A 137,391-nucleotide genomic window follows, 5' to 3' on the forward strand; every position below is an offset into this window, starting at 1 on the left:
ATATAAACTGCCCCCCCCCCCCCACTTTTATCAAGCTCCCATAATTCTTGATGTCTCCCTTAAAGGGATCATACAGTTCTGGTTGAGACCTAACTTCAAGTTTCTGTCAATTTATGTGAGACAATGAGAAACTTCTTATGAAATGTGAAAGTGCATGTAATTTCAAAAGGAATTCAACGTTTATTTGATGAAAATCAGTTTTGAAATGGCTGAGATATCCAAAAAAGAGCAATCCTAATAAAAGGTGGGACCCGCCTTTTATTACATATGCTTTGTTTTACTTTGTTTTTGTATGTTTCGGCCATTTCACAAACAATTTTCATCAAATAAACTTAGTAGTCCTCTAAGAATGGTATGTTCTACTAAGTATACTATTTCATAAGTGGTTTCTTGGTATCTCACAAAAAGTTAAAAACCCAATCCTCGTCTCCACCATTGATAATAATATACCATCCCTTTAATATCTTTATCCTTACATCTGTAAAGATGTCCATTAATTGTATACATCAGATATAAGTGACGTGTACGATTTATGTCATAACGAGTCTCTGTCGTACTGTTGTTCTTGTTTTATTAATTTCCTCTTTACATACAGCGTAGAAATTGCCCTTAGTACACACAATGTACCCCCCCCCCCCCCCCCCCCCCATCCTCGATCTCTTTCAATTTCTCGTTGGATCTCTAACGTTCAGCTAGGATCGATCCTACACAACGATTCGAGTAATGTATCGGAATGGCGGAGTGTCGGACGGCGTACACACATTGATCCTCGCTTTCTTGCTCCTGCTTTCCTGAGATTTTGAAAATGGCAGTTCACGAAACACTGATTCTGTAAGTTTGGTATTATGTGTTCTCCCAAATCATGTTATTTATCGCACCTTTGCTCTCAAGGGAGGTACGAGAGACGCACATTTCGTTGTGCTACTGTCAATTATTCCGAATACTCGGTCCCATATATGTAAATCTGTGGTGGTTAAATTATGGCTTCACGGGATGCAACGGATGTGGATAGCCATAGCGCGATGTGATGCTGTGTAAATTACTGTAGACTACAGTCAGGGAGGTGGGATCCACCTCCCTGCTACAGTGCAGTGCAGTGTGTCGATAAAAAGGGGAAATGTTGATGCGTTAACTTTTTAATTTGTTACTATTAGGCTACATTGCTTTTACTCACTCACTGTAAAACTACTGTCATCCTGACCTAGCTACACGCAGCCGCTGTAGGGACAGCGGCTGCACCTCCATTCCTTCGCAGACGTTGTCATTTTTCAGTGTGGTTGTGCGACTCCTTCATGAATATCTTTATTAATCGTGGAAAACTAAAATACAAGGAATTATCGTAATCTATGATAATCATTCAATAATCGGTATGCGATTTTTTTGTTTAATTACGTCAAAAACTCACCGAAATCTGTGGCTGAAATCAGGTCTGTAAACGTCCTTATTGCTTCACTCCTCATCTGCGTGTTATTTGAATGGCATTCACTCTCGTATGCTACAACGTACAACGTAGGTAGTCGGAGAGGCGCCCTCTAGCTCTCCGACTACCAACGTTGTACATTGTTAGTATACGAGAGTGAATGCCATTCAAATAACACGCAGATGAGGAGTGAAGCAATAAGGACGTTTACAGACCTGATTTCAGCCACAGATTTCGGTGAGTTTTTGACGTAATTAAACAAAAAAATCGCGTACCGATTATTGAATGATTATCATAGATTACGATAATTCCTTGTATTTTAGTTTTCCACGATTAATAAAGATATTCATGAAGGAGTCGCACAACCACACTGAAAAATGACAATGTCTGCGAGGGAATAGAGGTGCAGCCGCGTCGCTTCGCGACAGCGGCTGCGTGTAGTTAATCCTGACCTAGCTAGCATGATAGGCCTGGCCTGACCAGACCGCTGTGCGAAGTACAGCGGTCTGACATCTAGACAATCTCTAGTACTAGTGTTTTCCCTTGTATATGACCGTCGCTTTTGACGGCAAAATCACATTAAAATGTCTTATTTTGTTTGATTTTACCAATAAGATGATTTTTACCACTCACCTACATCGTATTTTGCTGATGGTTGAGTTGAATTTGGTGTTTTGTTGGTATCCAGACCTTATTGTTGAATTTTTCGGAGTACGGAGTAGATTGTGCGATGACATCTTTTTCTTCGAGAGCTTGACAAAATCAACAAACTACCATGCATGTGCAACCGGAAGTACCGTGGTAGCGTTTTACGTACGCCCGTGCGTTTTGTGTGTTATGTAAAGCTTGTCGTTTGCTATGTACATGTATTTCTGCGCGTGCTGCTCTGATAATTTGACCTTTGCATGGGTCACTTCCGCTCTGACAAGGTTATGAACTTTTCCGACTCACTACGTTGTTTAATATACGAGAGTGGCCGCCATTCAAATATCACGCAGAAGATGAGGAGTAAGTAATACGGACGCTTACAGACCTGATTTTAATCACAGATTTCGGTGGGTTTTTGACGTAATTGAAAAAAAGATCGCATACTGTACCGATTATTGAATGAATATCATAGACTATGGGGATTCCTTATGTTTTAGTTTTCTACAATTAATAAAGATATTCATGCAGGAAACATACACCCCCCACTGAAAATGACAACGTATACGATTAGGGTAGATGTGTAGTTAGCATAGGCCATAGTCTTACTCTTATGTCTTAGATCTAGTAGTACTCTAGCGTTAGATAGAACCACTAAAAATTTACCTTGATTCATGAAAATCAGCCAGCCCGGATCAGATGTCTTTTTAGGTTTTTTTTTTCTTTTTCTTTTCTTGGTAAATGTATATTCTGAATATTTGGTGCCAGATGCTGTCCAGCTAGCTAGCTAGCTACCTTCAACTTAAGGCCACAGTCTGAACAATTTACATTTTGTTGATAAGGAATTTTTTTTGTAGAAAAAAAATACCCTTTTTACTTAATAAATTGAACTATTAAAGCCAATACATTTGCTCTTAGAATCACCCATTCAAAACCAACCTTTGCTTGATAAGCATCAACTTGCCCCTAATTGGCCTAAATTTCACCTTTATGGAATGCATCACCGTGTACCCCTATTTGTGTTTATCTCAAAATGATATAGGGCCTCTAAAAATAATCTGTATTCAGGCATATAAATGAATCATACATCAATTGGAACTTTCGTTCTTTTTTTAGAATAAGTTTGAGTGGATGGTTCTACGTTTGGAACTCTGGGCCTGGCAGAGAACTAATTAGATATGGTAGACAGGGTTTATTAGACTACCAGCAGCACTTAGATCTAGTTCAAATTTATTGAAATTATTCAGTTTGACAACAAAAGAAAATGTTTTCTTTCACAATGTATTCTCTATCGTGGTATACTTCGTGAGACTGAGAGGTGCAGAGCAAGTAAAAGCCTTTTATTTTTTCACAGCAAAAGGCCCCCAATCTGCTCTGAATTTTAGTGACACAGGTTCAGATTCTACATGCAGAGGAAGATCATTCCAAGACCTAACCCACCCCCAATAAGCTAAAATGCAGTGTCCATCACATGTTCTTCTCCACAGATCATAATGTTATCATTCTAACTACCTCTGTTTCTCTATTATAAACAATGTCAGTGATCAATGTTTCTCTTTCTATGTGAATTATCTTTATGTTTCCTCTCCCCATGTGTGATAAATGTATACATTCTTAATGTTGTACATGCATGCATAGAATTACCTTAATATGTTACTGTGTGTGTCAATAGTTTGGAAGGATGTTTTCAAGACTTTAGTTTCTGTTGAACCTCTTTCACAGACATGTCCAAGATGACAAATTTTTTGTCGAGAGTCGTGATCCCGGCACAAAGGAAGTCCTTGTCATAGACCGGCTGAGTCAAGAAATCATTCTAGAAGGTGAGGAACTAATTTTCAACTCACTTGGTTGTATTCAGAGCTGCCAATGAACAAGCCTTCCTGACTATACAGGAGGCCTCTTGAAGACTTCAGTATATCTCTTCATATCTGGATAAGAGAATATAAAAATCTCCTCGATTTGGGAATTCCATTTGCCCGTAGAGATGCATGCTACATGCAAGTATCTCCTTGATTGCTCTTTGTATTTGGAATATCCCTGATGATAATGGGTGAATGTTGGTAGCTCTGTGTATGTTGTTTAGTCATTGAAACCAGAGAATGCTATGTACACAAGATGTGGCTCTGCAGACGATTTATCTCAGTTTATTCACAGATTTTTATGGAGCACATAGACAGAAGGTTCGCACAGCACAGCTACAGGGATGGGACAATGCCTTTAGGAGCACATTTGTTCAGTTTATTGTCACATTTTTGTATAAGACTTTATTAAAACAAATGAATCATGTAAAGAATTGTAGAAAAGAATACAGGTAATGTTTGTGAAACAGCCTCCATAGGTGAAGAAAGCATTGTTTTCACTCTTAATTAAGGTAAGATTCAAAGGCTAGCTGCCAAAGCTTACATTAAAGCATGGAGAAAATTGAAAGAAAGCTTATCCCTTTGCCTAACAGATTTTTCAGGAATGAAAAAAGCAAAAACAAAACTGGTCACAATGCCTGGCAGTTTGTTACAGGATGCTTTGATTGTTGCAAGAATTTGGAAGAAAAAAAAATAACAACACTGTTTAATACTCCATTATAACACCCTCCACAGATCTGTTTCTTTTATGTCTTGGAGACTTGCATGATGACACAAGTGTCATTAGCATCCAAAACAAAGAAAGAAACAAAAAACAGAAAGTTGCATGAGTGAATTTGAAAGATTCCCAAAAATATGCATTTTTTGGTCAACAGGGTAGATTATGGTTTGAGGTGTTTTGAAGTGTGATTGATTCAGTCATTGGCAGCTTTGTTTATAGATGGCATCTTGATTTCATCTTAATAAAAGCAGTCATTATTTCATGAAAGTTTTTTTTATGAAATCCACATGTACTGCCTGCCATGAAGTTCACTACCAATGTATCTCTTTGTTTTATAGTTAAAAACATAATTCATTTTGAATATCTTTGTGTCTCTCTAAGATGCATCTTAGTCACTTTCTTCTTTCATTATTATTATTTTTTTATATAGGAGAAGTCATTTTGTCAAACAGATATGAGAAATTCTACGGAGCATCATATGAACCAAACAGTAAACTACAATGATGCATATTTTGAATATGACAAAATAAGGTGAGCAAGGCAATTGTGGATACTTCTCTTTTTCTTTTTTTTGATTGTGGTTTTATTTCAAATAATGTTCTCTTTTTTAGGAGAGCTCCGACAATTACTACAGTTTTCTGCCTCCATGGGCCATTTAAGAAATATCAGTAAACTGTTTTTTTTTTCCTCCATCCCTCTACCAGAAAATGGAACGACAATCCCTGCTGGTGCCAGCAGAAAACCTGTCCATGGCCTCATGGGTATCATCAAACTCCTTAGAGGTACAGTACTTTTCAGTGGCACCCAAAGTAGATCAAATTAGAAAAGCACTCTGAGAGCGCAGACCTCCGCCAAGCAGCTCATTTCCACCACTGATCTTGTTCCCCAAATGAGATCAGTAATTTCCACCCATACGTATGCTTGCTGAAAATTGCCCAATTTAATATAGAAGCCTTTTGTTACATCATCAACTTTCAGCTGCGTGGCGCGCCTTGCCCTAGCAGAAACTAGAGCACGCACTTTAGTATGCGTTTGCAAACCTCAAAAACGTGCAGCTTGAACTCCCACGTTCAATGACCCTACCTGCCAAAATAAAAAATCCTTCAAAAAAATCCATTAAAATTCTTGAATCACTACCAAAATTTAATCATCTATTTCTTGTGTCATTCTCAACCTTTCCTGTAAGTTTCATCCAAATCTGTTCACAACTTTTTGAGTTATTTTCCACGCAGACACAACAACAAACACACAAACCAATGCAGATGAAAACATAACCTCCTCCACTGGCAGAGGTACAATGTAACAATGTATTTCAGCGCTAATTTTGTGCTTGTGTTATTCAAGCATCGAGTTGTGTGATTTCTAGCTTTGATAACTTGCAAGTGTTACTTGGATAGTATTTTATAAACCAACTATATAAAATCAATCACCCAAGTAAGCTCACATTTTTAGAAATGGATTGGGGGGGGGGGGGCAAATGACACTCAATGCCAGTCTGTAATGACAATTTATGATTTTTGTGCATCCTGAGCTCTTTGTAATCATGTGACCATGATATTTATCATGCAGCTGGGGAGGCTGGCTTTGGGTGTATAGGTTTGGAAAGTTCCCATTACTAGACCAGGGAGGTAGGTTGATGTAATAATTGCTGTGTTTACCATAGTTAAGGAAGGTCCCAGCAAGTATAGCTGTACCTTGATGTTCCAATCCAGGATATCACAGGAATTATTGTGATTACTTTGTAAAAGATATAGCTTATTTGAGTGTAGCCATGCACAACATGAAGGGGAAAAGGAGTATGGAATTAAAATAAACAAAATCCCACCTCTGTGTTTTCTGGTCAATGTATCCATTTTTTTTCCATAAAATGTTTTGGTGTCAAGAGGACCAGTCACAAGCAAGAGGATGAGCATACCTTAGCATTTCTTTGATCTCTCTCAAAAAGTCTCTGCAACTTCAAAGTTATATCATATTCAAGTGTGATCATGATTCAGTGAAGTTTATGGGAACATTTGAATCTTCAATCCAGTCATATCAGAATACTCAAAAAGATTATTGTATGTTTAGACAGTGAATTCAGCTGTGAACAAAAAAAAAGAAGAGAATATTGTTTTATCTGTGCGCTATTGTGAAACTCCAACATCTCTAGGATATTAGCATTTATCACAACGTAACGTATCTGATGTGCATGTACATCTACATTTGATATTCATTCATTCATGTAAACTTATTTTTCTTTTTCTAAATCAGGACCATATCTTGTGGTGATAACAAAGAAAGAAAAAGTTGGTGAGATCAATGGACAAGTAGTATGGAAGGTGGCTGGAACAGAGACCATCCCCTACAAGAAAACTGATCTACATCTGAATGAGGAACAGGTAAGGGAGCAGACTCTAGGCATTCTTGCAGTTTCTGCAAGGCAGAACGACAAATATCCTCATACCGAGCTCACTGCATCCTTCTATTGTGTTCTTCCAGTCTGTAAAGCTCTGTTAAAATCCATGGATTCTACCATAAAATGTGATTGGCAAATATTTGATTGTAATATCTGTAATGGATTTTGATGCCTGATTGAAATGTGGTTGGGAAGTTTTTGAAAATTTGAAAGTTTATCATTATATTCAACAACGCATTCTGGGTTTCGGTCCGATACAAATACATTGAAACATATTTCACAATAGCAATTCAGTGGTACATATGAATTGCTTTACAAGATATACAAAATATCAATAGTAAAACAAATATGAGTGAATATGATTAAGAAGAAAAAAAACCCTCTCTTCTCTGTTGCCATGCCCAACCATAATGACAGTTGGTATGATAATGTACTGCAGATTATGATGAATGTATTGTGATTGTCCCACAGTGCTGTATTTGTCCAAGATGTCTAAGATACAACGCTTGAGATAAATTTGCATCACATATTTTTTAATGCTCTTCAAGGTAATCAGTCAGAATGTATTGGTCAAAGTTTGTCAAGCTAGATGTGAGATTTACATATGTCATCTCCAAAGCAAACCCTGTATGTGCCACACATTTTGCAGGGTTTTTATATACCGCGAATTTTGCATGTTGGGTCCTATTTGTGAATTCAACGACACATGAAAATATCAACTCCAGTCCAGACATGAATGCAATATGCATGCATGCGTGCATTATGCTGTTGATTTCTGTACTCCACGATCACAAATTCAACCACTCGTGTAATTGTCGAGAAGTTCCGACTTGAGAAGAAAAATTGAACTTGCTGAATATATGGCATATACAATAAACACTTCTTTGGTAACAGAATTGTCACTGCTACTGATACAGTGGACTCCTGTTATAAGGAAGTTCCTCAGGACTGGCAGTTTTCTTTCGTTACATCAAAATTTTGTTATAACTGAATTAATAAAGTGTATAAATATATATATGCTAGTTTTGAGTGCACTGTATTCTGCTTTGATCATGAGTAGAAACAGGACAACAAGACGTACGAGTCCATGGTGCAGTACGCCCTGGAGTGCAACACGTTCTACTTCTCAACGACCTTTGACCTGACACACTCGCTGCAACGACTGTACAACACCAGCCCAGAGTTCCTGCAGATGCCACTCTTTGAAAGGGTACGTCCAGCCCACCACACTTATCTTGTTTGAAAACTTTGGGGATGATTTCTTGCTGTCTTCACATAAATCAGTATGCAGGTTGACTAAAGAAAGTTTCAATTTTTCGTTTTTGTGCCAGAATCTTTTTGTCTACAGAATGACTACAGAATTTGTTGTTATGATTTTCATCTGATTGGGCCATGTTTATCAGTCATTGGCTATTGGTCTGTTTGTAATTTCAAAAAGGTGTGAAAAAGGTTTATAATTTCATATAGGTGTGGAGGTGTCGTGGCTGAGTGGATAAGAGCGCATGTTTCTGAATCACATGAGCATGGTTTGGGTTAGAGCCCCACAAAGCCTACAACATGTTTGCCCTTTAGCAAGTGCACTTTATCCACATTGCTGCTCTCCATCCAGGAGTATAAATGGGTACCTGGTAGGATGAGAATGTTTTTGTTGGTTGATCAGTATGAGGGCACCTGTAAAATGGCGACTGGCTGGAATGCTTCCTAGAGAGTGGAGAGTGAGCGCTGTCAGTGCTGGCGGGAAATCACGTATCCAGATATTGGGGTAATAATAATATGTATGTGCTTTGAGCGTTCTTACAGAGTGGATTTGGCGCAATATGAATTCATATTATCATCATCAGTGGTGGATCCAGAGGGGGGCGCAACCGGGGCACGCCCCCCCTTTATTTTTCATTGAAAACAAAAGAAATAAAAAGAAAAAAATGAAATGAAACCCGGAAGTGGCACCAGAAATATTAGTTGTGCCCCCCTCCCCTTTACAGAGTTCCTGGATCCGCCCCTGACCATTATCATTAAAAATTGTCATACACTTTACATTTTGCTAATATAAGTTAATCTTTCCTATGTTGGTGTTTATTGCTACCCAGGCTGATCAGAGATATGTCTGGAATGGACACATGTTGAGAGAACTCATAGCCCAACCAGAGGTAAGCATACGTGGATACTTCTTCCGGGGGCCTGTTTCTTTTGAGATTGAGCGTAAGTTGCAATCAATCGCAAATTGCGTTTCATAAACAACTTTGCGATTGATTGCTCAATCTACTGAAAGTTATGCTTGACTTTTCTTGAAATCAAGCGTGTCGTTATGAAACAGGACTTAAGCTCGATATTGAAGATACGCTCGATTCACTGAGTTACGCTTATGGAACAGGTCCCAGGTTTGTTGTTTACATTTTATGAGGGAAGCTACCACTTTGGATAAATGGCTGACAGGAGTAGAATCATTTGGAGAGTTCAGATTAGCAAAATCTTGAGAGTTTGATTTAAAAAAAAAATTAGATGAAAATGTTGCAATCAACATGTTTCTGTAAATCATCATATGAAGCTTCATTAGAGCAATATAAAATGTGATCATGAGACCATGATGTCGCATATACAGACTTTTTCTATTGTACTCCTTTGTTGGGTATAATCGATGTTCTTGTTTCTAGTAGAAGATTTTGTGTTACTTCATTAGGTATTGTATTTTCCCCCAATCTTGTCCTCGGTGAAAATTAGCCAGCCCACTCCTGTGTAACAGTATGCCTCAGTCCAACAGGAAGGCCATGGTAAACCAATAAAGGATTTTCCAGTTTTCTTCAGTGGAAAATGATAATTTTCAGACATCTACAGATGCCAAAAAAAAAAATACTCATATGGGCCTGCTGATTAGTGAACAAAGCATAGTAAGAGTTGACAGTGAATTACTGAATGATATGTAAAGCACACACTAGTGTTGTAGTAGGTGTTTGATACATGTGAAATGGATTATAGTACTGAGAGAACTGATTTTCTTTTTCCTTTGATCTTTTTTTCATTTCAGCTTGCCAAATTCATTCTGCCTGTCATGGTTGGTTGTATCCTTTACAGATGAAATATGGTGAACAAAGTGATCTTTATCTTTGGATAAAGACTTTTGTGTAAAATTGATGTGCAGTGCTTAGTGGTGGATAAACACTGACAAATTTGAAACCACAAGGCATTCAAGCTGATCACTTTGATTATCTTTTTTATGAGTAGGAAAGGCAGGAAAAATACGCCAAACTAGAATAGGATGTAGATGTTTTCTTGATTGTTGTGATAGTCACGTACAAATTATCATTCTCATTACTCACTCTAGCCCATTTATGGTTAATTCTGATTACAAAAGGATTTGGCCCTTGAGGAATATGTGTTGGAACAAACTTAATTTGTCTTCTGTGGTTTGATTTGGAATAGTATTGTCAGCTTTGAAATATGCTTTGATTTTGATTATTATTATTTTTTGAAATGACTGGTAAGGTTGTAGAGAAATGAAAGTCATTCATTCAGATGAAATTGCTGCATCCATGTGAAGGGCAAGTTTCCCCAGTGAACATATGGATGGATTGAATACAGTAATATTAGTAGAACACATAAGTGAAGTTTTAGGAGAAGGGAACAATCCGAAATACTTCCTTAGCACTCATTACCGATCAGTCGTGTCAATAAGAATTGGCATAGTGAACAGGCAACGATTTGATTACGTCGTCATCTCGCGGCGAAGCTGCCTGCGGGCCGGCACACGCTTCTACATGCGTGGTCTGGATGAGGTTGGCCAGGCGGCAAACTTCGTGGAGACGGAGCAGATCGTGCAATACAACGGTAGCCGTGCATCCTTCGTCCAGGTACGTTGCAAGGGTGATTTTGGAATTCATCGAAGACTTAAGACTTAAAATGTAAGAAAAGAAGTAATCGAGAGATGTCCGGAAGAATGCCATTTAGAAATGACCAAATCCATTGCCTTGCTGTTAGTAACATCATCCTATGTGTTGTTTTGAAAGTATTGCCATCATCTGTAAGTGTCTTTTATGGAAAACCATTATAATTGTGCCTTTTGCACATTAATGATATCTTAACAGAAATCTGATCGATGTAATTGTTTGTACTTGGAAGCCAATATCTGGTTTACAAAGATCCATCTCTCTGCTCTCTTATATTTTGGCATTAGTTATATGTAAGGGAATTAGCCTACAGTTAGTACTGTTATTGATTGTAGTTAGCTTCAAGGGTATAATAATTGGCAGCATTATTGGCATCATTCTTAAAACCAGCATATAAGATATTGGCAAAGTATTTCTTCTCCCACTGTTGCATCTCATATTCATGTTTAAATGCTGTCTGGTTGCCTTGACCAAATGCAATGTTTACTGTGCAATTTATGCCTCACCTTGTCTCCTTAACCAGGCGAGAATGAGTCCTGAGTATACTCGAGCAGGTGTTTATTGGAAATGCATGTAGTAGCAAAATCAGTCCGTCCTCAACAGGTTAAAAAGCAAACATACAAACTTATCATGCCTACTGATGTGATTTTCTTTCCCCCGCTGCAGACACGAGGGTCCATTCCTCTGTTCTGGTCTCAGAGACCAAACCTCAAGTACAAGCCTCTCATTCAGATCAGTGAATCACAGAACCATGTGAGTAGCAGTGTTGCAGTAATTAAAGAGTGAGGTATACCATGGACCTTTGTTGTAGGTCCATGGGTATACAGACCTCTTCTCTCAGCACGACAGAAAATTTGCCACAAACTGACAAAATTGCTTTTCACCGATGTAAATTAACACCAATTATTCAGTGTAGTGAGAGTAGCCATGGTGAATAATCCTGATAATTTGTATTAGATAGAAAGTTACATTCAAAGATAAACATTGCAAAACACTTTGTAAAACTCTGAGAAAAACAAACCATCATTAACAAACAGTTGAATGAACTTTTACAGTTTTGGTTATTTTGTTAATTCCTTGTGTACTGCCCTCTCTCGCTGGAAACTCGACAGCATTTTTGCAGTAGCATAGCAGAAAACTGATTTCTAAAAGAAAATAGGAATTCCACAAAATTTACATTGCTAGGACATCCAATTTTCCCTAAACTTTCTCTGAGTATGTCACTAATCTCTCTGCATTTGCTGAATTCACATGTCTGTTATGGGGAAACTGTCACTTCAAAAGTAGTTAAAGTCATCAAAATTCTGAAAACTTTCATAAAAATTAGAAAAAGTAGGATGGCACAAATGTATAAGACTGTATATGTGCCCTGAGAATGCTTTTATTATAGCTTATTGTGAAATTAACACCTCACCTTCTATAATTTGGATATATTCATTTGTTGCCCATGATAAGTGAGTGAGAAATCTGGTTGCAAACTTTTTCCTTTGTTAAAAGAAAGTCACATAAAAAAACCCAACAAAGCAAAAAAGGAGGCTGTGTAAGTGAGCTAATGATACAAAGTCATGTCAGGTATTTAAGGAAAGACTTGAAGTAGGGTATAGGTCTGTGGAATTAGTCTATTTTTAATAGCTTGCTTATGTTTTATCTGTTCAATTTGTTTATTTCTAGCTGGATGCCTTTAAGAGACACTTTGATGACCAAGTTGTCAACTATGGCAACCAAGTTCTCATCAACCTGGTGGGTAATATTCACATTCATTTTTTCCTCTCCTGTTCACACCACATCCTATCTTTAGCCTTTTTCCCCTTTTACCACCGGAATAAGACGTGCAAACAAATGAAGAATGTACATTCCTCACCATTGTATCATGCTGTATGGGAAAGATAGTGTCTATTTTATCATGCTATGTTAGATTATTCAAGGTTTGGGTGTAAATTCATGTCAAAGTATATCCATTTTCTTCTCTATTTAAGTCATGAGCACTGAAGAGCTGTTCTTGTTTACATATGTATGCCTGTTGTGTCCACGTAAATTCTTTTAACTGAGAAAATGTAAAAATATATATCAAAACTATATGTAGCCCCATAAGAGAGCTCCATATTTTGTAGTTTTTTTTTAGATGGTCAGTTTTGTCCATGATACTGTAGTTGTTTCACTCCGGTGTTTAGTTTGTTTGTTTGTTTTATTTCAGATTGACCACAAGGGAGTCGAAGATCGGTTGGAGAAGATGTTTGCCAAGACTGTGTATGAGTCGGCAAACAGCATGATGAGGTAAAGAATGAATTTTTTAAATGCAATATTTTCACAGATGACCACAGAAAAGCCTAAACCTTTCATGTATGGTGTTTTTACCGTTATCATTTCTGTGATTGCATTGTATACTGTCTCCTTTTCCCAGGTATGAATCATTTGATTTCCACCATGAATGCCGCAAGATGAGGTGGGACCGACTCTCGATCCTTATGGACAGACTAGCCAAGGACCAGGAACACTTTGGGTAGGAAATGTGAATCTTTGTCTACCCCTTTGTGAAACATTGACTGGTATTCAGAGATTTAGAGGCAAGCAAGTTCACTTAAATGAAAGAAGTTGGATTGATAATAGCAGTACACCAAGATTTTACCCTGAAAGTTGCATCAGAGTCTCAAGTAATGATAGTGGCCCATGTGGTGGTGGTGGTAATGATGATGATGATGATAATGAGATGATGATGATAATGATGATGATGAAAATGATGTAGGCATTCCAGTTGACTTGACATAATGTGATTACGGCTGTTTCTACAAGATTTTAGCAGCTCCTTAAGGTCTTTGGCAATTTTGGCAATCGTATCTCAGATCTTTTTCCAAAATGCTTGTTGTAAATTGAAACATTGCAAATGCCCATAAATTTGATTGAGGTGATTGTTGTAGCAACTTCAATTATGGCATGAAGGTAACCAAGATGAAAATGACTGTGATTGTGATTGATGATAGTGATGATGTTGATGAAATGGTCAGTGGCAGTGATGAAGTCGGTAATGATAATAGTGATGATGATGATGATGATGAAATTATAGAGATTGATCACATAATTATGTAATATGTTTCCCTTTCACGTCAGGTATTTCCTCATGGATGCCAACAATGAACTAGTGATGCACCAGACTGGTGTATTCAGGACCAACTGCATGGACTGCCTAGATAGGACCAATGTGGTCCAAAGTCTTCTGGCTGGAAGGGCCTTACAGGACCAGCTCCTGGTGAGTTGCCATGGGAACCAGGACCAGTTGTGTTTTTTTGCTACCTGTCGGAAAGCCTTAGTTTAAGTGCGCTGTGGAATGAGATCTGTAAATATTACTTGTATTCATCAGCTTTTATAAGTGTTTCTTAACTACACATAGAGTATAGAATACAAATATGTTTCAGTATTCAGTATAAATATTTTCAGTATAAATATGAAGTATTGCACAGTGAGCATTATTTATTCTTTCTCATAAAAGATATTGGTCAAAAGCAGTCAATTTTGTGATTTTGGGTTGTTGCTGAAAATAAACATGTGATTAAGCAAGGAAAGTTGAAGCGCAATTGAAACACTGAACTATTTTACAGCTATTTCTTACTTATTCAGTCTTTCAAATCAAGTTCCTTCAGTAAACTGGACATGTTTAAGAATGAAAAATTTAAATATACATGTAACATTTTTTCTTTTCTAATCTCCTTCATCTTCTCTTTTCAGAAAATGGGAGTGCTGAAACCCGGGCGAGAGATTCGATGATGCAGTAAATGCCACATTTCTTTCAACATTTAAGAACAGTAAGTGAATTAGGAACAAGATTTAATCTGGGATCAATTTGTTTATTTTTGTCTAGGAGAACTGACCCAACAGAGCTTGTTCGAACAGCAGGCAGTGACATGGTGGAACATGTCAATGAAAAATGGTCTCTTTATTGAACAAATAAGAGAGACAGTATGACCAGTTGAGTGTGAAAAAAAGAGGAACAGTTTTACTGCGGCTACGCCATGGGCACTTTCTGCAGACAATCCTCAAAAACCCCTCTCTCTTTTTAAACAGGAGGTATTAGTTGTTATATATATCCTAATAAAAAAGAAAAACACACACATGTGCACTCAAGCAAATGGAAAACAGGATCAACAAAAGCAACCACCCTAAGTGTTCAGAAAGTGTTCTGAAACAAAACAAGCCATTAATGACTTTAGCCTCTTAAATGTATGTGCTACTCCAGTGTTTGACATGACATTGTAATTTGCAAAGTGTTAAATTGTCACAATTACCAAACTGTCATGTGATTTTGTTTGGTGACTTGCATAACTGTATACTTCCTTTTGCATGATAACCATGAAACCAGTGAGATGATTCAAGTCGTCCCGTGTGTTCCATCTCTCTCTTGCTGTCTCTAGCTTGGGCCGACAATGCGGATGCCTGCTCAAGACAGTATGCTGGTACCGGAGCTCTCAAGACAGACTTTACTAGGTACAGTGTCAGCCCCTTCCTCTCCAACCTCCCAAATGACTGCATTTGTGACCACCTAGCTCAAAACCCACAAAAAGCTGCAGATTAGAATTCTGTGTCATGGACCAAGATAAGTCACATGGGTTGATTGACTTAAATTCTCTAAGTATGTCTTACCTGGGAGAGTAATCTTTTCTCCAGCTGCTGTCAAAATTTGGCAGCTTCAAACCAAACCGAAATTGAGATGTTAACAGTTTTTCTAGACCCATTTTTATGCCTCCGCCACGAAGTGGTGCCAGAGGCATTATGTTTTTCGGGTTGTCCGTCCCGTCCGTCCGTCCTTCCGTCCGTCCGTAATGAATTTTGTGGACAGCGTAACTGAAAAACCTTTTGAGGTATCTTAATGAAACTTGGCATGTATGTGTATTAGGGGGTGAAAATTGTGCCTCTCAACTTTTGAGTGCCCATGCTCAAGGTCAAAAGTCAAAAGGTCAAGGTCAAATACGTAAAATCTCACTATTTCCACCATATCTATGCAATGCCTGAAGATATTTTCTTTAAACTTAGTGTACAAATGTATTACCCAATTAAGATTCTCAGGTGAAAGTTTGGGGTCATGAGGTCAAAGGTCAAAGGTTGAAAGGTCAAGTAAAAATATTAAAACTTCACTTTTTTCGCTGTACCTTGGAAATTGTTCAAGGTATCTTCATGGAACATAGTATATATATGTACTTACTGGCAGTGATTGTCTAGAGAATTTAGGGTTCATGGGTCCAAGGTCAGAGGTCCAAGGTCAAGGGCAACACTTCAGAATTTTACTATTTCCCTCATATTTATGCAATGCCAGCAGGATTATTATTATTATTTTTTTTACACTTGGTATATGCATGTATAACTGAATAGAGATTCTCTGGAAACTTTTTTTTTTTTTTTTGCCTCAAAGGTCGAAAGGTCAAAGATCAAGGGAAAGGGCTGAACTAACTCTTTTCCTCCATATCTCGGAAGTGGCTTAAGTTATCTTGAAACTTACTACATATTTATGCATGTCCTGCCTGTCGGTGATTATCCTATTAATTTTAGGGTCAAAGGCCAGATGAAAATGGTAACCATGTACTTTTCAATACAGAAATTGCATTTTTTCTCCATACCTTGAAAATTAATCAATGCATAAACTTATGAATGAGTCAAAGTCAAGTTAAAGTCCTTAAATCCCCAAATACATGCTCTCCTACTCATCCAATTAAACCTAGGTCAAGGAAGGTGAACATTCAACACATTTGTGACAAAGTTGTCATTTTAATATTTTGCCAATTTTGTGAAAATGTAATTACACATTGTCCACATGTACTATAGACCTATTAGGAGAATCATGCATTATGGCGGAGGCATACCAGTCGCCTTAGCGACATTTCTAGTTTTTTTTTTTCAGATGGTGCTGCTTTCACAGGAAAATAGAATATGTATTCATTGATACTTCTGTACAGCATGCCAGTGTGACCCTTATCCTTAAATCTTCTTTTCTCCCTTTTTCTATGAGACTGCACCTCTAAACTCTCTCTTATTACAATCATTTTTAAATTGGGTGAGGCTGGTCCATGTTTAACGAGTTATATATCATTTTAAAGCTTAGAGCTTACTCTTTTAGAATATGTAGAAAAGTGGAAACTCACTTTGGCCTACTTTTTGTGGGTTTTGAGCTTGGTAGTCACAGTTTATAGTTCTGTCAGCTTGGCTTTCTATGTTCTAAATTAGAGACTGACCATACCGTTCAATGAAAGTCACGGCTTTCAACCTGACGAAATGTAATGACTGAAGGAGATCAGATTGACAATTAATTTTATTCATACTTTGCATGAGATGCAGTTTCAGTTTGTTAACCCTCTTCCATGATTGTATAACCATCTCCTCCTTCATCTCGATCGTAGATACATAAAGGTAGTTATAACATTTATGTTTTCAATAAGACTTGTCAGTCTTTAAAGTGAAGGATGCAAGAAAAATTACAGTTTCACTAGAAATGAAAGTGCAGTTCAAATTTTATTGTTTTGTTGTTTTCTCTATTCCAGTAACCAAAAGGTAGGAACTTTCACCCTCTTGTGTGTGTACATAATTACATATAAGTATGATGTGTTTCCTGTTTCCTCTCTGATCTGTATTACAGGACTGGGAAGAGGACCAGGTTCGGCCTGGTCAGGGACGGTGTCAACTCATTAATCCGATACTACTTGAACAACTTTGTGGACGGCTACAGGCAGGTGGGTTGGCAGATTTGGATGACTTTCCATTCACCCTCACAAACTTGTGTAGCAGATCGCTATGTCGTTATGTCTGTTCTTGCTTTTGTTTCAATGCAAGTAGCAATTTACAATTTGCAACTCTCAAGAATGTATGCATGTATGTGATTATCTCTGTAAAATTTTTTTAATTGTTTGTGCTGGAATATGTTTAAATATTTTTCAGGATGCCATTGACCTGTTGCTTGGCAACTACGAGATAGAGGAAGGTGAAGGGGTGGTACGACCTTCTCCGCTTCGCAAGAGCAGAGATGCCAAGTTCATGCTGGTAAGATTAACCCGTCGAGGATGAGTTCTGAGTATACTCGGGCAAGCTTCTATGGGAAATGCTTGTTGTAGCAAAATCAAACTGTCCTCAACGGGTCAAGATTCATGAACCTAAATTGAAATCATACTACTGTATTAAAATCAGTGCATCATTCTGTTTGTTTGTTCTAATGTCTCTCAAATTTTATGTTAGCAGTTACTAATATCCTTTGTCATAATGTCAATATTGACGATAACCTGTCAAGAAAGTTTGGAGACACCTTAGTATAGATTTTTCCCCCCTCATTGACCAGCATCAATTGAAAGTCTGCCCCCCTGCATAGTCCCATACATTGAATGTGAGGTTAGGTTTCAAAGATGACAAACTGCAGACTATGCTCGCTCTAAAGGTTTTTACATGATTGTGTTCTATACTCGTAATCATCAATCCTTATTGATTAGACTCAACGGATAAGACCATGAACTGTTAATTGCAAGGTCTGTGCTTCAAGTGCCGCGGCTGCAGCATGTATATATATATATCCCAAAGCAAGATATTTTATTCTCATTGCTTCGCTTTGTTAGGGATTTTAAACGGTGGTCCTGTGGTAGCTAGCTTACAGTGATTCATTGCTTCCTTAGCAATCACTACAAACAAGTTGATTCAATTTCAAATTCAAATCATATATTTCAAAGAAAGAATCTGTTTGGTCTTTCTCCCAGTCCCTGAAGGTCATTGTCCCCGCCGAACGAGTTCGAGCAGGGGACTATGAAACGGGCTCCGTACGTGTGTGTGTCCGTGTGTCCGTCCGTCCGTCCGTCCGTCCGTCTGTGCGTCCGTGTGTGATCAAATTGTTCAATTTGCTACTTCTCTGTCATTTATGAGCCAATTTTGATCTGTTTGCTTTATGTGATAGCACTACATGGGAGCTTTGTAACTTCTATACAGAATTTCAGTTGTGACCTTTGACCTTGACCTTTGACCTTTCTTGTACATTTTGCTTCAAAATGATACTCCTTCGCCATTTCTAACCCGATTTCGATTCCGTTTGCTTAGTGTGATGGCACTAGGTGAGGGCTTCAAAACTTTTACACAGAATTTTGACCTTTGACTTCTTTGACCTTTGACCTTGATTTTTGACCTATACTGTACATTGGCTACAAAATGCTACTCCTTCGCCATTTCTAACCCGATTTCGATTCTGTTTGCTTTATGTGATGGCACTAGGTGAGGGATTCAAAACTTTTACACAGAATTTTGACCTTTGACTTCTTTGACCTTTGACCTTGATTTTTGATCTATATTGTACATTTTGCTACAAAATGCTACTCCTTCACCATTTCTAACCCAATTTCGATTCCGTTTGCTTTACGTGATGGCACTAGGTGAGGGCTTCAAAACTTATACACAGAATTTTGACCTTTGACTTCTTTGACCTTTGACCTTGATTTTTGACCTATATTGTACATTTTGCTACAAAATGCTACTCCTTCGCCATTTCTAACCCAATTTCGATTCCGTTTGCTTTATGTGATGGCACTAGGTGAGGGCTTCAAAACTTCTACATAGAATTTTGACCTTTGACTTCTTTGACCTTTGACCTTGATTTTTGACCTGTATTGTACATTTTGCTACAAAATGCTACTCCTTCGCCATTTCTAATCCAATTTTACCTCCGTTTGCTTTATGTGATGGCACTAGGTGAGGGCTTCAAAACTTCTACACAGAATTTTGACCTTTGACTTCCTTGACCTTTGACCTTGATTTTTTACCTATATTGTATATTGGCTACAAAATGCTACTCCTTAGCCATTTCAAACCCGATTTCGATTCTGTTTGCCTTATGTGATGGCACTAGGTGAGGGCTTCAAAATTTCTACACAGAATTTTGACCTTTGACTTCTTTGACCTTTGACCTTGATTTTTTACCTATATTGTGCATTTTGCTACTAAATGCTACTTCCGGCGGGGACATATATTACGCACCGCGTAATTTCTACTTTTCCTTGTTTTGAAATTGTTGGAATGTATGATATAAAGCATATAACTGTAGGTGAAGGAAACAATGTTATCAGTGTGAACAGTTTGATTTTTAATGTCAAATGATATCAAGGGATGAATAGTGTATAGAAGTACATGTAGAAGGGTTTTCAAGATGCGAGAGGCACTGCTTTTGAAATCCATGTCTTGTGTGCTTTTTGGCTGTTCCAAGTCCTACTTTATATGATTTAATTTGATTTGATGTGACTTCATGCTAATTTACTTGATTTAACCCGTTGAGGATGAATCCTGAGTATACTGGGGCAAGTGTCTATGGGAAATGCGTGTTGTAGCAAAACCATTCCGTCCTCAATGGGTTAAGTGCATTCATCTTCATCCAAAGTCAGTGTGCACAAACTAGGTCACCAGGAAGACTTAGCCTTTTATATGTGATCACAGCTTTTAAATTTGTAATTGAATTGTTGTCTTGTTTCTTTCGTCTCCATAGTTACCAGCAATCGCCATGGTTGCCTTCTCAATGCTGCTTATCAGCGTCCTCATTCCATCCGGTGAGTTCAGTTTTGAGGATAAAAGGAAGAATCAGAACCAATTCCATTCTGTTCTCAGAGTCCCTGTTTGACAACTTGAACAACCTAATTTGATGAGTAAAGTCGTGTACAGAAATCCACCTTGAAGATTGATCAGATACATCTATGCATGTTGAATTCCTCCTGTATTAAGATGTCTGCCCACGTTTTGTGTGTGGTTTGAGATGGAAAAACAAATTGTGAGGCTTCGATAGTGGATTTTTTTTTTCTGTTCTGTATACCATACTGGATTGATGATACCGCAGTCTTTTGCGTTAGCTTAGTGCTGGTTCAAAGTGAGATATTCTTGCACAAGGCATTGGGCAGTGGTTGGCACAGGGTACCTGCATAGCTAGCCACCTCTGTGTTCACAGATAATTGGGCTATGTGAGTTTGTGTAGAATCAGTCTCCAGTGGTGATAAATGGCTGTGATGTCACACCTTGGAACTCTGTAGACCTGTTTGGTTTGGGCGCTATTTTTTATGTTTAATGTTTATTCTAGCCATAACTTGGGGGCTTCAGTATGCCTAACGATAGTTGATTAATCACTGACATAGCGATGCACCTGACTCATTGCATAACCCATTGCATCATCTTTTCTTCTTGTGTTGGAAGCACCCCATTTATAGCCAACAGAAGCTTCAGTGTTTTAAAACCAAATTAGTCTATAGCCTGCATTTCACAGAACATAAGAAGTAACAGAGCAGTGTAGTGACAATTGATTTATTTTGTGTGTCTATGTACACCACAGCTGAGCTGCACCTACAGATAGCCTACATCCTCTTCTGGCTGGCGGCGACTGGTGTCTGCATCGTCCTCATGGGGCTCTTCGGCACGGAGTTCGTCGACCAGCCCAAACTCTCGCAGGCCAAAATCAAGAGCGACTGAGCAGACGGTGTCCTTCTCCCGACACGTTCACTTCGCAAAGTCGCTACGTACCAACGGACCGAAATCTTTGCAGCCTAGGAAGTCGTATACCATTTTGATACTGTCGGTATGATGATTCATTTTGTACACTCATTGTGTGCCAGGGTATACATCAAAGGTTGCTTCCAGTGAAAAATGTGTGTTTTTGTGTGTTTGTGTCTCTTTTTGTGTACCAATTTTTTTCCCCCATCACTCAATCCTAACCCTTAACATTTTCATTTTACTTACTCACTAAATTATTTTTTCCCTCTTGATTTGGGGGGGGGGGGGGGAGAGAGGGGGAGGAATATGGTAAGACAGAGAAATAGATTAGCAGTTCACTATATTATCCTTTCACATACCACATTCATGTTTTTTAGCATGCAGCAGAGTGCTATGTGGGTTCTCTCAGTAGTTGGCATGCCGTCATTGTCTCTCTGTGTGTGGATCGTAGTGAATTGTATTGTAGGCATGACGTTTTCATTGTTAAGGTAATCCCCCAGTGAGTGAACACTGTTAACTTATGTGCTAGCTGAGATATCTTTTGCTGGAATCGATCACTTACCTCATTCAAAGTAGTCGGTTTCTAGCACCTTGGCGTTGGTACTTGATGTGCACATTAGGGAATAGAGTTGTCTTAATGTTTAACTAGATTTTAAAAGCAAATTAGTCATTGCACATAATAGTTGATGAGTAACAGCCTGAAGTGGAAAATATATTCAGAGAATTGATGTATACTTCTTTTCCTTTGAGAAGCTCTTTTAAAGAAACTGGAATAATAATTGACATTGATTTCGTGGCGTCCTATCTGTTTCATAACTGAAAAACTAAAAAATGAGGAGTGATAATTATGGTGTAATACCAGGTATATATGAGCAGTCATGACCTACCCTTTCTTACCCGAGCTATAGAGGGCGCACATATTGGCTTCTGTACAAAGTTTATGAGGCTTTTTATAATCTGGAAGGGAGTGGGTTAATAGGAGACTTCTGCCAGCAATGCAACTCTACTTTAAACAAGAAATGGCAAAAGGGTACAATCACTGTCTATGATTTTTATTATTACATATATTTTTTTTTTATTTCAGCCATACATTTGCATGTTTAGATGTTCGTTTACATCAGTGTGTCATGTGTGTACATGTTTTTCCTTCCAACCAAATGAGGTGGGATGATCATCCCATCAGTGGCCAGCTTCAGAAATGATAACTGTCAAATGTAAAGGGTTCTCCTATTTGTAAATAACTGGTGCGTGGCTCATTCAGACTAAGATGCTACAAAAAGGTTTTTTATGAAGTGCTTGGAGTTGCATGTATAATGAATGAAATTGAAGAAACATTTTCTGACCTCATCATGAACACCTTTGCCCTTCAGCCTAACGTTTTATGAGTGCCATGTCAGTGTCAAATTTCATATACAGGTGGAATTACATTTGCAAATTAGAGGGTTTTGTATGTGACCACAAGGGCAGATCTGATGCAAGGGTGTTGAGACCGTAGAGAATAACACCCGTGGAATTATTTTAAGTGTGATACTAAATGCTCAAGTAAACTCTCATACATCTGTATGCATCAACTTTCAATTCTGTTTAGCACCACGTGTCCGTGAAATGTACACATGCGCTTTCAGCGAGACACGTAATTCTCTTCAACTCTGTTTTTATGTGTTGGTACTCTATGAAAGTTTTGTGTAAATATTTGTGTTTTGACCCCCTGAAGTTAAATGTCAAACATTTTCTCCATATACTATAATGTTGTAAGTCATGATATGATTTTAGCCAGAGTGATTCTTGACCATATACATTCTACAGAACCATGTATCAAATAAATTTAGAAGGAAAAAAATCCTGAGGCAATACAATGTACTTTTTATAGAGTATTCTACTATTATCTAACCTTATTCATATATAAGTTCAACTATGTTTATTTTAGAAGTGTCTTCTGCATTCATTGATCATGCTTCATTGAGTATTGGCAAACAGTATGAACCCTAGATAGAGGGCAACACCATGGGCGTATGGTAATTCTTTAATATGTAGGCGGATCTCGATGTTAAAATGCAGAATAAGGAAAAATAGGCAATGCATATTTTGGATCTTGCAGAAGAGCAGGATGCCCCTAATATGCTAGTCATTCCTTCCCTAGAGATGATTATATATATAGATATATAATCATTCCAGTTTTTAGTAAATTACTTGCCAAAATGATTTAAAGTAAATATTTGAGTAGACAACAGGGTGTGTCCCATCATAATTCTCTGCAGAAAATATGTGACCCTGCACATACACTACTCCTGGCAAAGTTCTTCATATTATATAATGTCAAAGGAATGGAAAGTTATCAGAATTACATTGTGTACATTTATTTGTGTAGGGGAAATGACATAATAGGATAGGTGAATATGAACTGGGGGTCCTACCAAAGTTTCACGTACCATTCTATTTTTGTGGTTATTACTAACCTGTAATTGTCTATTATGTGAAATAATGTGTAATTGAAAATTTGGTATGCATTTCTTGTGTTGGTCTTTATTTATGAAAATGTTTTGAAGACGCTTTTAAGCCAGTTCAAATTTCTGATGAAGTGTGTTTCATTTATATTAATGATGTTGTTTACGTATGGCAAAATGAAATATGTTCACAGAAATACACTAGTTTCATGTCTTTTACCCTTTTACGTATTAAACGTTGAACAATACTTGCCCAATCAAAACTTTCAGTGCTTTAAAGCCTGTCATATCCATCATATGTGATATTTATTGAGAGAGTTTGCCCCAAGTCCAAGGAAAGTTTTTCTGTTTCTGTTTTGTTTTTGTTTTTTGAGTTGAAACTCTTTATATTCCATGCATCAGGAAAGGTGCAGATACTATGAAATGGATAATTATTGTTGGAACTGCATCAATTATCATTTTGTCAGTCCAGCAGGGTTAGGTCATACCCTTAAATGCTATTTCATCGAACCACGTTTTATTTTGTTTGGAGTCAAACCTATTTAACATGTAGAATATATTTATAAATGTAAGTTGCTGTTTATGATGCAATCGGGTGTAGAGAAATGCAGAAGGGTGTATAATCGAGGTATGCATAATTTTGATTTCATGGACTTATTTATACCTGAAAAACCTGAAAAGACAGGTTGGAATCACACATCTGTGTATATTTCCTGCCCATTTCTTCTTTTAGTAGAATAGAAAGATTGCTGTTGTATGTCCCCTCAAAAAATACATAGATCACCAATGATCATGTGTACTTAGTACCTCCATATAAAATCACTATCTCCTTAACAGTCTTCTGTTAAATTCTGTGTAAAACAATGACTACGGTACATCATTATTGCATGCTGTTAGGAGGCTTGAGAATAGCCTCAAAATGTCAAGATACTGCAGGGTCTCTGTGGCCATGATTATTGTAATGCTAAGTATTACTTTTTAACCAAATACACTGCGCATAATTATATTAGCGTGTGGCCATGTAGTCATGCTTGATTTCATCTTCAGTTCTTGTAGGATAAATGTTTGCCATGCCATTGCATTATGGAAGATAATTAATTTCCGTAGAGGATGTTGCAACATTATTTAATTGGTCGAAATTCCTGTCAGATCGCACTTCTTGTGGATTTGTGTGTTCGTAGTACGAGATGGATGATGAAATTTCAAACCTCAACCTTTCCAACGAGTTTCCATTCATTCCCAGATAATTTTTTAACAACTTCATTTTGTATTCTGGTATAGATATATCACTGCATGCACATGCTAAGAAATGTACGTTTGTCCAGCCAGTATTTTGATGTCAGAGGTAATGTCTATTTATAGTTGCAAGTTTATGAGATCATGTCTTTAAAAATATTCGATGGGAGAAAAGAAAGATTTTTTTTTTTTTTTTTTTTTTTTGTTAGCAGCATTATCTGATTGGCATTGGCACTAGAAGCAGACTGGTCTTAGTTGGTAAATGTCGGCAGTCAATTATATTGTTATGCTCTTTGTCCTGCACAAAAATATTTAATGCAAGACTCATTCACATGGAACAAGAATTAGTGTTGAGACTGACTGGGGCAGTGTTTGAGACTTTGTTTAGGCGACTCTCTGGATGTCTCTTGTATATGTGCAGAAACATCTGATCTTCCACAAGGGTTTTCTGAGGAAGGGTGCAGTGACGCGCAGTCAATCACCGCCTCTAACTCATCATCTCTCGCAAGGTTACCTTTAATTTTCATTTCTCAAAGTACGGTATGCACAGACTCGTCGCTAAACAGAGTAAATTGGACCCGTTGAATACGGGTGAATGCTTCAACTCGTGCTTCCGCTATCAGTCTGTTTCTGACTCTGTGCAATGTGTGGAGTGCCAGTGTGTGTCTGTGATGTGTGTGGAGTGTCAGTGTACCTGTGACTGTGACGTGTGGAGTGTCAGTGTGTGTCTGTGACTCTGTGATGTGTGGAGTGTCAGTGTGCCTGTGACTGTGACGTGTGGAGTGTCAGTGTGTGTCTGTGACTCTGTGATGTGTGGAGTGTCAGTGTGCCTGTGACTGATGTGTGGAGTGTCAGTGATGTGTCTGTGACTCTGGTGTGTGGAGTGTTAGTGTGTGTCTGTGACTGTGTGATGTGTGGAGTGTCAGTGAGTGTCTGTGACTCTGATGCGTGGAGTGTCAGTGTGTCTGTGACTGTGACGTGTGGAGTGTCAGTGTGTGTCTGTGACTCTGTGATGTGTGGAGTGTCAGTGTGCCTGTGACTGTGATGTGTGTGGAGTGTCCGTGTGTCTGTGACTGTGACGTGTAGAGTGTCAGTGTGTGTCTGTGACTCTGTGATGTGTGGAGTGTCAGTGTGCCTGTGACTGATGTGTGGAGTGTCAGTGATGTGTCTGTGACTCTGTGATGTGTGGAGTGTCAGTGTGCCTGTGACTGTGATGTGTGTGGAGTGTCAGCGTGTGTCTGTGACTCTTTGTAGTGCTTGGAGTTTCAATATTTGTATATTATACCTGTGCCTATTCTGTGTGATGCGCAAAATGTTAGTATGTGTTTGTGAATCTTTGCGATGGGTGGAGTGTCAGTGTGTGTGACTCCGCAATGCCTTGAGTGTCAGTGATGTGTCTGTGACTCTGGTGTGTGGAGTGTTAGTGTATGTCTGTGACTGTGTGATGTGTGGAGTGTCAGTGAGTGTCTGTGACTCTGATGCGTGGAGTGTCAGTGTGTCTGTGACTGTGACGTGTGGAGTGTCAGTGTGTGTCTGTGACTCTGTGATGTGTGGAGTGTCAGTGTGCCTGTGACTGATGTGTGGAGTGTCAGTGATGTGTCTGTGACTCTGGTGTGTGGAGTGTTAGTGTGTGTCTGTGACTGTGTGATGTGTGGAGTGTCAGTGAGTGTCTGTGACTCTGATGCGTGGAGTGTCAGTGTGTCTGTGACTGTGACGTGTGGAGTGTCAGTGTGTGTCTGTGACTCTGTGATGTGTGGAGTGTCAGTGTGCCTGTGACTGTGATGTGTGTGGAGTGTCCGTGTGTCTGTGACTGTGACGTGTAGAGTGTCAGTGTGTGTCTGTGACTCTGTGATGTGTGGAGTGTCAGTGTGCCTGTGACTGATGTGTGGAGTGTCAGTGATGTGTCTGTGACTCTGTGATGTGTGGAGTGTCAGTGTGCCTGTGACTGTGATGTGTGTGGAGTGTCAGCGTGTGTCTGTGACTCTTTGTAGTGCTTGGAGTTTCAATATTTGTATATTATACCTGTGCCTATTCTGTGTGATGCGCAAAATGTTAGTATGTGTTTGTGAATCTTTGCGATGGGTGGAGTGTCAGTGTGTGTGACTCCGCAATGCCTTGAGTGTCAGTGATGTGTCTGTGACTCTGGTGTGTGGAGTGTTAGTGTATGTCTGTGACTGTGTGATGTGTGGAGTGTCAGTGAGTGTCTGTGACTCTGGTGTGTGGAGTGTCAGTGATGTGTCTGTGACTCTGGTGTGTGGAGTGTTAGTGTGTGTCTGTGACTGTGTGATGTGTGGAGTGTCAGTGACTCTGATGCGTTGAGTGTCAGTGTGTCTGTGACTGATGTGTGGAGTGTCAGTGTGTGGAGTGAAGACGTCATTTTGCTATTTTACATTATTTTAAAAATCTCATGCATGTATGGTCAAGAAGGACCGATATGCAGTTTGATAGTCTTTGCGCTAGTCTCTCCTTTGTAAAATTATTAGCCTTAAAAGGTCAACGGGTAAGGATTAATGAAGATTTTGGCATCATAATGTAATGTGGTACACCTTTCTCTCTTGAGAAGCATTCTATGCGAACGAGAAATTCCAGACTACATCCCCATGTCAAATTTAATGATGGCCATTGTAAATTTGGTGACGATAAAAATAAAAAAATAAAACAAGAGACCCGCGGGTCTAGCGCTCACCTGAGTATCGCAAGTTCACCTTTCACGCAGTCACTAATCTAAATTATTCACAGCTCCACCAAACTTTGACGAGGCATTCTCAAGTGGAAGATGAAAATGTACAATAAGGGCCCAATTTTTTTCAAGATTCCTTAATTTGGGGGAATTGGGGCCCCCTGGGGCCCTCTGGGTGGGGCATGGTGCCCAGTTTGATAAATTGAGATCCTGATCACCTAGGGATGCTACCTGCCAAGTTTGACAAAAATCCATCATGAGGTTTTCAGGAAGAAGATGAAAATGTACAATTCAGGCCCCCATTTGGACCCTTCCAACCACCCCCCCCCTACCCCCAAGAGGGGCACCCCTGGATCTCCTATGAACAAACTTGAAACTACAGTCATTAATGTACTCACTCATAGTATTATCTCAGCTCTATAACTTCTGATTCTAGAGAAGATTTTTAAAGATTCCTTCATTTGGGGGGTTTGGGCCCCCTGGGGGCCCCCTGGGCGGGGCATGGTGCCCATTTTAACAAATTGAGATCCTAACCCCCTAGGGATGCTACCTGCCAAGTTTGGTGAAAATGGGTCATGGGGTTCTCAAGAAGAAGATAAAAATGTACAATTTAGGCCCCATTAGGACCCCTCCTCACCCCCCCCCTGGGTCCCAAGGGGGGCACCCCTGATTCTGCCATGAACAAACTTGAAACTACAGTCATCAATGTGCTAACTCATAGTATTAACCTAGCTCTATCACTTCTGGTTCTAGAGAAGAAGATTTTTGCGGATTCCTTAATTTTGGGGGGGGGTCATGGTGCCCATTTTAACAAATTGAGTTCCTAACCCCCTAGGGATGCTACCTGCCAAGTTTGGTGAAAATGGGTCATGGAGTTCTCAAGAAGAAGATGAAAATGTACAATTTAGGCCCCATTAGAACCCTTCCCCACCCCCCCCCCCCCCCTCCCCTGGGTCCCAAGGGGGGCACCCCTGATTCTGCCATGAACAAACTTGAAACTACAGTCATCAATGTACTAACTCATAGTATTAACTTAGCTCTATCACTTCTGGTTCTAGAGAAGAAGATTTTTACAGATTCCTTAATTTTGGGGGGTTTGGGCCCCCTGGGGGCCCCCTGGGTGGGGCATGGTGCCCATTTTAATAAATTGAGATCCTAACCCCCTAGGGATGCTACCTGCCAAGTTTGGTGAAAATGGGTCATGGGGTTCTCAAGAAGAAGATAAAAATGTACAATTTAGGCCCCATTAGAACCCCTCCTCACCCCCCCCCCCCCGGGTCCCAAGGGGGGCACCCCTGATTCTGCCATGAACAAACTTGAAACTACAGTCATCAATGTGCTAACTCATAGTATTAACCTAGCTCTATCACTTCTGGTTCTAGAGAAGAAGATTTTTGCGGATTCCTTAATTTGGGGGGGGGGGGGGGGGGGGGTTTGGGCCCCCTGGGGGCCCCCTGGGTGGGTCATAGTGCCCATTTTAACAAATTGAGTTCCTAACCCCCTAGGGATGCTACCTGCCAAGTTTGGTGAAAATGTGTCATGGAGTTCTCAAGAAGAAGATGAAAATGTACAATTTAGGCCCCATTAGAACCCTTCCCCACCCCCCCCCCCCCCTCCCCTGGGTCCCAAGGGGGGCACCCCTGATTCTGCCATGAACAAACTTGAAACTACAGTCATCAATGTACTAACTCATAGTATTAACTTAGCTCTATCACTTCTGGTTCTAGAGAAGAAGATTTTTACAGATTCCTTAATTTTGGGGGGTTTGGGCCCCCCTGGGGGCCCCCTGGGTGGGGCATGGTGCCCATTTTAACAAATTGAGATCCTAACCCCCTAGGGATGCTACCTGCCAAGTTTGATGAAAATCGGTCTTGGGGTTTTCAAGAAGAAGATGAAAATGTAAAAAGTTTACGCACGACGCACGACGGACGACGGACGACGGACGACGGACGACGCACGACGCACGACGCACGACGCACGACGGACGCCGGACGAAGGGCGATCGCAATAGCTCACTTGAGCCTTTGGCTCAGGTGAGCTAAAAATCGGGTCCAATTAATCGTAAAGCTGTGGTAGCCTATATAATCACTATGACACAAAATGACAACATTCACACACAAATTACATGAAAAAAATCTGTACACTGTATTCTTGTATTCATTTCTTGAAAACTACAATTATTTGTTAGCCTGAAAAGTGAAAGAAGGGGATGAGGCGAATTTACTGGCTGCGAGGTTCATTGGTTATCAATGCTCACAACGTATTAGTGTTCAGTCTGTTGTGTTCAAGGCATAGACTAAAATGATAAAATGGTAGGGCCTAGAAATAAGAAACTGCAGAGAACTTTCCCAGACTTGCAAACTAAAACAATGCACTGCTTTTTCTATTAATTTTCGGTTTCAGATACTGCATTCTTTCCGATATGGTTACATAACTCGATGAGTAGTCACAATGCAGCCATTATAAACACTTTCCTCTGCCAGATTATTTACTCTATGTGAACGGGTCCACGTACACGTGCAAGTGGCGTTGCCAAAGATGGAAACTCTTGTTCGCCATGGTGCGGTGAAACCAGAGCACGAACAGTGGGTTGCTGTCCCTCCCAATGTACCGGCTCGCCACGGCGCGGCACGCGTCATCCAGCCGGGCGAGAGTCGCCCGCACGGACACCTCGCTGGTGCGAACCATGTCCACAACGTCGCCGTATTTCCGGAGCTCCGCGTAGACTTCGTCTAGTGTGTAACCGGGATCGCTCTTTTGTATGTGCCACCTGTGAAGTTATCGGGAAATAGGGGGAGAGGGGAGGGAAGAATAGGGAATTGGAGTAAGTATACCAGAAGAAGAGAAGCATGGTTATGCCCTGTCTCATTAAATTATGTTGAATTAACACCGGAACAGAATATAATCTAATGAAGATGAGAACATCTTAGAATGATCCGAACTACTTGTGGCCCGCGCGCCGTCAAGAAAGTGTAATATCATAATCAAGACACTAAACATCGATTGTGTAATATCAATGATTTTTGCATTCTTCACATACAACGCTTTTAGATGTTATATTAGGTCGCGCCATTTTTTTTTTTTAACCAAAATCTACCACAGAAATGGTGTGAAGCCGCGCGGTCGGCCGTCAGATAAACAGATGATTCGGTTTTGTAGTTTAGATGCGGTCAACGTTGGGTGACGTAAACAACAATACATAGGCCATTTTAGAAAGAAAAAAAATCACTGCCAAGAACATTATATTTATATGTTCTGATATAATATATATTACATATATATTATATTAGTTTAAGGGGCTCAGAACTAGAACAATTTACATGACTGGAGCAACAATTATGGACTGATTATTAGCATTTAGCCATTTTCATTGTAAAGCCATTTTAATATGCTTGTTACTAGTTTACATCTTGTCACTGCTGTGCCGTTGTCATTGTTTTTGTCAGTGATTTTCTGTCCGCGAAGAGAAAAGACAATCACAAAACACATGATAAAACTTGCCGTAAAACAACTGTCGATAATGGTGACTGCGTTCTCAAGTTGCTCTTGATGTCGCTTCGAATTTTCTGCAACGTTGGGTCGGGCTGGTACACCAATCGGACCACTTTGCGCGCCGGGTAGGCCGGCTTCGCTTGGTGACGGTGGTCGCAGAGCGGGCGAAGAGCGAGACGACACTGTTGACGATTCGTCTGTTGACAAGCCCAGTGCATGCGGCAGCACTGAGGGGAAGGGGGCGGCGCCGAAACTGGGGTGCACGAGGTGAGGACGGCATAGCGGAAAAAACGGAGACATTTGCCGAGATAGAACGACAATACACTATACTAGCCTACTAGACTATTATCCATATTACTACTATATTATACCACTGGTAAGAATGATGATGATGATGATGATGATGATGATGATGATGATGATGATGATGATAATAATAATAATAGTAATAGAATAAATACTAATATTAATACTAAAACTAATACTAATAACAATAACAACAAAAGATAGAGATATAGATCGATGGATAATAGCGGAATGATTTGCGCGAAAAAGAAAAACAGTGTTCAGCAACAATACGCTATCGAAAACGTCCCTGAGATCATTGCTATAAGCTTATATGAGGAATTTTCATATCTATTATCAAAAAGAATAACGAAACAATTACATGTCAATGACCTCCCGTCGTGTCCAGTGATCCATATAGGCTAGTATTACCAAAGCTCTTTAGCTCTTTTCCGTGCGTTGCGAGGCGGGCAAGAAAACGCTGGTCGGAGGTGGGGGGAACTAGTACGATCAGACGAGTAGTTGACGTATTATTTATTGGAAAAAAAAAAAAAAAAACGTTGTGAAAATACTGATCGTCGACACATCTGACACTTAACGGCTCAATAAATGATACTAGCACTACTATTAATAGTAATAATGATAATAATATATTTGTTTATTCTGTTTATGAGTATAATCATGATTGTATAGTTGTATAATGAGAACTGTATTCTATGTATATTACGTAGGTGTGTAGGCCTATGTGTTTTTGTATGTATGTATGTATGTATGTATGTATGCATGTAGATATTTTTATCTGTACAAATTGCAACAGAAAGAATTTCCTGTATGGGATCAATAAAATGAAATCTGATCTGATCTGATAGTAATAATAATAATGACAATGATAATAATAATAATAACAATAATAATAATATAATAATAATGATAATAATAATAATGATAATGATAATAATAATAATAATAATAACAATAATAATAATAATACTATTAGAGCTATAACAAAAATAATGATGATGATGGCGTAATAAAGAGAAGTTAAGGCAACATTCCAGACAGCAAAGAGCGCAAAGTATATACCCAATTAAGTTTCACACCGAAACGCATTATTACCCAATCTTTGTAGGACTTGTTAATTGTATTTATATGCAAAGACGAAACAAATTTCTTGGAACTATGGTTCTTTGAACTTTAACATTCAAATATCAATACATAAATATAGATATGTAAACATTAATTCCTAAAACTTTCCACAAATGTAGCCAAAATGCGTAGTCAAGACACGTGCTCCTTTGTAGGCCTAAATATGTTAATCGTTTTCACGTTTAATGAGTACATAGAAATGAAGCCTTTTAATATCATGTTGATGTATTAAAAAAGTTTTGATATTCTTTTGACCAGGATGATCTACTATCTACAGGACTATCTACTACACTATGAAAGGCATATATGTGTCTATAGGTAGGGACAGAATGATGAATCGTATGCACCATGGTTATTATTGTGTACACTGACTGTATGGACATTATTACCATCAGAGCCGGAGAAATGTGTAGGGATGGCTACGGATGAGCCTATCCTCTTAGAACACCACGGACAGCCGAGAAGTTCGGAGGATGAATCGCACAGGCGACTGAAAATTCGTTGCTCCTTGCTGCCGACCAAGTGGTGACGTCGGATTCGTGGTTCTGGACGCCAGCGCTTCTCCGAGCTCGAGAGCACACGCCTCGATTGTGGTGGATACACCGCGAGTGCATCTTGCATCACATACGTCTTTCTCATCTTTCTTTGTCACTTAAAATAAACGGCAGGTTAACTGATAATCAACTTAAGAAGGGTTTGTTGAAATAAGAATAATCTTCCATCATCAAACCGTCTTATAGCTCTAATTACGCGATTTGGATCAACACGTTTTGTTCTGTTGTTGTTTTTTTTCCCTTCAGGTTTCAGTGCCACGAACATCAACAACAACAACTTTGATTACCCAGTAGTTGCAATTTGTGCATCCCTTTTGAGGGCCTTTACGAGCGCACGTTGCTTGGGTTTTTAAGTGACGTCATAAATGCAGCACGCGCATCCACTGAGAGCAGCATTGCGCACGCGTGCGTAAAAGAAAAAAGAGAGTGGGTTGCCTTTCGATACAGTACGGTACCATTAGAAAATTAACGGGAATGAATAAATAAATGGATAAATGAGTGAATGAATGAATGATGTTGCAAAATTCAATTTACAGTCATGACAGTTGTGTTCAACTTGAATAATTATTTCAGTTCAGTTATAAGGTAGTCTGATAAGGAAGAGTAAAAACTTACGAGTACAACAATGAACATTTGATTAAAATCGGATAAAAATTAGGGAAGTTATGATATTGTGAAGTTTCACTAATTTCTGCAGAACAGCTCTCGTACAGGTGATATGAATATGCAAATGAGTGAACTGACGTTGTCATCACCTCACAATTTCCATTGATCGTAAACACAAGAACGACGAAAATAAAGTGTAAAACATGCTTTTAGGTAGAATAATTTTGAATAGTGATAACTTAAATTTAATCAGGATTTGAGGCTGGGGCGCAATTGCGTTTGATGAAAAGTGGACATTTCAAAATTTTGTGTACCACTTATGGCAAGTTGTGAGGGGACCCGACACCATCACTTCACTATTTGCATATTCATTTTGAATGTTCAAGAACTGTCTCCTGTGAAAAGTGAATTTGAAAGGAATGTATATTTCATAAGGGCTTTGTGAGGTTATGACGTCATCATGTACAGTTTGCGCATTGCTGGTTTTCATGTCGCTTTTGTTGTGAAAACGTGTTAAACTGCGGACCTCCTTAGCTGTCTAATTCTAGAGCCATGTGGCAAAATCTCTTCCATTCTATACGTCTGATTTCAATCTATTTCTTAAAGCTATCTTGATCATTGTGTGAAATTGCACTTTAAGTGATTAAAAGAGTAACGGACTCAGGATTCAAGAGGGCTCGGTTCCATGGACCAACGCTTACGTATCTGCGATGATCCGGACGTCCGAATAAAACCGATTTTTACTGTTTGTCGAAAGTGGTCGAAATGATGGTCAAAATTATTTAAACGAGTATGATTGTATTGATACTGCGGAAGATGACTGATATCACTGATGTCATTGATGTCATTGTAATGCAGTGACATCATCGATATTTGATTGATTGATATTTGACAGTTTGTGTGTGATATGGTATACTATGTAGTATATGTATTTTGTGTTGTGGCAATGTAAACTTAAACATTTATTTTGTAACTCACGTACGTGTTTTCACCTGCCATTCGTTTCGCATTGAACTGTGGACCTGTTTTTCTTTCTTTATTATGTTCCACTCACATTGCCTTGAACTTGAATAAAGTCATGATTAAACAACAATCTCAGTTTGTCTCTTGATTCGACCGTTGTCCCCGGCTGGTTCCGCCTATACATAACACTGCATAATAGGAATTCTTCAAAGACAAAGTTTGCTTTCTAGTGGATTGTGGAAACTTGCGTGTAAATGCGTGATGTATTTTGACTGAAAGTTAAAGGTATAATTCACCAGTACAAAAACCCAGCATTAGCACTTCAAAATAGTTCTAAAATGGGAGTTAGAGATGCAAATAACCAATGTAAAAATTTGAGCCAGTATAATCGATGTTAAGTATTGTTAAATATACAAAATGTGAACGATAGTCGTAATAGAATTGTTTCTAGACTAAACCGTCTACAGTTATGGTTTAATGAGAAACGCAGTGATATCTCGCTATATTTCAGGTTTTATTGCAAAATTTTTGATATGATAGTATGTTTTGTGATACAATAGACTTATTCATATGCATCAAATGTGATAACTCGGAAATTTTTAAAATCACTGCTCCCAAAGGTAAACTGTACCTTTAACCATCTTTCCATTGTCGATTGTTGCGACACAGATTGTCGCCCCCGGCTCGGGGCGACAATTTTTGACGGAGTTGGCGTCAAAGATTGTTGCCCGTCGTAAATTGTCGTCTGGCGACAATTTATGATGAGGGCTGGCGGCAAAAATTGTCGCCCGCCCTCGAAGCACATTTTGCTGGGTAATATCGTTCTTGACATAGTCACTGAAATACCAACACATAACTTACATGGCTACAGCCATGCAAACATGCCATGTAAAAAGTCATGGTGAGGTTTCAAGGAAGTGTGTATGTGCGCGCGCACATGATAATTTAGTGTCCGTTTGTGCGTTTGTGCGTGTGTGCGTGTGTGTGTGTGTGTGTGCGTGTGCGTGTGTGTGTGTGTGTGTGCGTGTGCGTGTGCGTGTGTGTGTGTGTGTGTGTTAGTGTATATGATGGAAGAATGTGTTTATTATGTCAGCGTATGTGTTTTGGCTGCGCGTGGGGAGGGATAAGCTGTTGCTGGCATAAACGTTATATTGATTTTATCAGCAGCTTTGAGTTTGACGGATTTGTTTTTGACGGATTTGTATGAATCTACACGCTCTAGTGTTTAATCCCGGTTCCATGTAGGTCTACCTTTAAGTACAGTATTTCAAGTACCATGGTACTTACACTCTATGTATACAAACTACTGTTCCTTCGAGTACCCAGTATTATAGACCGCGTTAAGGTTTTGGTTTCACAAGATGTATTGTGTACTGTCAGGACTGCCAATCTGGGTCGTGAAAATGGATACTTCAAACTGACTACGTGTTTATAAATGCGTGCGTTTAGAGTTTGCAAAAATATCAGTAGAACATCATCAGCGAAGTTTGAGGAAAATCGGACGATCCGCTTAAGAAGTTGTGAAATTTTTCAAGTCTTGGTTTGAAGTTTGTGCTGTCATTGCTGGATAAGAATGCTACAAACATTAGGTCCTAACGTGATGTCACAGAAGGGCACCGATGTAACGAAAATATGAAGGTATTTCCACATATTTTCAATTTTGTTAGCTTAGTGAAAGAGCTTGTATGACTTATCTCCTTTAGAAGACAGGGGGTATAGTACTAGCTTGAACATAATCACGTAAGCGACACGTCGAGGAAATGTGTACTTACAAAAAAGGGAAAGTTCATAAATATCTGCTCTAAATCGCATGATTTAGAAATGATAATGCCAGAATATAAGTTTGATTACACATTTCATATTCACAGCATAATGACGTGGTACACTGTAATCGCATTTTGCTGTCGAGCTGACCGACATTTTCATTTTATCCTTTCTGTTGCTTATAGTTGTGATTTCTCACTCATGCTTTCATTGGGACAAATTCTCACATTGAAGTACAATAGGCATATCCAAGGGGCTTGTGGTATAGTGTATACCATTGCAGGTGTTGGAAAATGTGCTCTTGTTATAGGGTTATTTTGGTAAAGAATATTCTATGACATCGAGTTCTTGGTAGTGACATATGAAGTGTTATGAATACAAAAAAGTCCTCGATTAGGCCTACATGTAAAATAATGTAGCTCAAGTGATACACACACACACACACACACACACACACACACACACGCACACATACACACACACTATATATATATATATATATATATATATATATATATATATATATATATATATATAATTTTTGTGGGGGATCCCGGGTAACATGTCTATGTGCCTACAAATTTTCTTTGCCTTTATATTCTATATTTCAATACAATGAACATTCATGTATTTCATACATCTCTTTCTGTAATCTGACTCAATGAATAATGTTGGTAAGAAAGTGCAAAACAACAACAACAACAAGGAAAAGTAGAAATTACGCGGTGCGTAATATATGTCCCCGCCGGAAGTAGCATTTAGTAGCAAAATGTACAATATAGGTAAAAAGATACACATTAATGTGTATCCATTAATGTGTATCCTTATCTGACCATCTTTATAATGGTCCAGTATGCAGATTATGTGTTGAAAGACCTGCGGCGATGGATTAACGGCGACGGCAGTAGGACTAAGAATCTGGAAGCTGCTAGTCAGATGTCTACACGTAGGCGGCCGAAGTTAGATGGTCGTGCGGTGCATGCAATTTGGGGACACAATGTCTGCAAGGCAGCTGCTTCGGCGTCCAGGCTGCTCTATTTAGAGATGCCACAGCCTGCCCGCAATGCGGGAAGCCCCTAGAAAAGGTGGGGTAAACAACGGGTGTTCCCAGATTCAACCTGGGTGGGTGACCACGCCCATCGGGTCTTCAAATCAGTGGTCGAATCAACAAAAGAAGACACAGTCTGAAAGTAGCCACATGGAATGTACGTACTCTACTTGACAAGAAGAAGTCTGACAGGCCAGAGCGACGCTCAGCCCTGTTGGACAGAGAATTGGACAGATATGGTATTGACATTGCAGCCTTGCAGGAAACCAGAATGAAGAGTTTTGGGCAGCTCAAGGAGCAGCATTATACTATCTTCTGGTCAGGTCATCCACCCGAGGGGCCAAGTGAGGCTGGAGTCGCCTTTGCAATCTCAAACAAGCTTCTAAGAAATGTACACTCTCAGCCCAAACCAATATCACCTAGGCTGATTCAACTACGTGCAAACTTAGATAAGCAGCAGCATATTACCATAATCTGTGCTTATGCCCCTACAATGACCAACAATGATGACATCAAAGAGCAGTTCTACAGCCTTCTTGCTGAAACCCTCAGATCCATCGAGAAATCAGACAAGATCCTTGTTTTGGGTGACTTCAATGCCCGTGTTGGCAGTGATCGTGCTGCTTGGGGAAATGCCTTAGGCAAATTTGGCAGAGGGAAGATGAACAGCAATGGTGAGCTTCTTTTGTCATTGTGTACAGAGTATGATCTTGCTGTGACCAACACATACTTCAACAACCCAGACAAGTGGTTCTACTCATGGTCTCACCCCCGATCTAAGCATTGGCACCTGCTAGACTATGTGTTGACTCGAAGACAGGATGTCAAGGATGTCTGCAGCACAAGGGCAATGAGGGGTGCTAACTGTGATACTGACCATGTACTTATACGCTCCAAGCTGAAATTACAGCTGTCCCCACCACGACGGAAGACTGCAGCAAAACATCGTACACAACTAAATGTATCTGCCCTGCACAACCCAGAAATTTCTAGTGAATTAGCAAGAAAGATGGACGCTATCCTAGATGATGCCTTGTCAGAGAATAACTCTACTGAAGAACTATGGGAGGAATTCAAGTCGAAGGTGTATGAGACTGCATCTGAGGTTCTTGGCCAACCTAAACGCAGAAACGCTGACTGGTTTAATGAGAATGACAGTGAAATCCAAGCTCTCCTCGAAAACCGGAGGAAACTGTACCTCAGGACACTTGAGGGTAGATGTACCCGTTCATCAAAACTGCAGTACCAGGATTCAAAAGCCATGTTGCAAAAGGCTCTTAGGGACATAGAGAATCAATGGTGGCTTGACAAGGCACACGAAATCCAACAGTTGCATGATGCTAAAGACAGCAAAAACCTTTTTGCTGCACTGAAGAAAGTCTATGGGCCTTCAACAGGCAACACTGCACCAGTCACCAGCTCAGACGGCAAAGTACTATGCACAGAGAAAAGTGCCATCATGAATCGATGGGTGGAGCATTTCAGCCAGCTCCTGAATAACACTCCCGCAGTAGATGCAGCTGCAATAGAGCGAGTAGAGCAGCGTCCTACTGATGATTCTCTGTCAGCACCCCCAACTTTAGCAGAACTTGAAAAAGCGATTCAACTCTGCAGCAATGGTAAAGCTCCAGGGATTGACAGAATACCGGCAGAAATATTCAAGTCTGGGGGTATACGCATTAAAGAACAGCTCTTGCACATAATAACAGAATCATGGAACAATGAAACTCTGCCAAAAGACCTCAAAGATGGCGTTATCGTTACATTGTACAAGCACAAAGGTGACAGGCATGAGTGTGGCAACTATAGAGGAATCACCCTACTATCAATCGCTGGGAAGCTCTATGCAAAGATCTTGGTTATGCGGCTTCAGTCTCTGTCAGAGAAACACCTTCCTGAATCACAATGTGGTTTTAGGCCAAGTCGTGGTACAACCGACATGATTTTCACACTACGACAGATTCAAGAGAAGTGCCGTGAGCAGAATCTACCACTATACATCTGCTTTGTTGACTTCCGCAAAGCCTTTGACAGCGTCCCCCGAGACATGTTGTGGAGAGTCCTCGGCAGGTATGGCTGTCCTGACAAGTTCATCAACATCATCAAGCTCTTCCACGAAGGCATGGAAGCCCAAGTCATGATTAGTGGAGAACTTTCTGACACTTTTCCTGTGACCAATGGTGTCAAGCAAGGCTGCACCCTGGCACCCACACTCTTCGCTCTTTATCTTGCTGCAGTGTTGGAGGTAGCCAAAAAAGACCAACCAGCTGGAGGAGTATGGCTGCGCACCAGACAAGATGGCAACCTTTTCAACCTGCGCCGTCTGTCTGCCAAAACCAAAGTAGAGGAGGTGTGTGTACAGGAAATGCTTTATGCTGATGACTCAGCCTTTGTTGCTCACTCTGAAGCAGAGCTCCAGCGAACATTCAACTGTTTCTCTACAGCAGCTGCAGACTTTGGCCTCACTATCAACGCCTCCAAGACAGAAGTGATGTTCCAACCTCCTCCTAGAGCTGAATACCATAACCCAACCATAAACTTCAATGGTCGCCCCCTACCAACTACTAAGAGTTTCACATACCTAGGCAGCACTGTAACTCACGACACCAGCCTTGACAACGAGATAAGTAAGCGGATTCAATCAGCTTACTCCTCCTTTGCCAGGCTGAGAGACAAACTTTGGCATAGACATGGTGTAAAACTGTCTACCAAGATAGCTGTGTATCGGGCAATTGTCTTACCATCACTGCTGTATTCGTCAGAGACCTACGTCCTTTACCAACGTCACATAAAGCGGCTATCCAAGGTTCTACAGAGACAGCTGCGCAGCATCATGGGCATACGCTGGTGTGACCATATCTCTAATGAGGAAGTGCTGCAAAGAGCAGGTATGATGAGCTTGGAATCCACTATCATGCGGTCACAACTCCGATGGACAGGTCATGTTTTGCGCATGGATAGTAATCGTCTGCCAAGGCAAACCCTCTATGGAGAAATGAAAACAGGCAGAAGACCCATTGGCCGTCCCCTCCTCCGCTTCAAAGACACCTTGAAAAGACAGCTTTTGCTGGCCAAGATCCCACCAGATAGTCTGGAGAAGGTTGCCGTAAATCGGACATACTGGAGGAATCTAGTAAGGGATCAAACAAATTCTGCTGAGAGAGAGCGACATCAGGCAGCAGAGGAGAAGAAAGCAGTAAGACACGCCAATGCTTCTTGCTTACAAGAAACAGACAAACCCTATGCATGCACTGCCTGCAACTTCCGCAGTACAAGTAGAATTGGTCTGTGGAGCCATGTCAGGAAGCATAACAAGAACTGACTCGCATCCTTACACATAGATTGTCTCAGTCATCATCGAAATCGATGGACAGCCATATAGGTAAAAAGATCAAGGTCAAAGGTCAAAGAAGTCAAAGGTCAAAATTCTGTGTAGAAGTTTTGAAGCCCTCACCTAGTGCCATCACATAAAGCAAACGGAATCGAAATCGGGTTAGAAATGGCAAAGGAGTAGCATTTTGTAGCCAATGTACAATATAGGTCAAAAATCAAGGTCAAAGGTCAAAGAAGTCAAAGGTCAAAATTCTGTGTAGAAGTTTTGAAGCCCTCACCTAGTGCCATCACATAAAGCAAACGGAATCGAAATCGGGTTAGAAATGGCGAAGGAGTAGCATTTGGTAGCAAAATGTACAATATAGGTCAAAAATCAAGGTCAAAGGTCAAAATTCTGCGTAGAAGTTTTGAAGCCCTCACCTAGTGCCATCACATAAAGCAAACGGAATCAAAATCGGGTAAGAAATGGCGAAGGAGTAGCATTTTGTAGCCAATGTACAATATAGGTCAAAAATCAAGGTCAAAGGTCAAAGAAGTCAAAGGTCAAAATTCTGTGTGGAAGTTTTGAAGCCCTCACCTAGTGCCATCACATAAAGCAAACGGAATCAAAATCGGGTTAGAAATGGCGAAGGAGTAGCATTTTGAAGCAAAATGTACAATATAGGTCAAAGGTCAAGGTCAAAGGTCACAACTGAAATTCTGTGTAGACGTTTCAAAGCTCCCATGTAGTGCTATCATATAAAGCAAACAGAATCAAAATCGGGTTAGAAATGGCGGAGTAGCAAATTGAACATTTTGATCACACACGGACGCACAGACGGACGGACGGACAGACAGACAGACAGACAGACGGACGGACACACAGACACACACACGTACGGAGCCCGTTTCATAGTCCCCTGCTCGAACTCGTTCGGCGGGGACAACAACAACCCACAATAACATATCTATTTGTTTTGCTCTGGGAAGATGTCATCATCAGTTTCAATGTCACACAGAAACAAAATCGCTGGATACAGGACGTCCATATAATTATGACTTTATTACTCGTATACTAAATCGTCATGTATCAAACAGTTTAACAATATAATATTCCCTCTGTCTCAAGACTGATTTGCATTTTATGAAATTCCACACAGCTCAAGTATTCTTGTATATACACACAAAAACTTATCAGACATTAGTACAGTAAGTGTACAAGGCTTCCAAAACTGGACAAAAAACAACAGCGAAACAATAGGGATACATAACAAAACAAAGCATAACAACAAAAATAACACAGTGCAAAATAGAACCTCCCATGACAAAATCAAACACACCTGAAATCTTTTCAAGGCAGTTCGTGAAACGTATACATGTACTTGAAATCTTCAAACTGAAAGTATGGCTATCACACACAACTGCAGCTTACATCAAATTCTCATGCTGTCCCTTATTACATAAATGGTACTGAGTGCACATGTTGCCATCAAAATGACAGACGTAGATCTAAAGAAACAATACGACAGCCACAACTACGAAACGGATTTGGACGGTAAGCATGCTATGTTGTCAGGGATAGACCACTACAAATGTCAACTGAGAGCTACATTGTATATCATTCATCTTTTTTCCTTTTTTTTTTTTTAGTATTATGGAAAACTACGCATTTTCTTTTTGTGTCACTTTGGTTTTCATTTTTTTTTCTTTCCAAATCTATAACCTACTTTGATTAAGTAGAGATGATTTTGGAATCAATGGAAAGAGCTAACAATATAAAACACTGGGTAAATGTTGATGCTCTTTCAATTTTGGTTTCAAACATGAAATATTATTACCAATAAAGCAATGAATTCTGACAAATGTAGATCAAACCATCACCATCAGAGTCACCAAAGTCTAATCCAAAGGGCTCACAAAAAACCCCTCTGACTTACATTCATGTGTATACATATATATGTATATGTATGTATAATATATACAACCTAGCGTATAAGTCGACCTCTCGCAAGTTAGCACAGTTTAAAGCGTTTCTGATTCCAAGCCAACATACCATTCTTTGATTTCTGTGGCTTGACATTTTGCATGATTACACATTGTGTTGGGTACTTGATTATATACTTGTCATGTATGCTTTGTAGACACTAAAGGAATGGTATAGTTTTGGTTGAGATGTGGATTCAGGCTTCCAACTTGTTTTTTTATTTTGTGTGTGTGTGTGTGTGAGATGAGAAACCTCTTCTGAAATATGAAAGAGCATGTAATTCTAAAAGGAATTCAAAGTTTATTTGGTGAAAATTGGTTTTGAAATGACTGAGATATCCAAAACAAAGTGATCCTGATAAAAGGTGGGACCCACCTTTCATTAGCATCACTTTGCCTTCCATTTCTTTTTTGATATCTCAACCATTCCAAAATTGATTTTCATCAAATAGTCTTTGAATTCCTCCTAGAATTGTATGCTCTTCAACATTTCATAGAGTGGTTCTAGGTATCTGGCAAAATGTTAAAAGTTGAATCCTCACCTCAACCAATACTATACCATCCCTTTAATCCCTAAGATACACATACACAAATTGACTGATAAAGAAGAAAGACCAAACCTCACAAAGAATGTAAAGGAACATAAACACAACGCAACAATGTTACACAGAACAAACATTGTACCTTTGCAAATGGCCATGAAATTCTACATAAGATGCATATCACACATGCAAAATTTCCAAGAAACAGAGACCAAATACTTAATATATCAATCTTAATAGACCTTAGAAAAAAAAATTATATACACACACTTCTTAAGAGTTGATTATATCTTATACTTTATAATGTGTATTAATAAAAAGTAAATGTCTGATATACTCTTGATATAATATTATTTCATTAGACGTGCACAATACAAACAAAATGATCCCGCCAATACATATACAACACTACTAATTACAGAACAAAGCTGCAAGAACTTCATAATCTAGGAATGGCTAAGGACAAACACATGGCTGTAATGTAATACAAACAACCAAAAAAAAAAAAAAGAAAAAATATGCACTACACCACCAGGTTTTGTCCTGTAGTAGTAGTAAAAATAATGCACCTTGAAAATATTGATGAGATATTGTCCTGTTTTAAAAGGCATTCTCATTCACGAAATTGCCATTCAGACTATGGCCACTGAATATGTATACATGTACTGATACTGATGCATGGGTGTATGCATATATGTACATGTATGTGTATATACAGGTATATAATTATGCATACATACATATTCACATGGTCTTTTGAGACCTACACACAAACAGCTATTCCTGTGGGTGTGAATGCACATACAAAGCTTTGATCATCATTGCAATACTCATTCTCAAAATAACACATTAAACAAGAAAAACAAACAAAATTACAGTACAGAATGGTATCAAAATAGGTTTGGTCCTTGAAATTGGTGCATGAATAACAGTAATCATATTCATCGTCACAGTTGATGATTTAGAGAGGCTTTTTGTTTCTTCTTCTTTTTTCAATGGTGGCAAAATGCTACTCTTTATTTTCATAGTGAATGAGTAGTCTTTATAAGTAGTCACTAAAATTGCTAACAAAGCTGAAAGTAATGTAAAATGTTGTAATATTTTGATCTGATCATTACCTAGTGTGACAACAGTTTACAAAGACAATACATACTTAGAATTCAACCACATGCACAGATTCTTTAGTCAAGCTTATGACTACCATTGTGCATGAAAGTGTGTTGTAGAATTCCCTCATGGTAGTTGTTTGCAACCTTCCTTACATCACATCATCACAACATATCACAGTATTGCTTTTCTACCTCGCCCCACTCTCGACTTTCTTCGCTTCTGCTTCTCGAAAACGATGGCAAAACTTTGAGCTTTGTTCATTGTGTAACAGGCCTTCCTGAACAATTACCTCCATACATTTTCCTAAATAGGTGCTTCTACCATGTTCTCGACAAGAGCATGAAGAAACATGAAGGAATTTAAAACATGCACATAATCTTTGGGCTCTTTTCAAGAAACTTTGTGATGGGCAGAGGACGCTCTTGTCACAAATGATACATGAGACAAATCTGGATTCAGAAGCAAGTAGATATAGACAGACATACACAAAGAAAGACATGAAGATAGAGAGATATGTAAATAGAGGGAGATATAGGAACAGATAGGTTGGGAAAGATAAATAGAATGAGAGATAGGAGAATGAGGGGGTGTCAAAGATGAATATAGAGGGAGATATATGAATAAAGAGACAGACAAAGATAAATAGAATGAGAGATAGGAGAACGAGGGGGAGTCAAAGATGAATAGAGGGAGATATATGAATAAACAGACAGACAAAGATAAATAGACCGAGAGATAAAAGAATGAGAGGAAGTAAGAGATAGCTGACTAGGGAGAGATACAAGAATAGAAAGATGAAATTTGAGACATATGAGGATGAGGGGGAGTAAGAGATAGAGATGAATAGAGAGATATAAAAGAATAGACAGAGAAAGATGAATAAATTGTGAGATAAGAGAATCAGAGGGAGTAACAGGTAGACAATAGAGGGAGATATAGAAATAGAGAAAGATGACTAAATTGTGAGATAACAGAATGAGAGGGAGCAAGAGATAGAGAGACAAATAGAGGGAGATATAGGAATAGACAGAAAAAGATGAATAGATTGAGAGATAGGAGAATGAGCAGGAGTAAGAGATAGAGACAAATAGAGGGAGATATAGGAATAGACAGAAAAAGATGAACAGATTGAGAGAGAGGAGAATGAGCAGGAGTAAGAGATAGAGACAAATAGAGAGAGATATAGGAATAGACAGAGAGAGATATAGGAATAGATGGAGAAAGATGAATAGATTGTGAGGTAGGAGAATGAGCAGGAGTAAGAGATAGAGACAAACAGAGAGAGATATAGGAATAGACAGAGAGAGATATAGGAATAGGCAGCGAAAGATGAATAGATTGAGAGATAGGAGAATGAGCAGGAGTAAGAGATAGAGATGAATAGAGGGTCGAGAGGACAAGAGAGGGCGAGACAAAGACAGATAAGAGGAAGGAGCAAGAAAGAACATTTATCAGTAAGCACACTAATCTCCATGCTGGGATGAATTTCCAGCTTAAAAAGCCTGATTCAAGCATTCTTATCTTATTCTCATTTCATCACTAATGAATATCCCAGACTAAATTGCAGGTACATTGTTATTCATGATGGATCCAATATTCATCTATCAAAAGGCACGCCTACCAGTCATGTTATTCTGATATCTCATGGCCCACTGAAGTAATCAGCTCCACGAGTAAAATATCTGTATTTCAGTTACTCTCTCACACATGCAAGCATGCTGCTTGAATTGAAACATGGCTGGCTGCATTCACATTAACTGGTCTATTCTTAATGTGCATCAAAGACAATGTCTTATACTGACACTGTGCCTGCAGACAACAAATAAATTGCACTGAAAATAAAAACCCATATAGTGTTAGGACAGTTAACTGCTGACTAATTGTCTACAATGCATGAATATTTTTTTTTTCCAGTATTATTACTAATGCAGTTTTTGACAAAAATCCTGTTGCTGTCTTGTTTGTGTGTGTGCCAAAGTCCTAATCCAAAGTGTGCAACTCCATTGAAACAGAACATAATTACCAGTTGATCGACAATATCTTGAATCTTAAGTACAATCTGAGTAAAGACGAGCTCCAGCATCTATGGGAAGGGTTCAGTTGTGGTATCACCTATGAACCATGTGATACAAAGGGTTCTAACTGAATAACTTATGTTCAAAGTTCAAATCTATTTTCACTTCAATAAAAAAAAAAATAGAAAATTATATATAGTAAGCATACAAACTTGTGGCATTTTGGCCTGCACAAGTGTACATACACTTGGCACTACATTCATATTTCAAAAACACAGCATTGTGGGGGGGGGGGGGGGGTGGGTGGGGAGGGGTAATGCCTCAATTAACACTCCCACTGCCCCTCCCCCTCCCCCCTTTCGAAAACTCTTCTGTATGACTTATGACTCAAGGAGACGACCAAATACAAGCCATTATTTAGCCTTATTTGTCAAGATAGGACAAGCATGAAAAAGATACCAAGTTTATCTCCAACGAACCTGAAAATTGAGCTGTGCATGTGGTTAATGTAGCCAAAAAGTACAACCCAAATTCTGTCATATGCTACAAAACAGTTGAGCCTTACATCCCTGTGTAACCTCTCCCTCTCTCAATGGCAAAGGCAGATCGGTGGGCACTAGCGTCACAGCGCTGTGATCGTTAACCTCAAGCTTGCAGAATACGGACACCAGCCATCTCTCCCGCATATCCAGCCATCAAAATAACTCACTTCAAGAGCCTCCCCTCTCTCTCACCATAAAAGTTTGGCAACTTGCAACACCCTTTGTGTCCCTGGACTTTCCTCCCTCTAGATTTCTTTTTTACTTCATTGTCTTTCAAGAGATGTTTGTCCTCACAGCCCAACAACCACTTTGGAGTCATCTACCTGAAGTTGCCATGGCAACCTACCTCTTCACTAAGACATACACTTCGACTTGATTGAAAAAAAGAAGAAGAAGAAGTTAACGTTGCAATCATTACTGTACTCACTAATTGCATATAACATTGTTCTGCAAAACTGCTTTCAGGACTTGTCCCTTTACAGACCCCAGCTACCACAATGTTGCAAAACGTGCACTCATATACAAATATAATTGTTCTAAGACTGTAGTGTTACTGCATACATCAATTGCATTTACAATACTTACAACATGGTGAAAGTGGTATTGTCAAATCCTTCGGAATGTATTGCCTAGCACAGTACGAATGTCACTCATCATTCTATCATTAAACATGCAGTCGTATAAACATACATGACATAGCAAATATGCTCAAGTATTTTACATTGGCATCAATTTAGCACTTTTATCTCTTTGCATCGTATCTGTTTTCAGTAATCGACCAAAATTCTGTAAAAGAAACAAAGAGAAACCAAAAAAAAAAAAAAAACACACCAGAAAAGGTCAACACATGTAATGAAGATCTACAAAGATAGATTGTCGACATAATTGATATTGATATCGATTTCGCATCAGCTGCAATGTCAATTTCTACTGGAACCATGTCTGTGAGATACAGTGCATGACCATCCATCTATACAAGGCAAATAGTGAAATGTGTCTGAAAAAAGATAATAAATGCAAGGAAAAATTGGTGAAAAAAAAAATAGAGTACTCATCATATCTTGCTGTATCCTCAACATAACATACAGGAGTTGTAGCTTTCATGCTTTCTCCCTCATACAGATTCATTTTCCAACATGCAAACTTTCCTCTCATGATTCTATGCATAACCTCCTTGTAGATGAGAGAAAATGCTGTTTCATTATACATAAAATTCTCAGAAAGAGAATGAAGTTTTATGAAAAAAAAAATACAAATACATAATTTGAATCATATACTTTACAAATACAATGAAAACGTCATTTAGGTTTACATATATTGTAGAGTGAAGAAACATTAAACAAGATCTTACTCCAAGATGTTAACTGTCTAGTGCTGCTGCAGAACAAGTGTCTTTTTGGTCTCTGAAAGGGTACGAAAAAATGTTGTGAATGTTGCGAGGAAATGAAGTACTCTGCAACAGCACTCATCTCACAAAAATAGGGTCCTGGAATTTCTTATCTGCACGTTCACATTAAGACAAGTAAACCAAATCAATGTAATCTATGTAACCCTTACACTTGATATCAAAAAGGTGTAGCATTAGTCAAAACGATTTGAACATTCACATAAAGGATAGAAAGCAATGTACCAGGGACAGCAATAGATACATTTTTGACGCAACCTACATGAGTCTGTCTGTTTTCATATGTTGACTGCAGATAGGGTAAAGACACATACATTATCCCTTAAAAATAAGAGTGGACAGGAAAACAAATAAAAAAATAAGGCACAAAACTCACCCCCACACCTATTGGCTAGATCAAGCTATCACAATATCTACCTGTGGTATTTTTCTGAAAGCCATGGCCTCTACAGTTTGCATGCAGTAATTGACAGTACATGTATTTCCATCTCATTTGATGAGCATTGTATTCACGAAACAAAACTTGAGTATTAAATAGCAGTGGCCCCTTTTTTAGACTTGATAGTTATTTTCTATATTTGGTTTATTAATAGCCTTGGGCAACATGGAAGTATATCTTGACACTAATTTTGGCTTTCGGCAGAGATTAGTAAGATATTGATGTTCTTAATTTGCATATTTTTGTTGTTGTTGCAATATTTAAGGCATCCTACATTTATGACGATGTCCAGTTTTGTTTATTTCATGGTTATACCATAATAAGATATCACAAATCCATGTGATTTATATTTCACTTGATTCTTTGGTAAAAAGTGACTAGAAAGACAAAGAAAACATATAACGAGGCATAATATCCTCTTTTGGCACTTATTGTAACATGCAATCACGAAACATCTTTGCTCTGATAAATTGTTATTTTTGTTTTTGTTCTTTTTCACAGTGTGCTGACAAATTACGATCAATGGTGCATGTTGCTTGGGCTTGAAAATAAGAAAATTTATATTTGCTGCCTGATGTGTCATCGATTCCTGTTTTTCATCAAGACAAAATATTTACCTACAAATTTTCAGAAATAACTGACATCACAAGCTTGAGTCATAACGGACTGATGACAAGACTTACAAAATCAAAAAGAGTAAAAGCAGAAAGGTTGGACCTTAAGTGTGTGCTAGATATGTTCCAAGCTCCCAGTTCTTTGGAAATACAAACAAGTAAAATGGACAAGCATTATCCTCCTAGTTTAACAAAACATCATAATCATCAAAATAGAAGAAATCATGATAATAAGAAGCAATACTTGAAGAGAGTGCAATGTCTTGTTTTTGTCTGTACACGAAAGATATGAGGAATTTCACCTAACATGGAATAATAATATATTTGTTCCTCCTTTTTGAGGGGCTGAATGTCTTGAGAGTCCATTCGAATTTGATTGACACACAGGGGAAGCAACACGCTGCTGTAACTTTCTTTTTGAGTTCAAACATTCCCACTATTTGGGGGGACAATTTCTCTATTAAAGTGATTGATGGACCTCGTTTGAGCACTCTACGATTCACAAGGATTGATTATTTCCGACAAATACAATTCATTTGTTATATCTATATTTCTTTGAAAGTATTGAAGTTGATACTCTTGATAAGATGCAAAGCTGGGATCATTGCAGATGCAGGAAATATCAAATGAAATCAGAAAAATAAACTATTTTTTTCTTTGTAGTCTATGATACCACTGATGGCATAAATGAACAACAATGTGTATTAAAGATTACTGTACATTGACCTTGTAATACCTGTCAATACTTTGTGCGTTTTGAAGCTGATTGGCAGAGAAAACCCCATAGTGCTGTACACACAGTCCAAAGTCCCTGGCACAAAAAGGGTTAATATCTCCCTTCTTCTCAGGCACAGAATTAAAGGTAAAACACAGTTCTCAGAAGGGGTTCAAAATTCATCCTCCACCATTGCAGATTGGTTTGCAATTTATCGAAGGGTCTACCAAGGAACTTGTCCAGCTAACACGGTTTGCCAGAAGAGTAATAAGTCATTCTGAGATTGAAAGTGTGAAATAATTGTCATCATAGTACACAACTTTTATTCCTCAAGTGCCCTTCCCATTCGTTAGTGGGTAGGTACATGTAGAAAATTACAAGATCATTCATTGTGCCCCAGTAGTAGTGTTTTCCAAGAACTGCATGTGATTCACTTCTCTCATGTGAAAGATTGATGGATACTGCTTTGGCCCAATTTGTAAGCTATCTTAAAACATTACGTAGCAACCGTAATCGAGTATGCTTATTGAGATTCCAATATTTCTGGCATACCTTCATGGATGACATTTCGCATTTCCTTGTTACCCAATTCAAATTGTGTTGTCACAGTCATACAAATATGTGTCCATTTTAGAGAAAAAACCAATCAACATTTTCTGCAGGCAAACAAAACCTATCATTTACCTTTAACAACTGCAGCTGTGTTTCAAATGCCTTCTTTGTTCTTGGCTCAAAGCATACACTTAACATCACTTACAGGAAGGATAATATTGAAAGTACTCTGCCATTAGAACAATGAAGACTGTACAGACACATGATATACAGCCAGGGGATACATGTTAGAAAATACATGTGTGCATAGATGTATCAAATACAATGAAGCACACAGGCAACCTTGGATGCATATCATTATATCACACTTACATAGTTACAAAGTACACAGGAAATAACTACTCCATTAATGAACCTAAGTTGACACTGTGCGATTTTGACAAGCGATGCATTTCAACGCAACTCTGAGTGATATCGAGCACCGTTGTTCTCCGTTGCAGAATGCTTTAAAGAAAATCGCTGGCTGCTGTATCGCGATCCTCCTCAAACTGTACATCATATATGCTTTATCTGCTGCCATTCGACATCGCATCGCAAAGAAATCGTACAGAGTGAGGCGGGCTGAAGGGACGTCACGTTTTGTTTAGTACGGTGCCCCTAGATTACATAGATGTAAAGCAGGACAGAATGCTTGTCGGGTCCGTCCTAAAACTCAGTCTCCCTCTCCTGCTTGGACTGCTCATCCTCCACCGAGAACTTGACCTGGTCTGGTGCAGTGTCGGCCACGCCCACTGACGGCTCCCCGTTGACCTCGGCCGTGGCTTCTGTTGGTGCAGACAAGACAGTATGAGTGTGTAAGCATCGAGCCTTCCAATTAAAGGGGCATGCCAGACAATTTCCATAATTTCACATCATGTAGTAGATAAATCGACAGCTCCATGTATAGATTTGTGGAATTTATTGTGGTCTTTGAGCAGAAAAACCAATACTCTGAAAAATCTTACACAAACTAGAAATGTCGCTACAGCGACTGGTTATACCCCCGCCAAACAACATTTCATAAGCTTTGGTCAAAAAACTGAGGATTAAATCCGCAAGATCTTTCCTTGATCTTCTGCCATTAATATGCCGTTACCATGGCAACGTACTTTCGGGTACTGTCGAAAAATGCGTCTTGCACATCTACAACCAAAGGCACACATCTGTACCAAGTTTCATGGAAATTGGGCAAAAACTGAGGAAGTAGTTTGCAACACAAAATTTTCCATCATTTTGGCTCATAATATGTGAGCTGTTACCATGGCAACATACTTTTTGTCACTGTCAAGAAATGTGTCATGCTGACCTATATCCTAAGACAAACATTCAATATGAATTCCATGAGAACTGGAAGAACACTGATGAAGCAGTTTTGCCATGAAGCATTTTGCCCTATATTTTACCAATAACATGCCGTTACCATGGCAACGCACTTTTTGCCACTGCGGAAATATGTGTCTTGCACATTAACATATTCAGATGAACATCTGTACCCAATTTCATAAAAATTGATCAAAAACTGTGGGAGGAGTTCACGACGCAAGATTTGTACCCATTTTTGCCCATAATATGCCGTTACCATGGCAACGTACTTTTGGGTACTGTCAAAAAATATGTCTTGCACATCTACAACCCAACGCACACATCTGTGCCAAGTTTTATGGGAATCGGTTGAAAACTGAGGAAGTAGTTCGCGACGCAAGATTTGCAACGGACCGACCGCCCGCCCGACCGCCCGACCGCCCGACCGACCGTCCGCTGATTCCTATATACCCCCTTCAAACTTCGTTTGGCGGTGGTATAATTACACTGAACAGTCAAGATGACATAGGAGCCTCACATATCTCAGAAATGTAGCAGTGTAATTCCATCACAATACCGCTTGCTTAACTAGTTCACCTGTGTAGAATCTAAGCATGCCTCCTTCTTTTGCTCTGCTTCCTTGAGCCCTAACTCATGCATTCTTATGTGGTATGAGGCTGCCATGCCATCCTTCTTCATTGCCATTTGTTGTCAATTTTGAAAACATTCATATTCCTCACCCCAATCCCTATAAATTCTGAAACTCTGTACTCAGTAAAAGTAATTTATCGTTGTTGAAATGTAAAAATCTGAAAATCATCCGGAGGTCTCGTTTAACCCTTTGCGTGTTTTGGGTGCCGATTTGCACAAAAAACCTCACAGCGCTGTACGCATTGTCCAAAGTCCCCGGCACAGCGAGAGTTAAGAGAACATGTTTCAATACAGAACTGACTTCATGCACTCGGAAGCTGTGCTCAAGAAAAACAGGAAATATCTACTGTATAGCTCCTGAATGTTTACAGAGCAAAGATGGTGAGAAAAGAAGGAAAGAAAAGGACAGAGAGATATTGGAAGTTGGAGATTCTTTGTACCAAACTTGCAGGAAAAGTGGTAAACCCTCTTTACCTCGACATGAATGGAAATATTTTTCTTTGTCCAATCAAACACAGAATGAATCAAGAAAAGAGATGAACTGCTCTTCAACTGCAGCATCTCATAAATCTGACCCTTGCTTCTACCACACACACACACACACACACACACACACACACACACACACACAAGATGAAGGGAAAGATAATGAAGGGAAATATATGTTGAGAAAGTTTAATGTAATCCAAGCAGTCAACTACATTTGCACTACCATATGTATAGAACATGTGACACCAGAAAATGAGTACAGCTGTACATCTAAGAGAAAAAAAGCCACATATTTTCACATTCACTGCAATAATCAAGCATCTATGCTAACGTAGCCATCTATTACACTGTATCTTCTATCGCTACTTGCAAAATTAAAAGCTACGCAAATTGGTAGACAGGCAGAATATCATATGATGACACAAATTGAAAATACATAATGGAACAGAGAAGTAAAGATAATCTTCCAGATAAATAGATAAATATGCACATTTGTATGCCTGCAAAGGACAAGGTACCCATCAGGAAATGAGAAAAACCCAGGCCAATGTGCATGTGTGTGCATAAAACATAATAGTGCAAGGCCCGAGTAAGAAAACTTCTAAATCTATTGATGATAACAGAGATCTAATGCAATGCCCCAAATAATAATTGTGAAATGAAAAAAAAAAATCAACAACAACAATAACAACAACTACAACAATCACTTTTGGATAGCGATTAATTGCAGTAGTAGAATGTTTCTGTGAGTGGGTTGCAATCTCATTCTGCTCTGCGGATGTGCGGATTAGTGTGCCTCCTATCGTGGAATAAAATGGCAGAAAACTAAATCATTTCACAAAATACAGTGTCATGCAATGTGCAGGCATATGTATAGGAGCTAAGAGGCCACATGCATTTGAAGGTCATGCACTCCTACAGGTTATCTATCCACATCATTTGGTCAAGCTAGAGTTTCACAGCCTCCATATATTAAAACAGTTCATTGAAAAAAAAAATGCAATCTAATAAAAGATTTCTTTGGTTGCTTTTTCTTTTTCAGGCTAAAACAGTTTGCATGATGCTTGCTTAACAACATCAACTCATGCAAACAAACTGGTCTCCATACATTGAATTGCAATCTACAGCATTGATCAATTTAACAGGTCATCATCATTTACTCATGGGGGGAAAATTAGCTGTTTAACTGTAACTACATTATCTAACTGGTCTATTCACCCCTCCTTATCAGATTAATATCTGTCATTCCCAATTTAAGTTAGCTTAGACATATTCCACACCTTGATTTTAAAGTTGTGTTCAAACTGCAGTTCTGACATTCTATTGACATGCTACAAATGTTCTTAATTTCCAAAATAAGTGATTAGTTTTGATAGGCACTTTAGGCTTTGATAGTGCTTTCCTGTCAACAGAAAGAACAAATCTACTCTAACACTGAAAGGAAGACATGGGATATTAAACTTGTGCATATGGAGTCTAACATTTACCCAGAAACCACAAAGAAATTTCAAGCTGCTTAGATGCACAAATGAAGAAACGTACCGATCAATTTACGTGTGTGATGGCTGAACTGACTACAACTATTGAGAAGGGTTTGTTTTCTCAAATAAAGATGGTGCAGTGAAATCATTAAAAGAACGAAACCAGGGGAGCTCTTCATATAGGGAACCTATACAACTTTTTCCCTCATCCAACCCCCCCCCCCCCCCCCCCATCATTCCCTCAGTACTAAGGAGCAGACAGGACAAGATATGTTACAAAATCGCCATCCCCTTCTGCTGCATCACATACGACACAACGTTCTCCTCTACGACTTACTGCCACCGGTGTTGTTGGCTTTACCCACAGTGAAGCTAATCCCCTCCTCCTCATCCCCTTCATCGGGCTGCTGAGTGATGCGGATGGTGGGGACAGGGCCTGTCACGCTCTTCCGCGCTGGCTCAATCAGTGCTGCCGCCCCGTGAACATTGAATGGGAATGCGTGAGGGTGCAGTGGTCCATGGACAGAGCGAGCACCAAAGCCATATGCATTGTTTGTTTATTTAAAGTCATAGAAGCAAAGAAATGGGAAGGAAAAAATGGAAGGCAAAAAAAATAAATGTAAAATGCAGCATGCAATGTTCAATGTCCCCACTTCCTTGCATTAAAAACTGCGCACTATGAAAAACAAAACCATGCCTTTCAATTAAAATCTTTAATGCTAATGGTTATTGTTAGTTGATGAGGCCAATTTGATATTTGCAAAGTCATATATGCCAAAGAAATGATGCATAAACAAACATAAGAAAGCATGGTTATTGGCAAAGATCACCTGCAGGTCAAGCTCCATGATGTTATATTTGTTTTCGAGGGTGATGTCAACAACAACAAAAAAAAAACCCACAAAAAACAAGAACAAAAAAACAGATCATAAATCATACTTTGACATTTGGTAAAACAAGGAATCCTACAGTGTGATGCCACCCCATGATGAAGGTAGTAATGCAGTAATATTGATAGCAAATGACATTGATGGTATGTTATCCATAAGAGGAATTGATATTCAGCACTTCACAAGTCTCCCATTGACAGAAATTGTGCTTATATTTTAAAGCGAAATTGACAAAAGTTGGTTGTGTTCTTGAATCAAATGATCACTGTCAAGTAATAACCCGAAGTGATGACTTTAAGGCAAAATGGGCTCTCACTGACTCCCCCCCCCCCCCCCCAAAAAAAAAAGATTCTTCACATTGCTTTCATGAACAATCTCATCGGAAAGCTGGGAATTTATGATGACCTCATTCAATTACTGCCTGCAATTTACGTATGTGACAACCCAGCTCAAAACCCACAAAAAAGTTGTAGATTAGGATTCTCTGCAATGGAACAAAATATATCATTCTATTTGACCGACCCAAAACATTTAAGTTTGTCTCACCTTGGAAAGTTATCTTTTCTCCACTTACTGTCAAAAGTTAGCGGCTCAAAAACAAAACCTAAATCTAGATATTACAAGTTTTTCTGGACCATATTCTTTTGGACAGACACTGCTTTCAATGGGTTTTCATTGATACTGGGTCATAGTGATTTTGATTGCTTTTTTCCAACCCAGCTCCTTAGGGAAGCTCAACAGGGAAAGCCTGACACTTTGTTTTCTTGTGTTTTGTTTGTTTATTTTGTTTCTCTGTTATCACTTGTATTGTTTTGCAAATGCTGAATAAATAATAATAATAGTAATAATAATGATAATAATAATAATGATGATGATAATAATAATAATAATAATAATAATATTAGTAATAATAATAATAATAATAATAGTAATAATGATGATAATAATAATAATGATAATAATAATAATAATAATAATAATAATAATAATAATAATAATAATAATAATAATAATAATAATAATAATAATACTTATGTACAGCATGCCTCAGTGACGCTAATTCTCAAATCCTCTTTCTCCCTTTTCTATGAAACTGCAACTCCTAACTCTCTCATATCATCACTTTTCGAATGGGTTAGAATGGTCCAGTTTCAACAAGTTACATATCATTTTTCAGCTCAGAACTTAATACTCTTTTAAAATCTGTAGAAGATGAAAATTCATTTTGGCCTACTTTTGTGGGTCTCATTTATATATTTATTTATGTAATCATTCATTCATTCATTCATTCATTCATTCATTCATTCATTCATTCATTCATTCATTCATTCATTCATTCATCCATCCATTCATTCAGTATTCTTTACCTAGGGTCTTGAGCTGGGTGGTCACATACATGGTCACCTCCCATTTCATTGCTATGTGAAAATCCTCAAATTTCTCAGTTTATGCCCAATTTTAATAAAGATTTTATCATTTTATATGTCTGATTTTACTGTTTCAATCAAAGTCACCTTAAACACAGAGTGTCATTGCACTTGATGCATTTCTCCCTTGCAGGTGTAAGTGAGACATTTGTGAGAAAAAAACGAAAACAAAACAACAATGGTAAACATGTTCTGACATTTCCTGGTGCAGTGGCATCACATAGGTACTAGAAAAATAAAAACACATTTCTTCTTCTTCTTCTGGTTAAGTCTACCTCCTTCAATTAGCTGAAGATTCTCGCAGATTGTATTTGAATAGCAGGCCATAGAATACCAGGGTAGGAAGGTCATTAAAAAAAAATAATTCAATCTGGGAATTGGGATATATATGTGAAGTTATGGTGTTTGCCCACACAAGCTCACACTCAAATAAAGGAAGACAAGGAGGTATGTATGTGTGTGCACACTTACACACATCATGCACACATACAATGTATATGAAGAGCTCAGTTGCAAAAGTACTACATCCATTTTTCATCAAAATTCACTTTTTGGTCTTGATGCATGACTCATTTTTAGGATCTCTTTACACCTATACTAACAAAAAGCTGCATTTCCAACCAGAAAGTGTTTAAAAATTACATTTACAAATCGGTTCGGTTTCAAAAGGTACTACATCCATTTTAGAATGCTTATGACCAATGACAATCATTCATTCAAAATATTGGTCAGCAAGGGAGAAGTGGGTCATTAGCTGTGCACATTGGTCTGTTATTCTTGCTGCTAAATAGGGCAGGGCATTGTCAATACCTAGGTATGACCTCATAATTATTCCATCCCCATCAACACCATTGCTAGTAAAAATAAATCTGCGAAACATGACATGACATAAAAACTGAATATACAACTGGTATGTGAAATTTTGGTTTCAAAAGGTACTACATCCACTTTCGGTTTCAAAAGGCACTACATCCACAAAAATATAAAAATGATTAATCCATCAAAAATGAACATATGGACCTGGATTTTCTTAGAGAGTGGTTTTAGAGTGTTGTATCATATAGCAGTATAATAGGGGGAAATATCATTCCAGTCTGAACTTGCTAAATATGATAATCAGAAAATCATGTTTTTCTCAGAACGTGAAATTATGGATGTAGTACCTTTTGAAACTGAACTCTTCACATGTTTCTGTGTGCATATTGTGCAAACCCAATATATACCATGTGCATACACATGGATACCGCAGACAATGAATAGCGACTGAATAGCGATGTCACAACTCTCCGCTGTCGTGATTACATTATAGCAAATACACATATTCCAGGGAAATATTTGGGTTGGGGAAAATTTGTCAGGTTGCTTAAAGGCCACCGCACACTATGCGACTTTCATTCACATGACTGACAGACTTTGGATCTGAAATAAATGACAGTATCCTCAGAGTAAACAAGCTTGTTTATTTCAGATCCAAAGTCGCTCAGTTGTGCGACCGAAAGCCGTATAGTGTGCAGCGGGCTTAAGGTTAATCAATGCAACTTTTTTTTTCTCATCCTATCGGCAAGTTTACTACTTCATGATAGTGTGGCCAAATGCTAAGTTGTAATGCATCTCTAACAATTGTTTGCTCTCAATGCAAAATGAAGAGATTTATGTCTCTTTAATAAGATAAAGGAAAATATATCCCAAAAGACTGCACCTGTCACCCATATATCTTAGAAAAAAGGAATTTCCCTTGCTTTCAGTTGTGAATAACCAGTGAATGGCTGTATCAGAGTGCATGTCTTATTCCTTAATAGCTGCTATAACAAAAACAAACAATACTTCCTCGATTTAAGATGCCATAAATCTTGTCGATGATCGTTTCTAAACTACTGAGCAAAGCCTCTGGTGTCTTATTGCATTAGCAACTCTCATGATATCAGCTACTCCATCTACTGAAGTTTCCAGATTTATGTTTTCTCTTGAGTTGCATTTCCTGGGGTACTGCCGTAAGTGGTTAGTGCGAGAGTGCGCAAGTAATGCGAGAGAGTTTCGAGGTATCTGTTCAGCAGCCTTTTGGTTGTTTGGATAGCATAGTTCTGTTCTCTCCTGCTCATGTACATTCTATCACTTTTTGTTGTTGTTGTTTTGCCTCCCTGGCGTGCTTCTTGTTGGCAGCATTCCTCTTGATAAAACAGAATTCAGTCAAATGCGGGTAGGTATGTGTATATATATATATATATATATATATATATATATATATATATATATATATATATATGTTTGATTGTGTACTTTCTTATTTCTTATTACGTGGATTAAAAATCAAGATTTTTTTTTTTTGAAAAACATAATGGCCTGAATTCACAAAGGTGGTTTTAAATTTAGACAAATGGACGTATCTTGAACATGCACGATCAAAGCATGTTTGTTATTGGACGTCTCTTGGTGTACACAATCTGACAAACATGTTTACAAAGAAGAAATTTGCATAAACCATGGTTTGGATTTAAACCATCTTTGTGAATTTGGGCCTAAGTGTCTGTGTCTGTGTGTATGTGCATATTAACATCACATGCAAACATATACATGTGTACAGCTTTGGTTTGTAGGAATTTTTATCTAAATTTATTTTTTGTTTCAATGCATGCCATTAGTGTGAGTTAGTTGTTAGAGATGATGCATGGCTCTACACCACTGATCCAAGAGGGATTCCACCTACCTTTACTCTCGTCCTTGGTCGCCGCGGCAGCGGTGCGTTCCTCCATGTTGCCCGAGCTCCTGTTGCGAATCATGTTCATGAACTTGGAGGCAGAGTGGCGGCGGCCGTTGACCCCCTCCCCAGCCCCCGAGCGCTGCTGCCGCCGTATCTTTCGCGTCTTGTGCCGAGCCAGGATGTGGAGGCTGCGCCCCACGTGGAGCCGGGGCTCATTGATGTCCTCGTCGGCCAGGTAGTGACGTGACTGCCGCACCGTGTGCTGGACGAGGTGTAAAATCCAAATAAAATATCACCTCTGGTTCATTGTTGAAAGAAAGTGGACTCAAAACGTATAAGATGAAAATCTGTATTTTAAGAGTTCCTTTCCAAAAGGTGCTAGATTAATTTTTCATCAAATTGGACTTTTTAACAAATATGTATAGTGCATTCTCATCATAACGAACACACATAACAAAGTTCTTGTTACATTTGTACAATAAAATAAAAATTCACATCCTAAAATTATCATGATATACATATTTTTTATATATTTCATTGTTTGGCTTTAACAGTAGGAAAATGTGTAGAGATAACAAATCATCCCCTCAAAAAATGACACAGGAGCTGGTCACTCAAACAACATTAATATGTTGCATATCACCGTGCTAAAATCTTTATTCCAAATGGTGCCAAATTCACAAAATCCCCCCAAAATATCAATTCTTTAAAAATCAGTAAGACACAGATTTTTCTGAGGCAAATTTTCTTTATCCCATTATAGGATACTTCTATGAATCATGAAGCAATTTCATGAAAACACTTCGTAAAGCATGAGAAATAAAATTCCAGGTTTTTCTCCTTATCATAGATTTAGTACCTTCTGACAAGAAACACTTCCATTTGAAAACCAACACATAGGCATCTAAGCCTCATTCCATTGCAGTCATGATAACACTTTGAAGCATGAGAAATAAAAATCAAGGTTTTACTCTTTGCCATCAAAAGTGAATTTAGAACGTTTTCATTACAAGAAAACACTTTGAAGCCGGAGAAAAAAAAATCCACATTTTTCTCCTTACCATCAAAAGTGGATTTAGCACCTTTTGGAAAGGAACTCTTCTGTTTGAAAACCAACAGATGGGCATCTAAGCCTCGATATGTTCCATAACATGAAAACATTTTGAAGCATGAGAAATAAAAATCCATATTTCTCTCCTTACCATCAAAAAACGGATTAAGCACCTTTTGAAAAAGAACTCTACCATTTGAAAACCCAACAGATGGGCATCTAAGCCTCGATATATTCCATAATATGAAAACATTTTGAAGCACGACAAATAAAAATCCATATTTTTCTCCTTACCATCGAGAAGTGGATTTGGCACCTTTTCAAAAAGAACTCTTCCATTTGGAAACCAAACGTGGGCATATAAGCCTCGTGCCATGGGAGTATAATGTAGATTAAAATTGTAAATCAGTTTGTGAATGCATCCAAGGCCATATATGGTCCTATCAAATCAATTATTTCTGTGCATATCAACACCTTCAAAATAAATGCACATGAAATCAAAAGATATGCATAATGAGACAAAGTGAAATCAACGCTTTCATTTCCAAGTTAAGATGATATCATACACTCTGTTACAGCTAAAACAAAATCAGAAATTTATCCCGTTGAGGACGAGTCCCGAGTATACTCGGGCAGGTGTCTATGGGAAATGCGTGTTGTAGCAAAATCAAACCGTCCTCAACAGGTTAAGAGGAAACCTTCACTCAGATGGAAATGACACAAACAAACATAAAAATATTGGCACTTTGTTGCAGCTGATTGTAGCCTTACCGATTGGCGTGGTTTAAAGGCGTTCTTCTTGAAGGCATCCAGGTGCATCTGGAAGGAGGACTTCCTCCGCTGCCGCGAGAGTCCCCCACCAGCCTGGGCTGGATCCTCTCCCCCAGTGCTCTCCACGTCGCCACCGCCACCTGCATTGCGTTGCCGTAGAGACGGGTCACTACCGGGGACCTCCAGGTGGGATGAACTCTCTGAGAGCAAGTGGCTGCATATTTTGTACACACCAAAGAAAGAGAATGAGAGAGAGAGAACAAAGAAATGCAAATTTTGTGAAATGTGAAATGAAATCTAAAGGTAACTGGTCCAATACAGGACTAGCAAATGTGAACAAAACTAACGAACATTCTACCCCTACAATGAACCTACACTGTACTTTGAAATCAAAATGATATAGACCGATTCGGGTTCATTGAGGGCAGCAGACAATTTGTGGCACTGGGCGCAACCATTAGCTCAAATTGCGGTGTCCCAGCCTACCCCCCCTCCTCTCCCCCACCCCCTGGGCAACATGTTTACCGCGCACGTGTAGCAGGAGTACGCACACTTGTAACAAAGGTTCGTGCACTAAGAAAGCGTTCGTGCACTCAGTACGAAACGCCTATTGGCTAAAACAACCATGCATCAGTTTTTCATTCCGTGCGCGTGCTAATGTAGAGAGGGGGGTGGGGGGGGGGGGGGGGTCGGCCGGGACACCGCAGTCATGGCGCTGCCCATGCCGATAATACACAAACTGCCTCACAGAATCGGTCTATAGAATAATATTACATCTAAAACAAGCAGAAATTTCCACACTCATGCTTTTGTGCTAGGTTCATGTCACATGAAATATGCACAAATTTCCACAAAGCAGAAATTCCACTTTTACAGTAGGTGGGTGAAATTCTTTTCAGTGGATCCACTCTTTTCCATTGCTATATCTCTTTTTTTTGGTCACAATTTGTGCTTTGTTTTTCTTATCAGATAATTATCTGTACATAACATTTTGTATTATACAAGTACTTCAAATTGTTCTTTCAAATTGTTACACAATATTGGTATTTTGTAGAAACATTAGTTATTACAAGTACCCTACAAGAAGATCCAATGAATTTCATTCATCATTACTCCACACCTAATTTTTGCCCAGAATACTTTTGTTTTATACAGTTTATACATTTATTCTATTTAAGTTCGATGTATTGAGTGGCCCACATTCCTACAAGCTTGTCTTTCACATGGGTCCATCTTTTCCATTAATGCAATTATTTTAAACAATTAGTTCCATAACATATGCATATTCTTTTGTTGGCACACACATTGCCTATGATGTAATCTAAAGTACCACAAAGTTAAATAAAAAAAAAATAATCATGTATGTTAAATTATGCTAATTTATGCATAATAATACATGAAATCAGACAATTTGGTATAAATCACTAAATAAAGCTCAAATTGGGCACATTTTTTGTGTCAATATTCTTTTTAGTGTCCTGAGCAAATATAAGAGAAAAAAATTGCCATCAGAAAAAAATTCCTAAGTATTTTATTGTTTTTTGAATTTCTTATGTATTTCTTTGTTTTTTCGACTTTACGTTTTTCATTGTTTTTTCGATGAAACTTGTCTGCGACATTGTTCCGAACAAGAAAATATTTTATTAATTGATTTAAATCAATAAAACCCCCAAATAATCATGCATTTATGAAATTTGCCTGTAAGCACAGTTGTACACGAACTCACGTTTTTGAGCAATTTTTGGTCTGACATGCACGTACATATTTATGCGGAACTTCGGAACCGGGCGCCCGGGCATCGCAAATTTGGTGTCAAAAGATGCCTGAGACTCGAAAGAAAAAAGCCATGAAACATTGCGGCGATAGCTTTTTGCATTAGTGATACATCGCGCGGAACATCAATGGAGGGGGGGCCTCCCCCCCGGCCTAGTTAGGGTTAACTCTTAATGTGCCATGGTCGCCGAACGGCGACCTTAGTCCTGACGTGCCATGGTCGCCGATCGGCGACTAACAAGAGCGAGAAAAGCATTGATCATTTAAGTTCTTGTGGTACCGTAATGTGTTGCACAAAGAAACTGCCAATGATATGTAGCGGTAGCTGATTAGCATAGCCATCGTTTCCACTAAAAATATGAGCATGCTTACATTGGAAAATTTTGAGTAAATACATGATTTTTCAGCTAGATGTATTTTTTTCGCGTCGGGAAAATCCGCAGCGAGCGCACCCTCTGCGAGATGTGTATGGATCAAAAGTCTCATTGGTAAACCACACGTGTGTATGCCATTGAATCTGCGTGTATTGTCTGTGCGGTTCCAGTCGCATTGTTCCGCTTGGATGCTGTCCTGCGGGAAGCTGCTTTGACTTTGTCCCTCAAAGATGGTCAGCTTTCGTTTGTCGGTCAAGTCTTTCATCCTTTTGTTTTGGTGAACGTCACTAATCGTCCCCACGATAGCATAGGAATTGCGCGCGGACAAAGACAGGCCGATTTCAATAGAGTACCCCTCCCCACCCATGGTCCGCTTTTTAATAGACAAAAGAAGGATTAGTAGGCTCTTCCTTCTCAAGTGGATAAAAGACACTCTTCCAGGGCCCGGGACAATTACTTTAGTTTCAAATACAGGATCTGGGACTAAAGGACTCAGATTTGGGAATGAATTACTGAGGCAGAAAGAGAAATTGCTAAGACAAAATAAACTGCTAGTATCTTTGGAATCATACAATTCTAGAAGGCAATTTTGTTATCATTTGAAAGAGGAGATGTTGCTCTAAAACTTTCTCACAGAGTCAAGGCACTGTTCTATTGAAGAAAAACATGACTAACTCTTGTTTTTCCATACTATACAAAAATTTCTAATATTTTTTTGATGTATCATTTATTTCTGCAATATTTCAGGTTCAGATAGATATTATGACAAACTGACTACATGACACCAAAGAACAAACATTTCTTAAAATATGTTGTATAGAACTCAATTCAAAACAGTCAATAGTTTCAGAGATATGGCGGTTTTAAATTTCATTGTCAGTCCAGTTTCGAAACGTTCTGGCATTAGGTAAAAACCTCTGGCACGTTAGGGGTTTTGGGCCTGGCACATTAAGAGTTAAATTGAATATAAGAGACAAATGTATACTTTGAATTACAATTATGTATTTTCTTTTGTTTGATGGAAATAAAATGTAATTGAATTCTGGAACTACCTCTCGCTCGAACTCTTGGGGAGTGCCAGGAGATCGGCACTGGAGCTGGTAGGGAAGAGTTTGTTCTCCTTGACCAGCTCGAGGGCGTCCTTGCTCGCTAGCTTGCTGTAGACGTCCAGGATCTGGTGGTTGCGCGCCTTCTTCTGCTCGCGCAGCAGGATCCGCTCCAGGTACTTCTCGTTGAGGTACTCCCACCTGAGGACGAGCGGAAAGACGACCGCAAGATGTTACGGTTACCGTGGTTACGGAAATGTATGGTGCCCAAAGTCACGGCATCATAATTACCGATCATAGCTTCAAGACATACATATACATACTGTAGAGCAAAATAATTTTTTGGCGTTAAATTTTCGCAAATTGAAGCCGATGGCCTTTTTTCACGACATAGCAGTTGCCATTGGTATTCAATGCATACAAACGCAGCGTAGACAAGAACTCTCACATGTTTAATTCAACAAATCTTGGATGTCAGGAAATTCGCAAAATTAAAATGCACATGATTTTCTCTGATTTACAGTATCTCCTCAAAGACTGCTCTGCATCAAATTAGAAGTTGGTACTAGAGTAGCATACTTTATGTCTTTTTGCAACAAGATATGCAGTTTTTGTTGAAACTTCGCCTAACCCTTTGTGTGCTTTTAAGTGCTAACTGGCACAGAAACCCCCCCCCCCCCATATTATACATGTAGTACCAGTAACATACTGTTCACATTTGCTTGCACAGAAAGTGTTAAAATGTCATTAAGTGAAAATCCACATTACGTTAAAGCTAATTTCGATGAATGACATTAGATTAAACCAGCCAACGAGGTTCCATTTTACCTTGAATAGAAATGGGAAAATTGTGGAATTGACAGATGTGAGCATTTAAAACAGAAAGTGTTATGTAACATGACGGGCCCATGGAGTTGACACGGACCCAGAAAATAGCAAGGTTCATGAATATCAGCCAAAAATGTCAAGTCATGCACTCTTCAACAATCACATTTGGCTGACTCACAACAGTGTTGGGTAAAGCTACCGTTTTCTTTGTGACATTTCCCCCCCCCCAAAAAAAAAAAAAAAAGAAAAAAGAAAAAAAAAGTAGAGTATAAGGAATGGCTGCTGCAACTGACAGCTCAATGCTTGCACCCCATTTGCTTTGTCTCCCTGGATTTGCTGTTTCAAATGCTAGATTCACGTAGACAATAATGGTTCTTCTCTTCTACTCAAGCACTTACTTTTCTTTTAATGAGTGGTGTCCATGGTGGCCAATGATTTCCTCAACACCAGACATTAGATGACCATTAAACTGCAGAAAATAAACATGAATATTAACACAATTAGATTCAATTCACACTTGAAAACACTCTGCAGATTTCAAAGGGATGGTATAATATTGGTAGAGATGAGGATTGGGCTGTTGACTTTTTGCGAGATACCAAGAAGCCACTTTAGTGCACAGCATATGATTCTAAGAGGAATTGAACGTTCATTTGATGAAAATAAGTTTTGGAATGGCTGAGACATCCAAAAATAAAAGTAAAACAAAGCAATGGTAATAAAAGGTGGGTCCCATCTTTGATTAGAATTGCTTTGTTCTGGATATTTCAGCCTTTTCAAAACCAAATTTTCATCAAAATAACATTGAATTCCTCACGGAATTACATGCTTTTTCATATTTCATAAAAGGTTTCTCTTTATTTCACCAAAAATGTTGGAAACCTTAAGTTTGGTCTCAACCAAAACTATACCACCCATTTAATAGAGGATATCATGAAATGAGACACTAAATGAGGATGTCACAAAATCAACTGTACAGAAATGATTATTTTTACATCAACCTTGTTCTCCTTGGCATTTTGTTCTTACACCATGTAATTTAGGCATAGCTGTCCACAGAGTGATGCAGAAACATTGTGAAATGCACCCTACGTGTAAAATGAAATGTAGTCTCACTGCAACTTTTATTTTTATTTTTTGTTTGTACGTGCACATCTCTCTCTGTCTGTAAACTGTTTTTAACTCAGTATTTTGTTTGTGGCTGAATACAGTGTACAGCAATGGGACAAATTTCACAGAGAGATGAGTCACAGCGACAACTGACTCCACTGCAATTGTTGCTCAAAGCTGCCGCAGTATGAAAGACATGATCACGAAACTGCTTGCATCGTGACCGGCTTTGGGTTGACCTTTCCGTGATTTGAATCCTTGATCTGTCCCTCTTACGTAAGACCCAGTGCTGGGGGTACAGGTGCACCTGCTTGAAATTCTGGGTTAACTGTACTGACCCCTAACAACTAAAAGCTTGTCAGCTCTGAAGCTAGCTTCCCCTCTCATTTCGGGCACATGTTAAATTGTGTGAGACGATGCATCCTCTCTCCCTCTCTCTTCCTTTCTTTCCCTCTGTCTGTCTGTCTGTCTGTCTGTCTATCTATCTATCTATCTATCTAATCTCTCTCTCAGAGGCACGCACTCATTTCAAGTGAGAAGGACACAACAGTGATTGTCAGTACAGTTTGTTTGAAGGTGTCTAAAACAAGTCATCTCTACTCACACACCAATTACAATGGGTATTTGATAGATCACACACAGCAAACGGAATTTCACAGGAAATATACATCCATCTCCATGCCTTTTCTAGGACATGACATGACATGAAAATACACCACTTCTGTATCTGGTGTATACGGTCCGACCTCTGTTATCCACCCACGTCGGGACCACTGCCCTTTGGATTTAGCCATTTGGGCGGATATGGGAGAAACAATATCTACTGCGTTCAAGTGGTACATCATAGGCAGTTGATACCACAACAGTAGTGTATTTTTATGCTAGCCTACTTACGATAAGTCATGAGATTGAAACATTTTACAGCAAAATTCATGAAATTTCTGTACAGAATATCATAGCTAAATTGTATGAGCTTTGATTTTGCTGTAATTAATTCCTATTTTGCCTTCAGTGCTTGCAGGTATCCGGATAGTTGGTGCTGGACTGCAATTTGAATTTCCTGTATTGATCCTGGTATATTAGTTTCTGTGAAGGTACTCGCTGATACAATTCACAGGGGTTCTGACTGTGCATTTGTATTTTATGAAGAGTTTCATTGCAAAATGGGCTAACCACCATTTTTAATCATTTCAAAGTAAGCCCATCATCAAATAGGGCTACATAAAACCTTTCCAGTGATACTGAAATTGTAACATAACAAGGAATCTTCTTGAAATTATGATGAAAAATATTCCATATTTTCTTAGTTTTTCAGCAGCTTTAGTTGCAAAAATCTCAACTTACGAAGAATGGAGTTAGCTTGTTAGGCGAAGAAACTCTTCATAATCTGTGAATAAAAATCTCTCCATCAAACAGGTGCAGAGAATGCAGACTCACCCTTTCATAAATCTCTTCATTCATTGTAGGTTTCCTCTTCTCAGCTTTCTTCACATGCAGATAATTAACGAGTGGCTTTATGGTCATACCCTGTGGACCAATTCCATGAAAAACAAACAAACCAAAACAAAGTGAATGCAACTCGTCAATTGTCAGCAAATGATAATATTCAATATTCAATTCAATATTCAATGAATACTAACAATAATGTCCACAAGTTGTCTCTAATCTGTTTACTTGTTTGTGACAAAAGGGAACTGGAAAATCTCTACTTTTCATAGTGGGTATAACTTCAAGATTATATTTCTTTTCCAGTTGTATACAGCATAATGAGTACCTTGCAAAATTTACACTGTCTTTGGATTAACAACTGCCCTCCTTGATATTGGGAATCTTGGCAAACAGCCAAGGGAGCATGTTAACCACATGTTCTGAATTGAATTGAATTGAATATTTGATTGATGAACAAGGAAATATGTTTCGGTTACATGCTTACGACAATGCAGCAACTATGTGATATGCGAATAGTTGCCTCTAATCTGCCAGAGGAAGCATGCTGTTTCAATACAGTGCTCCTTCTCTAAAAGAATAATCAATGAGTGGAATAAGTTGCAATCATGAACGTACTTGACATTCCATCAGTGAATAGCTTCAAGTCTAATTAAGAGAGGTATTGGAGTCAAAACAAGAACAAAGATAAGCCCCAAGAGACATATTTTTTTTTTGTCTGTGCAATACATTTTCTGCACAGCGCCTACCAAAGATTTATCAATTTCATGTTATGACGACACCGAGGGGAACAGAAGTTTGGTTTAACTTTACGCCCACTTCCCAGGTATGTAAATGCAGGTTTGACTGTAATGACAGACAGAAAGGAACCGAACTTGAGGAAGTAAAACGAACGACCGAGCAAAATTATCCAGGCGCGGATCAATTCCCACCTGGAAGAAGACGGTAAACATGATGACCACCACAGTAGTGGTAAAGAAGATGGGCTTGGCTTTGATGACGTGCGAGCAGAGGAGCGCCACCAGGGAGAAGGCGATGGCGCCCCGGATGCCGCCGTAGGCCATGATGAACTGGGATCGGCGGTTGATCTTGAAGAGGCGGAACTGGTTGAGGATCTTCACCTGCACGATGACGCCTGGACAGAAAGGCCAAATTGGATATGCTACAGTACAACACTTTGATTTGCAGCTTTGTACAAAAAAATGTTAACTTTTCTACAATAAAAAAGGAACAATAACTTGTGAGTGTGGTTTGGTCACAGACTAATTGAACTAACAGCTACGCCACCATGCTGTGAAGAAGATTTGCTGTTTGATGCTAGTTCTGTAGAGGAAGATAGCTAACACTTGATTTGCAATCCACAGGTATATGTACACTACCAATATTAATGGTGAAAGGCAATAAGTTTTTGTGTTCAAGATTGATTTAACATAATACATCACCACTGGTACTGTCTTCTGGAATTTCAATTCTTGTTCAATGCCCAAAATGTTGTTCAATGCTATAACGTCATCTATAAAATCATACAGGAAGTAACCATTTCTCAAACACAAAGAAAGGTTAAGCCTTCCATGTGCCCAGACCCACAGCTTGACGTGCTGATCTTTTTCAAAAGCATTCATTAATCCATCCAATGATCCAAACTCGACTTAGTTCTAAAGTTAGCATGCCCTCTCAGATGTAGCAATGTGCCTCTGTTCAACAGGAAGGCCACAGTAAAACAATAAGGATAAGGGGATTATGTAATCTCTACTGACTGACATTTTAGTTTCCAGGCATCTGTGCCAATCTAACAAATGCAGCACAGCAAGGATTTAAAGGTATATCAATACCCTGAAAATTAACTTTGGGAGAGTAGTTGTTCTAATAATGTTTTCTGAAAAACATGAGAGTGTAAGACATCTTAAAGAGCAGAAATAATGATAAGAAGAATATGCCTAATTGCACTAAAAGGTGTATAATGTCTTGCATTTAGACAATTCGACAAGCACTATCTATAGGAATTGACTGCACAGATATGATATTTTTGTGAGGATCTTTGTGTGGATTATTTGCATGTGTGCGGTGGCTTTAGTCAGCTGTGGTTAAAACACACACAAGGAAAACACGCAAAGACAAAAAGGTGTTTATGATGTCACTTTGAGAATGACCTCTGTACGCACCAGGAAATGTATACAATTAATTTCAGTAGACTATGGAAGTAAATTTAACAAACAATGACGAGCACGTTCGGGGTACCTCTCAGGTGCTCTTCCACGGTCACAAAGTTAACCTGACGATTTTTATAATTTCACATTATGTAGTACATAAATAGACAGCTCCATGTATAGATTTGTGGAATTTATTGTGGTCTTTGAGCAGAGAAACTAATACTCTGAAAATCTTAGACAAATTACACTGAACAATGCTGATGACATAGGAGCATCACATATTCAAGAAATGCAGCAGTGTAATTCCATTACAATACTGCTTGCTTTAACAAGTTCACCTGTGTAGAATCTATGCAGGCCTTCTTCTTTTGTTCTGCTTCCTTGAGCCCCGACTCATGCATTCTTATGGTGAGGCTGCCATGTCATCAACCTTGTTCATTGCAATTTGTTATAAATTTTGAAAATATTCTTATTCCTCATTCCAATCACTATAAATTTTGAAACTCTGTGCTCAGTGTAACTAATTTAGAGTTGTTCAAATATATGAGTATGAAAATCACCCGGAGGTCTCTTTTAATTTTGTCAGGGTGATGATAAACGTAAAAGTGCCGTTACCTATGGAACGGTAGACGAAGCAGAAGACGAGGGTAAAGAGGACAAAGGCGGTGTTCCACTCGTGGTTCTCCTTGGCCTCCAGGGATGTGGTGCCCAGGAAGATGAAGATGATGGTCTCGCTGATGCTGCTCATCATCTTCAGGAAATACTTGATGGTGGTGTGCGACTTCTGCGAGATGTTCTGCTCCACGTACGGCTTCATGAACATGGAGCAGAAGACGATTCTACATGGGGGAGGAAAAGCGGGAGAAAGAAAGATGTATACTGTAAAAGTGGAAATTTTCACGCATTGTGCGCAACCAGAAAATGTGAAAATACAAGCAAGGGAATATTTTTGCCGGCTATGTGTGCCAGTTGTTCATGTCTAGATTTCACAGAATTTAATACAAGCAAAACTCTGGCTGAGTGCAAAAATTTACTCATACAAAAATAAAAACTTTTACTGTAGATAGATTGATAGTAGGTTAATATAATGAGGTCAAGTTGTAATTCATTACTCAGCTGCTCGTTTACTAACTTCCGCGTTAAAAAAAACGAAAAACGACAATGATCTGTTGAATCATGCATGAGTGAGCACATTCAAGACAAAATGCTCACTTTTCAAAAGTTACAAGAGTCATTTTGTGGGGGTCAATGAAACAAGATTTTGACAAATTCTTTTCCTGGTGTATGCTGTTGCCATTCTTGCATTATTTGAGTGTGATCACTCATGCATGACTCAACAGCTCATTCTCGTTTTCTAAACAGAAGTTAATCAATAAGTGTATGAACACCCCTCCCAAATAATTTCCCTCAATACCTTTTCCTTAACAAGGTAATCCATTATTTGATGGGGAAAGGGGTTACTTATTTTGTGTGTATAGTTCACTGTATCAATCTACAAGATTCAAATTACATTCTTTTACATGATGCTCCTTCTGAGGTTCTGGCTCCAGCTTGCTTGTAACCTAATTAATTTGGAATAAGCTCCCTCTTTATATTGGTAATGCTGAAAGTGTTGATAAGTTCAAATCATTGCTGAAAACTTATCTGTTTACTTAATCATAATTTTTGTTGATGTTGTTGGTGTTGTTGTTGATATGTTACTTTTTTTTCCCATGATTAACGTGATTAGAAACATCAGTACTAAGCGCTATATAAGTGTTATTCATTGTCATTATCATTATCACCCCCATAGCTTCCTCTCTCTGTAATCACTGAACCACGCATTTCCATCAGTGAGCAAGGTTGATATTACCACAGAAAAATCTCTTCTGATTCTGTTCCTGTACAAGACCAAAAATCATATACCATGGTCATAAAAAAATCATATACCATGGTCATAAAAATCCAGACAGCTGTTTTGAAAGATCTACAACAAACTTGGAACTTTCAAGCTTGGAGCATCAATCCATCAAATTCTGCTCAGGTTTTTCCACTTGATGTGCACATTACAGTCATTGATATATTTCCTGAAAAACCAACAACAACAAGCAGATTTAACCTCCTTCCCTAAAGTAAATCTCCTTAACTTCCTTCCTTTGGGTATAAGAATCTTCCTAACAGCTGATAAGCCCCCCCCCCCCCCCAAAAAAAAAAAGAGGAAAAAACAAGCAAACAAAAACAAACTCAAAAGATTGTCTCTACCATGCCACATTCATATACACGCATACGGTAATGTCAAGTCAGAGAGGGAGATAGATGGCTATAACAAGGACGTAATGGAACTCTGTGGGTGCCACAGGGGAAACAAATCAAAAGGAAGTTTGCTGGGGCATATCATAAAGACAGTCATGGTTTTTTTTTCCACCTTTACCTTTATCTGCAAAATGACATAGCAATTTCTGCTTCCACATCCTGTAATTGATATCCAGCCATGCAATTCTAGCATTACATTGGTACCCGCCAATCAGGTTGAGGCGTCAATATGTACTCACAAACATACAAAAAGCAGGCCAGGTAATCTCATTAGCCTTTGTTCTATGATTACTTGCATTTTCATATCACAATCTGTTGCCTCTCACTTCGTTTTGTTTGTTTTGTTGTTGTTGTTGTTTCCATTTACTGCAGGGAAAAAATACAGCATTGATACACCTTAATTTGCATATGCCAAGGGTATCGTACTAGAAAAAAAAAAAGACAGCTTAAAAGAGAAACTGAAAGTATAAAGAATGCAAAAAAACATTTGGCTTCAGTACAGACAGGTAAAATACAAGTATGAATACCATCTCTGAATGAAAACCTCAAGACACTGACATTGTACATTGGCAGGTTGCTGATTTTATAACAGAGTTTATGTGTTGGCATAACTAACAACAACAGCAACACACACACTAAATAAAGCCATGAGCCATTCTCAAAATGCAGGCTTGCCCAGGACACTGTGCCATCTCAACACGGCACTTCTACCACTGGTGAACTCATTGCGGACATTCTAGGAATGCAATGAACTGAGGCATTTCCAAAAGCGTGTTTGGACCGAAAACTGCAGATTCACACAGGATATAGTTTGGGGGGGGGGGGGGGGGGGGGGGGAACCCTTTCATAGTCGACTGTAGTTTACAAACTTTATGGACCATCAGCTGGGAACAATGATAAGAAGTGTTTCTCTATGTTAAAAACAAATTTCTCTCTTCTATCGCCTTCTCCCCTTCTCACTCTTAAATGTTCCTCTTTCCTTCTGTCTCTCACTCTGCATTCTATCTATCCATCTATCTACCCATCTTTCTATCTATCTATCTTTCTACTTATCTATCTTTCTTTCTATCTATTTATCTATCATTCTATCTATCTATCTATCTTTCTTTCTTTTGATCTATCTATCTTTCTTTATATTTATCTATTTATCTATCTATCTATCTATCTATCTATCAAACCATATATCATTCTATTTGTCTATCTATATACATCTATTCATCCCCTATCTCTTTAGCTAGTTTTCTAGATATCTATCCATTTATGTATCTGTCCATCAATTCATCTATTTTTATAGCTAATTGACTATAACGATCTCCTATCTACCAATCTAAGATACGTCAATTTGTATCTATCTACCTATCAATTTACAGTGTATTGATCAACAGTGTATCTGTCTGTCTGTCTATCTAGTTATTTATCTATTTATCTATCTATCTATCTATCTACCTATCTATCTATCTCTTTGCAGCATTAGCATACCACTGGTTCTGCAGTGATGTAAAGTGAGGGGTTCATCTGCTACAACACAGCTAAAATACTAAGCACTGGAGACCATGTCTGGTAGGTGACTTCCAAGTATACATCGTGATACTGCTATGAGCCACTTCACAAAGTGAATATTCACATGAAGTGTACACAATGCACATGTATCGTGACTTCTGGGTATCAGTTGAAAAGAAACCCAAAATAGTTTCAACATCCCCCAACAACACAATGCATTTCCCTTTTGTACTGATTTGCATAGGGCTGATAGTCTGCTCCCAAGACCTTGAGATATATATTATGTTGTTAAAATGCAAAATGTAGCATTACACATTAAACCAGTGCATCTATTCACATACAAGGCAGAATATGTCACACACACAAACACACCCACCCCCCCCCTCACACACAAAAGGCATTAAAGCATTATGATTCTGTACAATATCTAATGAAGAAAAAACATTGTATATCAAAGAAAAGAGCTAGAAATTTAGGTATAACCAGCTTTGATCAAGGCCACACTCATCACAGCAGCAAAAACTGGAGCAATACAAAAGGCACTGTGTAATGATAAAGTATCCAAAGTTCATTAGCTCACAAAAGTGGGCAAACCTCTAAAGTAAAAGATATGATGTAGAGTATTAGTCATTTCAGCAGAACTGTGTGAAAAAGTGCCACAGAATGAAGTATGCACACTTGCATTCATTGATCAGAAATGTCTTACTTGTCTGAATTCGTAGCTGACATGAATGAATACAGTTCTTGACTATTCCACAGGTATGCTCTGAAATGCCCATTACACAAGTGATCTCTTGCCCCATTTACAGCTGGTCATATCATCAGTTCAAATGTGCAATTTGGCTAAGCTCCATTGCTTTTGCACTCTCATACTCTCACACATACAACTCAGCTTGCTCAGATAAGAATAAAAAAAAAAAATATTTTTGCTTTGGTGATAAAGCAAGCAAATCTTTGAAGACGACCAGAGCCTCTAGGCACATCTTCACAGTACCCTGCGTGTGCTTTTCATCGCAGCATTAAACTGACTGATAATACAGGAATAACTTCCAGACAGCAACAACGAACAAACCCAATAAAGTATTGTTGCACTTAGGGGAATTTTATTGCCTGGCTAACATACAATGTAACCATGAATTATTCCCAACTCTTATGATGTCGGAGACACTGCGTAAAACTGGGCTGCACTGAAAGGTTATGAAATGCTGTAGCTTTTGTCAAGAGCCTTCAGATTCAAACAAGGCAATCGCGTAAGCTTTTCATCGCAGCATCAAACTGACTGATAATACAGGAATAACTTCCAGACAGCAACAACAAACAAACCCAATAAAGTATTGTTGCACTTAGGGGAATTTTATTGCCTGGCTAACATACAATGTAACCATGAATTATTCCCAACTCTTATGATGTCGGAGACACTGCGTAAAACTGGGCTGCACTGAAAGGTTATGAAATGCTGTAGCTTTTGTCAAGAGCCTTCAGATTCAAACAAGGCAATCGCCAAATTGTGTCTTGCCCATTCGCGTACAAGGAATTAATATTTTTTATAACTCCCAGAAGTTAATTGACCTGCTTATGACCTTTGACCTTGTGGTGACCTTCAATACCCTAAGGGACATTTACCATCCAAGTTTGGTCACAAACGGACAAAGGGATCAAAAGTAATGAGCCATAATCGAAACGCGCCATACAAACTTAACATTGGGCCCTAAAAATTTGTTGACCCCTTTCTGTGACCTTTGACCTTGTGATGACCTTTAACTCCCCAAGGGACATCTACCGTCCAAGTTTGGTCACAAACGGACATAGGGATCAAAAGTTATGAGCCACAATCAAAACGCGCCCTAAAAAATAACATTGGGCCCTAAAAGTTTGTTGACCCCTGTCTGTGACCTTTGACCTTGTGACGACCTTCACCTCCCCAAGGGACATGTTCCATCCAAGTTTGGTCACAAACGGACAAAGGGATCAAAAGTTATGAGCCATAAATGAAATGCACCCTAAAAACTTAACATTGGGCCCTAAAAGTTTGTTGACCCCTGTCTGTAACCTTTGACCTTGTGGTTACCTTCAACTTCCTGAGTTATGTGTGATAAGAGAGTCTTGCAAGTAAACTTTAACGTATGACCTCAAATGACCTTTGACCTTATCATGTTACTTCTTACGGCACCATAACATGAAAGTACCCCCAGTGCATCCATCACCCAAGTTTGATTGCTATTGTAGCAACATGTGTCGAGTTACGAGTGATAAGAGAGTCTTGCAAGTAAACTTTAACGTATGACCTCAAATGACCTTTGACCTTATCCTGTGACCTCCAACGGCACCATAACATGAAGGTACCCCCAGTGCATCTATGACCCAAGTTAGGTTGTAATCCAAGCAACTTATGTGAAGTTATTTGTCAAAAGAGAGTCTTGCAGGTAAACTTTAACATAGAAAAGAGGGTCTTGCACATGCCCTTTAATATATGACCTCAAATGACCTTTGACCTCATCACATGACCTCTGACAACACCATAACATGAAGATACCCCTAGTGCTTCTATCACCCAAGTGTGGCTGCCATTGCTGTAACAGTTGCCAAGTTATGCATCATAAGAGAGTCTTGCAGGTAAACTTTAACATTTGTGACGGACGACGGACGATGGACGGACGACGGACAGACGACGGACGGACGCCATTTGGATCCCTTAGTCTCGCCTTCACCTCCGGTGGGCGAGACAAAAATTGATCAGTGGATCAACTTTACTCATATTTTGTGAAATAATCTTCTTCAGAGTTTACAATACATATCAATGACTTTACATGACCCCGCCAAAGCTGTGAAATAGATGGTGCTGCAATCTTAAAGATATTTATTACACCATTTGAGTGAACAATATAAACTGAAATGTAGCAATAAACACATCTGGTTAGGAAATGAAATCTCTGTGTTTATGTACATTGTTAAGAAACTATCACATCTAGCATCAGAGAGGCAAAATTGTAATGTTTTAGCCAAAATATGTCTCAATAGAACAGTTTGTAGTTTTGATAAAGTGATGAAAAGAATAAGCAAAAAGTTTGTTGCATTCGATTTTGTTGCACTTAAGTGGCTCTCAATTATCAGGTGAGAATTGTAATCACAGTTGTGAATCTCAAAAGGCTTTTGGGCTGCCGAGCACGGCTTCAGCTTGCTTTGCTTGCTTTAAATGTCAGTTAATGACATTGTTAGGGCCTTTGGAAGAGGCTACTTATACCAGTGTATGCTGGCAGAGTGGCCTGAGGAGAACGGAAATCCTGTATCCACCCACACTGCGATAAGCGCATTAATGAAACGTCATTGTAACTCTGGCCGATCACATCCTGTCCACAAGATCACCTTTTAGCCTGGTGTGCTGCGGGCAATTTCTCTCCTCCCGTTTTTATCTGTAGGAAAACACAGCTCCCAAGTCCACCTGCACAGGATTCCCTATCTTAAAGGTACAGCTTACCTTTGGGAGCAGTGATTTAAAAAATGTTCGAGATATTACATTTGATGCATAGGTGTATGGCAGTTATATCACGAAACATCCTACCATGTAAAAAAATTGCAATAAAGACTACGATGTATTAAAGGAGATATCACTATTTTCTCAATAAACCTTAACTGTGGATGGTTTAGTCTAGAAAAATTTTTATAATAACTACAGTTTACATTTTGTATATTTAACAATACTTAACATAAATCATGATTCAAATTTTCACATTGTTTCTATCCCTAACTCACATTTTAGAACTATTTTGATGTACTAAATCTGGGTTTTTGTTTCATATCTGCAAATGGTAAATTATGCCTTTAACACTGTCCTGTCCTGAAAAGTCCTATCAACCTTCAGTAACCTTTCTCTGCACTATGGCACTTGTTGCTCATTTATATCCCAGTCACACTGAGATTAGCTTAGACCTGAAGCAACAGCAAACTCTCAGTATGAATGGTTGAGAAATGTTTAGCCCGAACTAAAAGTTGGCCCACTCTCATGAGGTAGATCAGGTCTGCTTCAGGTCTCAGACAATGTCAGCAGGGATGCCAAGTTCAAAAAAATGTTATGAGTGAGATTTTCATGACTCGGTATCTCGGCGGGCGAATGTGCGCGCGAGCGAGGGTGTGGGAGGGTTTTCCCCCTGTGGCCTCCCACGGTAGGGAGCTTTTTCAATTTTTAGCTCTAAATGGTGCGATCAGGTGCATACTTAAGTGACTATTTTTTTACTTATTTTGAAAGACAAAAGGGAAATATACCTTCATTTGCAAATATCACTTTAATCTTCTGAGCTATGCTCATTATTATAGGCCCAAGTTGCAGACTTCGCCCTATGCGTGAGAAAAATGGGTGTCATGTGTGAGATCGTGAGATGGCCCCTAAATTCTTGAGTCTCATGCAGAATGCGTGAGACTTGGTAGCTCTGTGTCAGTATAAAGTACAGACTTATCTCGATTTTAGCTCGGGCCAAATTCAGTGACCCATGACCATTAAATCATGTGTTGTATGCCACCAGACGTTTGTACCACTGCAGCTGCACTGTAGATATGTGTGCTGCATGCACTCCTGCCATTGCCACCAGCGCCCTGTGTGTTGCACTCGAGGGGGGTGGGGGTGATAAGATTACCAAGGCAACTCCTCTTGATTACCATGACAACTACTCCTCCAAAGTGACATTAAAAGTCGTGTGGATTTTTAAAAGGGTGTCAGTCTGAATTGCATTCACCATTCACCAGACTGCATGAAGAAAGAACAACTTCCCTGGCTTCCATACAAATCCACACATAAAGCAGTGCAAATATCTTCTGAGTCTCCTCTTCTGTTTTTCTTTGCCATTCGAAGTAATAACACACTCCATGCCTTTTTAAAACTTCCCTCCCCCGTAAGAAACAAAAAAAGGCAGTGATTGCCACAAAACAAACAACATGGCATACCATTTGAAATCAGAAGTCTCTGACACAGACTGACTAAGACGATGGAATTTGCAATTTTCATCAAGTTTTCTCAACACACCTGTCACATGGCAGCATTTCAGACACAGTACAATATTTGGTTTGGAATAGTGCAGATAATTTGTAGGGATAGTCACTTGACTGGATTGAAAAAACAACCAACTTATCTCTGTCCAAATATTAATCTTTTGAGTGGGTAAACAAAGGTAGGCTATGCTGCTACCTCCTGTCAGCCATTCTAATAGTATAAGAGCGTACGATGAGACTGCAAGCAGCTCACATAAGCCAAATTCACACTCAGGAGTTACAACTTTTTTTGCATCATGATGGACAAAGCAAATTTGTTTGCCACTGTTTACATACAGCCCCCCCTCCCCAAGAAAGAAAGAAAGAAAGAAAAAATTACCCGGCTGCAGATAAAACATTTTGAGTTCCCAGAATGCACATGCCAAACAGCATAGACCGTAGGCAAACAAGTGTGCTGATCAACGTGTTGCCCCTACTCTCGGTTTGATTCCATACCAGACCTGAACAATATGATCTATTTTGTCACAAATGCACACACTAGTAGTTATGTACATATGTATGATGTACTGTATGCATGACTGTTTTAATGTGTATGTATACAGGTTGACCAGATTCATGGAGAACATTCTACATGGTATAGATATAGTACATACAGGCTGACCAGATCAGTGGAGAATTTTCTAGGTGGTATACAATGTAACTACACAGTACATGCATGTAAGAGGAAATACATTATAGCTCACTCAATCTAGATTGATTTCACCCATTCCAGAAAGTTCTGGGAAGTGCTAACATATTTGGCTGAGTGAGGCACTGTCCCTGTAGCCCAATGTGATTGGTAGTTATTCTTGGTAATGATGTTTTGTACATAGTTAGGCAGTGAGTCATCCAGGTTTCCTGGAACTTGGACTGGCTAGTAGGTTGGAGAGAGTTATAGAATGTGCTAGAAGGGGTTGAATGGATAGTATATATTAGAGCCAGAGAAATTCTGCAGTAGGCAGAGTACCCAACACCTCTGCTCTGAGAGTTACGTCACTTCTGGCTCTGAAGCGACTTGTTATAGTCAGTCCTGTGTTACCTGCTGACCTGTTATGTTTGTGGAGATACTTGGCCTGGGAGACATTTTGCCTGCAGATTAATTTGCCTTCATTGGAGATAGACTCCATGTTTTTATGTCAATGGACATTGCTACGGAAAAGCTGTGACGGGCTGGATTCCTAGCTGGACAATATAAAGTGAATCATTATTCAACGCATCAACTGGACGTGGTCGTCATAACGTTTGGACTCTGCACGTTTCGCCGTGAACATTATACTGTGGATCTATTGTGGACATACCCTGGATTTATAACGCGGACTATTGTAACCTGTGCCTCTGGATTTACGTCGCAGGAATCATTCATCGGTGCATCGCGGATCATTCATTTGTGCATCGAACATCATATCTGGACACTACCAGGGAACTGTAGCGACTTTGTGATAGTTTGGATGCATGTAAGTGATTCCATTACCGATTTGTAATTGTTTCTATTGATCATTGTTGTACTGATATGACGCCGATTATCAGTCTGTACCCACAATATCACTGTTAATAAACCGCCTGAACATCAGTTGATTGTTTCTTTTGTGCGATCATTCTCAGAGTGATTTTGGTCGTAACAATTTCCTTCGGGGATCATTTAACTAGACCTTAAATTTGAACTTAAATGTGAAAGTTAACATCATGAAAATATATATTTAATATGTGAAAGGCAAAGGAAGTGTGAACTACTCTGTGCTAGACCAGGTTATTTGGAGGATTTTAAAAAAAAATGAGACTGTACATGCATTTATGAATCCCCCTTGGCATACAAACACACTCACACACACGCACATGGATGATATTTTTATGTATTATCGTGTGTACGGTGTGATGTGATATATCAAAAAATAATATCACAATTTTTTTTTTCTTTATGTGTCGGCAGCAGAGTTCAAAGAAGTACTTACGCCAGAATGCTAGACAGGGTGAGCATCTCGGCGATGATGTAGGAGAGGTAGGCCATGACAAAGACGAAGACGGGCTCGATGACCCGCACCCTGTAGGTGTACTTCGTGATGAAGGCGGTCATGAAGCCCATGGCGAGGCCCACCAAGATTCCGCCAAAGGCCACCACGAAGAAGGAGACGATGCCGAGGATGACGTCGCGCACCACCAGATTGTCCTGCCCGATCTCGTTGAATGTCTCAAAGACACGGTAGAGCACCTGAATAATGCAGAGAGGACATATATCTGCATCAGCAAACAGGTGTGTGGTTGCAACCTCTCAACTCTACAGCGAGCAAGCTGATGATATTTACTTACTACTGTAAAATCAGAAACATTCGTGGCATGTAACTTGCATGTAACTTTCATAAACTGCAGCACACAGCCTTATTCCTAGCATGAAACTTCCACAAATTGCCAGTGGCATTCAATGCATTGTATAGACAAAAACTTTTGTGTGTGTTCTACTTTTGCAAATCTTGGCTTCTCATGAAATTCTCGAAGTTTTTATGCACATAATTTTTTTTCGGGGGGTGGTATTACAGTATGCAACACACACATACACACACAAAAGACCTACAGGATGCTTATTAAAAACATTTGCGGAAAACCAGACCAAAAAGCCTGCCAATACTGTAAAGGCAGAAGTTTTCATGCGAGTTATTTTTTGCACTCAGATCCTCCCTCTCAAAGATATCAGCCCCCCTCCCCCTCCCCCCCCCAAAAAAAACCTCAAGGTAGTATCAAATCTGAACAACCACATCTGCATCTGCAAAGCAATAAGATGCAAAAGCCCTCTCAGCACATCCCATCCATCATGGGACGGTTGTTGCTAGGATACGGAAGACTCACCACGGTGACCGCATCGTTGAGCAGGGACTCGCCAAACACCAGGATGTGCAGCACCTGGTTCACGTGGATCTCCTCGAAGACCGCCAGCACCGCCACGGGGTCCACGGCCGATATCAGACTGCTGAACGTCATGCACTCCAGGATATTGATGGTCTTGTTTGTACCTGTTTGACATGATTTATGACACATGGTATACACTCTCAAAGACAGAACATCTAAACATGGATTAAAAATGAACATGTGTTCATTTCCCTACAGAGCTTGCACCTACATGTATGCTCAAGCATGGTAACACTGCCCTTCATGTTACAAAAAAAAAGTACCACTAAAAGACACTTTAATATGATATAGCACTGGTCATTGAAGGCATGCTGCTGTGGCATTTAATGGTGTGATTTCTGCATAAAACGTGTCTTTAGATTACATTCGCATTGCGTATATTGGGCACCACAACATAAAAGTACTGCTCATCTCTATATCAATGGAACTTACACACATGACAATTATAAGATGCTAGTATCGTATCAGAAAAGATGTTCAGCATAGTATACACGAAACTCCATTGGTCCAAACTTCAGGAATGCATTGCATCCAGAGATTGACTTTTTAAGATGGTTTAAATGGAGAAATGGTTTTCTGCATGACCACATGGAACAAATGAATAAGATCTGTTTTACATGGTGCAATCCTTTTTTACAACACTAGACATGCTAATAAGATATGTTTACCTTTTTACAGATATAAGTTTTCACAGACTATAATTAGACACAGTGGAACGAAATGCTGGAAAGAGTTACCAGCTTTTATCAAAGAGTGTCCAACACTGTCACCTTTTAAATGCAAATATAAGATGTTTTTAATCCAGAGTGCAAATGAATAAATCTTGTAATAATTTGCCCTTTTTGGTAATCGTTGTGTTGTCCTTTCTTATTGGTTGCAAAGTGTATGTTTCTTAACTTGCAGTTATACTCTTTAACTATGTATCTCTCTGTTAATTGCAATTTGGGCCCAATTCATTGTAAGGGAATCTGCCTTGATAGGTTCTGTGTGGTCTTTTTTTTATTCCATCATGTGCTACGCATAAACTTTTTTGCCTCTTTCTTTTGTTTCACCTGTAAACTTGATATGCAATTTGTGTAGGAGAAACTTCTGTATTCATTTTAGCATGTTGAATAAATGAATTGAATTGAATCAATTCTCATGTCCCTAGGTGCAGGCACAATATCTTCCTTCTAACACAAACACACACACACAAAAAAAAAAAGGAAAATAAAATTTAAAGAGTCAACTCACCCAAGAGCCCGCCTTCAGATATTCCCCATAAGGAGAGTCCAATGCTGAAGGCGTTGATGAGCGTGCCCACCACGGCGAACATGAGGATGCTCCCGATGTTGCTCCAGAAGGCCTCCATGGGCATGAAGTAGCCCGCTTCCATCATGATGGGCGGGAGAAGGTAGAGGAAGAACATGTGCGAGCCGAGCTCGGCGTTGAAGACCGAGTTGCGGTTGAGGAGGAAGAGGCCGCCGAGCGCGAAGCCGATGGCGATGAGGAGGCAGCTCTCCGGCACATACTTGGGCAGGGGCGAGAAGTGGAACACTGATGTGGGCAGAGGGTGGATGCGTGGGTTGGGGGGGGGGGGAGGGAATGAGGAAGAATAGGGAAAGCAAGTTAAGGGGCTAATTCACACTTTTATAAATCATTTGGTCTGATAAGTTATCGTATTTGATTATTGTATGGTTGTATTATGTACTGTTCATGCTGGTTATGTAAGAGCGCCATGAGCATCATTCTTGATGGACTTTAGTGCATTATAAGAGGCCACTATCATTATTATTATTATTATCACTGTCTTGTGCATTATTTTTTTCTTTTTTTAGGGGGGTGGAGAGTTTATAGAGAATGCAGTCTGCCATTTTGAAATAAAAGACCATTGAACGATTCAACTATTTGCAAAATATATTACATTGCCTCAGTTCTGACTTTATGATGATCATGATAATAAATACAGAATTCTCTCATTTTTTTTTCAAAAAAAAAAAGAAGCTTAAGGCCCTGTTGCATCCAAGAACAAGTTATTATTGACTTGGTGCGTGTGTGTGTGGGGGGGGGGTGGGTGAAGAAAGGATTTTATATTTTGAAAACGCAGATTTTTCAAAAATGTTTTTAAAGCATGAAAAGCAATAATGTCTCTTGAATACAGCTTGCCTTATATATGTTGATGTCAAGCCAATTGTGACCCTCCATAAAAGCAAAAACAAAAACAAACAAACAAACAAACAGTTTTGTAGCTCTACAAATGTATGTCTATCATGTACTGATGTATAGTAACTAACAATACTGGGGATGAGATGAAAGACACATGTTGCTACAAAAGTGATAAAAGGCTGGCATGCTCAAAGATAGATAATTTGATCACTTTGAACATTATATTAAAAATGTTTCAGTGAAATCATCACTCTGCAATAAAAATCTTACTATTAATTGTCTTACACATGTACTATTTGTATTTCTATATGTACCACACAATGCCCATTGCATGAGTGTGTAATGTGGGTTTCAAATGGGCTATTCAATGAAAGTCACACTGTGATACATTATATGTGACCTCGTATCCTGAAAGCAGCAAAAAGTCATCAATCAAGGTTTTGTTTTTATTTGAGTTAAGGTCGAATGATCAGAGGAGATCAGATCAGGTTACTAGTTTTAATGGACACTCAGCTCATCAAAATCAGATATTCCTAGCCAACTCCATGATATCATAGAAAATGCCTCTGGCACTTGTTGGCGCAGAGGCACATGGAGAAGGAATGTTATTTGTGCCATAATGGGCTTTTAAAGTTATGGGTCCTTTGAAGTGTGGCAACTCACTCTTTACTATGTGTGGAATGCAATGGCCATTTAAATAGAAAAAAAAATAATGGTTTTTATGAAGGTGTCATCACATTACACTTGAAAATATGACAGAGTCATATCTAGAGTACATTCTCCTCATGACCATTTAAAAGTATAGCTATTACTGCTGCCTGCATTATTATGTTTCAGAAGGGTTTTTGAGCATACACTCTTCAACTGCCTGATGAGTGGAAAATGGAGTAAAACAACTTCAGTCAATTGAAGAAAAAACATGTGAGCCTTGAGTGTTTAAAGGGGAAGGCTAGTAACTGATCAGTGGGAATCAGTGGAAATGCTGGGAGATGATTGTTCCAATCCTTATGGGATTCATTCAAGAGTTCATTGTATATCTATTGTTGTGTGAAAATGATTTGCTTCAGAATGATCTCATATTCAAGTAATGTGCAGTTAATGCTTCCAGGTTAGCGTCCCTGGTCAGTGACGGAGCATTAATCTGCACATTACTTGAATATGAGACCGTTCTGAAGCAAATCATTTTCACACAACAATAGATATACAATGAACTCTTGAATGAATCCCATAAGGATTGGAACAATCATCTCCCAGCATTTCCACTGATTCCCACTGATCAGTTACTAGCCTTCCCCTTTAAGACAGTTCTTGCATTTAACTTCAGGCAGCAAAGCTTAAGAATTTTACAGTAACTTTTACAGTTGTTCAGAAACAACCCCGCGGCCTTATTGACCCAAAATACATTTAGGGCCAATGTAAAATGACACAGGAAAACTATGTTAAATCTAGAAGCATTGTCAATGTATATTAAAGCAACTTATCAAAAGTATGACACTGGCATTTCAAAGTTTTTGATACTAAGATATCAGATGACTAGTAAAATATCACTGGGCTGCCAACACACACAACTCCAAACTATATCATGGAGGTGCCCAGGAGAAATCTGAGAGATTTTTGCATGTCCTCTTCCTTAAACCATTGAGGACGGACTGATTTTGCTACAACAACCTTTTGGTTTGATCTCTTATATTACAAGATACAGTACCTGTTATTTCAATTGATTTCATACTATTTATTCATTTCAGCACTGCACATGAGTCAGCCAACATGGCAGTTTTTCTTCATGTCTGTGCCTCATGAGGTAAAATGACACATGACAAAACATGCAGTATGTTACATACATAAAAGCAGAAAACACATACAAAAAATAGTAGGTGGTAAAACAAAGCAGAGCAAAAACAAACAAAATGTGTATTTACTGAAAATATAGACTGGCCAAACATTCTAGCGCCAGATTTGCTCAAAGTGAAATTCCACTTATACTCTAGGAGAAGAATAATAAGAAGAAGAAAAGGAAGAAAGAAAGAAAGATAGAAGAATTACACTTTTGTAGAGCTGCTTATGAACAAATATACTGATTGAGGAAGTGATATGCCGGTAGCTCATGAATTGTTCAAAGTGTTGTATTTCACTCATCATGTGGCTATCAAACTTTTGATAGAAATACTTAACTGTCATCGCTGAAAAACATTAATCTTTCATCAGGTGACATGACAAAATCAATTATGCGGTCTGTACTTTATTCGAAACTATAGAGTAATGGATCAGTACACAATAAAATGTGACACTTGAAGCTGTTTTTCAATGAAGTTATCAAAACAATTCCAACATATTTCTGGTCAATTGAGTACCTAGACGGTCATTAGAAATGATATAATTGATGTAAACTTTCATTTCTCACTTTCACATCTTTCCTCAGATGTCGAATGTCACAAGGAGACAACTTCACGTGACAGACACTCGCATCTAACCTAACCCACGTGATGCTTTGTTCACCAATCAACACATTAGGCTTCATCAAACACACACACACACACACACACACACACACACACACGAATATATATACACACACCCATATTTTTGAAATGTGATGCCGAACCACATAAATTCTTGTGTGTGGACACACATATCAAAAGATAACAACTGCAATCGGCATTGGAGACGAGTCCCACGTATACTCGGGCAGGTGTCTCTGGGAAATGCGAGTTATAGCGAAATCAGCCCATCCTTAACAAGTTAAGTAAATATCAGCCAGTCTTGATTTTTGGGGAACCCTCGCAATAATTTGCCTTGCACAGTATGTGTGATTGGCTAGTAAAAAAGAAAAAATGGAGTTGAATCTTTTCAAACTCATGATATAACTCGATGCATTCAGCCTGCTGGGGTGAGGATGGTCTTTTTATTAAGCATGCACAGTTTGTAGATTTAAAGTGCCTCGAATGACACAGAATAGAACAACCCATTTAAACCGAAATATTATTAAGTAAAAAGGGGGTTCTGAAGTCTCCTGTAGCAGCCTCGAGCAGCCTATCAGCTCACACAGAATTAAGAAAAGCCAATGAACAGTGAACGATATGCACACTTTTGCGCTAAATCATGTTTGCGGTTAGGTAAGAAATTAAAAAGCCTGTGCCATGTATCGAAGGGGAATTCAGCTGCCATGGGAACAGAGCCAGTTGGGCCTGCCTGGGTGAAACCATGGAGCTACTAGTAGCTCCATGGTGAAACCAACCTGAGCAACATGAATAGACAAGAGACTGTTTTTTTTTTTAGCAGGCTTTCGAACCTCCTCGAGAAGGCTCTGAAACCCGCCCACAGTATGAAAGGGGTAGAAGTATCCACCCGTAACTTAGGTGGACCAATGGCATACACTTCACCTTTAGACTGTTGAAGACAAATCCCAAGAATACTCTGGCAGGTGTCTATGGGAATTGCGTGTTATAGCAAAATCAGTCCATCCTCAAAGGGAAAAAACACCCACGCTGATTCCACCTCTTTGGGACCCTCTTACTCTCATCCATGTTTTATGATCGATGCAGAGTGTGAGTGATGTGGGGAGAAATTTTGTTATCCTGATCATCTTGTACCCCTTTCAGTAACTCCCCTGGCTAGCGCCAGGCCCGAGCGAAGTCGTAAAATTGTGAGTTTATGAATGGGTCGGGCCAAAGTGGCCCATGCCAGGAGCGGACTATTTTGGTGCTGGTTTTATCAGCACCAGGCTAGCGCCAGGCCGCGCCAGGCCCGCGCCAGGCGCCGACCAAAGCGTTTATGAACGATCAGCGTCTGGCCCTGGCTCCATCCAAACCTGACCTAGTTGTACATTAGCAAGCCCCTCTCAGGTGTAGCAATGTGCCTCAATCCGACAGGATCAAGGTCATGGTGGCACAAAAGGGATTAGGGGGATTAGATGATCTCTGCTCATCAGACAAATTGGCTTCCAGACATCTGTGCCTATTGGCAAAGAATGCACTCAATCATGCTTGCCACTCGGGCAACCACAGCACAGCAAGGGTCCATGCTTCTTATCATAATGGATCACTTTCAGGCTCAAGATTTTCACGTATCACGTAACCTGTTCACCATGCCAGGCATCTACACGATAAGTGCAACATTTGCTGCATTTTTGTGGATGTGCTACCAATAGCGTTATACTGTAAAACATGATATATTCGCGGCTTGAATTTTTCGCGAATCGGAGCCGACAGCCTTTTTTGCGGCATGAAATTTTCGCGAAAAGCCACTGGCATTCAGTGCATTTAGTGTAGACAAGAACTTTCGCGTGCATTTTAATTTCGCAATCTTGGCGCTCGCAAAATTTGCGAAATTAAAATGCACGCAAACATTCCTCATTTTACAGTATATGAACGTCTGTCACCCAAATCCACTTCCTCATGAATTGTTTGTGGCAATTTTACACCTTTTTTTTTTACGTGGACCCTTGGAAAAAATACTGCAACATTGCAGACTGTGAATCTCATAAATTGCATCCCTGACGTAGCTATCAATGTTGAGGCTTTTGTACTTGTGCTAATTAAACTTGGAGGGGGGGGGGGGGGGGAGCTTAGAGTGTGATTTACTTCTCAAAATGCATTTTGTATCATTTTCTGAGTGCTGAATACTGGTATATGTGTACAGCACACACTGTACATATGCCCTAGATCAATACCGCAAACAGTTTTAGGGTTTTTTGGCAGATATAAATGGGGGTCTTGCAGTTCATGAGAAAGTTGCTTTCAAACAACATTAATCGGCAATATTGCGCGATTGACAGACATCAACGAGGCTGATACCCCCCTCTCTCTCCTCCTCTTCTTTTCCCTTCCCCTACAACAAGCACAAAGAATGATCTAAAGCACAGGTAAGCCTATCTGGAATCAGGAACTACTACTCCACTGGTTGAAATGGGGTCGTTAATATCACTTTATGAAGAAAAATTTCATCCTCACGCTATTCCACACTTAGCTACAGGATGCCAACATTATGGAAGAAACTCTAATGTTTCTATCGTGCTTCCAATATAGACGGGCATAATACATGTTTTTTACGAGGAATGAAGACATTGAATGCCCTTTATCTAAGCAAAATATTGAGGTCTCAAAACACAGGAGAGAAAGAGAGGAAGGTTATTCAAAGGAAAACGTGTAGAAGCAAGACAACAGATATGACTATACCTTTTATTGTGAGATTTTTTACAAAAATAAATGAATATGCCCCCTTCGCAGTGGAGATTTTGTGAAATTTGTCATTTTGCACACGCAAGCCTCTGACACATATCTGCATTCAATTCCCAAGAGTGCTGAATGCATTGGACTTTTAAATCGACTTCAATTCAACACAGAACACGTCCTTTGACAGAAATCCATTAATGCTTGTTGCAGACTGGAATATCAGAGTCTTTCGGAGGGGAAAATTTCACGATGGATGACCGCTTTGGAGTACACTGCTTGGTAGAGACATCACAGTGGAAATGAAATGTGAAGTGAGTTAAAGGGATGGCAGAGTTTCAGTTGAGAGGGGGCTTCAGGTTTTCAACATTTTTTGATGATGGTTTTTTGAAATAATGAGAAACAACTTATGAAATATGAAAGAGCATATAATTCTAAGAGGAGTTCCAAATTTATTTGGTGAAAATTGGTTTTGAAATAGCTGAGATATCCAAAACAAAGCGATCTTAATAAAAGTTGGGACCCACCTTTTATTACATGATTGCTTTGTTTTACTTTGTTTTTGGACATATCAACCATTTCAAAAACTGATTTTCATCAAATAATCTAAGAAGAAATAAACTAAGAGTTCCTCTTGGAATAGTGTGCTCTTCAACATTTCATTAAGTGGTTTTTAAGTATCTTGCATAAGTTTAAAGCTGAATCTTCACCTCAACCAATACTACACCATCCCTTTAAGGGGAGGAGGCTGGAAGAGGAGGGAGAAGGAAGAGAACACCAGTCAGAGACAAAGATGGAAGTGGATGGATGCCTTTTTGCATCAACTGAATACTTTCTATTCCTATTCCATGGCAACCTGCTGCGGTGGAATACAAAAAAGGGCACGTTTCAAACCATACTGCTTGATATGTTTGAAAGATATGAATTGAATGCAGAGATCTGCTGCTAGCCTCTACAGATCATAAAACACACAGATTTTTTTTTTTTTTGGTCAATCTTTTCTTCTTTTTTTTTCATATTTATAAACAATATACAAATTAATTCATGACAAATTAACACAAATTTCATTATAGCAACATAAATTCCACATTGTTGCAAAGATATCATACAAACAAACGTACACACACACACACACACACACACACACATCGTTAAGGCAAAATCACAATTCTGTTACAAAATTGGAAAGCTGCAAATATCACGTAGTAAAGGCAAATTTTACAGAAATGAAACATATCTCTCATTAAAAGAATATGATTTTTGGATAGAGAAAAAAAACCCCAAATACAATAAAGATACATAAAATGTACTAGTTGGCAGCTAGGCAGTGGTCCTTATACACATTTTCATATGTTGAATATTTTAGAATTATGCAGTCAGATTTGCATAGAGGACCGGTATCAAACCCAGTGCTAACACTGTAACAATAACATCAATCCCATCTTTCTCTCAACTATGAACAGAACATAATGTCTGCGGACATCACACTCACAAGGTACCATACACTCACATTAAAGCTGAATACAGAACACATAGATTTTAAATCAAAATGGCCCTGGTGTTTATACGCCTGCACGAATGTGTGATTGGAGTGTGACATTTGAAACAATCACTTCAGCTGGAATCAGTATGGTATGGCTACATGATGATGATAAAATTAATGATTAATGATTGATGACACTGATGGTAATAATAATGATAGTAGCAACAATGATAGTAGTAGTGGCAGCAGTATCATCATAATCATACCAAAATGATTTTGATAGCAACAATAGCTATTATCATCACAATAATACTCTTTATGCTGATGATACCAAAGTTGAATAGGAAGTGAATGATATATATTCTTGTTTTCTCTTGCAAACAGTGGCTACGGACAATGTTTCCCATGCTCCATGGCTCAATGTTGCGTGTCCCTTACCTTATCACGAAGCGTGTAATGGTTTTTCAAGTTTCCTCTGAAGGTTGCCTAGCAATGCGACTAATATCATCACCGTCAAATTTGGTAGGGAAGTCGGAGTCACATAATGCAAATTGAGTGAAGTGGTGCTGTCATGGCGACATTCATCTAAAATCCAAACTAAATCTCTTTGTTGACAAAAATTCAAGGAATCAATTCGTCCATCTGAACACCATCCCAAAGTTGTAGCATTCTAGCAGTGAAGACTGTCAGCTCACAGGGAGAGCTGGAATTGACTTGTCAAATTATCGACATAGAGAGCAAATCTATGGAATGTCATGTGAAAACCAATCAGAGAGATGGGAGTTGATGACATCATTGTCTGTCTAATTTGCATATTTTTAAAATTGTGAGTGGTATCACTGTTTTGGGGAAAAATTCTATAACATTCTTATTTTGTTCCATCCCGCAATTTCATGGATAATTTTAATCTTCCATCTGTTTCCCTTTAAATTCCTCATTTTTCAGTCAACTTTACCAGAGAGTGTAGTTTTCCTTTAACATGTTCAAAGGATGAAATGTGACCCTGCACCTCAAAACAAACAAAAAGTCGCCAGACATGAATTTTTAGTTAAGACCATATTCTGAAAGAGCAGACTTTAAGCTTTAAAATGATGTATAACTCAAATCAAATGGACTCTCCTAACCTATCTAAATATTGGAAAGAAAGCACAAACTCAGGAAAAGTGTGAACTGAGAAAAGAGGCTCTGAAGTACAGTGTCTATTCAAGCGCTTAATCTTTACCAAACCGTGCTGGCTGTGCAATGAATGGGACAAAAAACAGGAAGTAAACCACCAGAGTAACAACAATGAAGGGATTATCAGATCAAACTGAAATTAAGCATGCCTCATTATCACATTCTGTCCATAATTAATACCAACTTTCAAAGCAGAAGCATAATCCTTTCAAAGGTTATTAGAGTTGAAAGTGAAGAGTGTGGACAAGGTTTTTCAGAAATGAAAAAAGGTTTCTAAAGACACACCTAATCACACTATTCTACCAAAAGATAAACTGCTCAAAAAACACACTTTCCTGCCCGTTTTATGATACCAAATTTTAGCATAATGTAAAAGAAGACCCTCTCTTCCCAGAAAATATGAAAAAGTCAAGTTCGGTTAGGTTGACCCACTTCACTTATTTTCAGTCCTCCCGCAAAATCAGTGTGTACGACTTTATGTTCGTTTTGAGGTGCACGGTCACAAATGATTTTGTTATAGCATACATATTCCATAGACACTTAGTCTTCTATGGGTTAATGCACTGTGAATGATAGGCACTCTGCAAGTGTGAGGTATTCAAATTATGCTTCGCCGGGGGCTTGACTGCGAAATAATTGGCATCTGGCAAGATTTACGAGGCACTCGCTCTACTCATTTCGGAGCCAACAGCCCATTCAAGCAATATGAATAAGTATGAATGGATGGAGGTTTGGATGTGAAAGACGCCGCTCATGTCCCGCTAATCTAATGTATTCCCTGATGCCAAGAGTATAAGCACCAACTCTACTCCTACTACTCCTACTAGAAACAAGAACGGCAACTTCTACTGCTATTCCTATTACTAGTAGCACTACTATAACCCACGAGACTGGAAATACTATTACTATTACTACAGCTACACCTACCTACCGTGCTACTTTCCCCCCAAAGGCCCATTGTCATTCTCATCATCAAAGCCATTGCAATTATATCAGGGCATTAAATTGACCTTTATCTATGATCAGTGCCCGTTGTGAGAAAGATACAAATTAATCGCCTGATGGAAAACGTGACAAGGAAAATGGGCATGCTTAACCCATTGAAGACTACTCTCATAGTCTCAAGCATACTCGAGGCAGGTGTCTATGGGAATGCATGTTACAGCGCAATCAACTCATCCTGAATGGGTTAATGGCTACACTTGATCTTCCCCTCATTCCTAACAACCGATTATGTCTGTGTTTCTTTTTTTTTTAAATTCTACATATCCACATCAGACGTACACATACTATTTTCATCTTGCTGTTAGAATTTGATGATGGAAAATTAAACAAGCACAGTCATTGCACCGAAAAAAAAAGCAAACATACACACACACACACACACACACTTCCTCATCCACTGTTCAGGGGAACAGAAATGTGCGCATTTGCGTGTCACAGGGAGTGTCTGACTGGCAAACGGTGGTACCTATCAAAATAGCTGGAAGCAATTGTTTGATTGTTGCGAATCCCTTTGGGCTGCCAGGGATCAAATAAGACATTATTTTCCCCCATATTCCCCCTGTAATCTGTCTCACTGCAAGGAATCATTATGGCACTGTGAAAATTATTGAGAGATGAAAAAAAAAAATGATACAAATCTCTCTCATACCAATTGCGCAGTGGTACTACAGGCTCATCTTTATGAAATGTTGATGGATCCAATAAATGATTGAAAAGGGCAATTCAATATACATCCAGTCTTTCCTGATTGGATGTAAGGCTCAACTTATCAAAAAGAAAAAAAAAAGAATAAAACCATCATAACTCTTTGAGGTCAAGCTGATTTTTTAACTCTTCATGTGCCACGTTCACACGCCCGACTCAGTCAACGGCGTGCCAACTTCGCATTTGCACTTCTGCTCAAACGCCCAAACCTGCCCTAACCGATCAATAAATCGCCAAATGCCACAGTACAAGAAAGCTTTTCCTGCGGTTTCATCCCTGTCACACGTAGCTTGTATTTTAAGGGGTGATTGAATATCAAGCGATGTTCTTTACTGGATCTGCCAGTAAATTGTAACTTGCTGTCACTGTTTTGTGTACAAAAGTAATGCCTGTATCGAAATGTCGGCACTGGTCATTTGAAAGAAAAATAAACATAGATTTGTCATACAATTTACATCAAATCAAAGCTTGGCATTTCTCCACAACCCTGCATATTATTTCATGTCAAGGGTAAGAAAATCGATAAAAGATACATAGATTCGAAATACAGAATGTTTTCCCAGAGCGAACTACGTTCCTTTCTCAGAATAATGTGGCACACAGGGGGTTTACACATAAAGAGTTAACATGCATTTCACATTGCCACCTGCCCAATATACTTGGGACTAGTCTCCAACAGGTTAAAACGTGCAATTTTTTATGTCTACCCTGTGCTTTCTTATCCTTTTAGAGGAAAGGGCTAGATACAAAGACATCAGCGCAGGCTACTGCCATTTATAGGAGAGGCCCCTAGATGAGAACGTGACAATGAGGAAGGTACAGACAGACAAACAGACACACACAGACACACAGACATACGCACAGACAGACACAAATACTGACCGAGGAGGTATCACATAAATTGTAATACTTTCTTGCAGACTGGCTACATTTTGTTTTCCATCCAGCTCATGCTGAAATGCTGCATGAGTGTTAAAATTTCATGGCATTTTTTCACTGTCTCATATTTAGTGAATCAATCAATATTTTCAAAAGAAAGCAAAATATCACACTTGTGAAATATTGTATTAAAAATATACAGTGTATACAGTAACAGATACTAACTAAACACAATCACTTCCCCCATCAGCCTGTGAATCAACATTGGGAAACAAGGTATAAACTTCTAATCTGGGTAATGTACACTGCTTGTCCAAACCCATGGAAAAGAGTTTATTTTTCTTTCTCTTGTGTGAAGTATTTGTTTGAAGAACATGGCATTTTAACCCTCTTCCAGTACCAAAAATACTTATCTTTTAACAAAAAAGAAAAATTATAAACAACTACAAACCTTTAACCAGAGATGTTGAAAAGAGATCCCACCTCCCTGTTTCAATCGTTTACATTTTCCCAGGTATAAAACTTTAATAAAGCATTCACTATTAGAATTGTGATTTATTTTTTGCATTATGTGCATTTGTCTTTCTCTTGTGTAAGGTATTTGCTTTAAGAACATGGCATTTTAATCCTCTTCCAGTACTCAAATACTATTAAACCTAAAAAAGGAAAAACACAAAAAACAAAAGCAATTTCTTATTACTGGTATGTCATTAAAAATACTGACAACAACAACCTGACAAATGCTCTTGGGAACACTATAAGAATGTAATGTGGGTAAATGGGAGATGAGAGCATACTTGAACTTGAGATGATAGGTCATCTTGCTGTGACAGAGCATGATTTATCAAGGTTGTCAGTAGTCTGATAAACAGATATGAATGCTGTACCCTGACAGTCCTGTCTGCCAAGACTTTGGCTGCTGTGCTAAAATCATTCTATCTCAATGGTATTGAAGCAAATTTGTAAAACTAAAGAAAAGGTATAGGGCATGTTCAAGTTTGATCAATTCACATTGATATTACTTTCTATTTTGAATACTCCAGGGGTTATTTTCCCTCAATTGCTGGAATAAATTGGATCCCCGACCGAATCATAACTTTGTGACTTTACTATACTTTCCTGATGAGGGGCTTATATGCCCGCAGCAGACAATGCATACTGTACCGGTTATTTTTCTTCTTCGAGGACAGTATAATCGAATCATCTCTCTCACTCACTGATTTTAGCGAGAGCTGCGATCATGACCCACACCATGATGGTGAAGGGGGTGGAGACCTCGTCGAAGTTGAACTCCAAGATCTTGTACCCGTGAGTCTCGTTGGTGTTGACATCCTCGCAGTGCACATCCTCCTTTGGCCGGTTGGCTCCGACCACGCCAGGCAACGATGCAGCCAGGGCGAGAAGTGAGAGGAGGAGAACATGGCGTACTTTGTTGCATGTGATGAGGCCCATGTTGCTCCAGATACAAGTTGATATCTTTAGAGCGTTGGTCTTCATCCCCATTGTGGATTCTCTCTTTGTTTAATTAAAATTGTTTGCTTCATTCGTCTTTGGGCATTGGTTCCCACATACTCATGTCCACTTCACTGAACGATGGCTGCAGCAGAAGTACAGCATCAATCCAATCATATCTCCCAACAGTCCAGCTAGTTGATTTTTTAGTGAATTCCCATCACAGGGACATGACAGCATTTACACACAGCTTTCAAATGTGAGCCCCTGATCTTGAAATAGATCACTTGCTCTGCTCCAGCATGGTATGATCTACTGGTACACGGAACAGTGCAGTAGGTAAGTGAAAAGTGGATACCGCTACCACCATGTAAGGCACATGGGTTCGTTAGCGTGCAGTGGGATCCACTGTTGACAGAGAAGGCGTTTCCAGGAAATATTATGACATGCATCGATCTACACAGCTTACATGGACAGCTCTTATTCCATGTTCCACAGCATATGTCACATTTTCATTTCCTGTCTTACCAACATGGCATGTTTATTTTCATACTCAAGCGACGAATTGATTTCTAATCTGCCGCTTATTTCTCTGACAAAATGCTATCCCCATGAGGCAGCCATGCAGACTTGATAATCATGTAGAAAGCAATCAAGGTAAAGATATTCACAGCAGGCATGCAGGTGTTGCTAAAGTGTTTATAGTTCACTGGCTCCTGAGTATAAAGCCAAGGATTTCAAGTGGAATGACTTACTGAAGAGAGGCACTCATATCTTCGATGGCGAAGGGCCGTCTATCTTCGGAGGGAGGGGAGCCACACCTGTGTGCTTGCTCAATCCACTTCTTGCATCCTCTCCAGAAGGCTGTGACGACCATCGCACGGTTCCCCAGCACCGGTAATTATAAATTCTACATCAAATTCCTTCCATCCCCTTGGCATCCAAATGTGTCGTAGCATTCCTACTGGCGTTCACAAAATGTCAAAATCACCCCCTGCTGCTCATATATACTTCCAAGCAAAGCATGACCCGGCCAGCCAGGCTTCGCTCTTCCTTGGTCGTCGACCGGCGACACGTTTGTGCTTGGCGAGGCTGCTGGTACAGACTGAGGCACAGTGAGTGGAGTGGTAACAAGCGGTGCTTTGATTGCTGCACCGGTGTGTGTCACAACGCTTGTATACATAGGGGGCTTGTACGCTGATAAGTACCACAAATAAATCATTCCCTCTGCAAGTAAACACACATCTCTTCTCTTGCCTACTCAATATCTGAGAAGTTAATCTTCGACTATCGGCTAAAATTGGTTCTAAAAAATCTAGACATGGTTGTGATGGACAAGCAAATGAGTGATGCCCATTTAATATGCTCTGCACAGAACCAGCAACATTAATTTATTAATGCCTTCAGCAGGAAGTCACAGCCACTGCGGGCACCCAGCCACGGACTGATCAACATCCAGGCGCTGTTACGACTGCAAAAGCAGAGTGGTCATTATTGAGCCACCTCTAAATGCACAGAGGTCCAACCGCAGTCAGTCATGTCAACTCTAATCACCCATATGATGACCTCTCAATAACCACTTGATCTTTATGTATGTATGTGGTTAGATTGAACTTGTTCTGCTCCGCAAATATACTTGTCACAGTCGAGTGGAGGTGAAAGTGAAAATGAAAGAGAGAGAGATAGAGCAAGAGAGAGAGATAGAGCAAGAGAGAGAGAGGGAGAGAGGGAGGGGGAGAGATGTAAGTGGAGAGAGGTGGAAGAAAGGAGGGATAAACAGACAGACATGATATATAGAGAGATATATATGCTTCTATAGAGGATATATAGAGATATATATAGAGAGAAATTATATAGACGATGTGAGATAGATGGAGGGATAACATTATGCAAACATATAGGCCTATATTCAGGGATGTCAGTTAGAATGAAAGAGAGAGATAGAGCAAGAGGGGGAGGGAGAGAGAGAGGGAGAGAGGGAGAGAAGTATGTGGAGAGAGGTGGAAGGAAGGAGGGAGAAAAGACAGACATAATGTAGAGAGAGATGGTATATATGCTCATATAGAAGATAGAGATAGAGAGAAATAAATAGAGGATTTTAGATAGATAGAGGGATAACATTACTGTAAAAGTGGAAATTTTTGCCGTGTTAAAATTTTCGTGCATTTCGCGCAACCAGAAACTAACAAGAAAATAAAAGCTCGCGAATATTTTTGCTTGCCATATGTTCCTGTGCGTGATGTCTTGATTCCGCGGAATTAAAAACATGCGAAACTCTTCTTATCCGGCCAAGCGCAAAAAACTAGTCGCGCGAAAATATCCACTTTTACAGTATGCAAACATTATATATTCAGGGATGCCAGTTAAAATGAAAGAGACGGCCGGAAATTAATCCATCAACATGAAGCTACTTTGTACATAAAAGGGCCTGAACTCTAGGCATGTCTTCATCAGCCCGAAGTTTCAAAATAGCGCACTATCTTGCGGTTACCAAACTAGTCCGATGTCAAAATAGCACGCTATCTGTGTAGTGAAGACGCAGATAGCGCGCTATTTGATCTGGAAAATTTCCCCAAAAATCTTGGTCTAGTTCGTCAACTAGAGCGCTAATTCGTGAAATAGCGCGCTATTTTGGGTGAGTCTCCATCAGCCCGAAATTTTCTCGATCCCTCCACGCTTCTGGTTAGACAGCTGGCAATGGAAAACGCATGTACAAGCTAGTAATTGTGTGTAGTACATTACCTCCACGCACGGTGTATTCATCCAGGATCACATATAGGCCTACTGTTGTTGACATCATTAAAACCAGGGAGGTGATTTCTCTCACCTCCCTAATAAAACTCAGTGCCGTGCATGCTAGCTGTTTTTTGTAAACTTCTTCCTTAGCTGAAGATTCTTGCAGATTGTGTGTATTTTTGATTTGTTTAAACATTGCAATTTGTTAACTTCATATAAGATGCCTCACTGGACAAAAGAGTAGCGTTATTAATATCCCTTTGGAGAGAATTTGCTGTACCGCTCACCTCCCTGGTTGTAGTATCGTACACACGGTGATATAGGAGATTTTGAGCGGGGAAATCCACTTTCGAACCGCGAGCTAGGCAGAGTAGTATTGCAAAGTGCGCATGCGTTAATTTTCGGACTAATTTCCCGAAGCAGGCTGTTCGAGCTGATGAAGATGCACATTCGCTGTATCGGGCTATTTACTAAGACCGCAAAATGTCCCGCTAGTTTGAACTTCGGGCTGATGAAGACACGCCTTCTGATGCTTCCAGGGCGTGAATTCAGGCTCCTGCCTGAAAACTGGCATCCCTATATATTCTCTCTTTTGTTGGGGGGGGGGGGGGGAGGGGAGGAGGGGTATGGGTAGAGATGGAGAGGATTATATATTCCAAATCATCATCTGTACCAAACTAGAAAGTGCTCATCGATCACAAAACCTCCACCACAGCAGCTCATTTTCCCCTAAATAAATTGGAACAACAGAAGGACACTTCATGAGTCTTTTAATCATTCTGGATCACCAGAACCACAGTAGTGCCAATATCTTGATTTTCAAATTCATTGAATATTTGTTTGTATATGTGTGTTTATATCACCCTACACAGGTGGCCTATTCAATTGTACTTAACTGTTTTTCAAAGGTGTCCTGCAGTATTAGAAGGATTTATACATCACGCAAATACATGGAATACGAACTTGTTGTATTGTACATGACTTCCATGAATATAAAAAGATAGTGAGTCAAACAAAATACAAGTATCACACAGATAACTAACGGCAGAATTACAAATATCATCGCTGAAGCGGGAAGAAACCCAGATATCTGCGTACACTCAACAAAGGCAGAAGAAGAAAAAAAAATCAGAAAACTAAGGATAAATCATCTGCATTCATTGAATGCACACAAAAGTACACATTTCCTTTTGCTCATATTGAGTAAAATTCTACAGCTTTTCAATATATTCTTTTTTTAAGTGTGGAAGGACATGCAATTCTGAACATTACAAAGAAGTGTTTTGTGCAAGTTAGTGTCGACACGTACTTTTCTTTTTTTAATATTCCATCCTTGGGGAAAAAAATGGTATGTGGTATAACAGAACTTGTTCTGAGGTTGCCCTGTACTTCTTAACCAAGCATCCTGGGTTCTCTTCAAGGAGTTGTGTGATAAAGTATTTCCCCATTTCCTTATGATCACAAATCCCTGGAAATGAACAAAAGAAAGAAAAAAATAATCCTGCATCAACAACAGTGATGTGAATAGATACCACAAGCTAACCACTGTTGTTATTGGCCCATTACTGACCTTCCCTGCAATTTTGTCTGAACTGTTTTGCATTTTCTTCCCCTCACATTAAACATCCCAACACTTTTACTGTTGACATTTTGCCCTGACATTTTTACTTGTGATATTTCACCTCTTCCCCAGACATTTCTACTTGACATATCTACCCCTCTACCCCTCCTGAGTCTGAAATCATTTCCCCTGAAATTTTTACATGTGACATTTTCCTCTGTAACAATTTTACTTAGCATTGTTTGTACTCCCCATTCAAACTACAATGCAAAGTCACCAGTATTCAGAAACATTTCATGTTTTTGCATTCAGGGGTGTGTGATTGGTTCAAGAGCCTACTGTATGCAGCCTTACAAATATCCTGGTGTAGCTGCACATTTCACAGCTGTAGTAGTGGAAAGTCACTTGAATGTATTCTGATATCTCTGCAGAGGATAATCTTATTGCAAAATGTCATACAAACTTCAGATAACAGTTTAACAAATCACACTGTGGTACGCAACCTCTCTCTTTTTTTTTTTTTTAAAAGGCATACAATCGTGGCGAGTGGTTTGTGCGGCACGGAGACGGACGCAACACGCTGCCTCCCCCATTCTGTATCAAATGTAGAGACACCGAATGAGAATAGCGCTGGCTCAATGGCTCAGCGAACAACACTCTAGACTACAAGAGTCCTGTGCTACAAATCTCCTGACCCAAAATGGTGGTCCGAGCGAGCCACGAGAGCTTCCGAATGGACGCACACTCTCAGTGCGCATGCGCATGAAGAGAGGCCAAAAGTGCCATGCGTCTTCTGGCCTCTCTCCTCCAATCACCACAGCTCGCGGTCACAATGTTTGTGTATGATGCGTACACACACAGGCACACACACACACGTGTCTCAGTGGCAGCATTGTCCCACACGTTTATGAATATAGCACCGAGTCTGGCATTGCGCAATTGCATGCACAAACTTCGGTCGTTCGGAGTTTACGTACCATTAGGGATGACGATCGTCTGACTTTAACATGATGAAATTTCATGGCAGTGTTTCGTTCAAGTCCAAAGCATCTTTACCTTCAAAATGCTGTAAGTTTGCTATATTGTTGCAATTCTTTGCCAGCAGTGTAGATAGCTCTACATAGCATATAAAAAAGGTAATCCATCTTTGGAGGGCTACTATTTCATAATTGTCAGCTATGGAGAGCACACTGTTGGTTGTGAGGAAAAGAGAACTTTTCCTCTTTTCATTGATACCTAATTATGTTGACAAATGTCATAAATGACTGAGCACATGAACTTTAATGACAACAATAACAAATTGCACTTTTTCCCAAGTTTGAGTGTCACATGAAGGAACAATGAATGGCTCACTGAATGGATGAGATCTGTCAATGAAAGTGTTCATTTAACAGGCCAGCCTGCATGACTGCAGGTTTGTGTTTAGGGTTTATTCTAACGTTTTAAAGGGATCACACAGTTTTGGTAGAGACCTAATTTCAGGTTTCTAACATTTTTTTGGTGACATAATGAGAAACTTCTTATGAAATATGAAAGAACATGTAATTCTATGAGGAATTCAATGTTTATTTGACAAAAATTGGTTTTGAAATGGCTGAGATATCCAAAAAAGAGCAATTCTAATAAAGTGTGGGACCCACACTTTATTACGATCGTTTTGTTTTACTTCGTTTTTGGATGTTTCAGTCATTCCAAACCCGATTTTCGTCAAATAAACTTTGAATTCCTCTTAAAATGGTATGCTCTGTACTATATCATAAGTGTTTTCTCGGTATCTCGTAAAAAGTTGAAAGCCCAATTCTCATCTCCACCAATACTGTACCATCCCTTTAAGTCCATAACCTTCAACATGGCCACATTGTTGATAACTTGATCACTCCCACAAAGGCTATCCCATTATCCATTTTCTGTCTTCATATTCAAGCCATGGTTTGTCGCTGTGAGCTATGTGTTAAATATGAACAGAGAAAATGGACTGTATGGGTTGGCCTTAGCGGAAGTGACCAACTTATCAGCAAGTGGCCATATTAGAGGTTATGGATCATAAAATGTTAGAAGAAACCCTCGACACAAACCCCAAACACAAACCTGCATTCATACAGGCTGGTTCGTGTAGCCATTCATTGTTACTTCATGTGATACTCAAACATGACATTTGTAAAAAATCAGACAATAAATTATTGAATTGAATTGAAAAATCAAATTGAAAACAAGGAAAAGTAGAACTTACGCGGTGCGTAATATATGTCCCCGCCGGAAGTAGCATTTTGTAGCAAAATGTACAATATAGGTCAAAAATCAAGGTCAAAGGTCAAAGAAGTCAAAGGTCAAAATTCTGTGTAGAAGTTTTGAAGCCCTTACCTAGTGCCATCACATAAAGCAAACAGAATCGAAATCGGGTTAGAAATGGCAAAGAAGTAGTATTTTGTAGCCAACGTACAATATAGGTCAAAAATCAAGGTCAAAGGTCAAAGAAGTCAAAGGTCAAAATTCTGTGTAGATGTTTTGAAGCCCTAACCTAGTGCCATCACATAAAGCAAACAGAATCGAAATCGGGTTAGAAATGGCGAAGGAGTAGCATTTTGTAGCAAAATGTACAATATAGGTCAAAAATCAAGGTCAAAGGTCAAAGAAGTCAAAGGTCACAATTCTGTGTACAAGTTTTAAAGCCCTCACCTAGTGCCATCACATAAAGCAAACGGAATCAAAATCGGGTTAGAAATGGCGAAGGATTAGCATTTTGTAGCAGAATGTAAAATATAGGTCAAAGGTCAAGGTCAAAGGTCACAACTGAAATTCTGTGTAGAAGTTTCAAAGCTCCCATGTAGTGCTATCATATAAAGCAAACAGAATCGAAATTGGCTCATAAATGACAGAGAAGTAGCAAATTGAAGATTTTGATCACACACGGACGCACACACGGACGCACGGACGCACGGACACACGGACACACACACGAACGGAGCCCGTTTCATAGTCCCCTGCTCGAACTCGTTCGGCGGGGACAATAATTAGATACCAATGAAAAGAGAAAGAGTTCCCCTTTCCTTTACAACCAACACTGTGCTCTCCATAGCTGACAATTAGGAAGTTGCAGCTCTCCAAAGTTGGATTACTCTTTTTTGATATGCTCTGTACATATAATGGTCACACATGGACTACAGTCTCTAATTTGCAGAGGCACAATCCCCAAGAGGAATCAGGAAGCACTTTAATATTCATGTTTCACTGAAAGGCCTACAGGAACACGCTCCTATTGGAGTTCCACAAATAAAGCGATAACACAGGAGGTCCACAGGATTTCTCAATGTACACAGGAAGTGGACCTGGGTCACTCCTGTGCTGGTGGTTCTTGCACTTTGTTAATAGCAAAAAAAAAAAAAAAAAAAAAAAAAAAACCTGTTCAGAACTCTGGCACTCTAATGGCTTCTCTTACAATGCAGACTGGGGCACGTATTAAAAACGAGATAGTGACTGATAGTGACGTTATGTACACATGTACCTCTTCTTGGTAGTGTCCGTGCATTAAACACTGAAAGTACTTAAAGTAACAATAATACTGTTGAAAGCCTTTTTCCCACTTCATAGCAATGTCTGTGTGTGAAAAAATTAAATCATTAAGTTACTTTTGACAATATTTTACACAAAATACTATAAACATTATTAATATCACACCACTTCTGAACAATTTCTTGACTGTTACTGTATAGCAGCAAGCATAGTGGCCAGCACAGCAGTCAGCATACAGTGCAGTGCTCAGGAAAGTTTTTTTAAAGCCGTACAATCGTGGCGAGTGGTTTGTGCGGCACGGAGACGAACGCAACACGCTGCCTCCCCCCATTCTGTACCGGTATCAAATGTTGTGACACCGAATGAGAATAGTGCTAGTGCTGGCTCAATGGGTCAGCGAACACCACTGAGACTCAAAATCACCTGACCCAAAATGGCTGTCCGAGCCACGTGAGCTTCGGAATGGACGCACACTCTCAGTGCATATGCGCATGAAGAGAGGCCAAAAGAGCCACGCGTCTTCTGGCCTCTCTCCTCCAATCACCACAGCTCGCGGTCACAATGTTTGTGTATGATGCGTACATACACACACACACACACACACACACACACACACACGTGTCTCAGTGGCAGCATTGTCCCGCACGTTTATATAGCACTGAGTTTGGCATTGCGCAATTGCATGCACAAACTTCGGTCATTCGGGAGTCTACGAAACAACGTACCATTAGGGGTGACGATCGTCTGACTTTAAAACCCACTGCATTTGATATCACATAGGGTAATTTTAGAGTCTCATTCATGCATATGTGTGTTTCTTGTGAGCTACAATCCCCATGTTCACATTGTACCCTGCATTACCGAGACAGTCACCAGAGATCTTATAAAATCTTTTTTATACATTGTACCCATTGAGTTAGGGATGAAGAGGAAGAGATCTTCTAGATCCTCTGCTATTAAACCTGGCAACATCACTGAATGTGACAATGACCCTTTTGCATCCATGGGTTTGTCCCAATATCAACTCTCTTCTCAATGGAGGAAAGAGTAAGGGTCATATTACTACTGTTCAAAGATTAAATTGCAGAATTGGGTCAATATTCTTGGCAGGCTATATGAAAAACAAAAACATGCACTTTAATAACAAATCCACAATTCAAACATGCACACACTCACACACATCCAGGCTAGTTTGAGTAGTTTAAGTGTGAAAAAGTTAAGACTCTTCCCCTGCATTCTTAGTTTGTTTCAGACAGACGACTTTCATGTCATACAATAGTCCTTCATTTCTTGGCTATTGTTTTATATGTATCTCTCATATTTTTAATCTTTTATTTCTATCTTATTTCAACTGTCAAATTTTGAGTATGGGCGGGTTTCACCAAAATACAGTGGTCTTGAAACTGGTGCTCCAGCAGCAAACTTTTCCTGTTTCTTCGTATTTTTTTTTCTACCTGCGGTATTTTACCACTCCACAAAGGATATTGGTGGTGCTCTGTTCCAAAGTTTACATGGTGAAAACATCCTGTTTCATAATAGATTTAACCCTCTGTAACACTATAGCAGGACTTCCTCTTTCTCATGTGTTTGCACAAAGAAAACCTCTAGCTTTATCTGCATCGTGATGCAAAAAATTGGGCAAACTCATTTCTTTTCTTTCTTTTTTTTTAACTCACAGGATAATTTACCTCACACAGTCCCAAATACAATTTGCTGCAATATGTCTGCATATCGACAAAAAAAAAAGACTTTCGGAAAAAGATCATATTTTTTTCAGTTTTTCATTAGGGTTTTTTTTTCGCAATAAACGATACAAAGGGGGAAAAAAAAGAGAAAGGCAGGCAGCATCAAAAAACGAAGCAGGTGGAGACGCTAAACATGCCTTTTTTCTTTTTTTTTTGGTTTAATCCTGCCTTGTTTCTCCAATTCCAGTTGACTGTGGTGGTGGATGACATGAGAAGAGAATAATGGACTTGGACTAGTCTATCACATTTAGAAACAAACCTTTAATACAAAACTGATGTCTCTTTCAGTTAAAATCAAAGGAAGGTTTGTTAAGATGTGGTAAAGCTAGTTGTAATGAAATGCAAACAAATAAAAAACAAACAAACACAAAAACAAACTCAATTAACATTATTAAAAAAACACTCATTACATACTTTATTTCACAAACCACATCCATGTTGGTACATCTCGTATCTTATAGAATATGTGTGTGTGTACGTGTTCATGTGCATGCATGTGCACTTGTGTGTGTGTGTGTGAGAGAGAGAGTCTGTAAATCTGTTAATCTATTAATACATTGTAGGTCTATTCTATTCTCAGATAGCTGAGGTTTATATTTCTTCTTGTATCAGCTTTTATAAACAAATCTTCATTGATTTTTGTTTCTGCTACCATTTTGATAACACTACACTGTATCTTTTACACCAATCAGCTATGGTTGTTACATTGAAATGAGCTCCTATGAGTGGGTGGGTGCATTCACATCAATGAGATAAAAGGGACTCAAAACTGCTGTCTGGAAACAAGACACCAGAATTTAATCAACTTCATTTTTACCTGGTATTTTGACACAGCACATTAATTGTTGAAAAGAATCACATCACTTGTTGGACTGCAAATACTCAAGTTGGTACATCTCTACTTCCATCGCTGTACTCCTTAATCTTTGGGCACATTGAAATCTCCATGGAAACAATATTGACAATAAAACCAAACAACAATGCTCTGCATACAATATCTTGTCTTGTCTGGTGTCTGAGCACTGAATTATTTAATACTACTATTGAATAATACTACCAGCATTATTGCAAAACTCTACCATCAGCTTTATCAAAGCACTCCATTCATAAATGCTGCCATGAGCTAGAGTATGTATTGCACTGATAGAAAATAAACTACTGTATAGGCAGAATATTTTGCAAAGTGTTTACTTAAATTGCGAATTTCGTGAGTTGCGAGCTGTTCTCAAATTACAAAAACAATGCAAAATATCAACTCTGACCCCAACATGAATGTGATGTGCACACATACACTTCTCAGTTGAGTACTCTACTTCACAATTGCAAATTTAACCATACACAGAATTGTTGGGAAGTCCCAATTCGCGAAAAATCAGACTTGCTAAACCATACAGTACGCAGTTAAGGAAGGCAGCCAAAATTCATCTCACAAGCAAAAGAGAGGGCAATTACAGCAATCATTGCGCCACATGCAATCTTAACAATAAATATGAAATGTCGAGAGTTGGGGAAAATCATAATAATTAAAGGTAGGGGATGGTGGCAAAAAGAGAGATAGTGATAGTGCCTTTAAACTGTTGCTACCACCCCATCCCGCTCCCAACTGTGCCCTGTGGTGAACGCTGGTGCCTCCACAGCCACCTCATACTTCGATCGGCAGCGATGCATAAATTCATCCGGGATTTTCGTTCTGAGCCACTCAACATATGTACATTCCCCCCTGAGCAACGTACTGTATACAAAGTACACTAGATAGCTCACAAATGTTTACTGTTACCCAGGTCCACAGCAACCCAGCAGAGTCAAATCTGTGCATTTCATACTTGTAAGTGAAAAACATGAATTTGCTTTTGGAGGCACATTTTAATAAATGGCTGACTATAAAAACTACATTTCTACCTTCCAATTAAGCAAAGTTCACTTTATAGGTATACTTTTCGTGTCATGCAAATGAAATTTATAAAATATATACAAATGCAGAATTTAAATAAAATATATTACTTATATTTTTCAGGGCGTGTGTGTACCCTTTTTATGATCATATGAAATGTTCTACATAAGTGAACATACAACATATGAACTTCCTACATACCCCCTCCCCCACCCATTCTATAATATTATGTGTAATGTAGCTATCTGACCAGGAATCACAATCCACAGTATAAGTAAGTACTGCATGCATGGTCTGAGATTTATGTTTGTCAGAACACTGTGCAAACATAGCACTACAATACAAGAAGTTAAGAATAAACTCTATTTGCTCTGTCTTTCTGCTTACACTGTATTTCCCTTTACCTTCCACTGACATTCCTGTTACAGACTGTTGTCACACTTTTATTGTCTGCCTTCTTAGAATAACTTGGCAAAGCATTTTAATGCTTGGAAATGAACTGCAGCAAATCTCTCTCCCTCTTTCTTGACAAAGAAAAAAAAAATCTTGTGAACATGACTATGCCAACCATGTGCTGTGATATCAAACAATCAATGAATTAGATACACATCTACTTCATCAAATAAAACATCAATTACCAATCTCAAACAAATCCTCTCAAATCATCAGGTCATTACTAAACCTATATTCACTGCAGCATATCAGCTGCGGCATATCAGCTGCAGCTGACTAATTCAGTTTCCTCCACTGACAATACATACCTGATGAAGAGAAAATTTACTCTGACGGCTGAGATTGTGTATAGATCTACATGTTTAACCCGTTGAAGATGAGTCCAGAGTATACTCGGGCAGGTCAATAGGTGTCTATGGGAAATGTGTGTTGTAGCAAAATCAGCCCATCCTCAACGTGTTAAAAGAGACTACTAATTACATTGTAAAGGGCTTTTTACACTTGTAAATTTTTGCTTAGTCCCGTACCAACGGTGGGGCTAAGGGGGGGGGGGGGGGGGGGGCCTTAGCCCCGCCGTTGGTACGGGACTATCCTTAGCCCACTTTCTGTTTACACTCATTTTTGCCAAAGTGGGCTAGCCCCACTGATAGTCCGGTACTATCTGGCCCTGCAAAATAGCAGGGTTAGCACCGCAATTGCGGTGCCAAGCAAGTGAGTGTAAACAGAACGAAAAAATAATCCGGGGCTAAGCGACGGAGACGAAGTCCGACCCCCACTGACCAATCAGAAACGAGGTAATCAAGTGCTGCCGGTGCGTGCGTGTACGTGTACAGTGCACAGCGTAATCATGAATATTCATGTGGTTTAGAAAGTCCGGGGCTAGGAAATACGAGTGTAAAAAGGTCAGTTTTCTCCTTAGCCCCGGACAAGAGATAGTACGGGACTAACTGGCCAGTGTAAAAAGCTGAAAAAATTGGTACGGGACTAACGATAGTCCTGGGTCAGAGAAAGTCCGGGGTTAAGAAACACAAGTGTAAAAAGCCCTTAATACTGTTGTATGTAGACCCAAGCATAACCAAATCAATCGCTGATGTGGACAAAATCCCAGGAAATAGACTTTCTTGCTTGCGGCACCAATGATCTCTTCAATGTTATCGCTCATCCATCAATACCATAAAAGGCTCTAATCTTGTACTTGAAGATTAAAAAAAAGGAGCTATATACAAGAGTATGTCACACTTGCCATGATCTACTCAAGGTCAGAATGGTATCAGTGTTGCTTGTGTGTGGGTATGTATTCAAGCATGTCTGTCTAAACTCTTGGCTGTACAGTTCAGTGAGAGTCTCTCTTTACCCTGTCAATTTCAAGAGTATGTTTAAAGGAGTAATCCTATGATGGTTACAAGACAAATGTGTCATTGATTCATGTGAGTGCCTTGGGATATCCTGTATAATATTATGTGGTCAGTTTAAAGACTGACTGCTAATGCACAGGTGCACACAGCAAATCTAATCCATCACTTTAATACTGGGACATGGAGTGTACTACAGGTATGGGGAACTGAAGAATTACAACAATTAAATAGCCTACTGGAGAAAAAAAGAGGAGAAAAAAAAAGGGAGGGAAAAAAAAAAGGGAGTGAAAAAAAAAGAAGAGAGAGAGAAAAAAGGAGAGACTTCATTATGTTTTGCCAATATTCTGCACAACCAGACATATTGTTCATCAGCAGTGCTTGGTCATTGTACATCATCCCCTGCAACCAACATTGCACCGTTGAGGAAACAACAGAGCAATTTCCTTTCTAATCACACAACCCATCCCTGTAACTCGATCAGATTTCCTGTCGATGATGTGACGAGCTGCACTCCGTCAAAAGCGCAAACCCGACAAAATCGCATGATGAAGGGCAAAATAAACCAGACACCGGTATGAGGCTCCAGATAAGCTTGTTCTCATTTGAACTTACAAAAGGCATGAAACCCAAATAGAATATCACCAATGTGGCTTGAGTGAATGCACAAATATTAGTAGAACACACCAGTGGAGTGGGAGAAAACTGGAGAATCTGTTCAAAAGTAATGAATTTTTATAATTTTGATACATCACTATTCCTGGATACAAGACTTAATAATATATGATGTCACAGTTAGGACAATGCTCTACAGGAAACATAAGACCATTTCACTAAATTTCTCATTCATTATCTTATAGAATGTATACATTTTCTTCTATTTGTTACTGAGATATGTTCACAGTTATGATTATTATTCCCCCTGTCTGCTGTAAAAAGTAAGACAGGTGCTCCCTCATTATGCTTAAAAAGAAAATATATGCGTATGTGTACATGTACTGTATAACATTTAAAACTGCATGTCATTGTTTCTCTATTCTAGTAATGAAGCAAGATCACATTGAGGTAATCATCACAATCCACCCCCATCTTTCTTTTCATAAACATTACCACGAAGAGCAAAATATTGCTTGAAACTGCAGGAACATGGGGGTGTTGTACTGCAATCAGAAAATGAGGATACCAGCCCTGAAACTCAAGCATTTTGACTGCATCACATTTGAAGAGGATACAATGTGCAACCATGGAGGTATGAGATACGTCCTTGGTGCAACTTGAGAGATAAGCAAATAGCATACCTGGTACTAAAAAAGAAAAAAAAATGATTTGAATGCTCCAGGTTAAAAAACTACATAAATATATAAATAAATAAATACAAAATAATTGAATCACTTGAGATCCCACTGACTGTCATACCCTGCGGTCATTTCGTCAGGATTTCACTTCACGTTTTCTGAGTGACTTGTGATAAATATTGCCAATGGAAGATGAGGTGTCCTACTGATTGTTGCTGTCCTTGTTGTTGTACAGGCTAGAATGTGTTTGTCCATGACCACCGAGTTGCCAACAGTTAAGGATGACTGAGCTGTTCAAGATCATTTTTTGACAACAATAACAACAACAACAACAACATCAACAACAACAATAAAATCCCCCATATCTCATACAATTGTAATAATACAACTGTTGCCATTGGAGCCTTTAGAGGAAATGAGAGGGCTTAAACCAATGTGTGTCACCCTGATAATTTCTACTGTCACCGGCTGTAACCAATATCAAGGCTTGACACTAACTTTTTTTGTTGTGGTGAAATGGTGGCCCGGCATCTATTCCTGATGGCCCCACACCACTGGGCCACCAGGCCACCACTAATGATGAGCCCTGTGCATGTGAATATCATGCAAATGTCATCTAAATGACGTTTGATCTCTGACCTGAAACACTCACGCAAACACACATGTACATCACCCCAAAAACAAACAAACAAACAAACAAACACAAACTTTTTCTGTCAATCAAAACAAACTTAATTAGAAAGTAAAACATTGATGTAAATGTTCTCTGACCTTGTCAGGCTCAGAACTATGAGGGGGAAAGGTTCAAAGTCATCCAAACTACTCATTAAAATTATTTCTGTGAAGTATGGTACAATTAGTACCCTCTCATCCCCTTCAATTCGTGTTCTCCTCATAATTTCTTGACACTACCACGGTATCTGTCATCAAGCATAAATTAGCCATCACAAGCACTTGTTGCTTTAACCACCATTAATTCCCAATAAGCACTTGTTACATAACCATTATAATCTTTGAGTTAATTTTAAGAGGAAGTTCTTCATCACAAAAAATACAAATAAAAGAAAAAAGGCCGGAGAGCTACAGTCTGTAAAGCTCCTATTCACAAGTGTGAACATTCAAAAGTGTCAGATTTATGGCCTATTTAGTGCCACACTAATAACCTGAGGATTTCATTCTAAATGACTCTGCTGTTTTATCACTTGTTTCATTTTCCATAGATACTAAAAGCTACGCATTTTTAGCCTATTTTCAGACTGTTGAAGTAACTCGAGTTTCTAGTGCAGTCATGGTGCATTTCAGAACAAGATAAACAAAGAAGAGGAACTCAGGAAGTTAAAAAAAAAACGACAAAATGCTTCCGTCGGCACTTTGTGACGGAGGCATAAAAGAATAAAAAAAACAGTGCTAAGTATCTTTTTGGTTAGTCTGAAAGATTCAGTCTGTGTCAGTAGGAGAAAAAAAAAGGCTGACTTTTTTTTTTTAAAACCAGTTTTGGGTTAAAGGGGAATTCCATCCTGATGTTGCCTTGTATGAAAACAGGAAAATCCGAGAAGTAGATCAGTGAAAATTTTGAAAAAAAAAAATCAAGACAAACACAAACACAGAAAGCTATGAAATGTAAAACAAACTGGCAACTCTATATGACATGTACACTGTAGGTGTGGAGCAGCACTTCCTTTTTTTTTTGTACAAAAAAAAAACAAAAAAAAAACAATTCATTTTTCTCTCAAGAAAAAAAAAAATCTCTTGACCTGTTCTTGGTATACTGACACAAAGAGTTGTAACAGTAATTATGTTTTTGTATGTCCTCCTCAATGAAAATGTTCTGTCTGTGCCAAAATACTTCAGAAAAACTAAAATTAGTGTGTGTACAAAATAAACAGATAACTGCTCAAACACCTCAGTCACAGAGCCACTTCACTTGACTCTAAACTTTTATTACAACTCATTACTTTTTTTAGTGTGTGTCTACAGCATTCCCCCCCCCCCCACAAAAAAAAAAAAGTTTTTCACTAATTTACTCCTCTGATTTTTCTGCTGTCTAAGGGTGGGATTTCACGGAGCACGCGAACGATTTGCGAAGGACGCGAATGGCAAAATCCAGCATTCCTATTTTAGTCTGCAAAAGTTCGCCAAACGAACGTGAGGGTTCGGAAGCGTTGTCAGTTGTTCGCGAATGTCATTTTTTCTTCGGCGAGAATTTCAAAAAAGTTTGAAATTTTTTGCGAACCTTTTCTGCACACTTGGTCGTGATTTGCTCGTGAATTGTTCTCGAAAGTGTCTTTAAAGCCTCGTCATATGTGCAAGACCTTCGAAAGACACGCGCGATGTTCGCAAAATGTTCGTGAAACCCCAAACAGACTCCGAAACTTTGGAGAATGTCTCGCGTATGTTACGCGAAATCTGCGAAGTTTTTCCGATCATTTTACGACGTAATCGCAAACTGTTTGCGTACCTTTTGAGACATTCTCGCGAACGTTTAGCGCACGTTTGGGGATGTATGACTTATATGTTTTCTAACAGATAAAAATTGTAGAATACATCTAAACATCAAAGCTTTATAAACAAATATAGTAACAAAAGAAATTAAAGACTAGCAAAGAGAAAGAAATGTTTGATATACAAAAAAAAATCGCAGAATACACTTAAAATTAATCTTAAGTATGTAAAATTTCATTTGAACTATAGAGATTATGTGTCGGAGGAACTGAAAAAAAAAATCAAATTCTCGTTACTATAGTGGAGATAGGTATTAGCAAAAAGAATGTAGGCAAGCACACGATAGAGAAATGAGAGAAAAAGAAAGGAGAAATAGAGGAAAGAAAAAAAAATTCAACTCAAGACAGCTGCCACCTCTCCTTGGGTACATTTTCTCCCATGATTATTGGAAATGTTTCGTTGTTCGCATTTCCGTCGCGTGTTCTTCGTGTACGTAACATGCTGTACTTTAGCAATGATACACACGACATTCGCATAAACGTCGTGGAAACTTCGCACAAAATGCGCAACAATAGTTTTCGGCTTCATTGTCGGAACACATTCGGAGAAAAACTTTTCCGAATGTCGGATTTTGTCATTCGCGTCCTTCGCAAATCGTTCGCGTGCTCCGTGAAATCCCACCCTAATGGAGAAACATGATGTCAAGGATAGAATTTCCCTTTCAGTTGTTGAATGATAAGTATCTGATTCTGAGGCCTCTTTTTCAATACATGTGTCACAAGTGACTGCTCTAACCAACATCAATCAGGGAAAGGGTTTCATCTGGTACCATCACCTATTTGTGTTCAACATGTTTCAAATTACTTTCAAGGTAGGCATGATACATTTTTTTTTTCACATCCCACATAAGGGCTATTTTTTTCAGTAGCAATAAATGTATACATCTATAACCTGATTTAAACTACAACACATAATTTTGACACAGAACTATTCATCATGATTTTTTTTTTCTGAATTGGTCTGTAATTTTGTTGTTTTGTGTTTAGTGGCGTTTTCCATTCTCTTTAGAATATTTACACCAAACACTACTCTATAAATTTCTTTTCCTTTTATCATTGTTTTCCTTTCACAAAAAAAGGAAATATTATAATGAGTATCCTTGGTCAGCTGTCGGTACGTCTATTTGCCTATTTGCCTGTAATATATTGGACCAACATAGCCTTACTACAATGCTGGAAAAAAATATTCCTCAGGACATAAACTTACAGACCCTACAGAAAACTTGTGGACCTGCACATTTGCAGGTACTTATTTTCTTTAGTGACATTAAAACTGGCCAGAGTACCAAAGGAACTCTTTCAATCCAAATTCTGAATAACTTTAAAAAAGGCGTTTGTTAATGTTAGAATACAATCAACCACCCCGCATGCTCAAAAGAAAGAAAAGAAAGAGCAAATAAAGAACACTTGTATTTGTAAGCAATGCAACAGTAAAAGAAAAAGTGTAATACAAATTTTGTATACATATCTATATGTACAGCTCACAGATCATTAGTAAAAACATTCATAGATAAATTGTATAATAGAATAATCTCTTAGACAAGATAGACAATACCCGGATACTAGAGCATATTTGGTAATTGTATTAGACTCTAAAGCTGTACATGTGTACTCGAAGTCGAAGATGTATAGTGGGATGAATCCAGGAAATCTTCTTCAAAATCGAATAAGTTCTACTTACGAACTTTTGCAATCGCTGCGATAAGGATCCATATAGCGATGACTAGAGGAATGGCAACTTCATTGAAGTGTACCGTCAGGACTTCGTAATATTTGGTGTGATTTGTGGTGTCCTCGTATTGCAATTCCTCGCATCCTTCCTCCAGCACGTCTCCGCCTGGGCCAACGCCCGACGCAGCGGGTACGAGAGCAGCGACGACAAGCAGAGTTAGTGAAAGCAGCTGATACAGGGAACTATCTCCCACGTTACGCCTTGAGCATGCAAACGCAGCCATTTTTAGGCGTATGATGACATGAAGGAGCCGCAAAGATTCTCTTGCGAGTTTCTCTCTATAACTCTACCAGCTCCCGAAGTCTCAAAAAGTGCTTCAAATTGGGAGGGTCAGAATGTGTCCATCCACTGTAGGTACAGTAATTTGGGTTTGTGGTTCAGACGATGGTGTACGGATGCTGAGTGACAAGTCTATTAATTACGGATTGCACGGGACGGGTCCGGGCGACTTCCTAAACAATGCTGTGTGTGTATGTGACACATTCTGCATGTACATTATGACTGCGTGTGTGTGTGTGTGAAGACGGGGAATTCCCTAAGTAGAAGGCCAATCACAGCATCAGATTGCTTCACACCTGCTAAACGTCATGATGATGTCATGTATACATATGGCCGTCCCACCACACTTTCTGCATGTATCAGTGTGCGTGCACACACACACTTCACACGTACAACATGCAGTGCTAGCTGGAGTGCACTGAAGAAAATGATTATGTGTGTACAAGACAGTTTTTGGCGCATCAAGCTTTACAATCTCGGAAGATGATAGCACAGGCGAAATAAAGCTTTACCGAAGGCATTTTGCTTTACCTCGCTATAGCAGGTTTGATTTACTATGTTTTTCTTTGTTTGGAAGTCACAAAATTTATCTCGTTATAGCAGTTATTTCGTTATAGCCGATCTCGCTATAAGAGTAGCATTTTACATAGACTTGTGTGGAAGGAAATTTGGGACCGTACAGTCTCGTTATATAGTTTCTGCATAGCAGCAATGCGTGCGTACAAAAACACAGCTGTATGGGAGATTCGGTGGTAAGGCCCAGGGCCAGACAGGGTGAGTGAATCCTGTTCGCAGTGTATCGCCGCCTACTTTTACACCTGATTGAGGAAGTTTGGAACGAAGTAATAGTACCCGGAACTTTCGCATTCTTTTACACTGGTCTATTTATCCGCAGTATCATTGAACCATGCAAACCTGTCCCGGATAGGCACGTAAAATACAGTACCTCTCGACAAAAGCGGTGTTTATTGATTCATTCGTTCGTATTTTCTTTTCATTTTTTTTTTTTTTGAGAGGGGGGGGGGGGGGGGTAGGGATGTCTGACGAACTTTAAAGTGGAAGTCGTGGGGCGGTACGTACGACGGTAGGAGTGAAGCCCTTTCTTCCACACACTACACAGATAAAGCTCACCGTCAAGAGGGCGAGGTCCACTGCAGACACAACTCTACCTTGTTACGGGACGCGACAACCGTATCAGAAGGTAGACGGTGAGCATAAAAACTTAGAGAGAGAGAGAGAAAAAAAAACTTGGCAAAACAGAACAGAATAACTTGACCGAGAGTGAGAACAAAAACGACAGAAAGTGGTCTGGGCAAAAAGTGAGTAGAATTGAGTAAAGTATTGTGATCCCTACATTGAATTACGAGTTACGATCGAAGTTTGTGTGGTTGCCGCCCTAAAAACTATTAACATTTTTCGTCTTTAATAGTTTTTGTTGTTGTTATTTTTGGTGTTGTTAGTTGTCAACAGTCATAGCACTTACCGCGACATGCACACATTCACAAAACAAAGAATTGCAAATTCACAGTGAATTAAATGCCTCACGATCGAACTATATATAGGTCATCCTTTTTTTCCCCCGCTTGTAATGTTAGCCTATAGATAGACCCTATAGCGTCTATCTATAGGCTATACCTATGTATAGGGTCTATCTATATAGGGAGGCTAACATTACAAGCGGGAAAAAAAAAGGATGACCTATCCTGAAGGGCATTGTCATACAAAACGCAGGTTTCCGCTACGTATAGGATTCGCAAAATAACGTAATAGATGCAACGACGCCTGAATTGTGAAATTTGTGCGACATTAAATAGAAGAACTCGACACGCGAAATTTGTCACTTTCGTAGTCACCCAAGCAAGTCGGCATACAATCTTAGTCTTCGGTATCTTTGAAATAAACAATGACATCTGGTTTGACATTAACACTAGAAGACAAAGGAGACGACAATAAATGGCGGATGCAATACCAGCTAGTGAAACGCTTGACTTTTTATAAAATGTAGTGATCAAGTATTACGGGTTACTTGCGATTCAATTCAATTCAATTCAATTCAATTCAATTCAATTCAATTCAATTCAATTCATTTCAATTCAATTCAGTTCAGTTCAGTTCAGTTCAGTTCAATTCAATTCAATTCAATTCAATTCAATTTAATCCAGATCAATTCAATTCAATTGATTTATTTTCATTCTTCTTTTTCCAACAAAACAACACAGAATAAATCAGGAATTATATCATAAACAAAAACATTCGACTTTGCAAAAGTTAAATGATAGGCCTACATGCAGATAAATTATGCTTGCATATACTGGCATTATTGAAAGAAAAGAGGAAAGAAAGACAGGAAAAATAAGAAATGAAGACGATGACAAAGAAAAACTGACGCTACACAGCACACGTTTTATATCATAACAGTTAATGAATATGATGATTATGAAGGGCGTGTGTGCTCTCTTTCAACATGAGCTATGGTGTGTATACATTAAACAACAACACTTCAAACAATTATTGAATTAAAATGGTAAATTCAACATCTTAAATGTTGTCATCCTCGAACCTTTTGTATACAATTTACAAAAGGTTTGAGGATGACATTAATGTTTCTAACACTCAAAATGTTAAAATTAATACTCGGAATGGTAAATTTATCACTCTATAAAGATATTGGATTTACCACTTCATAGTGATGGTAAATCCAACATTTTGAGTGTTAAATTCAACATGTACAAAAGGTGCGAGGAGTGACAACATTAACTGAAGATGTTGATTTAGCATTTCATGTTTCAGAGTGAATAGAATTCCTGCGAATGCGGACAGAGACATTCGCGGCCGTGTTTTGGCAAAACCACGTATCCCTGTTATACAGTATAAGGCACTTTCGAGATATTTGAGGAAATAGATATCCAACTATTGCAACATAAAGATTCCTGTTATTTCTTTTGACATGACACACGGACATATATTAAGATTGTAGAAAAAAATAACGATTTTTACGAGATATTTGCAAAGCAGTTTTACAAGTGTCATGATGATGCCGAAGCTGTATAATTTCATTTGAATTTATAGATTCGATACGGAGAGATAACGCTTATAGGAGAAATCAAAGATTATATAACTGCAAGAAGATGATTGTCAAGGAATTGTTCGTTTCTAATCAAAGATATATATATCTTTATATCTTAATATCCACATTGGAGATAAATCTGTAACTAAAACGCGCATGCGTGCGCACGTGTCTCTGTGGTTATCAGTTAATCCGTGTGTGCAAGTACTGAAATAGTAAAGACCGGCACGTGACCAATGAAGAGTAAAGCTGTACAAACATCAGAAGGAGTGGCAGAACATACTCCTGTACCACGCATATAACAGTAGCAGCAAAGCAGTGGACTAGCTATTGGATATGCAATGTATATCAGTGGCGATAAAAATGGTGCTTCCTAACACTGGTATGAATAACAGGACAAGCTACTGGTAGAAATTTCGATATCAAAATACAGCTGTATAGCGGCATTTTTTGACAAGATTTTTTTCATTTTAATTAAAAACAGACGTCTCAGCGCATTTTCTTATCTACTCAGTATAGCACTGATAAAGTCTCCGTCTGACGGTCTCCACTCCCACCCCCACCCCTCTCTCTGATAACTGTTTTAAACCCCTTCTTGCGCCAGTGAGTCCTATGTACACAAATTTCACACACAATCCTATGGACAATAAATCAATGTTGCATGCAAATGGTTAAAATTCTGTATCCCCCATCAATGGACATTGGATGCTTTGTTTCACTTACGTATAAAATGTGATCAAACATAATGATTATCATCCTCTCGCCGATGCGATTCTTCCTGTCCAGTTGTGCATTATCCACTTGTATCGTATAGTCTGATGTATAATTCAATTGACATCTTCAAGTATAAAACATTACATATTATTTTAATATTTGAAGGCTTCCGTGGCGGTTATAGATACTGTATAGGTGGTAGAAACGAGTCTTAACGGTGCAAGCACCAGATATTCTATCTTGGGCTAGACTATACCCAAGAAAGAATACGTGGTGCACCGTTAAGCCTTCTATATACCACCCATTATTGATTTCTGGAATTTCTTTGAGATACTTCATGATATTTCTTTATGACATCAAATTAACAGTATAACAGTGGAAAGGGAATGGACTCCAGTTTCTTATTTTTCGATTTACTTCATCTTCATAACATGCACTGTTGGTCCTTCTGTGTTTGCTATCATAAAGGCCTACTCAGATTACATTTAAATTGAACAAAAGCGACAAAAACATTGCCGGTTGGTCTTCCGGCGTGAAATTCCCCGTTCTGAGCGCTTACCCTATAGGACTGAAATTTAAAGGACGTGTAATTCAAAACATTGGTTTAGATAGGTATATATTTAGAAGGGGAGGGGGTTAGGGGAAATAGGGTGTCCAGGGGTCTCTCTTATTCCTGCTCCATGCAGGTTCGGGGTCCAGCTATTTACGATGGAATAGAATGTAAGTTTTGCTTAACCTGCAGATACTTGAATCATGGGTGCGATATGTCGCAGGAACCAAAAATGTCATGGAACCTGCAAAACTATTTTGTTTACTAATTCGCAAAGTAATACCAACACCAGTGGCGGATCAAGAGGGGGTGCACCGGGCGCGTGCCCCCTCTTTATTTGTTGTTAAAAACAAAAGGAATGAAAAGAAAAAAATGAGATGAAATCCGGAAGTATACATAGCAATAGAAATATTGTTTGCGCCCCCCCCCCCCTTTAAGGAATTCCTGGATCCGACCCTGTCAATGATATATATACCTCTCAATGTATAATGTGTTGAGGATCCTGATGTCATATCTAAATGGTTCAAATTCAATCAATTTCACTTTATAAGTTATTAAAGGGGCCCTGAAATCCAAATGCATGTTGATCTGTGTTGATTTATAATACCTTCAACATCACTTTTGCGGTGAAACGAATATCTAGAAACATTCCATATATTTATGATTTTTCTTTTATTTTTCTTCAGATTACTCGAGAACGCCCACAAAAAAAATCCTTCCAAACCAATGAATATTCATATTCTTGAGATGACATCATCTGTCAATCATTGCTAAAATGCTGAAATGTTTAACAAAAGACATTGGAATGCACCTTCCCCTCGACTCAGCATAACTTGCATGTTCCCTCGCCATGTCTTTTGTTAGTCACATTAATATGACAGAAACATGCAAGTTATGCTGAGTCGAGGGGAAGGTGCATTCCAATGTCTTTTATTAAACATTTCAGCACTTTAGCAATGATTGACAGATGATGTCATCTCAAGAATATGAATATTGATTGGTTTGGAAGGATTTTTTGTGGGCGTTCCCAAGTAATCTGAAGAAAAATAGAAGAAAAAATCATTAGAAATATATGGAATGTTTCTAGATATTCGTTTCACCGCAAAAGTGATGTTCAGGGTATCATAAATCAACACAAATCAACATGCATTTGGATTTCAGGGCCCCTTAATCATTTCTTATTTTGGGTCCCATCACAACTAATTCTTTGATGTCTATAGGTTCTTTCATGTTTGCATTGCTGTTGCTGGCTATGTTATTTATACCACTGTTACATAGTATATAACTATGTTTTTGTACTTTGTTTAAAAAGTAATATCACTATTGTATTTACGTTGTTATAATATTTCCCTATATTTCTATTTCTAGAAACCATAAGGGAACACCGATAAAATATAAATGATAGTCAAACCTTCTTGATATCAGTCTCATTTTTATTCATTAAACTGAGTTTTATGCGAAGACCTAGAAAATGTATATACATGCATATATAATTCATATACACGAACTATCAAAAAACGCACACACTTACCAATGTCTGATAGTCATGGTAAAATCATCAAAACGGCATCGCCAACCACCAGCAGCATCAACAAGAATAACGATAATTATATTACTCTTAGTAATAATGATAAATAGTGATAATAGCTTTTATCATCATAATATTAACGACAAGAACGATGGACAACGAAATGATAGTAATAACAACGACAATCACAATACAACAAGAACAACTCACATCTTTTACAAAGTAACAGTCCCTATACATTTTCAATGCAAAAAGTCGTTTTGTAAACGTTGGGATTTTCTGTTTGTTTGTTTTATAAACAAATAAGTCCACACCATGTCCTAGTTAGGTTTTGTGTTGGCTTACACAGAGAATAACGATTAAGTTAGTTCATGCTCAATTTTGATTTTGCGTCTTTTTTTTTTCCTTCAGTTACAGTCAGACGAAAGGCTTTCATCACAATCGGATCGACCTGAAATTAAAAAGTTGTACTAATTCCCCCCTTTTTTTCTCGAATTAGTGAAAATAGCGGCAACCATATTATTATTCAGATTTGTAGAAGTGAGGATGCCATCACCTCAAATCTCACCGTAATTGAATTGTACACAAATCTTCACTATGGTTAACCTTGATATTCTTTTTATTTTTGATGAATCCAATTGTCGCGAGATGTACCCTTCGCCTCAAATTATTGTAGTCTCATAAGACACAAGCAACCATAGCTTTTAGGGGGGAAAATTTGAAGTTGCTAAATCAGGAACAAAAACACGATTTCGACAATATTTGTAACGTATTCACCAATGGGAGGTTAGAATAGCGAGTATGATTATAGACCGAAGCCTCAGCAAATTTGAACGTAATTGGTGAGAACATGTGAAATTTTAAGTTTTCATAATAAATAACTTCTTATTTCAGGTCCGATTTTCAGGAAACTTCTTACATTCTCTTCGTCTGATTGGCACTGTATACTGCAGGACAAATTGAACTCGGTGCGGAATTAAATGGATGGTTTACTTTTGGTTAAGATGGGGATTCAGGTCTGAACTTTTTTGAAAGACGATTCTAGGAGGAATTCAAAGTTTATTGTTGATGAAAAACAGATTTGAAATGGAGCTGAGATATCCAAAAGGAAAGTGGTCCTAGTAAAAGTTGGGACCCACCTTCTGTCTTACTTTATTTTTCAATACCTCAGCCATTTCAAAACCGAGTTTCTTCAAATAAACTTTGAATTCCTCTCAGAACTGTATATTCTTTAATATTCATTGAAATTAATTAATCAATTTTCTTACAAAAGTCAAACCCTGACTCACCATCTTAACCAAAACCAAAATTTATACTTCGGTTGCCATACACACTCTTAAAAATGTGCTATACTTTGTTTTTTCCTGCATGGTATTCAGTGTATCAAACATGGTGACCAAAAAGGTTACGCTATAAATTGAAACAAAGGACAAACTCCTAGATTAACCCATCATAATACGATACCGTGGTGACTCATAATAACATATTAGTAATGCATGATAATGATTATTGTTATAGTGCTCTATGTCTCTAAGTTGAGCGCTATAAATGTGTTTCTGTGCCAATGACATTGGAGAGTGTGTATAATAAAGCAATACATTCTTCGTGGAGTTTTGAGTGCCAATCAGCACTCACATAGCAGACAAAGGGTTAAGGATGTATCTATAGGGTATATGTCATAGGCTGCATTATTCTCCTATTCAAGATGATATGGACGGCTAATAATATCACTATGAGGTATGACAACATCTCCGAATCAAGAGATTAACTGCAATCAAACAGTATAAGCAGGGGTGTGAGAGTACTTGTGAGGAAAAAAATCTGAAAACATCTCAAATTCATGACAAAACAAGTGAATTCAACTGTGAACATTTCAATGCACTTCAACTGCCCAAAAGTCTGTAAAATGAGTTTTGGACAGAGTAAAAAAGTCTGCGATCAGATAAAACTCTGAACTCTTACATCCTCTCCGTAAGAATAGCGATAGCCTGCACGAGATATATTAACCAATCAGATCTATATGGGGAAAATATTTACTACTTAAATTATCGGCATGTCATTATAACATTGTCACCTCTGAATTCAACTGCTAATCTTTTCTTGAAATGGGATTACATGAAATTCAATGAGTTTGAGCCAATCTGAGAGAAACAGAAAGCCTGATACTTTAAAGCGTGTTGCCAATTTCGGTATCATTTTCAAATTTAGCAATTGAGAGACTTTTGGATCTTCTGCACCCGAAACAAACAATCAGAATATGAGCAATAGATGGCAGAAATGAAAGAGAACATTTTACTCTACTACGAAACACAAACACAGAATGCTATGAATGACTACATGCTTTTAAAGGGAAATTACGGACAAGTTTGTCTTCAAAGAAAGAGTAAAAATAGAATTATTCTATAAGCACAGTAGTGAAAATTTGATCAAAATCGGATAAAATTAGGGAAGTATAGTTACATTTTTGCAAAACAGTTTTCAAACGGTTGATCTGAATGTGCATATATGAGTGAGCTGACGTGGTCATCAAGTTGCACCTCACAATTTCCATTGATCGTGGTTCAAAGAAAATGTCAAAAAATCATATTTTATGCTTCAGAATAGTAAAACATAATATCATTCCTGATTGAATAACCTCAGAATGACGATTAGTCAGATATGATTCATGTACATTGTTTCCTGATGGAACCCCTTGCGACACCTTTCAGTGGTTATATACAGTGTACTAAAAACTGACGTTTGCAACTGTTGGCAGCGAGAACTCTGATTTTGTCAGTGCTCGTGGTCACCTGCTGTTAAGTGAAATCACGCCATCTTTCGGCTGGACGTGGAGAAGTTTTTCATTTCTTTCTTCCTTTTTGTAGAGCCAGCGATGGGGCACCCATGTGCATTTGATTGTACATTGTCGTTCACCATGTAAATTTTGAATTCCTCGCTCGTATTCCCTTGCATTCGATTGCAGTCAAGCATGCCCGAGAGTTTGCGACGGCGAATTAATTCGAAAATGACTGTGATCGTCATAAAATGACAATCGATGCCTTTCACGGTTTGGAATCATAACATCGACACATGCTCTTCCGTGTTAAAGATCTGTGCCGTTAATATTATTGTCAAAACCTACCTGTTAAAAATATCGCTGTTAAACGCCATTATGCTGTACGTATTACGTTCTTAAATTCTAATGAAAGTTGAGTATACACAATGTGAGAAATGATCTTCAGCTTGTATACTGTATTTATGATTATCGCTATTAGTATTTTATCTCAAACCCGTGTAGAGCTTCCATCACTCAAAGACAAATGAATACACAAGACGGTAACTTCGGGCAGGTTGGATGCCAATTTCATCGCATCTATCAGATGTCAAATAGTCTGTAACATAACATACGTCACAAGCGTGTTTTCCTCTCACAAATGAATACAGCGGAACAAAAGACGCTGTTATAATGGTCTTATTAATATTTCAGTAATCAGTGCAAGAATAGCTTTGTATTCAGTTAGATTTTCTTCTTCTTTTTTAACTATCTTCTGTACACTCGGTTAGCAATTCTCTTGGACCATGTTAAAAAAAAATCAGTGTGTGATGAATAAAAAGACTAGCGTAAGATGAAAGGAAATGAGATTACTATTCAGACAGACAGGACTGACCCCTGGATCTCTTGCACAGTGTAATACAATGAAATGCCCACGGAAGACTACTTAAGTATACAAATCAGAGTGACACAATGTTTTTACGATGACGAGTGTGTCTCAAACCAGGGCCCTGTTTTATAAAGCTGTTCGTAAAGTGATACGCATGACTTTACGAACGACTTAAATATGACAAGCCAAGTGGGTTTCCTCATCATCGTTAATTTCAATAGCTAAAGTTGAAATTTGCAGATATAATGATTATTCTTATATGTAAGCACACGTTTTTAGTTGAAAGAGTATTTTTGCCCCAATGTAGATGAAATATTGATAGCACAGTCGTACTTTGCTAAAACGTAACGAAAAAAAAAAAACCACATCGGCACTTCCATTCCAGTCGTACGTAAAGTCCACTGAAAATCAGTGGTAAAGTCATGCGTAACTTTACGAACAGCTTTGTGAAGCAGGGTCCAGCAGAACGGAGTACATGTATTTGGTTATTGCCTTTTGGTTCGTAGGTATTTCAGAAACATATCGGGAGAGGGGGGGGGGGGAGATTTAAACTTTTAGAGAGAGAGGGGGGGGGCAGAGAGACAAAGAAAAAGGGGGGGGGGTGGAGAGGTTAACGCTGCATGGGTTGTGTGGATCACCTACTGACTTTACATACCTATCTGCCTATTACTCGGTTTTATAACGCTGTAACTAGATGTTGCCCATAAGGGGGGGGGGGGGGGGGCTTCGAAAATAAGTAAAGTTGATTCGGTAAGCATACTGAAGCCTCCCAACTGAATAGTCTTTATCATAAAAAAAAAAAACACCCTAACCGAACAGGTCTTATACAGTATTATCTATAATACAGGGGAACAATTCAACATGTAATCAAAGGGTCCCTGAAATCCAAATGTATATTTACCTCCATTGATGCCTTTTGGTCTGTGCATAACTAAATCGCTAAATATTTTTTTTCTTATTTTTTTTCCTGCACCTATCTATTAAAAAAAAAATCTTCCAGAGGTTGAGCTGAACATGGTGAAGAGAAAAAAGAAGTAAGAAAAGATGTTTAACAGCATAATATGATGCTTATTGTTTTTTCATGAAGTATTTAGGGATTTGGTAACGTAGAGACCAATAGCCATCAACAGAGGTCTACATGTTTACATTCGCACTGCAAGGACCTTTTAATTAAATGCAAGGTACAATGCAGACGAGCGGTCAATGGCTTATGTGCTTGTAATGGGATAATTCATGAATTACATGCATAGACTTCGTGATAATTATGTACAAGTTGAGGGGTGCCAGGAAACTTAATCACGTGTCCACTTTGTCATCATGATCAGCTGGCTTCAAAACCGACTCGTAGGAGGGCGGGGCCTCGGTTGGCGGGGGCGTGGCTGGAGTGTACTCCGGTGGGGGTGAGTCGAAGGCGGGGTTATCTACCGTCTCCGTGTTGGAACGATACGATACCACGGCGTCGCCGCCGAAGTCCCCCTCCCTTTGTAACTGAAGACGTTGCTTCTTGCGTATGTTTTGGTAGAGAGCAAGGAGCATCATTACGGCGAGAGCTATAATTGCTGTCAGAGTAATCAGAGCGATTTCCCAGCCGGGGATCGTAGAGGGCGTGTTTGGATCTGTGTACGAAGATAAACACATTCAGAGATAGAAGGACACACACACACACACAAATATCCATCTAAACTATGTATGCATTGATATACTAGGAACAGTGAATGAACACTGTAATTATCGTAATTAACGTAATTAATACACAATATTCCCTTAAAACGCAACGAAACTGTAAATTACTTAAACGCAGGTAAGTGTACCTGACACACGAATTTCGTTCTTGATTGTTCCATTAAGGGTTTATGAAAATGTAGATACTTGTTGACTTGGGTTGATTTATAGACCTTTATCATCATTTATTTTTTATTTGTTGATAGCGAAAAGTTTGGCAACGGGTCACCGACTGGACTCCAACCTCTTTAAAAAAGGACTGGTATTCAGTGATTTCTGGCCTTTTGCACGAAAATTTTCGCTCGGTAACTATTTGTTGACCAAGTGGTCGCCGATAAGATTATTATGATTACAATTGAAAATGTTTTGTATATTGTCTGTGTCCACGTGCCAAGTTCATGTATCACGTACTGAGACTGTTTGGTTATAGACCTTGGTGTAACTTCGTGGTTTGACGCAGCTAGTCCACATTCAGGGCGGATCCAGGAATTCCGTAAAGGGGGGGGGGGGGCAAACAATATTTTTGGTGCCACTTCCGAGTTTCATCTCATTTTTTTTTAAACAAATAATATAAAGAGGGGCACGCGCCCGGTGCGCCCCCTCTAGATCCGCCACTGACATTCATTTATGCACCGTTTCCTGGCCACACGAGGCAATCTTTCCAATACTAAAGACATAAGTAAGGGAGTGTCAGCGAAGAGTAAAGGTAAGGAGCTGTGTTTGAAGCTCCTTGGTAAAGGTAAGGGTAAGGGACGGGAAGATCACAGCTGAATGGCAGTGGCGGCAGCCTCATTCACATGACCAAGCAATATTGTGCCCATGAGACTTACGAAAAAGAGAGCAATCTTAAAATTATTGTTGGGTTCTAAACGAGCATCAGTAACTAACGAATCTATAATGGTCAGTATAACCTGTCGCCGACCAGTTGCAAATCATTCGCAAACACTTCTATGAGCAATCATCATTCATTTTTTTCTTTTGTTGCTGGCAAAACGTTTGCAAGAAGTTCGTCATACTGTCGTCATTTTGCAAACAGCCGACAACCTGTCGGTAAGTGGTCTGCAACCACTGGCCGATCAAAAATTTTTTGGGTTGGTCGCCGATTGGTAGTCGATTTTCGACAGGAAGTTTTGGTTGCTGGACGTCAGAGACCATGCCTTACCTCATATGTGACCAAGCCCTTATCATGTAGTGATCGTTGATAACCCCCAAATGGAAAGTCAGCAACCAATCGGCAGCCAATTTCCCGAGCACTTGAAGACCATTTACAAACCTTTCTGCGAGCAGACGCCTATTCATTTTTATGCCTCCGCCACGAAGTGGTGCCGGAGGCATTATGTTTTCGGGTTGTCCGTCCGTCCGTCCGTCCGTCCGTCCGTCCGTCCTTCCGTCCGTCCTTCCGTCCGTCCGTAATGAATTTTGTGGACAGGGTAACTATCAAAACCTTTTGAGGTATCTTAATGAAACTTGGCATGTATGTGTATTAGGGGGTGAAGTTGTGCCTATCAACTTTTGGGTGCACATGCTCAAGGTCAAAGGTCAAAAGGTCAAGGTCAAATACATTGAATTTCACTATTTCCACCATATCGATGCAATGCCTGAAGATATTTTCTTGAAACTTAGTGTATACATGTATTACCCAATTAAAATTCTCTGGGGAAAGTTTGAGTCATGAGGTCAAAGGTCAAAGGTCAAAAGGTCAAGTAGATATATTAAAACTTCCCCTTTTTTCTCTGTACCTTGGAAATTGTTCAAGGTATCTTCATGGAACATAGTATGGTATACATGTACTGACTGGCAGTAATTATTTAGAGTTGTGGGTTCATGGGGTCAAAGGTCAGGGGTCAAAGGTCAAGGGCAACACTTCAAACTTTTACTTTTTCCCTCATGTTTATGCAATGCCGGCAGGATTTTTTTTTTTTACACTTGGTGTATTCATGTATAACCTAATAGAAATTCTCTGGAAAGATTTTTTTTCTTTTGTTTTTGCCTCAAAGGTCAAAAGGTCAAAGATCAAGTGAAAGTGCTGAACTAAGTTTTTCCTCCATATTTCGGAAGTGGCTCAAGTTATCTTGAAACTTACTACATATGTATGCATGTTATGCCTGACAGTGATTATCTTATCAATTTCAGGGTCAAAGGCCAGATGAAAATGGTAACAATTTACTATTCAATACAGAAATTGCATTTTTTCTCCATACCTTGAAAATTACTCAATGCATAAATATATGAATGGGTCAAAGTCAAGTTAAAGTCCTTAAATCCCAAATACATGCTCTCCTATTCATCCAATTAAACCAGGACAAGGCAGGTGAACATTCAACACATTTGTGACAAACTTGTCATTTTAATATTTTGCCAATTATGTGAAAATGTAATCACACTTTGTCCACATGTACTATTTAGACCTATTAGGGGAATCATGCATTGTTGCGGAGGCATACCAGTCGCCATAGCGACATTTCTAGTTTTTTTCTGTTGTTCACAGAATTTTCGCAAAGCTCTCTCGAATCGGTCGTCATGTGGTTTGCAAATTGTGTGCAACGGGTTGGCAACCGGTCAGTAACCGGTCAGCAACCAGTCGCCTCTCAAAAATTTGGGGCTTTTGTCACCGATTGGTTGTCAACGGTTTCTAGAAATTATTGGTTGCTGGAAGTCGACTACCAGTCTTCGCGTATGTTTGACCATTACATCATCGTTGCAACGTGTCATTGCTGTAGAATAGGCACCTGCTTCTTGGAAGAGGCAATCGATCCCGATGTCGTATAGATGAGGACAATTCAGTCGCAATCCCCAGGGGCTATGTCGGCACTGACCAAGAGAATCCTCGATGCCTTCACATTCTACGTCCTTCAGCCAGACAATCCCGTGGCCCTTGGAGAACTCCGAGGATTCTAGAGTGCGGAATGAATTGAGCGGGTAGCCCAGTTGTCGACACACCACCTGCAACACAATACACATCTTTCTGCAGTGAGACATGACATTACTATTATAGGTTTAGAGATAAAGTGGTTAGAATTTATTTTACACTCATTCACAATAACGTTTTTCATCTTCATATTTGTGATGAGACAATTACATGACTTTATACCATAATGAGTCGCCTCCTCTGTGGAATTTCGAAATGGTGTGAGGAGGATGCTTCAGTATAGATGGATGAGCTCACTCGAACCAACGCAGCGGGGGAAAAACCGTGAAAGTCCCACAGACACTCATAATACATTGAGACGGAGATTATAAGAGATGGGCCCTACGGTTTTCCCTTTAACAGTTTAAGATATTTACGCGATTCAAAATTACGTTAATTTCGTATGGTATCAGAAGACATCTCAATATAACGATGCTGCATTAGTAGTATTTGTATAGTATGATTTTATATGGTTGCCTAGATGAAATGCATCAACAAATAATTATTCCCTTCTCCGATACGGAATATATGAAATATAAATCTGACAATCCCATCATGTGTAGATGTACGTTCATAGTCATTATTTTGTCGCTATTAATTATTGTTCCAGTCATCATTATCATCATCATCATCATTATAAATGTATACCCAAAAAGTAATCACTAGGATTATTGTATTTCATGTGTAAGTTTATACATCAATCGCGTCCCACTTCCAGTCCATATGATGTTCTGTGATGTGTTTCTGAAGACAGTCTTTACAAGAAGGAAACCTGGAAATCCACATTCAGATCGTACCCGAGTCTCATCCAGGCTCCAGCCTCCGGAGGAGCACACGGTACCCCACACTTCGTCATGGAACACCTCCAGTCGTCCTCGGGAGCTTGGGGTGACGACGCCCTCTGTAGATACAAGCCGAACATCCAAGTAGCCGATTGACTCTGAAAAAAATCATCACGCAAAGGCAAAACCAGTCAAGCAGAAAGAAACAACAACAACTACGACAACGAGGTGAGCATGTTTGATGCGACATAAGTGAAATATTCAAACTGAGAAGTAAAAAGCAACAACAAGACCCAAACCTTTGCACGAGATACTATATTTGAGCAGATTTCGCTGCGATCTTTGATGATGTTGTCATCAGCAGCAGGCGTACATTTACGTAAAGAAAAATTTTGCGTGACGCATAATGTAGACGTAAGATTGTAATTATTGTATAACTGTTCATAGATTATTGTATGCCTCATTGTCTTGGAAAATGTGAGACAGAGAAGACAGTCTGTCACTCAGGCATTTTGGCATCAATGTCGTGTATTTGTGTGCGTTTGTAAGTACATGTATTTGCATCGGTGCGCTTGTTTGATAGGTAAAACGCAAAGTGAAAAAAACCCAACAACAGCTACAAAGAAGCCATCTAAGCTTCCAATAACTGAGGATAAAATTCCTTGTGCAAGCTGTTGGGAAGGATGGCGCTAACACGCACACGCACATGCATACAGATAAACACAAACACTGCTCAGTAATAATGTATGATACGCAAAGAAGGGGATGAATTGGGTGTTATACCATATGATCTACAGAGGAGTCCCACGTTGTCGTTACTACGACACGACGATCCGGCCTCGACATCCACAGGGCAGTCGCCCACACGCAGCTCGTCCCCCGTACAGGCGAGCAAGTCTGGCCCGAAAAGCCCTGGCTGACTGCTGTAGCCGAAGTACCCGTTGTTGTACACTCCGATCACGGATTCGAAGCCCAAGTGGCGGCACATGACGGTGGCGGTCTCCGGGTGAACGTCACAGAAGGGGGCCCACTCCCCTCCGAGGAAGATTTCGACCCGCCCCTGGGCGTAGTACTCTGAGCCCTGAAACCTTAAGTCAGACTCTGAATTGAGAATTATATCGAAGAAAAAGAGAATTAATAAATAGAGAGAATCGTTATCATTACTGAGGCCCAACGGTAAGATTAACTCGTTGTCTACGGGAACCTGGTGCTCCCTGTTTTGAAGCAATGGGAATTCGAGTAATCTCGGAAGCAACGGGTGCAAAACAATGCCGAGAAAGATTTCGACCCGCCTCTGGGCATAGCACTCTGAGCCTTGAAACCTCAAGTCAAACTCTGAATTGCGAATCATATCGAAGAAAAAGAGAATTGATAAAGAGAGAGAGAGACTCATTATCGTTACCGTGGCCCAACGGTAAGATTAAAAAATGCCGAGGTAGATTTCGATCCTCCTCTGGGCATAGTAATCTGAGCCCTGAAGCCTCAAGTCAGACTCTGAATTGGGAATTATGACGGTAGAAAATGTTACCGTCATGATACATAGTAGTTAAATATGTTATAAAATGTCACAAATCTTCCTCCCTCTCTCCCTTCCCCTTCCTTTGACGTGGTGTTACATGTTTACACGTGGTTTTGAGAAAAAAAAGAAGTGGGAAAATTCCAGGCCAAATTAGGCGACTACAATTGCCCTGTGAAAAGTTTACGAGGTGCCAATGGTTCAACATTAAAAAAGAAAAAGTTAAAGCCGAAGTTGCGCTTAAATTGCATCTTCATCTTAGAAAAATGATGGATTCACAAGCCATATAAATGTCAATAAAACTCCGGCAACTGACAAATGGAATTAGGAACAGACAGTAGACAAGTCGCACTGCATACTGGAAATTAACTTTAAGAAACTGATGGTAAAGATAAATATTTACACGAAGTCGATGATAAGCTCATGTTATCAAAGGTATGCAAATATGAACTTGCACCTGCGGCATGTGACGTGATATATGGGAATCTACACCCTACAAGCAATGCTTCTATGTAGATTTCCCATATTTCATAAATGCTGTACTTGACAATTCATCCATGCTTTTGTATTGTTATGTTTATGGTTTATTTATTTGTTGAAATGTGGAATATGGAACAATAAAAAAACCCCAAATAAATATATTATTATTCAAACGTGTATCAGATAGTAGGCGTCTAACCGTTTGGGAAAGACGAATTACTTCTACAGCAGTTACATTGAAAGATTGAGATTATTATTCACAATGGTGAATATGTGGTACAGACCTGTACATGTACCAGTATACAGCTGTATGACAGATTTCTGTTTTCATCTATATATATTGTCACTCTCTGTACAAATATACTCGTAAGATCTCAATTAATGTCGAATCCTACTGGTTCTTTTTCTGACTTGTTTGTTAAACATAGATCAGCGGTTGCGATCATAAAACACATTTGTACAGAAGATGACAATTGATTAGATTAAAAAAAAAATCTGTCATAACAGTTACATTCTTCACCAACGTTCTCGAGCAGGGATTGGCGAAAAATAATGACTCGAGGGACAAAGATCATTCCAATGGAGTGTATAAGTGCCTAACTGAGAGCTATGTGTCCCTTGTTCTAATGGACACTCTAATAAATAATGTCGTCACACAATTCATGGCATATGACGTCACACAATAAACCATCTTTTATTGTTTGTACGCCACTGGAATCACGGTCGTTTTGCGTTTTTTTATTTTCTGATGACTGATGTGGGTATATGCCATTGCAGTTTAGGACCACTGTTTTTTACATGAGTGTTGGCAGACATTGAAAGTTCTAGGATTCTGAAGAAAGTGTTTGTTTTGATATTTTGTTGAGGAATAGAATACAACACAGTGACGCATCGCAACCAACATCGTTCTGATCTGATGTCTCTTCCTCTCTCTGATATCTCAAATATTGGGGCAGAAAATTTACCTAAAATGCTGCATTTGTTGGCAGATTGCTGAGATCACGAAATGATAATATTAGAGTGTCCATTATTGCTGAGCATTCCTTGAACCTCCTCTTCCCTAAGAGAGACCACTGAGAGATTGCTATAAATTACTCAACCGATGTCCCGCGGCAATTTAGCATACTCTGAGGAATTATTGAGAAATCATGGCGGACTGTGGAGATCTTTGGGGCTCACACGGGTAAATATTTCTCCATAGAGACGTGTGTTAAAATTCAACATTCCAAAAAATTCTGTAAAATAGCTGGGAGAAGTGAAGTGTTTCATCTTCACTAACCTGAAAAAGTGAGATATACCCTTTCATCCATCAAATTTCCAAGGGGGTTCTTCAGCTCAATTTCTGTCCACGGGTTCGCAAAGCTAGATTACGAGTTCTTTTTACGAGTTCTTTTTACTAAAAAAATCACATATTTTTTGTACACGCACCCAATCAAATATAGTCCCTTCAAATTCCATGAGAAAAGCTTTCATCTTCCAACCAAAATACAGTTTGTAGAAGAATTCATACTCATTATCTGCAGCTATTCAGTTTTTTTTTTGCCAAACTGCATTTCTGATTTTTAATCATTTTTTTTCTTCATTTATTTTAGCATATTTGATACGATTTTGTGATGCGGTCAGGGATATTCCATTATATTTACAGGTGTGAGCCCTTTAAAGACTGCGGTAGCGTGGGGAATCCGGCTCGGATATATTCGATAATCCCTGTACCGAATTGTGCATAGCAAAATTGTCAATGATACTTGTGAAAGTACACACAGAGCCGAAGAATCTGGATTGATGTCGGCGGTTACCGATAACCGTACGCTTCGACGCACATATTGGCGGCATACATAATTGTGACAGATTTCAAAATGTACCCCGATGGGCAGCGAATTGATCAGGCCACCCGTGATACCCGGTTTATGTTCGTTATTTCCAAGGTTCGTTATTCCAAAGGTTCGTAATTCCGAAGGTTCGTAATTCCGAAAGTTGAATATTGAAGTTGGAAGTTGACCTTATTACATTTCGGATTAACGAACCTTCGGGAAAAAAAAAACCCCGAACCTTTCGTTTTCGGATTGCCGAACCTTCTGAATGATAACCTATATTTCATTTTCGGAATAACAATCCTTCCGAATAACGAACCTTCGGAATAATGACACAAATTGTTCATATTAACGAACCTTTGTTCTTTTTTTTTTCGGATTGTCGAGCCTCTAGGTATAGGGAATTTTTGTGTTTCGGAACAACGAATCATTTTTCATCTTCGGATTTATGAACCTTCAGAATAAAGAACATCGCCAAACACCCCACGCAACCGAGTCTTTGAAATGCTTGCCGCAAGAAGGTTGAGAGATGTGTCAATTTTTGGATACCGGTACTCAGTGGTTTCACAACTGTCTCGGCTGTGTAGGAGGAGGGTAAAAGAATATAGCATTGTACCAGAAGGCCGTCGATGGGTGAAATATGGTAACTTTCAAGCGATATTATTACCTTTCGGTGAGGCACAAGTGACCTGAGCGAGATTTTCCGCTGAGCACGGTGTCGAGTCCGGCGAAAGTGAACATTCGTTGAGAAGGTTCTCCTGGCCCGTGCAGTCGTAGTTGCGAGTGACCATGAGGCCACTGACACTGTGCACATCAACGGCTCGTTGGCTGGATCCCTGCGAGTAACCCAGCTGGCGGCACGTTACCGCTGCCTCTGCGTCACCCCATTCCGATGTGCACAGCAGCCACCACTCATCGTCTTGGTAGAGGTTCAACACCCCACTGTAGCTGTCATCCCCACCTATCAATGTCATCTGGTCTTCATCTCCTGGAGACAGCAATATCAGAAAAGATGTTTTATGACGATTATGCATATAACATTTCATTAGTATTGCCATACAGGAACCCACTTTATTTCAGTTAAGAGACACTCTTCTGATTGGAAAAAAAATGTAGTGCAGTATATGCAAACTCCACGAGGATTATGAGTTTAACGTCTATAAGAAGACACTACAGCATGATTTAATTTTGTAAAAAAATCGTAAATAGGCCTACACAGGATCAAATGTAAAAACGATCCTATATCATAGGTCCTATACATGAAAATAACTACGAAAACTATATGTAAAATGATAATGTTGTCATCAAGGTCAAAGTAGAACTACATGCACTCACTCCAACACACGACCCCGGCGTCTTCCCTATGACCACAGTTGTCGTTGGCAAAACCTGCGTTAGGACAATGCATAATGCTGGCCTCATTTCCCGAGCACCGGACGTCGTCCAGAAGAATGGCGCCGGTTGCACTTCCAAACCTCGCGTTTCCCAGCGAGTCCTTGGCGCCATACGTGAAGCCGAGCTCACGGCAGACTACCCCGGCGTCAGTGATGTCCCAGCAGTCGTCGCAGACCGTGCCCCAAGTGCCACCATAAAACACCTCCACACGCCCTTCGTGGGGTTTATTGCCATCGACCAGTCGTGTCACTACAGCGGCAAACGAAAGGTATGTAAAGAGACAATGAAGGAAAACGGTACGTGTCGGGAAATCTAACCTGCCCATTTTTACGTAGGCCAATCTATAACGTTTCCTAACAACATCCGAGTGGACAAGAAGTAAGTCGCAGCCATTATAGGTCATGGATGGTGTATGAACGCGCGCGCGAGTGCCCAAGTCCATATTATGCTTATGATATATTATATAATAATGGTTATCACAGATTATGGTATTAATGTCGAATGCAATATACAGCTTCAAATGTTTACTTTTCTCAATCAAGAGTTAACCAGTTTGCAGACATCCCGCTATAGGAAGTGAGTGAACAATGCCATACTGAAGATAGAAAGACCTATAGTATAACAAGAATCTGTTTCTAATGTACCTTTTGGATCACAGCGCAGCATGGCCAGCTGGTTTTGAGGACAAAAATAAGTGTTATCTTCCCACTTCGAGCTCGGACAATCTTCCAACCGCGTTTCACTACCAACACAGTCGGCAACGGTAAGGAGAGAAGAGTTTCCAGTCCCATTCGCGGTCCACCATGTTTGGTACCCTGCATAACCAAGCTGCTTGCAGGCAACGTGTGCCGTGTTATTGGTCCATCCGTCTACGCACACGTCTCCCCAGAGTCCGCCGTCTCCGCGAATCTCAAGCCGTCCTTCGTAAGAATCTCCAGATATCCGCAGAGAACCTGTCATGACATCGTACAAAATGCATGATTATGGTTTGTGGATAAGACTCCCGACTCCCAAACGGAGGACACGAGTTCGATCCCCGCCAAGTGCTTACGTCCTTGGAAAAGATGTTTTTCAAGATGTTTTTACCCACAGTGTTCCGAGTACTCGACCCAGGTGTATAAATGGGTACCTGGCAACGCTAGGGTAAAAATAATAATCATGGCAGGGCTCTCTGGTAGAACTGTGACAACAATAAAGAGGCCACTTTGGATAAAGAATACCTTATTTTTTCTCATTTATAGGCTGCAACTGATAATTTGAGCTATATTCATGACAGAAATAATCAACGTAGAAACGAATCCTAAGGTTTCAAACTTTTTTCCCTGTGCGTTGTCTCCAGCTACAGCCCGTTAACATTCTTGGAAATGTGTTGTTGACCAACTACAGAATTTTATTGCAAATCCATACGTTAATGTACACCTGCTTTGGCATGGGCGTTCATAAGTGTGTATCATTATTACCTTTAGTTGTACAGATAACTGAAGCATCTTCGTCATGTCCACAGTTGTGTGCATTATAGCTGTTGCAGTCATACAGACTCTCTTCGTCTCCATTGCACTGGACATTGTCCAACGCGATGGGTGTAGTGGTTTCACCGGGACCAAAGGCGGCTGCCACTAGAGCCAGGTCCGCATCTACGTAGCCCAGCTCTCTGCAGACCACGCGGGCCTCTTCGAGGCCCCAGTAGTCATCGCACACCGTACCCCAGTCCCATGAAGACGCATGCATGCGCACCTCGACGCGGCCTTCAAAGGGATTGAGGCTGCCACTCAAACGCACAAAGCCTGAATGAATATCAAGTGGAACAATGACAAACAGACATTCCGCGGAAGAGAGAACGTAGTTCTACGCCGATGGATAAGACTTCATTACAGATAAAACGAAAAAAAAAATGGAGCGAGATGAATGGAAGCCAGATCAAAAGATGACTACAATTGATGATAACCAAAAATCAAATCGTAATGATAACCATGATAATTTGCGATCTCTTCTTGGGTAGCCCCTACGCTGTAGCTGGTGGTTTACAGGCTTTTTGTTTATTACAGGTTTACAGGTTTATTGACTTTGTGCGAGTATGTCTAAATACCATTTTCTTTAAATCTAAGTGAAGAGGACCGCAATGAGTAAACCATG

At 39.1% G+C, this 137,391-nt stretch overlaps 3 protein-coding genes across 3 annotated transcripts; 1 reads left to right on the forward strand and 2 right to left on the reverse strand.

Moving 5' to 3' along the window:
- The first annotated feature begins 727 nt into the window (after positions 1 to 727).
- On the forward strand, positions 728 to 21,612 carry LOC139712824 (phosphatidylinositol-3-phosphatase SAC1-like). Its single transcript, XM_071624615.1, is given in 20 exon segments — positions 728 to 831; positions 3,788 to 3,885; positions 5,350 to 5,427; positions 6,896 to 7,023; positions 8,101 to 8,250; positions 9,128 to 9,187; positions 10,063 to 10,096; positions 10,698 to 10,885; positions 11,588 to 11,674; positions 12,593 to 12,661; positions 13,116 to 13,195; positions 13,323 to 13,421; positions 14,027 to 14,165; positions 14,642 to 14,656; positions 14,658 to 14,718; positions 15,325 to 15,397; positions 17,538 to 17,631; positions 17,837 to 17,938; positions 20,406 to 20,466; positions 21,237 to 21,612. Coding segments are annotated over 20 exon segments (1,779 nt in total). The 5' UTR covers positions 728 to 805; the 3' UTR covers positions 21,374 to 21,612.
- A 27,179-nt stretch (positions 21,613 to 48,791) lies between these two features.
- Positions 48,792 to 115,258, reverse strand: LOC139712822 (probable Na(+)/H(+) antiporter nhx-9). The gene is made up of 12 exons (XM_071624613.1): positions 114,815 to 115,258; positions 83,310 to 83,612; positions 82,017 to 82,180; positions 81,128 to 81,384; positions 70,983 to 71,206; positions 69,150 to 69,352; positions 68,209 to 68,298; positions 66,060 to 66,130; positions 64,840 to 65,034; positions 61,641 to 61,854; positions 59,825 to 60,080; positions 48,792 to 51,665 (listed from the first exon to the last, which is right to left on the reverse strand). Exons 1-12 carry the CDS (start codon positions 115,086 to 115,088, stop codon positions 51,547 to 51,549), a joined length of 2,370 nt encoding a protein of 789 aa, XP_071480714.1. The 5' UTR covers positions 115,089 to 115,258; the 3' UTR covers positions 48,792 to 51,546.
- A 10,197-nt stretch (positions 115,259 to 125,455) lies between these two features.
- LOC139712823 (scavenger receptor cysteine-rich domain superfamily protein-like) lies at positions 125,456 to 137,042 on the reverse strand (the record flags this gene model as incomplete). The annotated part of the gene is made up of 8 exons (XM_071624614.1): positions 125,456 to 126,260; positions 129,096 to 129,309; positions 130,072 to 130,214; positions 130,840 to 131,157; positions 134,531 to 134,851; positions 135,199 to 135,507; positions 135,903 to 136,211; positions 136,719 to 137,042. Coding segments are annotated over 8 exons (2,258 nt in total), but the record flags the coding sequence as incomplete, so codon positions are not given.
- Between the last annotated feature and the right edge of the window lie 349 nt (positions 137,043 to 137,391).

Source organism: Diadema antillarum, unplaced genomic scaffold (assembly GCF_040938485.1).
Source record: "Diadema antillarum isolate AM-2024a unplaced genomic scaffold, OU_Dant_1.0 seq00001862_RagTag, whole genome shotgun sequence".
NCBI classification, from domain to species: Eukaryota; Metazoa; Echinodermata; class Echinoidea; order Diadematoida; family Diadematidae; genus Diadema; species Diadema antillarum.

What these genes read in the sequence shown, in the direction of transcription:
- LOC139712822 (XM_071624613.1), bottom strand. Translation starts at nt 115,088, where the DNA reads ATGGCTGCGTTTGCATGCTCAAGGCGTAACGTGGGAGATAGTTCCCTG. An exon ending in ATCTGAAGGCGGGCTCTTGG is followed by an intron (nt 82,181 to 83,309) that starts GTGAGTTGACTC and finishes CATGTCAAACAG; the next exon opens with GTACAAACAAGACCATCAAT. An exon ending in CCTTTAAACCACGCCAATCG is followed by an intron (nt 60,081 to 61,640) that starts GTAAGGCTACAA and finishes CACCTCGTCCAG; the next exon opens with CACACGGTGCGGCAGTCACG.